Consider the following 144,179-nt stretch of genomic DNA (forward strand, 5'->3'; position numbering starts at 1 on the left):
GATGTTAATAAAATCAAAGGCTAGCGCTTCATTAACACAATCACACCCTCTATATATATGTATATATATATATAATTGGCGCGTACATCCTTTTTGGGTGTTTGGCCGCGCTCCTACTCCTTTTTGCGGTGTGCGTCTTGATGTTGTTCCACAAATGGACGCACCTACAGTTTCAAGCCGACTCCGAATGGCAAATATTTTTATGAGAAGCTTTTTCATGGCAGAAATATATTAAACTCGGAGGTTTGCCATTGCCTGCCTTGGGACGACCGTTTTTAGAAACTTCTTTTTCTATCATTTCGCTGTTTTATAAACGGAAATTCGAACTCCCGAATAGTAGTCACGCACCAACCCATTTAGCTTTTGTGGTCGCCGAAGACCTTACTTTTCAGAAAACCAGTCTGGTCTGCTATTCCTTTTTCTATCCTCGACCGAACCAATTTCTTGAAATTTTTTCACCAACCTTTGAATTGCCGACTCATTCGGACGGTAATTTTCGCCAAAAAAATTACGAGATTTGTGACATCTTGTTCTAATAATCGACCATTTTCATAATAAGAAACAATAACTTTAACGCGTTGTTCTATCGTGTAAAATTGACCATCTGTCTACTTGACTCAAAGAAGATATAAAAAAAGTTCCGTCAAGGAATTATTCACTACTCATATCTATGTGTCACTTTTGAAAACGATTTTTATATATTATAATATTTGTAAATTTAAAATCAGTAGTTTTGTTGATATGCTAAATCAGCTGTTTCGTGTTTTGCTGGGAAAAATTTGTCGAGGCAGAATGTTCAATTGAAATTTCAAAATGAAATGTTTTTTTTTTCTCTGTAAACTTCCTTCCTTTCAAGTTTTTGGGCACCGCGGAGACGATTCGACAGCATTTTATGACAATTTGTTACAATTGGTAAGAATTATTTGCATCGCGAAGACACCAATGATCATCTAGTGGAGCACAGAATGAAAAAAGTAAATCGAAATAATGTAGTCAAATGACTCGGTACAAGACACAAAAACACAGTTTCGTTTCGTGGAGTGACTGAATTGCGATGTCTACATGAACGCTTTATTATTTGAACAATATGGTCCAACTACCATACAGCCAAAGAATCAATAGCCAAAAAACCATATATTTTATGCAAATGAGTTTTCTGCGAAGAATAATTTCACGATGTTTGTTTTTAGGCTTTTTCTTAGAAAGAGGGTTTGTGAATAAACCAGAAACAGATAACGCTCGGCTCGAAATTCCCGAAAGGTATCGAAATTTTCAACGAAAGAGGCTATAAGCATGCACGCGGAGACATTTGGAAATGCAATTTATTCATATGTAAATCGTAGGCCCTCCATAACATACCTACATATTTCAATAAACAGCTAATGAGTTCCTCTTCAACAGATGTATTTCATTTTAATTTAAAAAAGGAACCCGTACTTGAAAGTTACGGATTTGTGGCTCTCTTTTCTTAACGCAAGCAGGCGGAGTAAAATAACATAAAGCGAAATAGTTAACTAAATTCCAAGAGATGCAAATATCCGATTGCTTATGGATTTATGACGTTGTGTTAATAGGCGTAACAATTAACATACAATACTAAAATGATCTGTGAATGAATGATAAAAGCGTAAATTTTCCATATATAAAAAGCCATATCTGCATTCAGCTATAAAAACCTTATTTAAGACTATCCTACTGAAATAAAAAAATACTTCCGTAGTAAAAGTTTACTGATTTTTTGTGAGCTTTAAATTACTGGCATTAGGGTGTGCTTTTAAGACATAAACACCGATATAACAGACTTTAAGATCCGATTTTAATTGCCGAAGGAAAACAATGAAAAAGCGACTCTTACGTACGGTCAAACATTTTTTTTTTCGAAACTCAGGGGTGTACGGTGAATTTTTTTTTTGTCGGTACGGTCTATTATACATACATACATATATCCCCAGTAGAAAAAAGAAGGAGTGAAAAGCGATTACAGAAGCCATTGCCTTACCATCTCCATGATTTCCTTAATTATTTTTTATATGAAATGAGCCAAAACGCAAGGCATTGCATTTTCGCTTGCGACGGAACATCTTATAGAAGGTGTTATTGCAAGTCATTATGCCACCGCTTGTACGAGAATGCTTTTGAGAAGGAGCTGTCTTCAAGCGCTTCACAAACGCCTGGCAGTATGCCCTTCTTGCTCGCTTACTTTGTAAGGGCTGCAGGAAGCCGTCTTTGTCATGTGATGTTATCTTACTTCCAAACAGCAACGATAATTCCAAAAAATTTTTTTAATTTTAATAATTATAAGTATTTTAATAGATGATTTATTTTTTTATTTATTTTTTATAAATATGAATTTTAAACAAAAAAGATAAATAAATGTAATTAAATTATTATATATGAACTTAATTATAATAACCGAGTGGATAACATTTTCTTTCTGTCGGTGGTGATTGAAACATCTAATTTCCCATTAAATAGAATGTGCAACATCTTTTTCATAACGCCTAAGTCCAACAAGTGCATGGGCTCCAACGGAAATTGTGTGATCATTTTTATGCCAATTGTTTGTAGACTGCTTTGATTATTTTTAAACATCTCTTTGTGAAAATCAGTTTGTTTTCTTTCATTAAAGTCATTGTCGGTTCTTAATAGCGATGATTTAGTTTTGAAAGTTGTAACATTTTTAATTCTTTCCCCTCTCTGGTAACATTTACCGCAGCCTGCTAAAGCGTTATGACCCATAGTATCACACATGAAGGAACGTGCTGGTGTATCATATATAAAAGCTCTGATTTCGAATTTAAATTCCCGGCTATTCAGCACAAGGCCATTTAATTAATTTAATTTACACTCACTCTTTTTATTATAAATTTTACTTAAGTTATTTCTAACTTTCCGAAGCACGTCTTTTCATCACAAAAATACACTTTTAATATATTAAATTTACAGAAATGAACGCGTCACTTTTTTTTTGTTTGTACCGCCTACTGTAAATTTCGACAATTGTGTATAGGCACAAACGTTAGCTCGACAGTTTATAACGACAGTATAAAAAAACGCAGTTTGCGTGACAATTCCAAAATCTAAGTTAAAAGAAATTACTTTTGAGCTTTGCGACCAGATAATAAAACTCTCGAGATTGCTTACAGTTAATATTATACTTGAAACAAGCACAAAAGTACGTTGCTAAAAATATACGAAGCCATTAGAATCAATACACGAGCTTAATCTACAATAAAAACCGTATAACTTAAAGTTTCAAGCTTTGTGCAAAATAAAAAAATTGACAAATTTGTAACAAAATTTTAAACTTTTTGATAAGAATCTTTGAAATTTCGAGTATGCAATTTTTTAGCTCACTGAATTCCTCACAATAAATTAAATTGAAGTGGCACAAAACTCACTGTCGGTGTTGGGTGTTCTTACTAAAAATGTATAGCATTCGTTCACCTTTCGACGTCACGATTAAATTCATATGTTCAAATGTAAATTCAAAAGTTATGACATTTTGAAATTAACAGTTTCAGTTACGCCAATAGACGTTATACCCAACGTATACGTAACTGAAACTGTTAATTTCAAAATGTCATAACTTTTTTTTAAAAAAATCGTACAATAATTTAAAAAAATGGGTTTTAAAGCTAAAGAGTTGTACTATGCGACCTTTTCGTCGAAAATTGAAAAAAAAAATTTTCTATCCCAAAAAAAATTATCAAAAATGGCTAAAATGGCCATTTTTTGACCTTTTAGGCTTCATTTACCAAAAATCCTGACGTGATGGAGCATTTTGAAGGTCAGATTCGTTTTCAGCGCATAAAAAACTACAAGAAACAAGTACAGCCATTCTAGAAACTCACCCTCGCAGGACTGTGTAATTTGTTGGGGTATGTAAAGTCTAAATGCTTTGTTGATAAACCAGATTGAGGCATTGGAAGCCAACAGTTCTACTACTATTTACGAGATGCCGACTGAAGTCCTCCAGCTAGTCATTCAAAATTGACTAGTCACACAAAAATAATAAAGATTGCCAAATCAATTTGAATTTTCGTTGTTTTACTATATTTCAATTTAAAATCCGACACCTTTAAATTGATCACCTTTATATCATTCCTTATATTGATTTTGAACGTTTTCGTTCCAAGTTAAATATTGAAATGTCGACCTTTTAAATTGGGCGTGGAGCTGACATTTTAGACAATTGAGTACCTCTTTTGAAGGACATCGCTTATGCAATTTTTTTATTTGTTATTTAGCACAATTTCGAGAAGTAGCACTGAACAGTTCGTAGGTGTAGTTACTTTACATTGTTTTTTATTTTCAAGGTCAGCTTAACTTACGTCAAGAAATAAATATCTAAATTCGTTCTCGAGTTATCGAGAGTTAAATATATATGTGTATATCTCTTATCATTCTGAACAACTTGGCTTACATACATATGTACATAAATAAAAAAGTAGTAAGTATTTGCATAGGCAATAAAATGACTGGTTTTCTGCTTTCATTGTTTCCTTCTTGAACAACATTTGACGCTTTCAGTTTTTATTCAAAGCACTTACTACTCAGTTCCAATTTATGCATGAAAAAGGCTCCAATAGTTGAGGGATAGAAGATATCTGTTAAATAGTTCATAAAAAAGCTGTAAAAAACACAATAAACAAACCGAGATTTACTAACTAATTTGTATGCTTTCGATCAAAAGTAAAATTTATTTCTTTTTGAAGTACAAAGAAAGGGAAGTGAATGAACTCCAATGAAAAATATAGTAGGAAATCAAGATATTCATGTTGAATAATAAATTAAATTAGCAAAGCAGAAAAAATTTAGAAATTAGCGTTGAATAGCTCTGGGTACATTGATCCAAGTATTTAATTGATGCAAGAATGATAGAAGATTGCGCAAGAGAAGGCGAACAAATTTTATATTCTGCGTATATATTCGTACGTCACTGCAGCAATAAAACGAGGAGAAAATATTGAAATTTCGAACATTTTTTGAACAAATGTGTGAAAATTATAAAAAAAATATTGAAAATTAAGAATTTTTTATTTGCAATGTATAAAATAATCCATGTGGCAATGAAAACGGCAAAGCAAATGCATTTTGCTGCCATTTGGTACCAATATCTCGTGATTTATGCGCTCGATTTACTCGAAGCGCCGATATTTACTGCGCATTTGTAGAATAAGCTGCCAACAGTCAATTAGTGTATGTTGTAGTTGGGTGTTTGAAAAAATGTAATGAAGAAGAATTATGTTTTGGCGTTATTTACATAAATCTCAGTTTCACGCTCCACCTCTCTTTTTTTTAATACAGTTGCAGGTATCCTCGTTAAACATTTTCCAAAGACTTAATTACTAACATTGTTAGTTTCAAGAATTTTTTTGTTTATTATAAATATTTTATTTACTTAAGTATTTTATTTTACTACCTTGATCAAAAAGTTCCCGATACAGTGGCCAATTGCGCTCTGTAGTAAGTGAACTTATTTAAGTTCTGTCGTTTTTGTTTTTTTGTTAGGCTGCCACAGCTGTCCATTCCTACCAAAATTGTAAGGCCATTGGTGGATATTTGTAAAAGTTACGCCGTCCCGTCTATCTACATATGCACGTGTTTCCGACTTTTTACAGTTTTAAAAATTGATTTGAATTTGCAACGATGAGCTTGCATTCAATTTTGCGTTAATAATGGAGTCAATTCTGCGAAAACCTTAGAAATCTTGGAAAATTGTTGCGGTAATGATATTCTAAAGAAAACAGTCGTTTCGAGTGTCATGAACACATGAATGCATCAATAAAGTGAAAGAAAAGTTGGTCAATAATTGAAAATTAATCATCATAGAGCTGGCAGAAAACATTGATTATAGATCCGATCAGGAACTTTAGTTAATGATTTGGGTTTACGCAGTGTTGCTGTAAAGTTGGTCGTTGGTCCGAATAGACCTGAATTTCATGCAAAAAAAGGACCATGGTGATGTATTATATCGCAAAAAACATCATTTCAAAGAATAAGTCCAACGCTGTCAGCAAACGCTTCATTTCTGTAGGCGATATGTGGGTTTATGAGTACGATACGCAATCCCGACCTCAGGCGAGTGAGTAGAGAGCTCCGAGCTCCGTTTCCACGACAGTCGGTTCAACGTTACCGAAACGACCCGGACTTATATCCAGCCAAGGACTGTCACTCCATGAGCATTCTCCGTATGTAAGTATTGGGAATGTTTATGCTGTTACAACAACAACAACAGAGCTCCGAATTAGCCACGATCAAAAAAAGTACATCCTTCTTAGTTAAAAAAAGCGGTGCTCACTTTTTATGGATTACAACGGTATTGTACACCACGATTTGTTGCAAAAAGGTTAGAGAGTTAATAAGGACTATTATTTAGGTGTTATGAAAAGTCTACGTCAAACTATTCGTCTAAAAGAAAGGATTTGTGTGGAAACAACTCATGGATTTTGCACCATGATAACGCACTGTCGTGAATTTTTGGCCAAAAACCGGCAATTTTTTCTGCTTGATCGGCCCAAAAAATCGTCATGGGGAAGTAATGGAAAAATCGAAGACGGCTTTCATGGCTATATCCAAAATAGAGTTTCAGAAATGTTTCCAGAGCCGGATTAAACGATGGCATAAGTGCGTTGCAGTTGATGGGGAGAACTTTGAAAGCGATACTATCTTTTTTCGTAAAAAAACCTGTATTTTCAATTTTCTGAATATGTTCCTGCAGTTTTTGATCACGGGGGTACTTTTGAGTTTTTATAATTTTTAAAATGTTTATTTTATTTTTATTTTTTACTAGCTTTATCCCGCAGCCCCGCTCGCGTAGGAGTAGTTTTGAGGGATTTAAGATATGTATATAAAAGAATTACAAGCAATAATTTCAAAGAAAATAATGTTTTATTAATAACCATAATATTACAATACCCGGCATCCGTTGCTATGCCTCGTTGAATAAAATCAAAACAAACAATCAGAAAAATATCAAGCAAAATTATTTTTATTAATTTTCTATCTCAAACCGTTTTTGAACTTTACATTTGGGTCATAGTTGAACAGCTAATGCGGATTATGAAGTCTAGAGTGTACTATAAATAGCGGGAAATGGGAAAAACTAAGATTTTTTAGATTAAATTTAGGCAAATATTCGATTATTAGTGACGAATGAGACTGGTGGCGCGGCCTGGGGGCTGTGGGAAGGGATTTCCATCATAAAAACATGCCTATAACCTTCATTGGGTGAAAATGTGAATGTATAAAAATTTTTACGTCATTTGGTGCTGTCGTTTCGTAGTAATGCGCGGACAACGTACAGACATTCACCTTTATAGTATAGATAATTTGCATATTTTTTTATAATATATTATTTGTTGACCAGAATACTTTGGTCTATTTCACTATTTAGTTTACGAACAACAACACAAAAGACATTTTTTGTAATTTTAATATTCCAGTTTATTTTACTATCATCGCTAATTTTTTTCTTAAAAGAGTAGGTGGTTATTAGTGTACTAAAAATATGTTCTGATTGGCGCATTTGCTCTATCATAGGTGTACTTGAACAGATAATCCACCTTCACTTACATAAGTGGTTTACGCAAGAGTATGGTTGCTCAGATTCACCTTGTAGGAAAATTATTGGAGATTTCGCCCTCAACCTATGAGAAATATACCCAACGAAGTTCTCCAAACCATCGAACTTCACTTCATGGAGACCAGGTACTTCTTTTGGTTTTGAAGTAATTGTTGGAGTTTTTGTTAGATTTTAAGATCAACACTGAATGTAATAAAAGGTTTATATACGTATGTAGGTATGTGAGGTCTGCTCGCCGCGAATCGTGGGCACACAAAAATCACATGCCCCGCATCCTCATCTTCATCACATACTGGACGTAAGGGCGAGTCACATAGCTCTAAGCGGTACGAGGGGTGCCTTTTATATGTCGGGATTAGAGAACAAAAACAAATTTTAATCATCGAAAATCACTTTATTGTTTTTCAAAATATTCTCCATGAAGATCTATACACTTTTGCATGCGTTTGAACCAATTGTCGAAGCAATTTGGCCACTCTGAATGAGGTACCTCTAAAACATGCATTCTGAATGCCGCAACCGCTTCTTCAGGTGTCGGAAAACGTTGACCTCTCAGTTTGTTTTTTACGTACGGTAATAAAAAGATGTCGTTCGGTGCCAAGTCAGGACTATATGGCGGATGACCCATTAATTCGATGTTTTGGGTGCTCAAAAATGCAGTTGTTTGAGCCGATGTGTGAGAGCTCGCATTGTCCTGGTGAAGAGTGATCCATCTTTGGCGATTGGTTTTCCTAATTTCTTGGAAGACAACTGGCAAACAAATGGTAGTGTACCACTCAGAATTTACTGCGTTGTTCTAGTAGTACGGTTGCGACATAACCAGTTTTTCCGAAAAAACAGGCGACCATTTGCTTGGAAGTGCTTCGTGCGCGAACCTTTTGTTGGATTTGGCTCATCTTGAAACACCCATACAGTTGACTGCTGTTTACTTTCGGGCTCATACGCGTAAATCCATGATTCATCACCTGTCACGATGTCATAGACGTGTTTCGAAGCCCCGCGATCGTATTTTTTGAGTATTTCCTTCGACCAATCGACACGAGCCGTTTTTTGAGCGATTGACAAATTGTGTGGGATCCAACACGAACAAATTTTTTTGACAGTCAAATGCTTATGCAATATTGAATGTATGCTGGTCCCACTAATGCCTAAGATTGTCTCAATCTCACGATAGGTCACATGGCGATCTTGCAATATCAGTTCGCGCACAGCATCAACGGTTTTCGGAACAACAACTGATTTTGGATGACCTTCACGAAATTCGACTTGGAGTGAACTACGACCACGATTGAATTCACCATACCATCGATAAACACTGGTCCTTGATGGAGCTTCATCGCCAAGAAATGAATTAAGTTCATCCATGCAATGTTGCTGAGTTAATCCACGTCGAAAGTTGTAAAAAATAATCGCACGAAAATGTTCACGATTTAATTCCATTTTTGGACCGAGATGAATCTTTTAGTTACTGTAAACAACACAAATAGCGCTGGTATTTCAAAACGTTCTGAGTACGTAAAAGCCAAAAAATGTCAAACTTTGCGATACAGCTGTCAGTTGCCAGATTGCAACACCAGGGTTGCCAAATCCCGACACATAAAAGGCACCCCTTGTATAGTGTATTTCCACATATCCAAAATATAATACATATATTATAATAAGTTCTTTAAATTGCACCAATTTTGACAGAAACTTCCCTGAATGTGGCAGAAAAATTTGTATTCTGAAAATATTACCTATCAGGTCGTCCAGTTATCTTGTTATAATATTCTACAATTGATGTCAAAATAATAGCAGCTCAACATATTGCCAAGTTTTAACTATTTGTTTTTCTATTTAATTTTCAAGTTCATGTTTATACACATCCGGAACTTTCAAATTTTTACAAAATTCGAAAAGGTTGAAAAACCTTTAATCGAAACTTCGAATATTGAGAATTGTTTGTATTATTTTGTGGCCGATTTAATTTTGGTATAATAGTGTGCAGGTTTAAAGTGAATGAATGCAACAATTTTTTTTTTAATTGGAAGAATGGGCCACAAGGCAACGTTTTAAAAAATTCTTCGAAAAAAACTTTTAATTTTGATGAACATTTTTTGAATTATTTTAAATTTTTTAATATACTAAGATTGAAACTTTGAGTTATTTGATTTTTGTTATAGTATGCAATAAATTTATATTCTAAAGGAATAGAAAAATTAAATTCTTGGTTAAAATATGCATTTGTCGTGCTGCTATTCATGTTTACGGGAATAATGCAGAAGTGGGTGTTATGCGACCCAGGGCTTAGTCTCTTATTTTCATGATTCATTGACGTATGTTGATTACTTCTAAGAATTATGTTGATGAGAAGCTCGGCCTAGCCCTTTCAGGGCTTTATGTTCTAAACATTTACTCCACTGCAGTCAGTAAAAACAGAGTTAACCAAATCTTATTAAAGCTACATTTTTATTCGTTCAATACATACATTTCTATACATAGGAACACGTTTGACAAGAAAACTAGCATCTATTTCATATATATATGTATATATGTATATGAGCACAAAAATATTTACAATCTCGATAAATTATCAGTGGTCGTATTACCCGGCGCATCCGAAATAACTGTTGAGTTCAAGGTCTCAGTACTAGTCCCTACTCCAGATTCTACATCACTGGATGGATGATCGACAACTTTTGGCGTCGCACCATTTTGCATCTCCTTCAACGCGTAGGTTAGTGCATCAGTATTGTAGCACAATAGCAAATTAATTTGCAAGCCCTCAAAGATTTGCACAACATTTGGTTTCAGATTATAGAAAATAAGTTTTTGATTTCGATTTTTGAAGTCTTCAATCAAGGAAGAGATCACCTTGGCAGCAGTGTAGTCCGCACCATAGATGTAAGTGCAATCGATCACCACAGGAAGTGTTGTTTTATTACCGAACTTTAAAACAAGATTGCGTACAAATTCGACGGAAGGAAAGATGAGACAACGATCTGGTGTAAGTTTTAGAAACTTGGTGCCATCGTGAGTCTAAAATTATATCAGCATTAAGGTAAGTCAAATAAAAGTAATTAATTTCCTTTTTTTGTTTTTTGATAGATTGGTACCTCCAACGTCTCCAAGCGTACTTTCGGTCGTGCTGAATGGTATAAAATGAATAGAAGATTTACGCCGATGGCGACAAGGATGCCTACCTCCAGAGGCATAACCAAACAAGAAATAAAAGCAACAAAACATGGGATCAAATCGCTACCTGGAAAATATAGTTAAATGGAAAGATGTTCGTTATTTTAAAAAAGGTCTCAACCCATAGAATAAAGGTACTGATTTAGTCATAAATTATCTTAGAAAATTCAGTTTCGAATAAGAAATATAATAAGAAAATAAATAGTTTTAATTAAATATAGCGGCCGCCGTAGTCGAATGGATTGGTGTAGGTTTCATATGTGGAACAACATTAAGACGCATGTCACAAATAGGAGGAGGAGCTCGGCCAAACACCAAAAAAGGGTGTCAGCGTCAATTATATTATATATATACATATATATAGCAATGAGACAGATATATGTATGTATGTATACATGCAAGGTGGCGTAAAATTAACCATCCAATTTTGTTTTGTATATAACTTTTTTACTAAATAAAAAAAATTTCAGTGTTGGAAATATTTATTTAAATCTTTACCCGCTCAATTCCTTGTTTTACTGCAGCTGTCTAGTTCACAAGTGTCATATATGATTGTGGTACGACGCCATTTACAAAACTTATAAAACTTCAAATAGGGTAAATAATTCTTCGCCATTTTGTATAACCTACATGTTCTCTGTGAGTTTTGAGCCTTGGCACTACTGAATAGTAGTCGCGCACAATCGCAATTTCTCTAAGGCACACAAATAAATAAATCTTTACTGCTCACCTCTGGGCAAGCTCTTTAATTTGACACCTCGTTTTTGAAAATCGAATAAATAATGCATGGAATATCTGTTGACTTTTACAAAAAATCCTTTCGCGTATTATAAATATAGATATCTTAAAAAAATACGAAAAAGGGCATGTAGGTGCCCTTAAAAATATTTTCACGAGGCGGAGGAAATTGTTTACCACAATTATTTTATATGCCAAGCGTGGATGTGAAATGGTGTGTACAAATTACTTGTGATTTGAGGGGATGTACAATAAAAGGCTCTAGGCTCATTCTATTACAAAATAGGTTAGCAGTAGCTTGCAAATGATACCAAAAAGTCCAAGTCGGAGCATTGTGCGGCGCTCGCCATCACTATAGTAATTATTCTCATTTTTAAACTTACGTTTACTTCGCCACATCGGCAAGATCACATGGTACTGGAGTTGGAAGATTACGGCTGACATGATAATGGCACCTAAAACCGCTTTCGGAATGTAGTAGAAGAACTCCGTTAAATATATCAAAGCAAAGACCACAACCGCACCGATATACATATTAGCAAGTGGAGTACGTACGCCGCTGGCGTTATTTACAGCCGAACGGGCGAGACCGCCGTTGGCACGGTAACCTTGACAAAATGAATTGGCAACATTTGCAACACCCATGGCGATCAGCTCCTGTGCTGCGTCAATAGGCTTTCCTTTAGCTAAAAAAAGCACACGGTTTTTGTTAGACGTTATAAAACTCATACTCAAACTCATACTCAAACTCACCAAAGGCTTTACACACGGCAATATTTTCCAGCAATGCAACGAGTGGCACGATCATCAGGCCATATCCTATATTACTCACCATCTCCATGAAAGATTCAGCTTCGACAGCTGGCTCACCTGTGGTAGAATTGGCTGGTGTTTCTTCAATGGAGAAGGGTGGTGGACCAAATTCCGGCAATCCCGGTGGTATGAAACCTGTCAGCCGGAAATAATTTTTTCCCTGTTGCTGCAGGTACATGCTCAGTGCGGCGCACACAATTACCAGTGTTGCATTTCGTGATACTCCCACAAACCATAACAACTTAGTCGTTACTGTATGGTACCATTTGCGTTCGCTTTTTGGACCAACCTTAATGCGTCCAATGAAACGCATCAATATCAAAATGGCAACACAACTACAGCCGAGAATAGTATCGGCTACGCGTATACTCCCAATATCATTGATCATGCTAATCCAACGCTCTAGAAAGGTGGTGCCAGTCGCATTTTTAATGCCAATGATATCTTTGATCTGCGAAGTAGATATGATCAATGCGACAGCGCTCGTAAAACCGGCACTCACTGGACCCGAAACAAACTCAATGATGAAACTTAAACGGAAGATGGCCATTAGAATTTCTATGATGCCGGTAAGAAATGTAAGTAAAACTGCGCGTTGCCACACTCCATTGGCGAACTGGAAAACCATAAGCGAAGCAATGGCTGTCGAGCCGACTGTGCTGTCCTTGCACGTACCGAGTATAACGTAAACAAAGCATCCCATAAAAGAGCCATAAAGACCATACTGTGAAAAAAGTAAGATATTTTGGTTGTATTGTAGTGAAAAATTTCAAACAAGTAAAAACATTACGTTACGATAAAAAATATTACAAACATATGTGCTTGCATTCAAAATAAAAGCTGTATACACACCCAAGTACAGTTGGTCCATGGGTAACTCGTACACCCACATACATAGATATTTGGTTTTACATAAAATTTGGGGAACTAAGATCGCAATAAAAGCAATTTTTTTTTGCATTAAACGGCAACAACAAAGTTTGAAATGTGCCTTTATTTATTAAAAGAAAAATGAATTATCTAACAAGTGGCAATTTTCAGTTTAAACGCACAACGCACAAAGTTTTATTTTATCAGGCAACATTGTTTGGAATCACACCTAAGGCCGAGATATTTTGAATGTTCGGGGAAGTCCTAAATATTAAACTTGATTACCAAATTTGGAATATTGAGTAATTTGTTGAAAAATAAAATTTGGTCAAATAAAAAAGGACAAACCTGGGTTAAAATGCGAAAATTTGTAACTTAAAGGAACGTGATATTCACTGATAAAAATTAGTTTAACCACTTTGGTTAAGAAAGCATACTATATGTTAGAGAAGATCAAATAAAGCTTTCCTTACCAAAAATATAAAGCCCACAGTAAAGCACGATGGTGGGAAAGACCTTCCTGAGCTGTTGGATTTTAAATTGAAATAAAATAATAATAATGTTGGCTTCCAATGCCTAAACTGAAGCTGGTTTATCCACAAAGCATTTACAAATAAAAGTTCAAAGGTGTGATATCACATGATCTTGGTGGCCAATCCACTGCTTCCAGATGAGGGATAAATTGCTCACCGAAACGACGACACAGTAAATCATCCATTGTTTCATAGGATGCATGGCAAATAGCGTCATCTTCTGGAACCAAATGTTATAGAGATGACGGGTTTTGATAGCGCGAGAGCGTTCGGCGTTCACTGTTACATTACCGCCTGCCTCGTCTTTCCAGAAATAGTGGGCCTCATAACGGAACACCATAAGTTGCCCCGAGCGCGCAACTAATACTTTTCACAGAGCATCGATTTTCGTAATACAATTGTACGATTTGTAAACGTTTTTGAGGCGTTCGTGTTTCCATGAGGAAATGTCAATGAGTACAGAAAAAAATTATGTATTTAGTTTGACAGTAGTCATGCGTTATCTGTCAAAAAACCTTATTGGAAAAAGTACCTCCAATCTGATCACCCTTTATCATACTGTATCAGATTATAATATGTTCGTAAATAGATTATATGACCTCAAAATGCGTTTTTAATCGAATGTTTGAAATCATAATCTCAGGCCAAGATGATAGGGGAACTGGGAGGAGTCCACAGTCTTATTTGTTGTGTGCATCTTGTTGTTGCCCCCAAAATGCAGGTACCTACAGTTTTAAGCTGAAGCCGAACGGCAGACAATTTTTATAAGGAGCATTTCCATGCCAGAAATACACTCGGGGGTTTGCCATTGTCTGCCGGGAGTCAACCGCTATTAGAGCTATACGGACTAATATACCTTCTACTCAAATATGAACGAGACGGTATCAATAAAACGGTCCGCGGATGACATATGGCAAAAATAAATTTTTTGTTTTTTGGTAGGACTGTTATAAGCTTACATGGCAAATTTCAGCGTGATATGTCACATAGTTTGTTTTCTGTGCTACTGTAAACAAGTCAAGCTCGAGTGTGTTCTTCGAATTTAACGATGGAAATTCAAAGAATTTGTTTGAAATTTTGTTATTCCAACAAAATTTCGGCTTCAGACGCCTTAAAAATGTTGCAGACAACCTATGGGGACTCTGCTCTATCGCGTGCACGTGTTTTCCAGTGGTACAAATCGTTCAAAGAGGGCCGTACATCGGTTGAAAACTTGCCTCATGAACGTCGTCCAGCAACATCAGTAAACGACGAAAACATCGGAAAAGTAAAGGAAATTGTGCTTGAAAATCCCACAAATCGCAAAATCGGTTAACGCTGAATATTATTTAGACATTTTAAAGCGTTTGCGCGAGAACATTTGTCTTAAAAGGAAGGAATTGTGGGACAACAAGTCATGGTTCTTGCATCACGATAATGCACCAGCTCACACATCACGTCTTGTTCGCGATTATTTGAACAAAAGTAATGTTAATATCGTTCCGCAAGCACCGTATTCGCCTGATATGGCTCCATGTGACTTTTTCCTGTTTCCCAAGCTCAAGTTGCCGCTCCGTGGAAAACATTTTGAGACAATTGAAGTCATAAAAGAGAATTCGAAGAACACATTCGAGCTTGACTTGTTTACAGTAGCACAGAAAACAAACTATGTGACATATCACGCTGAAATTTGCCATGTAAGCTTATAACAGTCCTACCAAAAAAGAAAAAATTTATTTTTGCCATATGTCATCCGCGGACCGTTTTATTGACACCGTCTCATTCATATTTGAGTAGAAGGTATACTATATGCACCATTGAATATTATTACTTACTAAACGCCTTTGGCATGAGTATCGAGTCATATCTTATACAGTCCATGAAAAATCTATAGCTGCTCAATATTTTAGCAAATTTTTATAATACTACTTTTATTTTGTTTTTTGTTTTTGTTTTATCTCCTTTTGATAAAACGCCAAACTTTAATCAAAATTTGAAACTTTTTAATAAGAATTTAAAAAAGTGCAAATTTGAATTGGCTCAAAATTTTCGTACCTTCTTAATACTTTTATAACAAATGCACAACATTTTGTAAGAACAAAATGGGCAACGAAAACGAAAGCTTCAAGGAAAAAAATTACAAAAAATCAACGAGAATTTTCAGCAACTTAAAACTTCCATACTACATTTTTTAGAATTTTTAGAAAATTTAGAATTTTTTTAGAAATTTTAATTACGAGCTATGGGAAAATTTGTGGATTTTTTCTAATTTTTGTATAGAGTGTGGAATTTGGATTTATACGGAATTTTTTAAAGAATGAGTTGAAAAAATTAGAAAAATTCTAAGCAAAAAAGAAAAATAGTCAAAACATTGATGAGCTATTGGGCGGACTGTAATAACAATATGAAATTAAATTATTTTGCATAATTGTCAATGAGAAAAAGTAAGTAAAGAAGAAGAAGAAGAAAAAGTCAATATACACGATCATATTAATTGACATCACAACATTCTACACTACACGGTTCATATCACATGATGCCAGGGGACATAATTTCATATCAACAATTTCACAACAAACTGCACCACATCACATGATTTAATGCCATTTGATGTCGCATCACATCAATCCATGCATCATGCACGACTCCATAACACATGATGAGTCAATTGATATAAGAAATGAGTAAGTAATGATAAAATCAAGTAGCATACTCGTACCTACATAGCTAAGATGAATTAAGCAGATGTGTAAATACGTTCGTAGGTTATTCTACCTATGGTCATTTCTAAAAGAACTTTTGAAACAAAAACGAGTGGGAAAAATTTTAATGGGGATTTGTCGTTGGTATAATCTCAAATACTAAACACTGTTTTCACACTTTACTGAAATAATATCGCTATGGACTGAAATGGTCCATACGTGACTGCAAGTGAACCAGTTTAACCTACCATAATAAAATTCTTCATATTTTCTTTCTAACAAAATAGTCATAAAAAAACTTCGACAAATAATTTGCATGCCTATATCTTTCCAAATTTGTTCGAAATGTATGATAAATTATGTTGGCTGATAGATTTCAAATCTGAAAGCCAAATTAATATACAGGTTCATACGGTGGATTGTTTTAAAAAATTAAAAGGATTAAAAAAGCAGAAATTTTCATTGAACTCGAAAGAGCAGAAATTCCTATTGTTTTTGGAATACGATTACATTCACATCACTGCTTCTGCTGGCTTTATGTAATCCATACTGCTAACCTAGTTTGCCGAGATCTTGATGACGCTTTGTCACTCTATCTTACGAACGGCTTGCTCGATATTCGCCTTAATAGCGTAAATCATTAATGAATTGGTCGGTCCTTCACGGCACCCTATAGAAAAGCTTTAGCGACATCAAATGTTAGCTCCAAAGAGTGCAAGCGACCTCGCCGAGTCGGCTGATAACACCATTACCGAACTTGGAACGTAAAAGATTATGACATTAGCGGCATGCCGCACCATCCTGCTGAAATCAAAGATCACCCAAGCTCATGTGTTCAATTTGCGACCTCAAACAATTATTTTCAAAGAAAATTTGGTCAATGTTGCCCCCACTCTAAAACGCGTACTAAACTGTCACTTTCTGAGCTCTGAGGATTCATTAGTTTTCGATCGTGAGATGCGGCAGTTTTATTGGTTAACAAAGGCGCATGATCAAATTCAAATTTATCAAATATATATGCCTGTATACAGTATATTTTATTCCATAACAATCCTTGCCAAAAACTGTGAAAAATGTTTTTGAAATTCAATTGATTGATTGATGCATGCATGAAAAGTGTTGTTGCGTGATCCAATCTTCGGCACTATTTGGATGAAATGGCGCAACAAAAGTCAAATCATACAAGTCACAGCTAGTATTATCAGGCGTTATTTGACTTTTCCAATGGCAGGTGTGATAAATTTTAGCAAAAACGCACTCAGAACGTTTTGATATGTGAGCCATATTAATTTTAATAAATTATTAAAATTAAAAATTAAAACGTGAACATTTATATGTTTTCTGACTAACGAGTCAAGAATACATCGATAAACTAAAATCATTACACGGCGTGCAGGTACCATCCTTTAGCATCGTAAAGAACTGGTACAATGAATTTTTTTGTCACTCTCCGCTCCTCGACGAATTCGTGGAAAGTCTTCCAATATCAGTTGTGCTAAAAATGATCAATGCTGTGCGCAAAATGATAAAGCATGGCTTCATGCCACATACAGTGAGGTTGAGGCATCCTTTGTATGATGAGAGTCAATAAGATTTTGCAGTATCACCTTGTGGTAAAAAAGCGTGTTCGCGTTGGATCCTACACAATTTAAAAAACACCCAGGAATAGCGACTGGACGAAATGCTTCGAAAATTAGTTCAAACGAATGCAAAAGTGTATTGATAATCATGGAAAATATTTGAAAAAAACAATGAAACCGTTTTCAACCACAAATTTTCATTTGAATCGATTTTCATCGATCAGTGATACGAATTCACACACCAAGATGATGTCTCTTGCTTTTAATGAATTTTCAATAGAATAACGTCAGTTCGAATTTGTGGTTTACGAATTGGGTTGATTTACGCTTCAACCACGTTATGAAATACAATATATATTAGAAAGATTCTTGCAAAATAGTGAACCACCTTCTGAAATTGCAAGAAAATTCATTGAAAAAGAAGCCATCTGTGTAATTTGTGAAACGTGAGGGTGAAACTGGATACCATGTTACGAGAATTATCTAACAACAAGTTGCGCTCTGAACAGCGAAATCGGTGCGCCATCGACCAAATATAGCTCCATACAGTCGATAATAAGCTGAAAAATTGGGTTCATCGTATTGGGTACTGCGAGGCCAGCAGTGGAAGTCATCTGGCTGAAATAGTGTTTCATAATCAAACGTAAGGATTTGACTTTCAAATAAAAAAAACCCACATTAAAAAGGTAATTCGTTTCTTTATCTGAAAAATATCATGGCTGTGTCGTGGGTTTTGGTTTTTAATTTGCAAGACTGTAATTTTCTTGTTTAATAAAAAAGTAGCTTATACCAAATGCAAACTGAAAATCATTTCCATTACATTTATGAGGTGTTTTAGCACAAAATGACTACAAAAAAAAAAGAAATGGTGCTTTGAATTGATAGCCATATCTCTGCACCTTATGGCTATTTTTTAAACCATTATTCTTAACTTTAAGATGCTTAAAAAATCGATACATTGGATGAGGAAACTAAAAACAGATTTCCTACATTTCATATAAGTATACGAAGGCAGACGAATGAAATTTGGGTTGGTGTGGTTGGTTGGTTGGTTCTTCCAGAATCCAACTAGCGCTTTCGCGCCATTTTGTTGCCCCATCCTCGTTGCCAACTTGTTTAACGGTTTTTTACAGCACAACTATATCCAGTCTGTGCGGTTAAGGAACCTTATTAGGTTGTTAACGTCTAAGCCAAATAGTTGTTCGAGATTCTCGAACAGTGGTTGGCCCAGGGTTAACATTCTGTTCTTGCATAGGGCAGGGCATTCACAGAGGAAATGGAAGATTGTCTCCTTTTTCTCCGGTTGTTTACAACTGTGACAGTATGTATTGTGAGGGATACCCATTTTGGCTGCTTGTTCTCCGATAGACCAAAAGCCAGTTATGACTGCCGTTAGTCTCCAGGCGTCCCGTCGTTTCATTCTTATTAATGCCGACGATTGCTTGAGGTTGTAAAGGGGCCATAACGTTCTGCTAATTTTGCATTTCGTCTGGACTTTCCACCTACAGTCAGCGACTCGGAGGTATTTTTGGTAAATTGTGCCCTTGACTGCACCTAATGGTGTGAGTACCGATTCTGCAAGAGCGTTATTCATGGCAGATCCCCCTCTTGCCAGTTCATCTGCTTTTTCTTTACCTTCAATGTTCCGATGTCCCGGGACCCAGATTAAGGTAACTTTATGGTTTTCACTCAAGATGGTGAGGCTATTCCTACTTTGTTCCACCACTTTGGAGGTTGTTGTGGCCGAACCCAGTGCCTGGATTGCAGCTTGGCTATCCGAGAGAATAGCGTATTACCCTTAAGAGAGAAATCTGCGATTAGGAGCCTGCAAGCTTCCCCAATCGCCAGTACTTCCGCCTGGAAGACATTGCTGGTATTAGGGAGACGCACAGATTTCTCAATTTTAAGTCTGTGAGAATATATACCAGCTCCAACACCGCAGCCCATTTTACTTCCATCCGTATAGACAGTAGTGTTGAAGTTGTTTAGAGAGAACCCCTTATTTGCTGCTGATCTTTGTATTCTGCCGAGTAGTTTGGTATTGTACTCTCTCCCTAGAGCCTTCCACCAAACTACCGAACCATACGATAGAATAGGTCGTATAACCGTCTTATACAGCCATAATGTATGCTTAGGTTGAAGACCCCATCTTCTTCCAAGCATACGTTTACAGGCATATAAAGCAATTTCTGCCTTCCTTACCCGTTCTTCAACATTTAATTTCCAGCTTAGTTTGGAGTCCAGAATTACCCCTAAGTACTTTGCGCTGGGTGATAGTGAGAGAGTTTGTCCGTTAATATTTGGTAGGGTAAAAGGTGGTACCTTATAACTGGTGGTGAAAAGCATAAGCTCTGTTTTACGTGGGTTTAAACCTAGGCCACAGCCTGTGGCCCAAGAGCTAAGCTCGCCTAATGCCCTTTGGATGATCCCACTGATCGTATTAGGACACAGTCCTAACGCCATTAACACCACATCATCAGCGTACGCCACGGCTTTTACCCCACCTCTATTAAGTTTTATTAAGACTTTGCTAATAACGCATAACCAGAGAAGTGGAGACAGTACTCCCCCCTGTGAGGTGCCTCTGTGGACCTTCTTGGTTATACTGATATTACCCATATTAGCTTTGATGATCCTGGTTTCTAGCATAGAGATGACCCAATTACTGATGCAATCCCTCTACGTCTATCAACGCCCGTTGGATCGCATCTGTACTAACATTGTTAAAGACGCCTTCTATATCCAAGAATGCCGCCATGGTATAATGTTTGTTCTCTAGAGAGCCCTCTATTGTTCGGATTACCTCGTGAAGCGCTGTCTCCGTAGATTTGCCTTTAAGGTACGCATGTTGTGCAGTAGATATACCAGAGCTCTCCAAAGAGCTTCTAAGATATCTATCCAAAAGTCTTTCAAAGGTTTTTAACAGGAAAGACGAAAGACTGATTGGCCTATAGTCCTTCGCTGATTCATGTCCCCTCCTGCCTATTTTTGGAATGAAGACGACCTTGACTAGTTTCCAACTATCTGGAATATGACCTAGGTTTAAACACGCTTTAAAAATTTCCTCTAGCCATGGTAGGATACAGTCCAAGGTTTCCTGTAACATCTTTGGGATGATCCCATCTGGCCCCGGAGATTTAAAAGGTGAAAAAGATTTAAGGTTGGTGTGAGTGCATATAAAAATTCACAAAACATATTTTCGTTAAAAGATCAAGTCAAGGATATTTAAGGATACAAAATTTCAAGGACATTTTTGAGGTGTTTTAGCACCGGATAACTTTGGAAAAAAGTTCTTAACATAGTTTACACTGTACTCTTTTACTTATTGCCCACATTTCCATACCTTGCATAATTTTCGATTTGTACGATTTTTTAAAACCATATTCTTGTAGAAACACTAAGGTCCTTTAAAAACAAAAACCCGGTCGTTCGGTGAAAAAACTGAAAACGCACATTTATTATAATATTTGAGCGCATACCACCTACTCTTAAAGATTAGTTGAAACCATACGACGCATTAAGTGTTTAAGCCTAATTTCATTCGTTAAAAACCATATATTTTTACATAGAGTGCGATATTTTACATAAAGCGTAAAATGAGCGAAATACTTCAATTTATACGTATCGCTTATCTGGTCAAATGTGTCTATTGATAATAGTAACATCTGCTCACATAATAATTATTTATTAAAACACACCGCATGATGCACGTCATAATACACGTAAGATGCAAGTGACCTCGTTTCTCAGAATCTACACAAATATTTATATGAAAATTCATGTCACTCCGCACAAACCTGTGTTGGCAGACCAGCAACGCCAGAGTAGGCTAAACCTTGTGGAATGACCGTCAAACCGACCGTTATGCCCGCTATCAGATCACCGATTGCATCGCTCCGTGTGTATCGCGGCAGCCATTCCACGATCGGCAAACGTTTGTAAAGTGTCTTCTTGCGAAAGACATTCTTCAGACTGGACGCACAGAAATCGCCAAAGCTACGCCCTTCTGTTGGTGTTTGATGATCGGTTACAAGTATGAATTCAGCGGAGCCATTGTATTGTGTCTCGAAAGGCTGATCGATTTGGGAGCGCGTTCGAAATTCTTCTGCCGTTTCAACACTTGACATATTCCGTTTCGTATAGGTGAGTGATTTTTGCTACTTTCGGTTTTTAAGTTATTTAAATTAATTTTGTTCCACTTTTGTGTTCTTTTTTTTATTCTTTGTAAGCTGGTATTTGTTGTACTTTTTCACAATTTCATTTATTCTTTGCTCTTTGAGTTCTACTTCTATTTTGTATTTTTATTGCAAATTTTATGCAGAGATTTTCACGTAACCCATTGATAAATAAATATATTGAAACAGTAAATTCAAGTCGGCGATCTTCACACGTCCATGCGCGTCAAGCTGCATGAAGAGAGTAATTCTTCAAGTGGGAAAAGTGTCGCTCTAACCGTTCGCACCTATAGTTAACAAAGCTTGTTGAACATATGTACTTATGCCTACTTATACCTCTTATAGTAAAAGTGCTTATATTTGTACTATTAATGAGCAGGTATCCGTATTAAAATATTTGTCTATGTTCACCGCATGTGTTTGCTTAAGACAAATTATTAAGATAACCAAAGAAATTCGGTTGACTTGGCAAATATTTACAGCATTCACGATTGTGATGTTCGTCCATTAGCAGCTAATTTTGATTCAGATATAGATTGCTATTTTAAATCTTTACTGATAAGCATAATTTTCCATCATTCGGACAAAATATTAATAGACTAAATTGAGCAAACAAGAATCATATGAAATTAAGTGAAAATAGCAGGCAAGTGAGCTTAGCAAGGAAATTAAATTACTTACTAAAAGTACTGAAACATACATACTTGCTAGGTGCTTAGCCCTTATCAACCAATTTGTAGTGTGCGTCTTGATGTTATCTCATCAATGGAAGGGCTTACAATATTATGCCACTTCCGAACGAAGATAGTTTTTATGAGAAGGTTTTTCTCCCCTGTTAACCATTCATGATTTTTACGATGGCATTCAGCACACTAAAAGCTCATTGAAAGAGGATTCTGATAGATTCTCGTCATAGTTTTTCAAAAAATTTTCGGCTTTTGCCTATCCACTTCAGACAATTCATTCATATTCATACTGAGAGTAAATAGAACATTCCGAACTACAGGCCTGTTTCTAAACTTTCAACGGTTAAAAATCTTTTTGTGTAAATTATAAAACAAAAATTATACTTCGCTGTCAAATGTAATATTTTAATTAATCAGCATGGTTTTATGGCTGGTTGGCTTTCAAAGTTTTCAAGTTGATGTTGTTTATACGGATTTTTCCAAGATTTTCAATACATTGTGTCTTGTGTTTTGGGTTTCACTATATTCTCCTTGAATGGATAAAGTCGTACTTTTTCAATCTTGAATGTGTAGCGTATCTTCTTATTCTTTTATTGCCTCTTCCGGTTTCCCTCAGGGCATTATTTTGTGCACTTTGTTCTTTGTAATTTTTATTAATGACGTAATAACGTATCTGAATGCTTCCATTTCTTTGAGTTTCTTCCGTTTCTACTGTTGTTGAGGTAGTGGTATGGTGTGATAAGAAACTGCCGGAACTAAATATTATGAATGGTTCTTAAGAATTGTTGGCATTTTCTAAGTCTAAGCGTTTACGCTGTACTTCATAATTTGTAAAGAACACGCGTCTAAATACCCTTAATGAAATTTGTGATTTGGAAGTAATCTTTGATTTCAATTTTCAGTTTCTTAGTCAGTCATAGAAATTTGTCATCGCCAAATCGTATTCTACACCTGGATTCATTCGGTGTTTCTTTTCTGATTTGCTTCCATTTTTTTCTCGCTCGCACAGTCTAAGCTGGAGTATGCCATTTTTATTTGGAGGTCATATCATCGGTGTCCCATCGGTAGCCTTGAAGGCATTCAAAAGTCATTTCTTCATTTTAGACCCACATCTCTAAACTTTGCTGATCCGATTCCTTCATACAACACAAGGTATGCAATATCAAATTTAATTAAAAAATCGTTACAAAGAGAAGAAGTATACTTTCACTCTGGTTTATTTTCGTGTATATAAATGGGACAGTTGACTCGCGATTGCTATTAAAGCCCATTCATTTCCACATAGCTCAAAAAAATCTTTGAAGCAAGACTTGTTTTCCTAAAGCGGGTTAGAACTAGTTACGCCTCGATGGCAGCGTTGAATTGAATGAGTTCAAAAAGGTTTCAAGTTATTTGGCTTTTCATTTTTCATCTTCAAAACAAACATTCAAATTGTAACTCAATGAAATAGTTGCTACAGTTCATTCTACAATTAATCCTACATATGTAGTCTGTGAGAATCCCTGTATTTCTAGATTTACTGCATACATTTAAATTACTAATAATATTCTTTGTTTATCGTAGAACCACTTGGAACAAATTCCGAGTGCACAACACCATGATAATCAAAGAAAACGAGTAGCACGACTTTCACTTTTGACCGACTTTGACGTGGGTTTCGGTTCATGTGGATAGCGCAATTCAGCCGCCTGTTGACTGGTTTGCATGTCAAACTCATATACCTACGTCTCATCACCTGTTATGATGCACTGGATAAACGTTAGGTCCGAATTCACTTGCTCAATTCACTTGCATGTCTTCAGCCACCTTCTTCCGGCGAATTTTTTTTAAATAAATTGAACTCTCTTGTAACGAGTCGAGCAGCCAGGCGTCTCATTCGCAATTGATAGTGTAAAATGTTGTCATTTGATTCGTGAGACACGCTAAGGTAATGAGCTACCTCCCTCAAACTTAAATGATGGTTTTCCAGCACCATTTCCTCAACTTTGTCAACGTTTTCATCCGTTGAAGACGTTGATGGGCGCCCAGATCGAGGCATACTTCAATATTCGAATACTTCGATATTAGGCTCATTTGAGTTCGTAGTCACAGGCACATTGTGGGTTCTCTCAAAAATTGGTGGTCTGCTCCCGGAAAAGTGCGATTCGCGTTACCTCAGACAGCTCTGGGTTAATGCACGAACGTGCAAATTAGCGAGATGTCTTTGGCTACGGGTAGATCGAAGGCGTTCGATTGAACTTCTACGCTAACAAAGCCACCACTCGCAAATTTCAAGGATGTCCTTTCGGGACAATATATGGAGGATGAGGTAAAATCATCCAAACTCTTCTCCGCTACTGTTTTTCTCGCGCTGAGCTGAGATTCAGACGTCTTGGTTCTCACTTGTTTTAAATAAATAAATAAATATTCTTTATTTCATCAGAATTGGCTTACGAACGAGAGGAATAGCTTAATTTTATTTCATACTCAGCCTCAGCTTATGACTGCTACCTATTCTGAACTCCTGATTTAAGTTTTCTACCACTGAATCGGTCTTAATGATATTCGCGTAAGATCTAGTCGAGTATATAAAGAAAAGTGCCATGTAATATAAAGTTTTGATATTTGCGCCTATTTATCGCGTTTGTTCACAGAAAATAAACATTTGTAGCATTTACACTGTAAAAGTTTTCAAAGCGCAAATTTCCTGCTTGGTTTCTATTTTTATTAGAAGCAGGGAAAACTTTTAATGCACATAGGAACAAACAAATTTAGTCGCAGCTGGGTATGCCAGCGATAAAAACAAACGTTGTTGACTACTCAAATTAACTGTTATAAAGCCAGAGTTTGTTCCGATTCAAACAGTATTTTACAGAACAGAAAGGAAGTAGAGGTATAAAAAGTGTCTCTGCCAAATAGAACATTGCTACGAAATTTAAGGAAACTGAACTGAACTCAATATCGGTAAATAGTCAGAGGCGAGTACAATTCCTATGTATATACATCTTCCGCCGTTAAGAAAAGTCAGTTCCGCAATATTTAATAATAACTATTTAATTAGCGTCTCCAGTCTCTATCTTTATGAATCAGTGAGTCTCGAGCATTTTGTTGATAAAAGCGGTAGATAAAGCATTTATAACGATTGTAGGACTTGTTAATATTCACGAAGTACTAATTAAGTAAGCTTTATTACACAAACTACTGTTCAAGTATATCATTTTTACGTAATAAAGCTTTTGGTTTACTTAAAACGTATCTGATACTAACCAACAATAACACTGAAGTCAACGAATCGTAGATTGATGGAACCAAAAACGCAATTTATAGTCTTATTATTTTACCAGACACAGGGCTGCACTGTAGCGAAGAAGGAAGCAGAAAAATTAAAGAACCAAGAACAAGCGCCTTCAGCAAAAATAAAAAAAGTATTAAAAATCATTGTGATTTTATAACCATCAAAACTTTCACTTTATTGTACCAAAATTAAATGAGCTATAAAACTGCATACTCTGAATTATTCTAAAAATTCAGATTAAAATGTAAAAAAATTTAGATAAAATTTTGTTGAAGATAAAATTTTTTTGGAAATTTTTCTAAATTTTGCACACATTCACAGAGCAACTTATAAACATTTTGGGCAGCAAGAACAAAGTACAGATGAGAATGATGGAACAATGAACTTAGTGAAATAACTAATAGCGGCTTGTGATATAGTAGCTCCCCTAACTATAGCCAATGCTCTGAAGGCAGGCAACTGTGATAGAAAAATATAAATAAAATGATTGGAAAGTTCAATACATTAGAAAAAATAGGCTAACGTGATAATAAGAAGTAAACTGAACAATTTGGGAACTATTTACAAATTTTAAGAATTATTCAATGTTGAAATATTTAGTATGGAGTTTTTAACACCAATATTTGCTTTATAGTTTTTTCTTTTTCTTTTTTAGGATGAAACATTATATTAAGAAAAAGAAATATTTTTCGGGATGGCGCGCATGCGCAAGTAACACACAAGGACACAGTAATTTATTATGAGTGTCACTGAGGTTCTGTTACTTCGAAACATAGGTGGGCATCACATTAAGTAAAGCTAGTTAGCGAATTTTTGTGATAAAACCGTATAATACTGGAATTTTCAAATTATGTGCATACACATTTTTATTACCATCGATAGGATACATTGATTTATAAAGACCAGAAGAAGAAAATTTATTGCTTTTGACTGAGCGAAAAAGATGCCAATATACTAAACGATATCTTATAAGCCATACTGGCTGGGTATTGTAAAATGTTAAATTATATTCAAATTTTGATTTTCAGTAAAAAAAAAAATAAGAAGCTCTACCTTAAACCCTAATCAGGATTTTTTTGTGCACCATACACACGGGTCTGGCTAATATGTCTACACTTGTGTTTACAAAAATAGCCGGTGACATATTGCAAAGATTTATCTTTTTTTTGTGAAATTTTTCTTTAGTCTTTATAAAATTATTGTTCATTCTTCAGCAAATACATGTAACCTAAAGTTTTAAACTATGTATAAAATAAAAAAAAATTGAAAATATTTTCAAACTTTTTTGCGAGACTGTTTTGAAAAATTCTAGGCTTGCAATTTTGCAACCCATTTTTTAAATTAATCTTTATATAAAATGTATCTATCTATATATCTTTGTTTTTTTTTCTTTGACGGTGTTAAATATATGAATACTATAAATTAATATAATGAAATGTTTAGTGAAAATGCACAAGACCGCTAACAAAAACAAAAAAAAAAAAATTCTACTAAAAACGATTTTCGAGCTCTTTCTTTTTGAGCTCTGATATATCAAAATGCATACCCAAAATTTTTGTAAAAATTCCGACTAAAAAGTTTGAAATTTCGATGAAATTTTACTGATTTTTTTTTTTAATTTTGTATAAAGTTTGAAACATTCAATTTTATGACTTTTTGTATTATATCTTATGTTAAGAAAATAAATAAGCAGTCAAAACTTTGCAATACACATACATATATAAATAGATATCTGATGGATCTTTTTCTATCGAACTGTAAATTTAGACAAACACGAGTATAAGTGTATAAATTATTGTATTTCATGCGTTTGCTGATGTTACGAGTAAGTTTACTTTTAAATGTTGAAACAGGTTTTTCAATCGATTCAATGAATATCGAAAAGCTTCTTTGTGGAAAACATGTTGTCCAGACCCACACGCCAAACTCAAAAACATCGGCACAATAATAAGATTGTATTTTTTTTATACAGTACACAGTAGGTTGTATTTTAGCATTACAAAGAAAAAACTATGTAAACAACTATTATTTAAACATAACAACGAATAAGTCAGACGCAATTTTCTATTTAGTTGGTTCATTAATTTCTTGATAATAGGTGGCACAGTTGCATGAAACAATTTTAGAGTAGTTGGATACTGAACACCAAACCGTTACAAAATTAATGGGCAAGGAAAGCAAGCCAAGCATTGGTTCAGATGTACCTTATTTAATTGGATAAAGCGCCAATCGGTCACGGAGCTTGTTTATCAGATAACCAGACCAGTCCGAGATATGGATGAGAAATTACCCCACACGTAAGAAGTCTTTCAACATCAACTCATGAATGACAGGTGAAGAAAATAAAAGCTTTGGTGTTCAAAAATCATTAGATTCTGAAGGATACTGTTAACCCACCGTCCGTCCGGCTACTTTTTATTACCAATATCCATCGTGTGCGGTCCTTTACGACCCCAAATTTTAAATAATTGCATAAATATTATATTTCAAAATTTGCAAAAATATTTAAATTTAAAATTTAATATTAACTTTCTTTAACCAAATTTTTTTTAGATATATTTTAAATAAAAAACACATTCTGTTACTTAACAAAAATGAATTATTCATATTTAAAGCGTCCATAAATTATGCGAAATCTTATATTACTAAACAATCAACTGTATAAACAAAAAGTTCAGAGGAAAAGAATTCATTTATATTTTATTTCTATAACTTTAACTTTTTCAAAACTAAAAGAGTTATTAAAAACAAAAGCAGTGGGAAAAGCAAAAACAAATATAAAAATACTATGGCCAAAATTTAATACTTTTACTCTAAGCATTCCACGAAAGTTGTTTGGCAGTGATTTGGACAAACAGTTTTTTTGTTTGAATGGGCACATGTTTTTAGAGAATATACAAGCTTGCCAATGCTTTTTTTGTTCTGGTTCTGGGATATTTTCTTGTTCGTAAGAGCATTGTGTAAAACGCTGAATGGGAAACCGCAACTCCCGAGATAATGTTTTAATTGTGCTTTGACAAACAAGATGAGTTTCAATCATGATTCAATTACTAATGGTTTGCTCAGTAGGCAACTTTCTCGTTCCCTCTTGACAAATCGGCTCCCTTAGCAAGAAATCTAGAAATTTTGAGTAAAAGTGGAGGAAAATCATTGCTATTTGATTTTTCCTATTCGCTGACATTTAAAATTCTGCATTCGAGAAGTAATTGTCGCAAGTATTTTATTGAATTCGAATTATTTCATAAAGAAATTATAATTTTACATTGATTAGGCTAGTTCCGTGCTGATTTGGGGTTTTTCCTGCCCAGTGTAGCGACACTTCCTTGGCAAGTGCGTCATACAGACATAAACACGTAAGTTTAAACCAGGGGCCAATACACTGTGTTACTAAATATTTAACAAGTAAACCTTTTTGCTTACAGGTTTCTAACTACCCAACTACAGCGCCACTCATACCTAGTTTACAACCCATATCTTAATTGGCATGTATAAATGTATAAATTATGCGTTATTTTTTTGTCGCAAAAATAGTAATTGTTTGTTTTCTATTTTATTTTTTTTTTTAATTTTTTATTTTATATATTTAATATTTCTATGATGCTATATATAAATTAGCTTTAGTAAATGAATGATAATATAAATATTATGTATGGGAATAAGTTTCCGCCCTCGTGAAAGAGGTGTCGCTGCTGATACTATTTTTGTTCTACGTTCGCCCCAAAAACAGTATTTGCGTAAAGTTATATTACCTTTTAAAGAAAAGTGTAGCTGAAACATGTCGTACATTGATCAATATTTACGATAATCACGCTCCATCAAATACAACTTGTGAAGAGTGGTTTCAACGCTTCCAAAGTGAAAATTTCGACATGAGTGATAAAGATCGCGAAGGAGTACCGAAAATATTCGAGGACACTCAACTACAAGAATTATTGGATAAAGACGCATGTCGAATCCTTGATGGTATGTCTAAAGAGTTTGATGTTGACAGATAAATCAGCGGTAAACGTTTGCACGCAATAGGAATAGACCAGAAAGCAGGTAACTGGGTGCCACATCAATTGAGGGAGAGGGATATCGAGAACGTTTGGTGACGTGTGAGATGCTTCTTGAACGGCAGAAAAGAAAAGGTTTTCTGCATTGCATCGCCACTGGCGATGAAAAATTTATCTATTATGATAACCCTAAGTGGCGAAAATGTTGGAGCCTGCTAGGTGAACCAGGTCCATCGACAGCGAAAAAAAAATATTCATGCTTCAAAGGTTATGTTGGGCATCTGGTGGGATCAGAAGGGTGTCATCTATTAGGAACTCAATAAACCATCTGACACCATCACAGGCGCTCGTTACCGACTGCAGCTAATACGTTTGAATCGAGCTCTCAAAGAAAAGCGATCGGAATGGGACGGTAGACATGATGAACTGATTTTTCTGGACGTTTTTCATGTGACGATGATGTTTACAACATCATTGTTGCGCAAAGTTGAGAGTAGCAGTCTGGCAACTATCACTGTCACTTTCTACTGAAAAAATTGGGTTATTTAATTTCGTTATTGCTTGTTATTGTCAATTATTTCGTCATTTTTTTCTCTTCAAACGACCGCAAAATGTGAGCTTCTTGTTGTCCAAACAGTAGTAAGTAACGAAGGAGCGATGTTACATAAACCGTCACTTGCAGCGAAAAACTATCCTAAGAAGTTTATAGTAAAACGAAAGATAGCTTTTATAATAGCGACGCAATAACTGAGGGAAATCACACAGGATATGTTAAGCCTAGCATCACGTAAAGCTAAAGGTTGGACCGTAAGTTAATGCGTAGAATAAGATGCATTATTCATTTTTTTTGTTTTCACTTCACGCGACGGATGCCGGGTGAGCATTTCAATTGGATCAAGCCAAACTTCTTTGGAAGATATTTTGTGTCTGAAATCTCATTTGGTGCCATGCACCAACTTACACTGCGTTCCTTCTTCGAGAGTATATAAAAATATAACATATAGAGTTTATGTATTTGATATGATACCCTGTAATTTTTTTCTGTTTGCTCGAGTCAAGAACCACTACGGGGAACGCGTTTTAACAGCCGAAATAGAGTTGCAGAAAAGTTTCGGAGGCTGGATCAAACGCTAGCATAAGTGCGTTGCAGTTGTTGGGAAGTATTTTGAAGGAAATAATATCACTGTTAAGGAATAAACTTGCACTTTGAGTTTTCTGAATATATTCCGCGAACTTTTTTATCAAGGTGGTGTGTACTCGTTCAAAGCTATCGAAGAAGTGCTGAAACAGAACAAACTTCCCCTTCTATTACCCTGAGCAATTCACTAATCACAGGTTCAAAGTCACAAAAACCTTGGTATTCGGGAGCTGGCAGTACGTACCCGTATTTTTAATTTCCTTTTCAAACAATTTGTTTTTGTTGTAATCAATAATTGTATCAATAATAGTCAATTGATATTTATCTTTCCAATTTTCCACTTAACAAGCGAATAGTGACGAAGCAGATTTTGAAAAGTAAATTTTTCTTTAAAATTTTATAAATCAAAACAACAATAGCAACACTGAATGTTTATGTTAAAAATTTTCACAAATGTGTATATATTTAGTATTTATCATTGATGCATACACACATACAGGAATAATTAACATATAGTACATACAATTAAATTGATAAGTCTATAAAAATGTGTTTATTTAGCTGACTAGAAATCATATCTGGTGAAGTATCATTTATCAACTCGAATGCGAAGCCCCGTTGGCAAGTTTATGCAAATAAACCATGTGTGAGTAAGTGCATTTAGCCTTTTTGTGATATACCTACATATAAATAAACACATAAATATGCATATATACATGTCTATTGTCGAGTCGATTATCGAACTTATTTTCTTAATGTTTATTTCGTTTAGTCATTTATTCTAAAATTATTTGTTATTCCAATAAAGTAATCCATTGACCGAAAATTTTAATTATTGCACAATTAATTCTTCATATATCCGAGTGCGCTGATGCACAAGGGTATTTGCTTTTGACACATATGGGCATATATTCACCAAAATGATCAGATTTACGGAAACAAATTTTGAAAAAACTTGAAAAAGTACTATTGAAATTGAACCCAAAGGTTAAAAATATACCCTACACTGCACCAAAAGCATCAAACTTTGAATTTGATGAAACTGTACAGCCGAAAATGGCAGAATTGAATGTGATAATATCAGATGTTTTTTTAAGGGCTTGAGAACTTACAATGATAATACGAAACAAAAATATTGATGGAATGCATGTTTTTATTATAATCTGGGAGATAATTTCATGGCACATACATACATATGTATTTTTGGAATTTGATATTCGGCATATGTATGTCCGCTGCGGCTAAGAGTTACATGGTTCATTCGATTAGTCGAATATTTGACTACTTTTCCCAATAAATCTGAATGTCGTTATTATTCAAACGATGATCACTTGGTTTCAATTATTCCATGAGCTGTATTTTATAGGCACGTAATAGGCACGTTCTTTACGTAAAATTTTCCACTTAGTCAAAGGTCAAAGGACAATAAGTTGAGAACGATGACGAATTCACATTTCGACGTCTCTTAAATACTTCTCGAACAGATTTCTTTTTTTTTCAAGCAAATTACCGCAATTTAGAAGGGTTGTTCTAACGTTAAACAATTTATGAGGACTTACCAAACCTTACTGAACAGAAATGTCAACCCAGTTTGCTATTCTCAGCTGTCAAAACATAGTTATCGTTATCGATAGTTCTCATGTAGATAAAAAAATACCCAAATTGAAAGCTTCAATCTTAGCACTTCGTATAATTTCTGATAGGACAGCACAAAGTGTTACCAAAATCTTCGCGATCTTGGTGCTTTATTTGGTTACAGACTTTCCTTCGATAGCAATATAAATTTCGTCAATGCGAAATCGTATGCTGTACTGAACTTTGCGTTTCGTAATTGGACGAAATTTTCCATATAGAATGACAAATATAGATAATTGAACGAAAATATCCATATATTTATATACCTTAAAACGGTACCGTACACTTTTCCCAATCCATTTTTCCCAAAAGTCATTTTTCCCAAAACTTTTGTTCCCAATAAAATAACACCCAAACCAATTTTCCCAAAACCATTTTTCCAATTCAATTAAAATACTATTTTTCCCAAACTTGTTTTGGGGGAAAAATATGTCATTCAAAATTTGAATGAGGTTGCTAGGCAACGTAGATAACTAAAATGACAGTTGTTTGTTTACGTTCAGTTTGACAATTACAATTTAAAAAAAATTTCTAGTATCTAGAGGCTGATTTGATTGCATAAAACGTAAGTAATTAAGTGTTTATAATAAAAAATAAAAAAGTAAATTATAAGAATCAATAAATTATCTTTTTTCAGTGTTTTAATGTCTGTACCAGAAATCGTTGTTTCTTCCAGAGGTCGTAGGAAATTGTTGTTGAAGGGACACGTTTATTACAGACGAGATTCTTACAAAAATAAAACTTATTGGTATTGCAATAAAACTGATACTTGCAAAGCCACTGCAATAACAACAATTGACAGGGGAAATGTAATAACTATATAAAAAAAAGTGCGCACTTTTTTTCTTCAGTTACGATAGAATCCACCGTATTTTTGCGTAGAACTCCTTTTCGCGTGGGCGGCCTTCGGCCGCGCTTCAAAAAAATAACCCTCATCAGTCCAACTCCGGCTACGCAATCCACCGTATTTTTGCGTAGAACTCCTTTTCGCGTGGGCGGCCTTCGGCCGCGCTTCAAAAAAATAACCCTCATCAGTCTAGCTCCGGCTAGGCAATCCACCGTATTTTTGCGTAGAACTCCTTTTCGCCTTGGCGGCCTTCGGCCGCGCTTCAAAAAAATAACCCTCATCAGTCCGACTCCGGCTACGCAATCCACCGTATTTTTGCGTAGAACTCCTCTAAAGAATTTTTACACATTTTATAATTTTTATATCATTAATAAATAATTTTTTGCTCTTTGGAAAAAAATGTATTTGGGAAAAAAGTCTTGGGAAAAACAGTTTGGATGAAAAAATTTGGGAACATTTGCCTTTGGGAAAAGTAAGCATTGGGAAAAAAGTTTTGGGAAGAATGGATTGGGAAAACTGGTCGGCAACGCCTTAAAAATAATATTCACAAATTTTGTCCACCTGCATCCTGAATACGCTGCATTTATTTGGATACCGAATACTAAACTCTTTATAGATAGAATTGCGCGAGCAAAAGGTATTTTTTAAATTTGTTCTTCGGTTCCTGAAGAGCTAATTATTATATGTGAAAAATTATATCATTTTAGACATTTAAATGATGATCATACGAGCACGTACACTTAAAATCCGACAGTCGATACATGAATGCCTAATTTTTGAGAACGTCGAAATATTGATGTTGAAGGTTGTTCATTGTAAGAAGTAATTGCTGCGCTATAGCAGCAATATTCTCTACATAACGTCCAATTTTTGGTCTGTGAGTCCATTTTCTATTCTCGACAGAGCCAGAGCTAGTTTCTTGAAATTTTTTCACCAACATTTGAATTATCGACTCATTCGGACGATTATTTTCACAAGTCACAAATTTTGCGTTATGTTGTTCTTAAACACACACCATTTTCATAATAAATTTCAATCATTTTACCGCATTATTCACTACTGACATCTGGTTGCCATTTGTGCCTTTTGAAATACCGTTTATTACTCTTTTTACAATTGTTATTCCAAATTAATTAGGGATTGTAGATAAATGAGCCGTTTATTTTATATGGAGATATTTCAGGTTTTGCACTTCAATAATTTGAAAAATATGGATATACTTGTATGTTATTACACTAGTATTTTTCAAAACATTAAATTGCTTTAAATTTATAATGTCATCATTTTTTTAATGTGCTTAACCAAAATTTATACTTTTAATGACTTCAGAAGGATGTACACTACTTTCAATGTCAGCAAAAAGTAAAAATCTTAAATTTTCAGAATATTAACCACGGGATCTCAATTGAAACAAACCAATTTCGTGAAATTTGTATAAAATAGTTCTCAAAACACGTTTTCTGAAATTGGCACGCAGCATAACTCAAACAATTTTAAATATTTTTAATCAGGTTTTTCACAACGTCTGTATAATAACCTTCTTAAGAGAAGAGCGTGGGGGATTTTCGATAGATTAATTTAAACGATTGTTATAATTATTTAAGTGCCGTTTTTTTAGTCCAAAATAGAGTTTTTTCCTTCAAATGCTTGCTAATTCCACAAAAATAAATATTTTTTAAATCCCCTACGTGTTTCTCTAGCTATTCTTATCTAGATTAAGAAAAAAAATGTTTCTTTGTGCCAGATTAAAATTTGCACCCTCTGTGCTGCGTGCCGCGGAGCTCCTTCAAGAGAAACCACATTACAAAAATGTCTCCAATGCCGCCATTTTGTATTTTAGTATATAAGTAATAACTTCCCAAATCAGAATGATTGTTTCCCCTTTCCTTCTATACAAAAAAATTCTTTAAAAATCATGTTTATTTTACGCGTGTACAGTGGTGTTACCCCTTAAATTCTTGACTATACTTATGATTTAGCTTTCATGAATAACGAAAGTGAACGTCAGCCGGCACACCCGCGGTGGGTGTGATAGTGGGAGGGTACGAAAAGTGTCGAAAAAAATGTCTACCAACTCATTTTATACCGGCTGAAATTTTTTTCATGTATTGTTGACATTTAGTAGAATAAAAAAAAAATAGTCAGCTGCGCGGTAGAGGGGGGAAAACACGTCAGCTGAACGGCGAACTTGTAAAAAAAATTGAAAAGAAAAACTACTTTATGCCGATTGAAATTTTTTTACATAATTTTGGACACATAAAAAAAATAAATAATTGGCGCGTACACTTCTGTTAGGTGTTTGGCCGAGCTCCTCCTCCTATTTGTGGTGTGCGTCTTGATGTTGTTCCACAAATGGAGGGACCTACAGTTTCAAGCCGACTCCGAACGGCAGATATTTTTATGAGGAGCTTTTTCATGGCAGAAATACACTCGGAGGTTTGCCAAAATGTTTTTATTAATTTTGCTTTCACCGAGATTCGAACCAACGACCTCTCAGTGAATTCCGAATGGTGATCACGCACCAACCCATTCGGCTACGGCGGCCGATGGACACATATGTAAATATAATAATGATGGTCAGCTGCGTTTATAGCGGTGGGAAGACCGTCAGCCGAAGCAAGAGTGTATCATTGCGTTCATACATCTCGGCGGCGCACGGAATTTTCAAATGAACTTACACCGCTAAACGGCTCAAATAGTTATTCACAGTGGAGAATTGAACAATTCGACACTTCCAATATATCCAATATCGTTTCTACGACAGTCGGTTCTACGTTACCGCAACGACCCGGATTTATATCCGGCCAAGGACTGTCACTCCAGCAGCATTCACCGTATGTAAGTATGGGCAATGTTTATGCTGCTACAACAACAACAACACTTCCAATATGATCGATTGTGATAGTCTCTTGGCAATCGTTTAACGATTACTAGTCGGGGGTGTAAGATAGCCGTAGCCAAAATGCCGAAAAAAACAAAAACACATAAACTAATTATACTTTTTAAGCATTTTTTATTTTTTATTTAATTTTTATTTTACATTATTCATTAATTTATAAGCATTCATCATTAAATATATATAAAGTTTATATTATTACACTTTACAAATTTGCATTAAATAGTAAAATCATATATTCAAACATAATTCAGTAATAATGTTTCATTTAAGACGTCATCTATGTGGATGTATGTAAGTAGGTCGATTGTAAAAAATGTTTACTTGTATTTTATTATCATTATAAAATAGCATAATAATCATTTTTATTACGTTTCATTTTCTTTACTTTTACATTACAAGAGTAAATCGATTGGATAAGCGAAATTTATGTACCTATGTATGTAAGATGGTAAGTGTTAAGAATGAGCAGAATAAATGTAGTTATTTGCATACAAAGTACAAAATGTTCTGCGCTGCTTTTACGTTTATATGCATATGTGGGTGCAGAGTGCAGTTATTTTGTTTTTGCATGGGTCTACCACACACCCATTGATTAAAATTTGCTATGTTAAGTCTTTGCAGTGCAATTAAACAGGTGTTGCGTGACACAGGGCTGAATGAATTTAACTTGAAGCGGAATTCTAAATCTATACACAAAGCTGATAAGGAATTCGCGCTTCCGACATTTTGGAGTTGTGTGAATGACTTCGCTTGAACCGTAGCGTGTTTTGTTTTATATTTTATTTATTTTTTAATTATTTATTTAATTTTAAGGAAAATTTATGTTACTCATTCCGCATGCGATTTACATAATTGTCTTTTTTGTTCGTTTATTTTTTTTTTTTGAGTGTTGGCCTTTACTCAATTCAACTTCTTACCTAGAAAAAGCCTGCAACTGCAGTTTGTTAAATATTTAAAAAATTTCTCATCTTTTCACTTCACAAGCGTACCAATTGAAATTTCAACAACACCAATTTTTTTTTTTACATAACTTTAATTTTTTACAAACTTTTCAACAATTATACATGCATACATATATTTATTGTTGACATAGTTTTCTGCGGAGTATAGTTGAAGAACAGGCGCACACATATTTGCTAAGTAATTGAAATATATAATATATTTACGACATTTCACTTGGATTCCGCAATTCCGGTGCATGACACTGCAGAAAAACCCAGATAAATATATTAGTATGGCTGTTGATAAGTAAGCATTTATTTCCTTATATTTTTGTAGTTTTGCGCTCGTATAATTTTCTACTTCACTCTTTCCTTTCTCGTTGGTATACAATTAACTCTACACACATTCATAAGACGCTCTTTGCCTTCCGTTTTTGTATTTGATAAACTAACTTACACATGCATGTAGTACATTTACTGGCAGCATTGGTTACAAGCCCCACAAGAACAAGAAGCAGATTGTTATATAACAAATCATTTGATCAACAAGCAGTTTGCTATTGCTTTCCTCCTGGCTTTCTTTAAGGATAACATGAAAATATGGAGTATACTGTTGTGTACAAACGATGATCTATGCTCTCTCTCTCTGCGTATGCACTTTTTTACTTAAATCAGTGATAATGTAAATATTGAAAAGAGTAATCTCTACCTTGCATGCAGAGCGTTTTTTCTAAATGTTAAAGTCATTTTGGTCAGTAGAAGAAAATATTTTCTTGTGGGGCAATTATGACTTGCTTATTGCGTGCATTCGCCCGCTTGTGTGTGTGGGTGAGTGTGTTCGCTATTTTTTTTTTTTCTTTTTTATAAAATTAGTTTTTGTATAATTTACGAATATTACTTTTTTGTAAACATAAGACGCGATAAAGTAAATACAATTTATAATCAAATTACAATTAGACAAAAAATTAGCTGAGACAAAAATATTTACCTCAACAATAAGCAATTTAAATAAATAAAACTGGTTATAAGCATATGCATGTATGTATGTAGTTATGTACTTGTGAAACACATAGTTCGATAAAATTGAAATATAAAAGAGTAACATTTAAAATGTATTAAAACAAACATTTGCAAATAAGTATGCAGTAATTGCGCTTGTATGTAAGTAAGTATGTATGCAATAAAATAAACATTTACACAATAAAATTAAGATGTACAATGCAATAAAAAGCACTTTTGTTGAACACGTTTATTAACATTATAATTTTTTTTTTTAATATGCAATATTCAGGCATTTGCGCTTTTTGTTTTTTCTATTAACCACACATTGTCCTTTTACAAACTTTATCTAATTATATTTGAATTATAAATGCTACATTGTATGTCACTGTATGTTAGTAATAGTGTCCAATTATAATTCGTAATGTTGCAGTTTGTATGTATGTATATGCGTGCATATGTGCAGTTGAATCCGTAAGTGCCTCGGCCACACATCCCACTTCCACTTCCATTTCCACTTCGTGGGGTTGCTGCTTGATTGCTTGCGTGCTTTTCTGTTAGATCTACAACTGTCTGCAATTTACTGCCAGGCACCAATAGTGTAGTTGCGACTGAAGTGACCCAAACGTCGTAGGCGGCCACCTGGGAAAAGTGCAAAAGTTAGTATATTTCTTCATAGACAATTATATGCAGAAAGTAAATTTTATTTTAGTAAAAAAAGGTAGGAGAAAAATCACTGTGACGTACATCGACAAAAACTGGGCAGATAAAGAAAATACGCATACCTAAATTTGCTATAATAAGTTCTAAAGCGCGCATACTTGTTGTTGTCTGCTCTCGAAGAGATTTTGTTCCTTAATGCTACCGTTATACTAGAGTTTATAAATTTATATCTCTCTTGAAAGTTTCATTAAAAACTACATAGTTGAGTGCTCTCAAGATACACGCCACTATATTAAATTATACGACTGCTAATTCTATGCAAATAGTTACAGACGCATTAGAACAACAAGTGACGTCATTGAAGTAGATAACAGATAACAGCCAACTCTAAGAGCTTAAGTACATAAATATTTTTTGTTTTAAGTGAATCGTACTATTAGCGCACGTTTATTAAGAACGAAGCCAACTTTCCGACTATAGCCTCTTCAATAACGATTGAGAAGAAAACTATAAACTAGAAACTTACACTTGTATAATACATGCAGTTGGGATTATATTAAAAGTAGTGACTTTGAGGTTCATTCCTGAATGATCCCCTATCAAGTACTCGGTTACCATATTGCTGATTTTACAAGGGTTGTCTTTATTTTGTGCCTTTGCAACAATAGCTGTGTTGAACTGTATTCCGATATTTGTAGCGAAAAATTTGGCACTTTTTAGCATAAACTTACATAAAACATTTGCACTCGCGAGTTTTATTTGTTCTAGTTTTTAATGAGTTTTCAGTTTAATGAGAAATTCACTCGCTGAGATTCTAAGCACATCTACGACAGCGTAACAGGTGACGAGTCCTGGATCAATGCATATGAGCTGAAAAACAAAACAGCAATTGTCAGCTTGGGTATTTTAAGACGAGCTTAATCCAACAAAAGTTGTTCGCAGAAGAAGCGCTTTAAAGCAAATGGTCTCTGTTTTTTCTGAAAATCTGATCATGTCGCAATTGTACCACTAGAGAAACATAAAACAACTTGTTTTACCAATCATCCTTTATCAGGAAATTGCGAGCTCTCACGTAGCGGCTCACTCGGGAGAGTTTTTGAGCACTCAAAAAATCGAATTAATGGATCATCCGCCTTACAGCCCTGGTTTGGCACCAAATGACGTCTTTTTCTTCGCGAACATCAAAAATAAAATGCGAAGAATGCCTGAAGAAGCTGTTAAAGCCTTTAAACGGCTCCTTTTGAAGGTATTTACAACTGAGTACTTTGAAAATCGATTCAAGCGATTGCAGAAGTGCTGAAAAACGATAAATCCTTTTTCATTATCATTTTACGGTTTTTTCATTATTGGACACAGATTATAAAAGGCAACCCTTGTATCCTTTTCACTACGCTACAATTTCTGAAACACATTAGATCGAGAATTCCAACAATATACGAAGAATCCGAGGCTTGATACACTGATGAATGTTTTGACTACCGAGTCATAAATATATGGGGATCTAAGTTATAAAAGTCTGCCAATGAGTACATACCATTTATGCAAAGGCAAATGGGGTGAGAATAAATTTTATATCGGATAAATAGACTCTGTTCAAACAGTTCAATTACCTGAGGCAAGGATATTAAGCTTTAAATTGCGTCATTGAGTTTGGTGTTCACACACATACAATCAGTGTTTGAGAAAAACTTATGAAAGTTAAAACAAGTTTCATTAATTTCTAATAGATATATTGAACTAAGCCAGTCAATACAAAGGAGTTTTGATTGCAAACTGGCATTGTTCAGAAGAAAAGGATAACTTGATAATTCTTCAAAGTTTAAGGTGGCAGCAGATAGCATTAGAACAAAATGCAACTCAATTCTGTTGTGGGAGATGGTAAATGAAATTAAAATGAGTTTAGTTTATTGTGGAACTTCCTTTATTATAGAATTTGTTTCAATTTTGTGCGCCATCGTTGTTTTCTTTTTTTTCTACTTAATTTTAATGTCTTGCGTTTTATGATGTTGCGTTATCCTTTGAACAGGCGATTTGCTCTTGTAATTGAACAGACTTCACAGAGTTGCTTAAAGAATCCGACACAAATTTATTAATACTTAATTGGCAACTTAGTTGGCAGTACATATGTATCTGTCCGTTGGAGGTCTCAAAATGGTATGTAAACGGCGCTTTAGTGCTACTTGGGGAGTGCAGACTGGTACTTCACCTACCTACATAATTGGCAAATAATAATTAGATTTTTTTAAACAAATTGGGTTACAATTCAGGCTTAAATTGCTGAAATGGTCTTAATGGCCAATTAGAAGGCCGTTTGAACATAGTCTTAAGCTATACAAAAGTCTCATACTCGCAAAAAGTTAATTGCAAAAATTCTTCTGAACCCATCACAAGGTAAAGTTGTGATTGGACTCAAAACATGAGTGCATTGAGAGTTTCAGTTTTAAAATTTTTAAATGAAATTATTTAAATTATGCATCCATTACTAGCGCTCTTAATGAAATTAATGTAATATTTAATCATCTTAATCTTGATGTCGTCCTTTCTTGGTCTATTTTCTTATCTCTCTTAGCTAAGCTGTAATCGAATTTCGTTTAAATCTTATCTTTGAATTTTATATTCAACTCATTTTTCACTTCTATCGTATGCAAGGTTTTGTACCGCATACTTAGAAATAAAATGAAATGAATTGAAAAAAAATACGGCAATCCTGTATCGAAAAACGTTGTGTTTTAAATTTTAAATAAATCTAAATAATATAAATATTAGATTCTTTCTTTCCAATTACTACTTAAATTTATTTAGAAACAAAATATAAGATTCGACGTGCAGTTGTTTTCACTTGTAAAAGTTGTTTACCAAAAGCTCCTTTTGAAAATACTTGGAGTAAAAACAAGTGCTTGACGTTATTGTTTTTGTGTGCGTTGTTATCACAAAATTTAGAAAACCTCATAGATAAATACTTGATATAATTTATGTAAATATAAGCGACTTTTGGTTGAGGTATAGAGAAAGTGACACTCTTAGCTACAGAGATACAGGCGCGTCAAAAGACTTTCTCAAATAGGAATTTCCTTTTCTTACTTATAGATGCATGATTAATGCTTTTGAAAAATGCGACAAATACGAACAGATGATGACAAATACAAATGTATTTGACAAAGCAATTTTGATTTCTGACTACAAAAGTGGTTAAAAAATGATACCAATAAATTGGGTCTGTGAAAACTTAATTTTAACAAAACATTTTAAAAACAATAGCACAATTAAGACTAATTTTTTTATTGCATATTCTAAATATTATTACGGATTTCAAAATTCACATAATATAGACTTCGTTTGTGTCACTAACGCCACATTTATGTATTTCACTAATATGTATGTAATGAAATTATATCAAAGTGAGAGTACTACGGAATCCAATTACAGATTAAGGTAATGCCGATCACCTTTTAATACGTAGATAATAAAGCTTATAGTCGCAAAAGCCCTATCTGATAATTAACTAAAAACTTACAAATTTGGCAATATTCGATTTGTATTAACTCTTGCTGAACTGTGGATACACTCATTACATGCTTAAATGTATTCTTAAAAAAAATAGTTGATTTTTAAAATACCGAAAAAGTCTGAATCTGATTTTATTTTTTGGCTAAGAAAAACTGTATATACATACTTACATACATATGCATCTATGTACATACATACATATACTTATGGACAAAATTTTACAAACGCAATATTTTGACTATGCTTCTTTTTCCCATAATTTTTTATAAAAATTTAGTTCATTCTACAACAATCATCATTTAAATTAAAGTTTTAAACCTTGTACTTTTAATCAGAAAAAGAAAAAAATGTATACGCAGTTCTATGGCTTATTAAATTCTAGTATAGTGGCAGGTTTTCCTTAGTGGGCCACCCATAATTGACCTTTTGATGTTTTTGTGTTATTGGCAGATTTTGAGAGATAGCATGGTGTGAAATATTGTCACGAAAGCATTTATGTATATATATATATGTATATATATATATAATTGGCGCGTACACCCTTTTTTGGGTGTTTGGCCGAGCTCCTCCTTCTATTTGTGGTGTGCGTCTTGATGTTGTTCCACAAATGGAGATACCTACAATTTCAAGCCGACTCCGAACGGCAGATATTTTTACGAGGAGCTTTTCCATGGCAGAAATACACTCGGAGGTTTGCCATTGCCTGCCGAGGGGCGACCGCTATTAGAAAAATGTTTTTCTTAATTTTGGTGTTTCACCGAGACTCGAACCAACGTTCTCTCTGTGAATTCCGAATGGTAGTCACGCACCAACCCATTCGGCTACGGTGGCCGCATTTACGTTAATTTAAATTTTTCGACGAGTTATTTGAAAATTTGCTTTTATACTTTTTGCAATATTTCAGCACATATTCACTCGAATCTTACGGCTTTTTGCCAGCAGTCAGAAAACTTTTTGAGTAACGTAATAAAGTAATTAGTTTTTAAAATGTCGAAAAATACTCAATTTATCAGAAAAAAAATTGAATTTTTTACCAACTTCTTATGTACCTTAACAAGCAAAAAATTCAAAAAACGTTATACAAAGTATTGAATTTTACTTCAAACTTCAAGCTTGTTATTTTACTAAAATTTTAATCACTTATAAAACTGCGCCCAAAAAATCTTTGTAGAAATTCTAATTAAAAGTCGAGAATTGGGATGACCCTTTCCATGAAATTTTTTTTATTTTTGAAAGTATTGAATGCTAACTTTTTTATAGCTCAATAATTCCATATCAATAGTAAAGTAGCTAATGTTCCACAGTGCACTTAAGGGTTAATTCCACACATGCAAAAATAGCCTTAGCATATTTTTAGGCGTGTTTTTTTATTGCTAGGTGCATTTAATACGGACTTCAGCTATACACAGATCTGAATATATGAATTGAAAATTGTATGTCATAAATTTTACTTTTCTACTGCTCCTTTTTGTATAAATTTAAAAAAATAATAATAATAAGTAAGCTACTTAATAATATTTTACCTCCATATACATACGTACGTACTTTTTGCACAAATTCATTCAGTGGGACTTTTCAGGCTTGATTATTACACGCACATATTTGAATTCGTGCAGGCACAGGTGGCTGCAGAGGTGATGGCATTTGTATTGGAGTTGGTGGTAGTAACAGTAGTGGATCGAGTGAGTAGAAGAGCAGATTTTGGTAGCTGTCGGTTGTGTTGCTGGTTTTGTTTTTGTTTTAACATGATTTACAAACATTCATTCAACAATACAGTAAGAATTTTAAAGTTTACACAATTATATCTTTTTTTTAATTTATCTTGCTTTGTTTGGATTATAAAAACTTAAGTAGTGTATAATTATGTATATTTAGAGGTTTTTCTTGTTTGTTTGCGGTTGGTTTTGCAAATTAAAGTGAACAACAAATTGGTTGGTTGGTTGGTTGATTGGTTCACATAATTTATTTACGCTGGTTCAGGCGATTTACACGTACTGGAAGTAGAGAAAAACACGAGGAAGAAAGAGAAAAAAACAACAATATTGATTAGTCAGACATATACATACCAACACATACTAAGGTGGGGTAGGCAATTTTAGTTAAACAATAACAACAACAAATGGCATTCATTTACAATTATTTTTAGTAAGAGAAAATTTTCACATTCATTATTATAGTTATTGGATTTGAGCCTTTGGTTAACGACAAAGGCTTGTAGAGTGTTACTTAAAGGCGTTTCAATATTATTTTGCGCATTCATTTGCATTTTATTTTCAGTACAACAACAATCATTGAAGACCAACGTTGAGTAAAACTGCAACAATTCGTAGAACATATCGGGGTAGTGGCAAACTCAAAAGTATGAGTCGAAAACTGAAATGCAGTGGTAGGATTGTATGCGAAGTTGTTAGTTGGCAAAAATACGAGAAAGTTCAAACGCTTAGAAACTATTAACTCAATATAATTAATTAAATAAATATATTATATAAACAAATATAAAAAAATGCAGAATATAAAAAATACATAAGGAATTAAGAGGCACTTGCAATCGAACTGGTTTTATTTTCGTTTGATTAATGTGTTCGAATAAATTTTATTTATTGGTTAGTTCACTTCACAACATAAAATAAGTCAACAACTAAAATAAACTCAAAACAAACAACTACAAATATTACGAACTTTTTGCGCTCAACATCCACGCCGATCGAGAGTCATAGTGAGAGTATAGTGTATATACATAAATACACGGACATGTTTTCGGTAGATTTCGGTATCATTTCACAGCTTCTTTACTATTTAGTTCCTTTTTCAATTCATTAATTACATTTTTTATTATAATTTTTCTCGTCATCGGCATTAGTTTGATTTTATGAATAAATATATGATTTAACTATTTCTTCAGTAAATTTATAAGGATGTATGTAGGTATTTTTTAATTTAAATATTGTGTTGTTGTTTCACGGGTTGACTGCATAGAGGGATAGATACTTTTGTTGTATTTGGTTTTTGTGGTAGTTGTGTTATACAAGTATGTTTCAGGTCTGCTATTCATTTCATCGGAAGTTTTTTTCAAGTTTTTTGTTTGTTTTGTTGGGTAGAGTTAATATTTCACTTAAAAATTTAAATCGCAGTTTAATTCCTAGACAAGAAAATAAATTTGGAAATATATTTTAGAATATGTTTTCTTTTCTTTTTCTTACTGGTTTGTATGATTGCTGAGCTAAAGTGTGAAGCAGTGTTTTTGCTGGTGTTTAGTGTGTATTTATAATTGGGATGTTAAGAAGATGCCTCAGAGGTGTGCTAACTAATTTGTGAGCTTAGGATATGAGAAGTTCTTTTTTTTTTTTAATTTGTAGATATAATTTGAAAAGTGAAAAAGTTAAAGAAATAAAAGAAGATGGGAGGAATCCATCATTTCATATTTAATACTCATTTATACTTTTTAATAAAATTTTTTTCTTTTAAATTCCAAAATTATAGCTTTCCTAAAACTAATATTATATTAAATATGGGTATGGTTATACACTGATTTTATATTTTTATACATACATAGGCCTTTAAGAGTCGTGTACAACATTTGGCGAGATCAACATATAAGATATCATACTCTGATGATCTCCATTGCAGGCGAAATGGATAGAATAAATCATGCACCAATTTTACTCACTTCAAGACCTGCTGGAGTCACCAAAGAATGTTGCTAAGCTTGATTAGCTATCTATTCTTGAGATATAGGTTACCCAATTTTTTTCATCAGATTATGGATTTAATGTTTAAAAATTTACATTCATACTTGGCTAAGTGGTACATGAGAAGGACACTTGTTTTTTAGAAGGCTGCTAACGTACACATTTTTCTTACAGGGTCCGGCAATCGAAAGGTAACTACCTTCAGAATGCGCGGGCAACAGCAGTCTGTTATTTGGCTAAATGATAGTCCAGAGTATTATTTACAAGCGCGCAAAGCATTTTGCCGAGAGTAAACGCGAAAAAAAGAAAATCAGTAATGGATTTCAAACGTAAATGTGTGATTGCATTATATTTGACTTGGAAATCACAACCAGCGATTGTTCGTGAGCTCGAGTTACAATGATACTGGTAGCATCGTCACAATGTACTGGTAGTGAAGAAGCGACTTGAGCGAAATTCCCGACGAAGTGCCAATTAAATGGCGAAAGAACTAAAAATATCTGACCGTAGCAACCGCCGTATACTGAAAAGTGATCTCTAAGTCAAGTCTTACAAGATCCAAAGGGCGCATGATCTCACACCAAAGCAGCAACAAGTCAGACTTGAGAGAGCGAAGGAGTTGCTTCGCTTGGCCGAAAGCAGTCAATTTTCGAACATTGTTTTTTCTGACGAGAAAAATTTTTAAATTGAGCAATTCGTAAACTCCCAAAATGATAGGGTTTATTTGACCGTCCGTTCATACGAGAATTTGAGTCATAGATTGGCCACCAGGAGGCAGTACCCGTGACAGGTAAAAGAGGTTGCTTTGAAGCCGTGGACAGACGAACATTTCGGTGGCAGACCATGGGCGTTTCAACAGGACTTGGAACCATCTAGCAAAGTTCGAGTGAACCAAGAATGGCTAAAAAAAAAGTTCCGAACTTCAAAAGGTCCACACAATGGCTCTCAAATTCACCAGACGCGAATCTGATGGATTATTCTCCTTGGGCCATTTTGGAGAGCAAGATTTCCCAGTCTCAAAAAGTAATTTTCCAAACTAAATGTATCGCCTTTTTAATTGGTTACACTTCGAAAGCCGGACCCTGTACTTATAAAGGTGCCGACATGGCTAAGTGAAGTTTACAAATTATTCATTTCTCATCTAAAGAGTTTTTGAGTGCTAAAGTTTTATCAGTTTGAATATTTCTATACACAATAAACTAATACTTTTAATTTAGTTAAAAGGGTGGAGAGAAGCCTAAAACAAATTCGTTACTGTCAGGATAATAAATTTAAGATATTAAATTTTTGATCAGAAGAAATTAGCAATGTTTGTTAACTAAAAATAAAAAACAAAAAACAAGTTCTTGTTTTTACAAATTGGACATATTGATTATATAAAATGTGTTGTTTACTTATATACTCGTTAAAACTAATATGTTGCTACTTGTAATATTGACTAGCGAGTTTTGAGCGAAATTTTATATGATAGATTATTTTTCAGGCAATAAATTTAACAAAATCGAAAAATAAATTGGAATTATTAGAGTAGTTTTATTGGTTGAAAAGAAAAAAATGTTAAATATATATTTAACTATTTATTAGACTTTAATATTCTACAACAGCCACTTTTAAAACTTGTATAAAAAATAATGAAATTTCTAACTAAAATTCTATACAAATTTGTTTTAGCGATAGGCAGCACTAATTTTTATAAAAATTAATAATAATAATAATTTCAAGCTTACATAGCTTTCATGGGCATTTACCAAATACATATACGAAAAGTAAATAAATATATCTAGGAATTTTATTAAAAAATAATTAATTTTTTTATAAGCTCAGAAGCACACCTCTGAAAAGGGATGTAGTGTAAGGTCCACCGCACTCAGCTCGATTCGGCATCGTAGCATATGTGACAAAACGTACGCGAGAAAAACGCTTCATTTTCGTACACTTGTGTGGAAACCCACACGAGTCGTAAACTACACAATTTTTCACTGTATTTCCACATCTTGTAGTGAGAAAATGGTCGGTGAAATATATATGTAAATTTATACAAGTGATAGAAAAATACGCGCGTTGAAATAGCCACAATTTGAAACAATACTGGCGTAAGTAAGTATTTTAATTTTGAATGAGAACAACGTTTACCGTCGCTCTTTAAAATTATTTTTATACATTCTGTAAAATATTTGAAATTTGGAGTAATCTTGCTTTAACTCCTTGATCGCTTTTTTCTTTTAATTTTTCCTTCTACGGAGAAGTTAATTGAGCAAATTCAATTCGTCTTCATCACTCGACCTCTCTATGTTTCATATTTTGACGAATGAAATGCGTCTCGTTTGCGGATCAGCAAGTGTACCATCAACTCCGGTCGCTGCACGTCAATGACGATAAGAGCCATGTGCGGAGGAGCTAAGTGTTAAAGTTTTGGTAAGTCTTTGTTTGAGGAAATCATAGATGGCGCTACTTGGATGAAACTCGAACTTATACTCGTGTGAACGCATGCTTTTAGTACAAATGAATAAATTACTATGAACAAAATGATGATATAGTCAGTCAATAGTTTAATACATGCAATAGAATATAAGCACAATAATGAAATAAACACAAAATATGGCAGTGTTTCGCCGATGTACACGCGAACTAATATAAAACCTATAATTTATAAATATGTGGAGATTTCAATAGCAGCATAGAGCGTAACACTGCTCACTAAAAGTCTGAACACAGCACGCTCGCACATGACGAATCCGGGGATACAAGCAGGGTTTGTAATTAACCATGCCAAAATTACGGCAGTTTAGGTGCGAAAAAAGTATACATGAAAAGGCGTGTCATTTTTAGAGAAACTTAATTACTTATGTATATAATATTAAAATTATATTCATTTTTTTAAGCACATACGATTAGGAAGCTTCGTTCGCTCGCTCGCCTATCTATTTACGCATACATAGCGGCTATAAATATTGCTATAAGCAAATTAAAAATAATTTTTTTTCTTTTTTTTCCTTTTTAGATTTTGGTTTAGTTGTTATACGAATTTGCATTGCACAAGTTTGCTTGCTTCAACACTCTACGCTTGCAGTAAGTGGTACATATCAATAGTTTTGCTTTATTTTCATAGATACCTTGTTTAATTTTATAAATATTTACTCCTAGAAACCATTGAGAATTTCTCGAAATATCGTGTTTAAATAAATCAGTATCAGTATCAGTTTTTCGTCTTCTTCATCTTCATCGGCTTGTTTCCTCATGCGCTTCACACACTCTTATCGTGTGGGTGGTGCATATGAAAATTAAGTATATGATTTAACGTAAACCTAAGTTTTTTTGCGCAACATTTCGTTTATGTTTGAAATGTTTTTTCTTCTTTAGTTTCTTTTTAATTTTTGTTTGTATATGATATAGTAATTTTTGTGCGATTGTGTATTTTCGCGTTGCTTCTGCACAACGTGTACTTTTGTTCTATTTTCACAATCATTGTTTTGCTTTTTCGTTTTTAACGAGATTAGTTTTAGTTTAAAGTATTTTTCGACCTTTTTAAATATTCGTCGATCCATTTCTGCTTTATATTCGCTCTATTTTTGTTAAAAATTGCCATAACATCAAAATCGAGCGCAGAAGGCAAGCTTAAAAATTGTTTACGAATTTCTAACAGCGTTCCTGACCCGTCGAAATAGTTTTTTGTTTATAACTTTTTAAGTTATTTTGGGATGGATCGTCTGCGCGGCCTTTTGACGTATTACTTTTCCTTGCTTCTTTCATATTTGCTTACTTGCTTGCAATTGACGCTGTGCTTATGTTTTTGTCTTAACTTACGAGTGCGTTAAATATTTAGTAAATAGTTTTTTTTTGTTTATTTTGTTTAATTTCATTCATTATACATATATGTATGTATATATACATATGTTTTTCAGATCATTTATAAATTTACTGAATTCTTGCTGACTTTCTATGCAGATTATTGAAAAATCTGAACTGCAGGCGTAACTCAAGATCTTTTCTTACTGGAAACATAAAGACAAAAAACATAGAAAGAAAGGAAAAAACAAGTAAAAGTTAGATAACTGCAAATGAAAAGGAAACTATGTACGAGTGTGTAAATCAAAGAACATGAAACCAAAACAACGACACAATTGAATTTTAATCAAAGTATTGCAGTAACAAAACTTGTTGCTTAGTTGGTAGAGGGGAATTATTTGGACCAAAGAGTTGAATGAAGAAGAATAGAGGGAAAAGAGCAGTGACAAGGAAAAAATAAACCAGAGACCGAACAGATGTGGTGGTGATAACAGGAATGAGGATGGTCAAGTCAAACAACTGGACGAAAGCAGAGTATTTGAATATACTCGAAATCGATTTTCGTATGTGTAAACAAATGGATAAACGCTTATGACCAGAAATGGTGCTTAAGCTTAATAAAAGAGTGGCTACAAGAGCACTTTCAATTTGGGTGCTTATGAGTGAAATAATTGAGGTAATCAAAGCTGGGTCGCTAAATTAAAAAAATACCATATGCACAATCCCCGTTTATTGAATTGTGACTCATTGGAACAGACAAAAAAATATTTTAGACTATTTGTGTCAAATTTAAGTTTATAGTACTTTTACTTCCAAGCTGAAAAACAAAATTATTTTAATACCACAAAAAAAAAAAACATAAATAAATATTAAAAAAATACGCTTGAGCCTACAACGAAGCAAATAAGAATGCCGACAATGATGAGCAAACAAATGATTAGATTTATACTCGGCCAAGCACTGTAACTCCTTCAGCAGCATTCCCCATTTATGGGGGGATGTTTAAAAAAACAACAACAGCAAACATATGACTTTGTGCTGGCTGAACTTTCATACAATTTAACTTTTAATTTCATTTAGTAGCGCTGCGAAAAACAAAGTTTTAACTACATATTTTTTTGTACTAATTTTTTGTTTATGTTTATATAAAAGTATAGTGCATTCTATTTCTGCTATGAAAAAACTCCTCATAAAAACCCCATTCACCGTTCAGAGTCGGCTAAAAGCTGTAGGTCCCTCCATTTGTGGAATAACATCAAGATGCATACTACAAATAGGAGGAGGAGCTCGGCCAATCACCTAACAGAAGTGTACGCGCCAATTATTTATTCTTTATATTGCATTCTAACTCAGAGCTACAAACTGTGTATACAAATCGAAAAATTTAACAATTAAAAAAAACAATGAAAATTTAACAATTAAAAAAAACAATGAACTTTCGAAATATTCTGGCTATTCAGTTTTATATTATAAGAACGTGCGAATTTCAAGTGGCTCAAAATTATTTTTGATTTTAGACAATTTTTTCGTGGAGATATTGAGTATTTTCTTCCGAAAATGTGAATTATATGGCAGAAAATTCACAACATCGTATGCATAAAAAAAATTGTCATAATCAAGAAAAATTTTGAACAATTTCAAACTTACACTTTATTGTACTAAAATGGAATGGGCTATAAGAGTTAAACATTTTAAAATTTGTTAAATTTTTGTGAATTTTGTACAAAGGTTGGAGTTTTGAGTTACATGAACTTCGTGGTAGAATGCGCATAGTTTTATAAAAACATTAAATACAGAAAACAAAAATAGTTAGAATTTGGCAATTCCTCACGCTACTATTATCTTAAACACCAGGGTAAAAGTATTCCTTTAAAAATACAAAAAAATAACATAATTTCATGGAATGTCAAAAATTAAAAAATAATTTTTAATTTAATAGAATAAAAAATGCCTTTAGTAAAAAATGTCATTTACGAAAAAAATTTCAATTTCGTGGGTAAAATAAAGTGTTTCTTTGATGCCATGAGTACCAAAAAAGGCCTTCATGCATCGATTCCGAAAATCCAAATCCAAAATTTCGTGTAAACTTGTCCTTATATGCTTTGCTCAGATTCTTCATAGGTACCTTCACAAAATAGGGATAATAATAAAAAAAATATACAAAAAAAGTACAATAAGCAATTCAACGAACAGGGTATGTACAATATATCTCGTATTTATTTTCAACATTTAAATTTATATACATATGCAGATGGATATAACCAATGAGCGATTGAGAGCAGACTGATGCCAGAAGCAAAAAGATGGACAGTCAAGAGAACAAGGCGAGTTATGCAATGAATAGAGCAATACAAAAAGTAAATGAGGATGGTAGTTGGCCACTTGATGAGTTAAGAATGATTTCTTCAAAAAAGCACATCCATGCACTCAATGCAATTCTATCGATGAACCGAGGATAATTATGCAGATGGTTTTATAAAGGCAGATGATATGAATTTCAAAAAGAAACCTTAACATTCGAAACATAAATTATAGACTATAATCATTTGTTAGATTATAATGGGGCTTTCAATAAAGGTGTCCGATCTTTCAGCTGTTGTTGCCAAAACATCGTTAAGCTTTCACCAAAGCTTAATAAATAATTATTAATCAGACCAATAAAACTTGGAATGCAGAATTTGGACGGCGGCCATATTGTGCTCATAAAGGAACCACAAATTAACTATCTTAAATTTTTATTGTTTTTTTTTATTGTATTTTTAATTTCAGCTTAAAAACTGGACACGCTTATTGCAATCTCCGAACAAATGTGCACCCATTTTTACAAACTTTTATGGTTCGTCATTTTTTACGTATTTAAACGGTAAAAATGTCTATAAATATTGACTACTTCCCGCACAAAGGAATCGAATAGTCTGAATGGTGAGACGGATAAAAAAAGAATAGAAACAAATGCACCTCAATTAATGCCTTTCCTGTGAAGTTGATAAATTCATTACCAAAAACTTTAATAACAGTGTTAGTTTACAACGAAAATTCCATATTTGATGAGTTCATTTGATGAGAAAATTTTCATATACATATATGCAAGTAACTATAAACACCAATTAGAAGTGATATTGAGTGAATTGGTTGGCTGGTGGAGTGTGGACATCTTGTGTATTTTTGTATTAATGGTGAATATTGTACATAGGTGTTTGTACTAAGTGTTTTTGTTGTTTTAATTCTCGCCTGTTGTTTGTTTCTTTGTTTGGTGACTTGCATTGTTTGTTTGCGCTTCATTTTTTTTTTTTATTGTTTTGTTTTTTTCTTTTGCTCCCTACAAACTCACATGAGTGCGTTATAACTGTTGGCGTTTTGATTGAATGCCGGCGATGGTGATTGCAATTCCGAACTGGGTGTTACTGCACGACTACCCGGTACCACCATATTATCCGGATCAATTTCAGGATCAAAGTCATCGCCACGCACCACATTGTCAGCGTCCTCTTCGAGATCGAATGCGATGCGTGGGTTCGGTGATGGTGACGGCGATGACGATGGCGATGGCAATGCCCTATTGGCCGGCATAATTAGTTTCGGCAAATTTGGTTTCAATTTTTGTACGCGCACAACTGTTGATTGGGCGATTGATTGGTGTGTGCATTTAGATGATGAGACAACGTTGATATTCATTTTTGATTTGTTTAATTTACACGTGTACAGATTTACATTTCATACGAATTTGGCGATTGGTAAAAGTGGAATTTTCAAATAAATAAACAAAAATATTAATAGGAGGTACTATACTAAAAATATTTGTAATTATAACAAAACAGGAATTTAACCGGGTTCAACAACAGCAACAAATCGTTAAAGATTTAATTTACAATGGAGGAAAACGAACGACATAAGAAACATATTTTGGCTAAAGTGAAGGATGAATGAGGCAAGATGAGATGAATGAAGCTTGGAATAGCTGTCTGGACAACACATATGTATACCCCCTATATGGCGGCAGATATTGCTAAATTAATTTAATTAATGAAATGTGTTTGTATGCGTTTTCGGAGCACAATGGAAAAGAAATAGGATTTGACAGCATGATGACAAATTCACAATATTAGTGATGTAATCGCTATGTATGAAAAGTCCCGCCGTTGAGTTATGATGAATGTATATTCTCTTTCTTACTAAGTTGCTATTATAGATTATTCTAAATTAAATTATTTATTCCACTGTAAATATTTGTTTGTTTACTACTTATGTATTTATTACAGACCTGGGCAACAATATTATCAACGAAACGTAAAAACAACAAGAACTGCAACAATTTAACAAAATAACTAATTAACGAATTAACATGAGACTGCAACAAAAACAATTGAACGATCGATGAACAACGCAGAGACAATGCGATTTTGCACATTGTGGCACATTTTCGAACGAAACTTGAGCAACGAAATATTTATGTGGATATTTGGTCGAATGTTAAACGCAGTAAGATGCATTTTTGGGAGAGAGTAAGAGAACAGGGCAATCAATATTACCTTACGCCGGTCAATACAACTACATTTGGAGTTGGTATTATAAACGAGCGAAAAAATTGTAGCCGAAGGAAGCTTAAAAAACATTTAATTTAAATTTTAAAGAACTGTGAGAATAATTTTTTAAGTAACCTTTTTAATATTTTGCGTTTAATTTTTAAATAATAAAATTATAAATTTACGCGAAAAAAAATTTAAATGAATATTGAGTTTTTTAAATTTCCTTCTCTTCGCGCTCGTTTGCATTTTGCATTATATTCAATGCAGCGACAACGACGTTAGCTGGCCCTGGCAGCCGGGCCACTGCTGCCTCTGGCATTTGGGGTTGTAAATCAGCGCCACTTTTCACATCTAACATTTCGTTGGCTGCTTTTGTATCGCTATCATTTTTCAATGAATGCAAAACATTCATATTATCTAAGCAATTGGATGCATTGATTGTTAAGTCATCTTCTTTCTTCTCAGGAGCAGCTACAGCAGTCGTAGCTGTATCTGCTAATTGAATTTTTTGCTCAAATTCAGCTGCAATTGACTGCTTTGTGGTTACATTGGCGGCAGATGCAGATGATGATGAAACGCCGTTTGCCAATGTTTCCAAATGAGCGGACAAAACTAACGATGGCGATGATAATGGTGAAAATGGTGTTGGTGCTTGTGACGATGACGGTAAGCACATGAGCGGCGTGCTTTCAGCAGCTGCGGGTGATTGTATTTCAGCTGTGTGTGAAAAATGTGAAGAATGGGATGCTTACATCAGTTTATTTTTCAGCGACCTAATCAATTGTACTTAAGTTTAGATGTATACAGTAAATAAACTTATACAAGTATGGGCAGTCAGATCAAGGGTGAATTGAGTCTGCAGGGTATCGAGTGAATTGCACTAGAGCCAACGTTGTTTGTTGAGGATGTAGCATGTATGTAATTGCTCCTGCTACTAATATTCTGCAGATGAAAAAATAACTAAATGAAAACGTGTACTCACTTCTATCGATATTACGCTGCAAATGGGCGGCGACTCTGTGGCGTGCATCATTGAACTCCAAATGCAGTCCTAATCTGAGTAATGATGGATTCTTTTCCACTAATTCGGTAATTTCCATTTCAATCTTATTACCAAGCACTGAGGATCGCTGTAATGCATGAATTGAATTATTTGTTAAATAATACCATTTTATGAGGAAATTATACAGCTCTTACCTGATTGGATGCCCTGAACTCTTCAATTGTGCGACACTTGAGCAGGGCTTTCACTAAGGTCACCACAACAGGCGGACTAAGGAAATTTGTCTCAACATTTAATACTCTCAGGGTTTTGCTTTTCTCGATTGCTTCAGCCAACAAGAGAGCTGTTTTGTCGGTTAGACCGACATTTGTTAAGGAAAGAACTTCCAAATGTTCATTATCGGGCAGTACTTGGAAAAGTTGTTCGTATTTCTCATCGGAAATGTTCTGTAAATAGTAAATCCAATGCAAAGGGTGAAATGTGCATTATTATTTGTGTGTGCGTAAATGTTGTCGGCTTACCTTAATGTTATTTAAGTTCAGTTCAATCAATTTTGAATCGTTATCTTTTACACGTTTAATTGACTCCTCGACATCTGTGTTATTTGGTGGGTCCATGGGGAACAATTTTGGTTGAGTTGATTTCGTAATGCCGTCCCAACCCATACCAACTGGTTGACCCTTGTTCAACAATGAAGCATGATATTGATCCTGATTCATCATAGAATGGAAACCAAGAATAGCTGAGGAAGAAAGATAAAATCAGTTTTAACAAACAGTTTTTTACTAAAAGTTTTTAAAGCAAGAGCTATCGTATTTTTTTCTCAGATCTATACGATACAGGGTATCATATGTTTGTTAACCTAACGGTGTTTTGCAAAAGCTTAATAAAATTGAGATAGATGTAGGAAAATATATATGCGGAATGAATGAGGGAATACATTGCATGCCCACTGGCCCGTTTGAGCAACAAATAACTCAAGTAGAGGATGAGTTATCTCAATTAAAAATAGATAGAGATCTCCTTTTTGGTACAGGGGTGGCTGGAAAGAACAAAAACCGTGACCATCTGTCATATAACAGTAGTTTTTAAAAATGCAAGTAAATTTGTGTATTTCCACACCCACCCTAATGAGGTTAGTACATACTTTGTATTTGATCTACAATAACTTGTATCAACGGGTTTTTCGAATCGAATGTACGTTGCACGCGAAATTTGAAAAAAAACGCCTTACTTTTTGAACACACCTCGTATGCATGAGGGGGATTATTTTGAAGAAGGCAAAATATATATTGGTGAATAAGTTAATATTCTTCGTGGAAAACCTTACTTTTTGAACACACCTCGTACATGTCATTCCTACACTTCTTACACTGGTTTGTGCTATGTAATAGAGAGTTGCGAATATTTCATTAATTAGGGACGATTAATTGCCTAAAATTGGTGAATGTGATAATATTAAAATAATTCAATCGGCCCCGGTAGCTGAATGGTTGGGTAGGTGCGAAAATACTATTTGGTAATGCCGGGATTCGCCACCTCGGGCATAAAACAACAATTGCTCGAATAAGTTTTTTCTGCGGTCGCTCTTCGGCAGGAAATATCAAACCTCCCAGTGTATTTATGCTATGAAAAAGGTTTTCATAAAAAACCATCTGTCATTCTACAGGCGGCATACAACTGTAGGTTTTATCTAGGTCTATTTGTGGAAAAAAAATCTAGACTAAAAAAAATATGCCGGGTATATAAAGTCCGTCTCCATCCAAACTTTTTTAATTGTTCTTTTTTCCAATTTCAGTTTTTCCCAAAAACTAGAAGTTTCTTTACATACCAGCCAAATCGATAATCTCTTCTTGTGTAGCATCAGTCAGCGCATGCTCATATTCTTCACCCAAATCGATGGCGATCTGTTCCTCAGCGGCAACTTCACTTTCATCCCGTGGCGGTGGCACCCATTTTTTGCCGCGTACAGTACCCTTAACGTAGGGTTCGAACTCCGGCTCGTCGGGTGCTTCCAAGGCCTGCTTATTAATGTGCTCAATCAGCTTTTTGCGATCCAATGGGCCAGTGGGATTTTTTTCGCATTCATAGCTGCAACGTTGATCGGGCGGCAGGAAATTGTCCTAAAGAGATAGAAAATTTAGGAGACTTGTAATAAATTTATTTTACTTTTTTTTAACAATTTACAATACTGAACTTTTATGATGCAGCAAATATTATGAGGTTTTAGCAATTTAGCCTCTCGGCATTGAACTTAAGTAGAAGGTGAAGTAAGAAGTTCTCAGGTTTTCATCGCTTTATCTCAACGATGTCTTAGAAATATGAACTTATGCATGTTCGAGATACATAATTAGTTCCTATGCACAATAGAAAGTTTTTACTAATAGCGGTCGTCCCTCGGCAGGCAATGGCAAACCTCTGAATGTATCTCAGAACAATTATAAATTAAATTATCTAAATAGAATTTAAATTACTCTCCTTCCTATTCTAAAAAAAGATATAAATAAATAAAAACAATACAAGAAGAGCACACTTTGTATGAGGCAGTATCAAGTTGGCTTCTAGCTACATCATGGTTGTAAGGTTTGAAGCCGTCTATTTTTTTATTCATACATATGTGTGTATGTATACATTCCAATTCATTAAGAAAAAATGTAAACTTAACAATTGCAGCCCTGCGGAAAAGTTCAAGTACGTGTTTAATTGAACACAGTATCGTAACTTTATTCTATAAAATACAGCCATTTCGCTTCAGAGCATGATTGATGGAATTAAATTCGAGCAGCAACGCGGGCTCCAATGCAAGTTTTTAGAGCAGTTTTCAATAGCATTAAGATTAACTTAACAACGCTAATCCTAGGACTTGAATGTTCAATTTTATAAACATTCCCGTTCTATATTTCCGACGGTTGCCCTGACTAATGCCTTTGACTCACTGACCCCGACCCCGTTTCGTCGATTCACGATTTCCCTTTGAAAAATATGTGGTCTATGCAGTGCCACCAGGTGGTTAGAGCTCCACACATTACGAGGGTTGCTATTTTTCATTCATTCATTTTTAGCCTTCACACTTCTCTTTTTGTAAAGCAACATCTGACGTTTCCATTTGAAAGTTTAACATATGTTACCATAAACGCACCCAGAACATTTTCATGTATGAGCCATTTTAGTATGGTTTTAAAAACTCATCTCGGCAAAAACATGTAATTAAGCCGTGAACATTTTCGTGCGATTAGTTTTCACAATTTTTGGCGGAGATTAACAAGACAAGAATGTATAAATAACTAAAATCACTATACGGCGATGAAGCACCATCATTCAGCATCGTCAAAAATTCGTAATTTTTTTTCTCGTGGCCGCTCAACGGCGAATTTTGGGAAAGTGGTCCAAAATCAGTTTTTTGTGTTGCTCTGCGCGAAATTATTGAGTAAAGACGTCATGTATGGTAATTCAAACGAATGAAAACGATTTTCTCTCAATATTTACAAACACCAATCTTCATTCTTCCATTGTTAGACCAGAAATGGTATCACTACAACAAAATTTAGCCAAATATCCTTACTTTCTTTCTATATCACACCAATTTTAGATAAACTCTTCCCTAGTTGCACTCAAAAACATAACTACTTTTCTAAACGCCCAAAAGCACAATTGAACGAACATAAATTTGACATAAAATTCATTAGTTCTTTTTCTTCTTTTGGTCTTCACTCCCTCGTAGGACATAGGGCATCGAAATTAGTTACCTAAGGTATTTTCTTGAAACGCATGGTTCTTAAACTTCTGCACAGAACTTTTAAGAAAGTAACAAATTCTGGAGAGCACATTCTGGTTCCTTAAATATGTATTCCTCAGATTTGAATAGTTATTTAAAAAACTGACAGAAACTAAAAATTCGCTTAATATGTAATATGTAATAATGTAATATTTTTGGCTTAATATTTAAAATATCAATATGTGCACATACGCAATACTTACATCGGGATCAACTTCTTTGGCCAAAATATTGATTTCTTCTGGTGACAATTGCGCCAGCAGAGCATCAACATCAATCTCATCATATTCACTCAAGTCCTTGCCATACAATTTGGCAGGAGTGGTGAGAGTGGTAGTCTTGGTTGTGGATGAAGTCTGCAAAGATAAGAAATAGGCACATTTTAAAATTGTACATAAATCAGTTAACTTAGTCGAAATAATATTTAATAAAAAAAAGATTAACAATTTAAAAAAATTGCCAACTTTTTTCAGCGCTAGACTTATAGGCGGCTGTGGTGCGCGCCTTTTCACTTTCGGCACTGGGCGCAGTTTTAATTTTTGAAATTCAGGCAGTGGTGACGCTGGACGCTGCATCCTTTTTGATGAGTCCATTGACGATTATTTTTATGTTAAATATTATTAAATAGCACTACTTAAATGAAGCGCGTGATATCCGGTTTGTAAGCTGTTCAAGCGAATAATTAGACGGGAAAGAAATGTTTGACACGACGAAAAGCTGGTTGCCAATAAAAGAATACAAAAGAAAAAAACAGAAAGACCCAGAAAAAAATGTAAATTTTTAAATCAATATTGCAATTTCTACTAATGCAACCTGTTAAAATTAATCCAATTAAGCTTGTAAACAAAAAGCAAAAAATGACGTAGCCAGAAAAACCTTCGTGCCTACCATTTGGTTGCGGAAGACTATAAATAAAGCAACTAAACACTTGAAAACTGTTGAAAATATGAAGCTCCGTGGTATGAAATTCGCGCCTTCGTTTGCCGTCAAAGTTCAAATACGACTGACTGACTAGACTATAACAAAAAATCTATTGCAAGTCGGTTGTTGGTTTGCTAGTTGGTTATGCTTTTTTAGTTTTTGGACACCAAGCCTTCAAGCCTCTACAACGAAACCTTCAACAAAGCAGCAACACCAACTTAAGAATGGCTAATCGAAAAGGGGTGCGGATACTTTTGTTTATGCTCCAATGAGATGGAGTAACGACGGCGGCAGTACTGCTCAACTGGCAGTAAACGCTTACACACGACAGCGTTGGTTTGTGAGACTGTCTGTCTGCCTGGCAGTTGGTCTCAACGTCATTTACACGTATGTAAGTTATAGCAGTCAGCGGAAATTAATGTGTTGTTATGGCGCGGATCAGCGAGCAGGCGAGCAAGACTCGTCAAACAACTAGCGTTCCAACTAACTAACTAAACAACAACAAACCCTTCATGTGCCATCAACACAACGCGCTGCTGCACCCGAAATGCTAAACTGTGTGGATGACCTAAGATCGCAATAAGAAGCGGGAGTACCTTCAAAAGACAGTGAGACCCTAAGAAGAAGCGAATGCAGATAAAAAGTTATTGTTGTTTTGGTCGATTTTTGTTTTTCGTTATGGTTGCGATGATGCAATGCAAGAAAGGTAAGCAGCAATTCTGAAACTTTAGTTTTATTGTTTTGCTCCTGGGTAATGCAGCTGAATTGAGAGTTCAAGCGCCTCATTTGAACTTGTGATTATTACAGTGAAGTAAGCAGCCAGCGATCTTTTTGTTCAGAAAGAGGGAAGAAGGAGCAGGGAATAAAGTGGAAATCGAGAGTCAAATATAGTCAGTTGCGATACAGTAATCGCGTCGGATGCTATGGACATTTCAACTTGGTTAACTTGCTGCATTTCAACCACTTCAAGCCGCTACATATGCACATATCCATGGCACGAAAAATCCCACGATTTGGGTGCTTCATATTACCAACTTGGACGCGAGTGGCGTGACAAAAGCAGTTGAATTTCAAAATCGTGACTGCGATGCGATTGAATTAGGTATGCAAAGCTAATGAAGGGGTGCTTGAAATGACCGAACAGAACTAACTTGACGGTGAAAGAAACGGACTATAGCGTGGCCCAAAGACACGTTTAGTTTGGAATAATAGGTTTTTTTAACTCTGACCGCTCAATTCCGCAAGAGGTCTTGACTGTCACTCAATAGCACACTTCGTGGACTGAAATAAATCACTTTACGCTTCAAGAACATTGAGAGATATTGAAAAACTCGTTTTCAAAATGTATACAGAGTTGTTAGAACATTGAGTTTATTTTAAAGTTTCGGCTTAAAATAAACTTCCACAGCGGCCGCTTAACGCTACAGCAACAGGAATTTTTCCATCGATCTCAAATCAACACATCGGGTTCATGCTCGTCAGATTATTCACAAAGATCTCAGATTATGGCCTGCGATATTGACCTTTTTCAGAAATTATCCTGGGCACGCTATTTCAGTCAATGGTAAATGTGCCAAGACCTTTAAAGCAATGGGTCGATGGCCTTGAGCTAAGCTGTTATTTTGTTATTTTTCCTATATTTATATGCTTAAAATAACATAAATAATAATATAGTTCTAATTATAAAATTCTTAAAGCGAAATTTGCATACGAGTATAAGCCACCCTATAAGCTTTTGCACGCAAAAACCAAAGTGCCAACAAATTAAAAAGCACTGTGGGCCCTTACTTCCGTTCTTACGCTAAATTATAGTCTGTTCACTATCATTGTTGTGAACGCTTTAAACTCACTAAGCGTAACGCAATCAAAAGCAATTTTTAATGGTGGTTTTTTCTAACCAACGTTCCTATTATCGTATTGAATTGTTTACCAACTACTCCAAAATGTTAGAACGGTCGAAAACACCTTAAACTTGGATATCATTTTTTTACGTTTCGGCCGTCTTTTGCTGTTCTACAGTTTTCATTTATTTTTTTTTTTTTTGCTTCCTTTGTATTCATGTAATGTTCGTAGATATGTTCTTTACTACATACAAATAAAAGTGTTACAAGTTTTGAGCACCGTGGATAACCGGTTCGTGAGAAACATACCAAAAAATAATAATAAATATTAAATAGCAATCAAAAGAAGCGAGTCGACATACGAGCACTTGAAACTTGAAAAGTAGCAATGACAACGACATCAACAACACCAGAGACGGCCGAAACTGGGTAAGTGAACTGGACTTAATTGTGTGGTTCGGTTACTAGAAATTGACCCATATCGAATACTCGTATTATTTTTATGGAAAATGCAATTATAAATAAACGGTAACCATTTGTGTATTAATAATATTATGAGGACCAGTTCTTGACTTCAGTTTCTCTTGAATTATAATTTCAATGTCGATAACATAAAGTATAGAAAAAATAAAAATTGATTTTTAGGGCGCACGCTGCACTTGACTGCTAAAAATTATCGCGTCTTCTTTAGTATAAATAATTGAATAGGTAACTGATAAATACTGGGGATTAATGTTTGTCTATTTTCAATACCGTGTCCAGGTTTATGTAACTACTGTAACTACAAAGTTGGCACTGAAATATTGTATATTGAAAGTAATTCATCACCTCAAGGTAAGGTACACAAGGTTCTCATGATGATATGCTAAGTAGTCTGGAAAAGTTCGAAAACCTAAATTCATTGATGTATGCCAGTGTTGCCAGTCGAAAGTTGAATTAGGTTGTAAAATATGCATTATTTTGAATATTGGAAAGCACAAGCAGTCAATGTACTCTAGCTAGGTGACGTACTAGAGGATGTGAATATTTCATAATTGCATAAATATTACGTAAGAGGTTTGTGGCATGTCTAGCAAACATTTTTGAAATGAAGATTAGTTTTTCCCGACATCTTTTAAAATTTTAAACCTGTACTGTTTCGTACTGATGATGTGTTTATACTGACACTTGCTATAAAATTAGTAAAAAAAATAAAATCTTAAAACTCGCACAACTCTATGAATTTTAATTCAATTACAGTCAAATATAGCTCATTCGACGCAGAATTAAATTCACTATAACAGTAGTCTACTAAAAAACATCCTCAATATCGGATAATATCGCAAAAATGATGTCAAAAATTGAAAAATTGAGAAAAAATAAAAAAATTCCGAATACTTCCGTCTACAGTCTCGTCAGTTGTCATTTCAGAAAAATTGTCAACACACTGTCAAAAAGGTTTGTTTTTGTTCTTTCGAACTAAAAAAACAAATTCGAAATCGGATGGAAATTGGCGAAGTTAGGAGGGATTGTTCACATCAACCTACTGAAAAACGGTTTTATGGCCATAAAATGAGATTTTGGGGGTGTATTGGAAATTTCTCCTATACCATGTTTCTTAGTTTTACTATACCTACAAGTTGTACTAGGTCTCTATAAAAGTATAATTTCACTGTCGCACAGTGTAATTTAAATATCTTCTCTGCAAACCGTACTTTTAAAGTAATCTGAATAGTAAAGATATTTTAAAGAATGCTTAAAGAAACTATTATTTTGTAAAATGAAATGTGCTGTGCAGGCGTTGAAAATTTAATACAGCTTTTACGAATTATTGTATATGTATTTGTAATATTTATGAATACAAAGTTTAGAAAAATCTTGATTAACTATTTCGCTACAGACTGCTATTACTGGAAATTTTTCTTTAAAAATATGTCAAGGCAAGCGTTTAGAAAATCTTTTAAAAGGAAAGCCAAAAAAACTTTAATTCTCTTGGAATTTTGCTTCGGAAAGTGGTCAAAACATTCCTATATAAATCTTCTAGTTTTTTCAGAATTCGTAGAGATATCATTACAGAATTCGGAACGCATTTTCGATACTATTAAAAATTTCTGGAAACTTCGTACGCAGGGACATTGGAACTGTAGACTCTTTTAAGTTGAGCGTGTAGCCAATTCTTCCAGTGGATCAAGTACAAAACGTCATTATAAAACGTGGCACTAAAACAAATACACAAATTTTACTAAAGTCTGTATAATAGAAGCATGACCGGTAAAATTTAAACTTAGAGAACCGTTATAAAAATATTAAATGCTGCTACATAGGTGTAGCCTTTTCCCAATACACTTATATAACATGTTGTTGTTAGTTTTGTGAACATTTAGAAAGCTCGCGTTGTTTTTACAAAATGAGTTCCGCGCATGAAAAGCGATTGGAAATGATGTTTCTATGTATACACCCCAAAGGTCCAAAAATGCAGAAAATATTGAACGGATGCATTCGCACACCGAAGTTAAAAATAAAAGAAAAATAAATAAAAAAAAAGAAATATCACTCCAAAGCAAGATCAGAGTTGTTTGTGACATAGCCGAACTTATCATTCCGTGAACCTGAAGCAGGAAAAGTGGTATTATGCATCCAAAGACATCAGTTATTTGTCAAATAGTTTCCAAGTTTCCAAATAGTTTCACGCTTCTATTAGCAGACTGTAAGTTAACTTCCGACATGATTTAATAATACAATAATAAATTGAAATCTTTATAATCTGCTTTGTGCAAAACCTTGAATGAGCTTTAAGGCAAGAACATTTTCTATTTTTTAAGTTAAAAATGCAGAAACATGACAAATGAAGAATGAAGTTATACTATAAGTAAAATGTGATTATAAAAAAACAAGCATTTGAATACCGATATATATTATGTACCTACATATGTATATTTACAGCTAACACAGCACGACGGTAATTATTATGGAGCCAGAAATTTAATGATCAGCATTAAAGAGGGAGATAAATAAAAATTTAAACCATGAACAACAGCAGCGTTCGTGCATAAAATGCTTTGAATTACAGAATTTTCATAGCAAAAACCAAATATCTGCTGCATTCAAATGCTGGATATGATGTGTTTAGTGCTGCATAAGCAACTTACTGTATGTGCACAATTTACGTATGGCAAGTAAATAGCAATTGAGTTCATGGTCTAATCAAACGTGAAAGAACACACTCGTATATACATACACATGCACACCTAACTGAAGACCTGTGTATGTTGATATGCATGCATGTATGAAAACACATTAATCACCCAGGCTGAGAGGTAAGATGAAAAATTGCTGAGGACAACCAGTTGCATTGGTATGGAAAAACTGAGATAAGCAAACACCATGAAAAATATAGTTGATACAAAAAAAATTAGTACGTGGAAACATGATTATTTGATAGATATGTGCCATAGGCAATTATATTAGTACCAATTTAAAACCCATTAATGCGAATGTTGGACCTTTGCACAAAATCAGTGAATGTATCGTCTGTTCCCAGAAAGAACGTCATAACTAAAAAACCAAATTTTTTAGATGTATAAGAATGCTGAAATGTCCACCGAATCTGCTTTCATGCTGTGTAAAAAAAAAAATCATAACGGTATCTTTTAACCGCATCTCATTACATGCAAATGTGTTTTTACTTTTATTTAGTAAGAAGTAATTTTTGTATATACACTTCTCACAAAAATTAAGGGAACAGTAAAATTTCCTTAATTTCTTAGTGATTTTTGAAAAGCTGTATCTCGATGAAAAATGGTCGTACAGAGTTCCGCATTTTACGAAAAAAGCCCATTCGATTTTTTTTAAATTTTTTTTTTTTTTAATTTAATAAGGTACTATTGCAAAAATGCGAAAAAAAGTTGAAAAAAAAATGTTTTTTCAATTTTATGTAATAATGTTTCAAAACAGTGCACTTGTTTCTTTAACGCTTTTGTGAAATTTTGATGAATCGGTCCGAAAAAACGGCTTGATGGATTGATTTAAAAATTTACAAGATTATTAGTGGAATATTAAACTGTAAAAATCCCTGGAAACATGAGTCCCCACATTAATATTTGTAAGTGAGCGAAAATGCGTTTTTTTGTGTTCACTTCAAACCAACGTTAAGGGTAAAAAAAGATATTTTTCTCACAAAAATTAAATTAGGGTCTTATAGGACATTTATTCTCCTTTCCAAAACCATTGTCCCATTTACTGTTAGGTCATTAGTTGCTAAGATATCAATGATCAAAGATAAAATGGTCTTTTTCGTAAAATGCGGATATCTCAGAGAGAAATGATCGTAGAAAGAAATAAAAAAGCCAATTGAAGATAAATAATCAAGCTAGTTGATTGTATGGCTAGTTTTAGTCGGAAAATTTTGCCGAGCCCGTGCAATCAAAAAAAAAAAAAAAAAAAAAAAACGGAAAAATTTTTGAAAATTTTTGTGTCGCCCTTTAACTGACGATTACAAAATAACCGCTAAATAAAAAAAAAATTGCTCAAAGATCTTATAACTAGAAGTTTAAACCTTCAAATTGCTTTTTGTCGGAACTCCGTGCGACCATTTTTCACCGAGATACAGCTTTTGAAAAATCACTAAGAAATTTAGGAAATTTTTCTGTTTCCTTAATTTTTGTGAGAAGTGTAGAAGAAAGTGCATAACACCGTAAGCTATAAAATATTAAAAAAATGAACTGGATTTTTTCGTGACTTCAAACTTGCACTTTATTACAATAAAATTTAATGACCTAAAAAGTTGCATACCAAAAATTTTACTGAAAATTCCAACTACTAAAAGTGGAAAAGTTTGTGGAATTTTTCTAATTTTTTTATAAAATTTGAAATGTGGATTTATATGGTTAGGCGATTAGATTATTGCATCTCCAATTGTTGTAACAAAAAAACTGTTTCCTCACGATTCATGAATGAAGATACCTATGGTTTTTTTCACGGGATTACTAGAAACGAAAACCATATTCGGTAATCAAATATCTACCCCCAGTTTAGGGTTGGCATCGAATGAGGCGACTAAAATCCACACCGCACCATTTTAGTTAGCATTAACCCAAAGCTAATAAGCTGAAAGAAGCAAGTATAGAAACGGCTTGGTGACGATGAGAACACTGTCGTCTTTGTACTAAAATTTATTTCGAAAGTTGGTGCAGAATAGACCTTCCAGGTCGCATTCCTAAGTCCCCTCGTAAAAATAAAGTAATAATTAAATATCCAGTAAAATGAAAAAAATATACCTTTTAAGTTCGAAATGTAAGCTTCATTTTCATAAATCGCATCCATAAGGTATATTGGTTAGAAAGACATCTATCTGTACCTTTCTAGTTGATTGAAGAGATCTTCTTTGTAAGCATGTAAAAATTTAGATGCTTTCAGGTTACTCTATTTTCATTCAAACGGCTCCTAACAAGTATATGCGAAAATGACATAATTAACACGTCCAGAATCGATGTTGAAGGTTGTCCAGCAAGAATTTGCGCTACAACAGCAATATTCAACAGAACGTCCAGTTTTTGGTCGGCCAGTTGTTTTTTTATCCTCGGCAGAATCAGTTTCTTGAAATTTTTCACCAACTTTTGTCAACTCATTCGGACGGATATTTCTACCAAAAAAATCAGGAATTTTGCGATATGTTGTTCATAAGGATCGACCATTTTCATAATAAGTTTCATTAATTTTAACGTGTCTACTTGAAAAATGCCAAAGATGACACAAAAAAGATACCGTGCAGGAATTATTCACCTAAGCGTCATTGAGATTTATCAGTGTCTAGCATTCAGATATAACACTGACAGAAGTCTGCATTTTTAGTTGTGTTAGTTAGATTTCGTCAGGATTTCCTTCAATACGACCGAAAAGTCTCAGGTAAAGCCCAGTATTCGTAAAAATATTAGTGGTTTTCACAGTGGGCCTGTTACTTTGATAATTCGTAAGTTTGTATTTCTGTAAAGCTTTTAACCGTGAGAGCTTTTTTTATTAAATTTCGGTAGCCCGCTAAATTTTTTCACGGCTGACTCAATTCTATTGAAAAGTGAATTTACTACTGAAAGCTTAATTTCAAATACTGTGAAGGAAATATCATTTATTACTTAAACACTCGAAGTATAATAGACGCAGGACGCAGAAGGTTCTGTGGACTCTACGCCATTCAATTTCCAAACTCATAGCTGTGTTTACCGGTCATTGGACGATTGGCACACAGAAAATATAGGTTAGCATTTAATCCCCGTTGCATAAACTGTGAGGACCTTTTAGAGAAGGAGATCGTTGTGCACTTTCTCTATAAATGTCCGGGTTTGGCCGCTAAACAATTAAGGTCACCGGGTGCTCCTTTCTTCGACAACCTGGGGCACTGCGACAAATCTTTTAAAGCTCTTTTAAGTTTTTTGAAAATATAACTTTCGCACATAAAAAATGGGATACATTTTCTTTGAAATAAATGAATACACGAAATAAGCACAAATAAGCCAATAGAGGCTCTTCCACTCTTGTGTATGTCTAAAATATGTAGGTATATATATATGTATATATATATAATTGGCGCGTACACCCTTTTTGGGTGTTTGGCCGAGCTCCTTCTCCTATTTGTGGCGTGCGTCTTGATGTTGTTCCACAAACGGAGGGACCTACAGTTTCAAGCCGACTCCGAACGGTAGATATTTTTATGAGGAGCTTTTTCATTGCAGAAATACACTCGGAGGTTTGCCATTGCCTGCCGAGAGGCGACCGCTATTAGAAAAACATTTTTTTTTCATTTTTGGTCTTTCAACGAGATTCGAACCTACGTTCTCTCTGAATTCCGAATGGTAGTGACGCACCAACCCATTCAGCTAGGGCGGCCGAAGGTAACTTTAGGAATATAAAAATCATGCGCGACTTTATGATTACATCAAATTTTGCAAAGTATTTTTTATTCATCTTAAGAGCATTGAATATGGCATATTTTACTTTCGTGATCTGCTAATGAATGACTTTAGACGCGGATTGAGTGCAAATAGTTATCAAGTTGATAAGTTTGTGGTGAAATCACTATACCACTATGTAATACTAGTAACTGTATGCTAACTATGTGCAGTGTGCAGAAATCACAAAAGCTCTGCAGTTAGTTGTCCGGTTGGTTAATATAATATATTTGCACAGCCGGTCGTGAAAACTTGCAAAAGTATATTTGTGTGCGTACTCTACTATGCATATCTGTATACCTTTACATTTCATGCCACATAACTTGATCCAATTAAAGCGCATATCTGTTGGAACCGAGTTCTATGACATAAAAATAATAATAAATTAACGCTATTCATCTACACAAATATAAATGCAGACACAATACTTATATATGTATATATTATATATATAATTGGGGCGTACACTCTTTGTGGGTGTTTGGTCGAGCTCCTCCTCGTATTTGTGGTGTGCGTCTTGTAGTTGGTCCACAAATGGAGGGATCTACAGTTTCAAGCCGACTCCGAACGGCAGATATTTTTATGAGGAGCTTTTTCATGGCAGAAATACACTCGGAGGTTTGCCATTGCCTGACGACCGCTATTAGAAAAATGTTTTTCTTAATTTTGGTGTTTTCACCGAGATTCGAACCGACGTTCTCTCTGTGAATTCCGAATGTTTGTCGCGCACCAACCCATTCGGCTACGGCGGCCGCGGATTTTTTTTTTAATTTGTTAAATTTTTGAACAAAATTTAGAGCTTTATATGGTTTTTGTTGTAGAATGTGCTATACTTTTATAAATACATAAAAAAAATGAATACAAATAAATTCAAAACTTGGTAATTCATCGCGCTACTATTATTTTGAACACAGGTGTATATATATGCCTATATGTATACATAGGTACAGTCAGCTAGTCATTGTGTGTAGCTGTGCTATGCATACATATGTGTGTAACCTATTAGCGTGTTCAGTTAGGTTCACAAGGTAATGAAGACACAACTCATACATAAGAAACGTGACTATTTCTTTAACTTTGCTGGTAAAGCAGTTTTATTTGCGGCTCACCGGCTTTTCATTTGGCTTTTCGTTGACCGAATTATGTGGCAAAACAGCAAAACGAGATTGAAGAAATTGTGAATAAAGCACTAAAAGAAAAAAGTACGCACTGAACGGAAAACTAGCCGACCGCACTAGTGGCATTAGTTGTCTCCTCAATTTGTAATAACTGTATTGAAAAAGTCTTTGCGACAAAATGCTTACAAACATACATAAACAAGTATTCTGTACAATTTAGCCTCAAAGTTTTTGCGTCAGAAATATTTTAATTTTTTTCATATCTTCCAATCTTGTTAAATTTTTTTACGCAGCAAACGTCTATGGCAATAGCTTCGAACTTGTTGCCCGCTGTGGTTAATCCCATATTGCCCGGAAATTGAAGTGAGGCAACGAAATGATTTGCTAAAATTAATATAACCAATGCGATGAAGATTTTAGCGCTGATAGAGCAACAATTAAGGAAATCGATAAGAGAATTATTTCCTTAGTTTTCTTGATTGCTATTTCAATGCGAGCATTAAGACAAACTTAAATGGGTAAGTAGGTGGTAAGTGGATATTAAGCGAATTATGATGCGTGAAATTTGTGTTAAGCGGTTATTAATTTAGATAATGGTCTGAAATGCCTTCCACAGTTGCCAAATTACGGCGAAAAGAAAGCAGAAATAAAAAAATGTTATGTGTATAATAATGAAAAAAATTTTCTTAAAAAACGCATTGATTCATTTTTATTTTTTTAGTCAGGAAGAGAACTAATTGCTCAAGTTTTATTTGCCGTTTGGAGTTGATTATTTTGGAATTAGTCATTTAGCGATCATTATTTTTTTTAATTAAAATTGTTAAATTAGCAAATTGACATCAACATTTCAAAAAACAAAAAAAAAATCTTGCGAAAAATGTCGAATATTCAGTTTTATTGCCCACTGAATTTAGGTATCATAAAGTACAAGTTTGAGGGGGCTCAAACATCGTGTAAATTTTTTTGTTTTTTGCTGACGGTGTTTTCTTTCATATGAACAAAATTGTCAAGTATTCGGTCCCTATTCGATTTTTTGTTTCAAACAAGAATTTCGGGACATATCTAGAAATTTTCAAGTCAACCAATGAAATTTTTTGTATAATAATAAATACATATATACAAATATTTTTTATAATAATAAATAGATACAAATACTTTTTCGCTAAAATAAAAAAATTAATGTCAGCGTAAACCATTTATTTTGATAAAAGGACAAAAATTTCCATATAGTGTAACTTTTATGCGATTTTGAAGTAGGAGCAATAAACTATATCACAGTTAGACGCAAATCTTCTCATAATAGGGAACTAATAAAAATGTTATTAAAAAGCGATATCCATTTTTGTTTTTCATTCGAAACAGCTTTCAGACGCACTTTATTAAAAATTAATATTTCGTAGCAAAGTATGGCAGTAAAACTTTTAGAGAAAAACACATTTACTCTAATTAGCAATGCCACGATTTTCGGCTGATTTTTCTTTTTGCTATTCAAAATGAGTTCAAGGCCTGAAAAAGGGAAATGCTTGTTTACAACGCGAGCCTTCAAACATTTCAAGCCACACAGTACACACTTATATGTAAGTACATATGTGCTCACGTTTACCAACCTACTCATAAATGGTTAAACCAAAACTATTTGAAACCTGTAATGAGCATTATGCATACAAACCTACAAGTTAATAATGCCAGACAACTTTCTGTTTTGCAAACATTCAGATTTAGCTGGAACTTAGAAGTACACACATACATACATATGTATGGGCGAACAAGAAAAACAAAAAAAATCAACATTAAACAAAACAAAAAGGTTAAAGTTTCATGGTATTCCATAAAAAATGTGCTCAATGCGATTGCAAGACTTTTAAAGATGTAAAAAGGCAAGAAACTTTACGAAAACTTTAATTAAAATACCAATAAAAACAGCTGCTAGCTGTCAACTGTGACAAGCGTAAACTACAGTGTACCTGCCACAAAACTAATACCAAAGCGGCAGCTTTTATGCATTCCTTTTGGCCTCTGGTTAATAACACTAATTTGTGTTTAAATAGCTGCTTGAATTTACTTTCATACTTAAATTTGATTGTATACTATTTTGTTGATTTTTAAAATATGCCTTCGTAAATTTGCGGACAGGTAGGGGATAACCGATTACCTAAGTAGAAAAATAATTTTTTGTATCGTTATTGATTCGTTTTTTAAGTTTTAAATCATTAAAATAGTATAAAGCTTCGTTTCGATCTTGCGGAAAAAATTTAGCATCCGCGAAATTATTATAAGAGTTAACTTACTGAATCAGTCTATCATTGGAGATTTTTTGAGAAACACCTAAAAGCCGGTCTTTAAAAAAAAGGAGCTCAGTAGATGTCAAAAGCATTAGTTAAAGGGGAATCTGATTAATGGAGAACAACAATGACATTACCAGGGGTTTTTCTGATTCTGGTACTGGTTTAAACACTTGAAGACCCTCTAAGCATCCTCACTTGAGCATAGAAATGTCGCAAAATCGACTGTGATGAGCAAAAGACCTTAAATATTCTATCAAATTGATTTGGAAATGTTTATTTTTAAAACTTAACATTTTCTTTTGCGAGCAATAATAAATAAATAAATAAATATAATGTAATTTAATCACTTCTGTTAGCTGTTTGGCCGAGCTCGTCCTCCTGTTTGTGGAGTGCGTCTTGATGTTGTTCCAAAAAGAGGGACATACAGTTTTAAGCTGGTTTTTTATGAGGAGCTTTTTCATGGCAGAAGTGCATTCGGAGGTTTTCCATTGCCTGCCGAGGGCAACCGCTGTTAGAAAAAACTGTTCTATCATTTTGGTGTTTTATGCACGGAGATTTAAACCTACGAATTCGAATGGTAGTCACGCACCAACCCATTCGGCTACGGCGGCAGCCGGAATGGAACTGGGCGATCTAAATTTCATCGAGAACCTTTGGCATATTATAAATACTAGGATAAGAAAAATCATGCCTAAGGTTTTAGCAATACTTCCAAATTTTTACAATTTGTTGATCAAAAATCAAAAACCCTTTAAAATTACTAACTCTGAATAAGTTGGAACATTCGGGAAAGAATGAACGTCGGAGTTAATAAAGTTCTCTATTGCTTAGAAAATGTGGTACCGGACCAAGGCATGAGAGCAGACTGTTTTTGAGAGGAGATACACCGATTAAGATTAGAAATCGACCTTGTCGGCTTATATTATAGCTGAACTTTCGCAAAATATACATTTGGGCAAGTTGATTCAGTTCCTATGACCTTAGATGACCATGTAAGGGAATATAGTAGAATATTCGCATATTTTTCCAGTCGATTAGCTACTCAAGATTTTCGCACCTACGCTTTTTCCGAAAAAGGCTTTAATTTTCTTATATAATATTATTTCGCTCGGAGGTACGAAGTATGCTGATACGAGCTCGCAGTGTATTATTATGGTACAAAAAACCTCCACCTGCTATTATAATCGGCAAGTACTAATATATTAATTTCACTTTTTTTATACGTTCGTAAGCACTTTACATAGATTCATATAAGCAGTTTTTGGTTATTCCAACTTTCCTTGGTTGCAAATGCGGAGGAATAAGAGAATTGAATGATCTCGTTCGGACTGTAGCCCGGAACCCTGGAGCTCGTGAAGCTATCTATTAATCTAGATACTGCCTAGCATTGTATATTTTTAAGCATGCTTTGACTTTGCTTTAAAAAGACTATTTTTTCAAATTTAAACGAAAGTAACGCATCGTACGCATTCCAGATGCTTATGAGCTGTGTATCAGAAAGTTCGAGGTGTAAGTGCAAGGGGAAATTCAAAACAGAATAAAAGTAGTTCTCAATATTGATGGAAAATGTGAACGCGTGGAAATTCTCAAAGCTTTACTCTTGTCCTCGCAAGCTTAATGTGAACTGCTATAACTAAAATGAAGATACAGTAGACCTGGCAAAATCGACACAGCGAATTCGTGCGACACAGCGTCAGGTTCGTCATGATGTCAGCCATAGTTTTGCAAGTACATCTACCAGCAGATTCTCCTTTCTCAATAAGGTCATTCTAAGTGCCTGCGCTGAAATGTGTTCATATTGGTTGCTATTGTCAATAAAAGGAAGCCCCTTCCATCCGAGGCGTTTGGATTCTTTAATGAAAACTATTTTTTGAAGCTGTTCCTAAATTCTAAAAATATAAAACTGAGTAAGTTTAAGTAACTGGGGAACACTGTAAATATTTTACTGCCGGCTGAAAAGCAGACGCAATTAGTCTGTCGACTACGAAGTTTTTTCCATACTTTCAAATCTGGCTAACTCACACGAAAGAGCTTCTCCCGCTGTTTATTTATACATTTTAATGAGATAAAGATGCCATTTAACTTCATTTATGTAGCAGTTGCCATAAAAAACTGTTATTATAAGATAAACAAGAAAGCAAGTTAAAGTGACCGTATTTAAGAGATTGAAATAGTAACGTAAAGATTTGAAAAAAATCCAGCTTGCAACGCTTGTTGCATGACGTCTTGTATCAATAGCATAGTGAAGCAACAAAGTAAAAACTATATGAAAATATTGGACGCGAAAAATTAATGACTATAGATGTCTACGCCTTTCTTTTATGGAAAGTGAAAGTAAAACAGCGTCTGTCTAGCGTCCTATGTGGAAGACTTAAGCCGTTTGCCAACACACTGATCGGGCCTTATCAGTGCGGCTTCAGAAGTGGTAAGTCCACCATCGACCAGATTTTCACATTACGCCAAATCCTGGAAAAGACCCATGAAAAGCAAGTCGACACCCATCATCTCTTTGTCGACTATAAAGCTGCGTTCGATAGCCCGATAAGGGATTGCCTGTACGCCACCATGTCTGAGTTCGGTATACCAGCGAAGCTCATACGGCTTTGCAGAATGACGTTGAGCAACACAACCAGCTCCGTCAAGGTAGGAAATAACCTCTCCGAGCCATTCAGTACCGTTCGAGGTTTCAGACAAGGCGATCCACTGTCATGCAACCTCTTCAACTTCGTGATGGAAGGGGTGCTCCGAAAAGCAGGTGTGCATCGTAATGGCACTATTTTTTACAAATGTGTCCAGCTCCTTGCGTACGCCGATGACATTGACATTATCGGCCGCTGTAAGCGAGATGTCACGGCTGCGTTTTCTGCTATCGAGAAGGAATCATCACGAGTGGGTCTGGCAGTGAACGAGGGTAAAACGAAGTATATGTTGTCTACAACGCGGAACACACGGCGTGTAGGAACGCACGTCATTGCGGACAACTATACTTTCGAAGTTGTGCCAGAGTTTGTTTATCTTGGCACCGCCGTTAACAGCAACAACGATATCAGCCTGGAGATCAAACGGAGAATCACTCTTGCTAATAGGTGTTACTATGGGCTAAGTAAGCAATTGAGTAGTCGAGCCCTCTCTCGCATGACCAAACTAACACTTTACAAGACGCTCATCATACCCGTGTTGCTTTATGGCGCAGAGGCATGGGTAGTGTCACAAAGCGATGCAGCCGCTCTTGGGGTGTTCGAGAGAAAAGTTCTTCGTAAGATCTTCGGTCCTGTGCGCGTTGGCGAAGACTACCGTTCAAGAATGAACCACGAGCTGTATGAGCTCTACGCCGACATTGACGTAGTTCAACGCATCGCCATCCAACGCCTGCGTTGGCTAGGGCATGTCGTGCGTATGGATGAAGAAGCTCCAGCAAGGAAGGTGTTTGAGGGCGAAGTCCAAGGGAGCCGACGAAGAGGAAGACCATTGCTCCGGTGGAAAGACCAAGTGGAGGAAACCCTATGCTCGCTTGGTATACAGAATTGGAGAAGGCGCGCGCGGAGCAGAGGCGCCTGGAGAGAGCTAGTGAGGTCGGCCGTAACTCGGTAACGGGTTGTTATGGCCACCTAAGTAAGTAAGTAAGGAAGTAAAACAGATAAACACTCATGTCTAATTGATGCTAAAATTAGCAAAAACAAAATTTAAAAAAATGTTCCACTATAAACAACGATTTATCGAGGGAAATGTGACATAAAAGCACTCTCAACTTTATGCATACATACATACATGTGTACATATTTAGATTAAACGGAAATTTACATTGGCAGATGGGAAGCAAACAGAAAAGGTAAAACCGGTCGCTCGGAGTGAACATGAATATAAAAATCTAGAAACTGTTATAACAACTTTCCGTATAGCCAAAATAAATGCACATACATATTTATAGATGAAGTAAATTCGTTCTTTTATTTCTTTTAGCGGCTACTGAATTATATTTTCAGTTTTCTCGTGCAGTGCATAAACATAAAGAGTATTATATAGTAATTACTTTCTACTTCTGAACAGCCGACATACATACATATAGCTGGCTGTGGGTAAAGCAGGAATCTTTCAGTTAAGGTCAGCTACTTTTGAGCCATTCGATGTGAAGTGAGTCAGTGAAAATTGGTTCATTTGTAGGCTTGAGAATAATAAGAAGTTAACTGAAAAATAATAATTTAGGGAATTTTAAAAAAGTTGATTTATCGTTTTTTTAAGTGAATCTGAAACATTTAAATGTTAAACAATTAAAAAAAAATAATTAAAATTTTGTAGTTTAAAATTACTTCTGATGTTGGGAAATATAATTTGGTTCTGTCAGCACTTAGTATCGACACTTTGAAGGAAGTTGCGGGAGGTAAAAAGATTGCTGCGTGCAATGCGGCCATTAATCGGAGATCGTGCATCCGAAGACGTTCTACGCCCTGCTACCTGTCAACACACAAAAGGCCAAACAATTCAGCTAGCAGCAAATTTGTGCGATATATCAATAATCCTATTCGAACTAGCGGCAGCTGTCTCGGAGCTTATGGCCTTAAATAAACCAATTATAACCAAACATTCTCGGCGGTTACACAACGAGCCCGTCCAAAATCCAATGCTCGAGCAAACTCGTCTCAGCGGTCAGGCATTTGCCGGTACCATCACAAATTTGGGCTCAGGCGTATAGGTGTATTAAGCCAAGCAACTCACCGCATGGCCTGCCACGCCACAACTTGCGGAAAACTAAGTAAGTTGTAAAATTTCAACATTGAATAAATCTCAAATTATAAAATGGGAATCCTCTACTCCTTACATTGGTCGTCATATCCCTTACTATCAGTTTTGTTCCATTGTAAAGTTTAGGTGGGTCAAGGTTGCCAAGAAGGATAAAAAGGTAACTAATTTTTAAAGTAATGACCACGGTTAAGGCTTCTAGAGGACTGAGGGAATATTAATCTAAATAACTACATATGTACACTTTCCTCTTGGCTTAGGAGAGGAAATTTGAACCATACATAATTTTTGCAATGATTAATTTACAGGCAAAAAAAGTGAATGCCACTTGCATTGCATGGCTGCTGGTTAAATATTTTCTGATAGATTTTTGAATAATTTTAATTATTAAAACAAGTATCTATTTCTTTTGTATTTTTTATCTCTCCTTTCTTTATATTTGAACAATTACTATTTAAATGCTGCAAGACAATTAAAGTGAGCGGCGGTCACGGTGTAAATATGAGCGTCTAGGTGAGCTGTATGTCACGTTGTACCAGCATTCACGAAACGAAGTCTTTTTTTACTTATGCTTTACTGTAGCATTCACTGGACCCCATTCGGATATGGAAACATACGTGCTATACTTATACATTTTTAATATTGCAATGGAGTGTGACCTCAACAACAATCAGTTAATATACAAGCAAATAAACAAACTGTCAAACGAAAATATAAATAAATGCGTGTGGCATGACTCAGACCATGCAAATAGCATATTTAAGCATGGTCGTATTTACACATTGAAAAACAAAAACATCAAAAATTTGGGCAAAGAAATAAATTTTCATTCTTGTATCGGGAGAAATGTAACCTGCAAGGATTTTTGGCTGCTAGCAGGGGCTTACTTAGGTTTGATCTCCCTCGCTAATTCTCGATGTGGTGAAATCAAGTTGTGTCTCGGATAAACTATAAAATATTGTGGATTGTGCAGATTCTAAGTCTACCAGACATCCAAAGAAGTAAAACTTTACACAGCGTCGTCGCTTTCTGTCAAGTTCTGTGCTCACTCTTTCTAGGTCAGACCTGTGTAGTGATATATTTGGTATATGACTGACTTATCAAAAGTACTACTAAAAACAAGCTTAAGAATGGCAAACATATTTTAATTAAATATTTGAGTAAAAGTTAAAAAAAAATCTAATGAGGCCCATACACGACACCTGCATGCTGGTCGCTTTGATTATTCTAGTTTAAATAGGAAATGTTGACCTGAAAGACGTGAGCCAAAAAACACTCACGATCTCATCTCTAACGAAAGGGTGAATTAAAAAAATATAATAAAATTTTCAATATACCATAGCTTTCGAGGTTATTTCAGCAAAATAATATACGAATATGCGCATATGTAAAAAAAAGTACTCAGATAATTATTTATGTCAGCTCACTGTCGGGTAATACACCGCTCATTTTGTGAAGTTTTATAATAGTGTTTGCTCATGTTTCGAGAAAAGCTTTAAAAATCAAAAAGTTTATCAAAGGAAAAACAAGTGTTTATGTGCAACAAATTGTGATTGCGTTCATCATTGAATTAAGAAGACAGCATCCCACATTCTGCGTAAGAAGTGGCTAAAATTCGAAAGTGATTACACAATAAATTTTTTTAAGTTCAGAGCACTGTTACATGATTTATGAAATCTATCATAACTTGTGGGGGTCATGAGTTTCAAATACGGCAGGCAAAAATGTTAACAGTGATATTTGAGAACTTCTCCTGATATTCCAATATAAAGGAGTTTTCTTTAATTGTGATATGACACGCACTACTCTTTGAAGATATTCAAATCCCCTTTTTCAATCTGGAATACAATTGATACAAATAAGTTTTGAATATAACATCAATCAAATGACCTCGGCGCAGAAAAGGCAAGTTTTAAGTGGTTCAAAAGTTGCGTTGATTTTTGATTTCTGCTGACGGTGTTGGGTGCTTCTTTCGTATAAAAATATGTGGAGTATGCGTTAAATGGAGAAAATGCATAAGACCGCAACTTGCACTTTTTTGCTTTAAATGGTTTTTGTTGTAGTATGATATACGTTATATTATAAAAAAATAAATAATCAAAATTATCAATATTCGGGGCACACTTTCTCTTGACGTTTACTGTACATGTTGCAAACGTTATGTGAGAACGACGAGAAATTGAAAAATTGGGATTTCGAATTCTCGAAATGTAATATTTGATGTTAAGTGAATATTCCAGAAAAGCCCCACTTCCAAGCTTTGAGAGCCAAACACCGTGAACAAGTTTTTGGAAAATTACATGTCTTCTAGTACAAAGTCAACAGTCATAGCCAGCTAATTCAGACGGACAATTTCGTTCATTTCCCTTCAATTTAAAGCTTTTTGTATTTGCGCCAGCCTGTCGATAACCATTCAGCTTGAAGCGAAAAGTTTGATGAATAAAAAGTGAAGATAATTGAGCATTTAGTGTTAAAAGGCACTTGAAATAGATCTTATGTATGCGTTTTATTGCTATGGGAAATTTGCCGCAAGCGCAATGATACAGGAAAATGCAATAAAATTTTAAAATAAATGGAACCAAAGAACTTTTAAAAAACTCCTTTTTAGTACCATTTTCGAGTGCAGCATGGCGGTGTATGCTCGACTGGCGAATAATATATTACTTTACGCTCCAGCACACTAACAACTGTACAAACAACAGTATGACACGTTTCAAATTGACGATGCAATATGTATGTATTTATATATGCAAGCATGTGCGAGTGCAAATAAAGATAGAAAATTTATTGCATCATAACACAATGAAATGCAAAGAGTTAAGGGGAAAAGTGCTGTCAGTTAAAAAGCGACAGGAGCGATTAACTTCGCATATTACAGCATCAGCAGAGAATAGTGCGCTGCATAGTATGCAACTACAACAACAACAACAATAGTGCGCTGCTTTTTCGACTAGCTCAGCCACAACCGAAACTCAAAGCACTTGTCAACACGCTTGGTAATCAGATATTTCCACTTGCGTGAAGCGCAGTGGGCTGGGGAGAAGTGGAAAGCGATAGTTCTATATCAAGAGCATCGCACACATTTTCCTATTTAACAATTTTTATTTTTATACAAAGCTCAACGCATGGTTGCATTACAGTTAGTTGACAGTCAATACAACAGTAACAATTACAAGCTTATTGATAGCTATTACTGTTGTAAATAAAAAAAGTACAGTAAAAATTTGAAACCGCAAATTTTTTTATGTCTAACCGAAACTAACTGACTATGACTCGACGCATGTACAGTTTTGCTCACATAATTAAACCACTTCAGCTTTTTTCATTATTCTTAGTATTTTTCATGCTAAATTCTTGTCGTTAAATTTTTATAAAAAATACTTAATTGTATAACAAACCAACAAATCAAAGAAAACGTTTTTTTCTTAATAGCGGTTGGCCTCGACAAGCAATGGCAAACCTCCGAGCGTATTTCTGTTATAAAAAAACCAAAAACCAAACTCATAAAAAACCCATCTTATGCAAAACTTAGAAAAATTTAACAAATTTTAAGAAATTATCAACATTCCAAATTTTTAATCAGAATTTTTAGAAAACTTTTAAACCTATTCAATTTAAGTGAAGAAAGTGTAAATTTAAGTCGGTTAAAAATGCGTTGATTTTGGTATTTTCTTTTTTTTTCATGTGATGCTGAGCATTTTTTCCATATAAAAGACTTCCGAGTATGTGCTTTGGGAAGAAATTTCGTAAAAGGATGAAGATAATTAGTTGCATATCTAAACACACGTGTATATGTAATAGACCTTAACTTAATATAACAGTACTTCTTATATAATGCCATAATTTTTGAACATCTTTACTTCTGCATTCTTACTATTCTTATAATTATATTATTATTACAAAACTATATTAATATAACAAAACTTAAAAATGAATTTAATCTTACAAATCCAAATCAATAACCAGTTGTAACCCGGTGAGTAGCCCCGCGCTGAAAGCTACACCTTGATGGCCACATTAGCATTTTAGTGAATATTTGAGTTCAGAAATTCAATGGAATAACACAATATTAATGCTTTCGAAAATTTTTTGTAGAACTGTTTTCCATGGCACTAATAGAAAACGTGCTTTGCATTTGCCGCGCGCTGAATGGGATATCTAATAAGAAGAGCACTTTTCAGGCAGTTCGAATACACGCTCTTATAGTAGTGTATAAAGCGCAATAAGTTGGCAGATGACAAACTTGGTATGTAGGAATTTGTGAATAGAAAGAAATGTAAAGAAAAGTGAAACCACGTTATTCGTGTTGGAGTGACAGTCATGGATCACTGTTGTCTTTTCATTGGCAAGCTGTCGCCGCAAGTACCCATCACTGCATGCTCTAGATAGTGGGTGTTACAAATTCATTCAAATTGAATCGTATAATTTGCGTGGTTTACAAATTGATATATGTATATACAATACATATATGTATTTAATATACAGTAGCTCACAGAAAATTCTTTTCACAATTCTCGGGAGAAGCTGGCCACTACATTGTAATTTTTTCCTCATGCGGAAAGAGCCATGGTCTTTCAGGTGTATTATTCTTCAAGTTAGGCAAATGCATACCAGTTACGCCTCACGCCACCAAGTGTCCTGGTATATCCCAAACGGGAAAATACGAACCACAAACTACTGGAACGAGTCCTAGAACAGCTCATAAGCAAGTGTTTGAATCGATTTAAGAAAATACATAAATTACGATGACGTAACAAATGGGGGGTCTCTGGGCAAAATGCCTGAAACAAGTGTAGAAGTAATAAAAAATGTTTCGAAGTCTTTTAGAAAATATATTAATTATTTGATTAATAATAACAGACGATGATTTTTCGTGTTTTGCATTTGGATGCCTGAAAAAAGAGTAGAAGCGGTAAAAAATTCTTCAAAATGTTTTCGAAAAATTATGAGATTATTTTATTTATTTTTATTTATTTATTTATTTTTATTTATTTATTTATTATTATTTATTTATCTATTTTTATTAATTTATTTATTTACAGTCTTACAAGATTTAAAATACATTCAGGAAATACATTTATTGACAATAAGAGAGGATGATTTTTCATGCTTTCCATTTAGATGGAGGGTAACAGCAACGAATTCCCGAAATTTTTTATATGGAAGAAAACACCCAATACCGTAAGTAAAAAAGCAAACCGCAAATTTTCAAAAATCAAAACAATTCTTGAGCCACTTGAAAGTTACACTTTATTATTCTAAAATTGAATGGGCCCTAAAATTGCATACTCGAAATTTTTCTAAACACTCTGATTAAAAAGTGTAAAAATTTAATATGTTGCATTTATTCTTAATTAAATAAGAATTAAGTTAAATAAAAAATAAATAAATTGAGAAAACTTGTCAATAAGTCCCTGCATTATAGTTATTTAACGTAGTGTATTTACAGAGGTAAGCAGGGAGTTCAAAAAGTTCACAGCATGGAAAAGAACGGATGTGAAATTATTTTTCAAACATAATATTATATACTTCTCAGATCTTTCATAAAAAGCATTTATATCGTCCAAATAAAAAAAAAATTGTGTACCTAAGCCTTAACTAGAGGCAGAAATAGCCAAACTGTCTTCATTTGCATCAGTGAACTGTTTTTTCGGAGCTCTTCGGAAATAATTTATAATTTGAAGAAATTAAATCTGACCTAAAGAGAAGTGACTAAGTATTCCGAAGCCAGATTTGTTGTTGGACATGCATCGCAGAAAACATTTGTGAACAAGGACATGGGCGTGCAAACGAAGCACATCCCGTTTCCGTTTTTCTCTTAATTATCTTTATCTTAATGACATCGTTTAGTTTGTCTAGAAGTGTAATTGGTTTGGTCGAGACTTTAAAATATTTGTTCCACCGTGAAATAAAAAAAAAAATATTCCTTAAAATATTTTCTCTATCTTCTCCAATTTCTTCACCTCTCTTTGTATATAACACTAAGCTAAAGGTCAGAAGAAGTTCGAAGCTCATGAAGTAAAGCCGAGGCTTAACTAAAGTTTTGTTGGTGCTTGATAGAAAAGACTTTAAAAAGATTGAATGTGAACAACCTTAAGGACACATTTCCCTATAAGTCTAATGTTTTTTATTTATATTTGTTTGTATGTGAATATATTAGCACGAAGTTTTTTTGTGGTTAAAATTATTCAAATAATATTCGAGTTGGGAACACCCTTTATTTAAATAAGACACAATGTACTATTATTTTCTGGGAATGTGCAATTCGAACTACGGCAAACACATTTTTAAATAAATTAACTGAACAAAAACATGAGTACAAGAAGCACACACGTAAGTGTGTCTGTATATGTTAATGCCAATGTGTTAAACTAATGGCAGTGGATAGACATTTTCTCGTTTATTTGTAAAAACAAAAAAAAAATTTGATCAGCAAATTTTACCACATACTTGGGAACATTTTCACATTTTGTGGTCACAATCTAAGGGTTCATTTATGTATTGTTATGCTTCGTGCAAATTCATGAAGCTTCTTTTATATTTGGGCACATCGATGTAAATTTTGAGTACTGTAGCCAAATATATACGTATATGGATACATATGTGTGTATGTGCATAATGAATACAAATTTTTCGTGTTTTTGCGTCTTCACGAAATTCAAGTTAACACATGTAAATGAAGTACTAAAGTAAAAGCAAAGAGAAAAGGTCAACATTAGCTTCCAGCGAATTTTGATATCAACGCCATTGGACATTTTGAATTAACAAAAGAAGAAATATACAAAGAGTTGTCGTTCACTGGATGCTCAATTGAGAGTTTCACATCGTATTCCGTGAACGAACTTTGTCTGATTTGTTGGGAATAAAAATTTGTTCACTTGATATTGTAAGGCATACAAGTTAACTAAAGTATGGAGATTTCTAAGACACTCTTTGCCGAAAGAAATTGTAAAGTACAGATTGCAGCGTATGTTCGTTTAGTTAAAATAATCAAAGTATTTTTCATTTAATTGAAACCAATTGTAGCAACGGAAATTTCGTTAAAATTTTTATTCAAGTGCAAATTAAAAAAAAAAATTTAAATATTGCGAACAAAAAGCACCATTGTATTGTTTTTACACGAAAGGTATATGGCTTTAAAACGAGAAAAAAAAACTAATAATACTCTGCGAATTAAAGATGTATGGTATTTAAATTTAATCAAAAAAAAGGCCAGTATGATTATTTTTTTACGGCAGTTAATTTGACAAGCTTTAACGCGTTTTCATTCAGTTGTTATTTCATAATTCAAAGACTTTCACCCGAACAGCGCACAGTGATTTAAACAATGGACAAAAATCAAAAAATTAAAAGCAATATTTTAGAAAAACTAAAATGGAAATAAAATCTTCATTATATTGCTCAAATAAAATCACCTTAAGTTTATTTTTATTTTTTGTTTCCTTATCAGTAAAATTATGATAAAGTCTACCTAAATAAAATCCTATTTTGTTTCTTTTAGATTTGATCAACATTTATTATCGTATGGTAGTTCGTTCTGAACGTTTCGTTATTTTATAGTTTGACTCGTTTATTATGGCAAATATTCAGCAAGGTATGTAAATATTTTAATATATGTTTGGTATTTTTCTTAATTTTTTTTGTAAAGTAGTCATTATTTTTAGAAAACTCTATTTTTGGTAAAAGGTGCCAAAAGGTGCCTTTCCAAATTTGTTGTTATTTGATATTTTAAACTGTTGTGTTTTTAAAGGTATAGGTCTTTTTTTGCGCAAAGTTGTACTTTATTCCGAATTTTTATTTTTTAGGTACTTTGTCAAATATAAAAAATAAAGATTTGGTGGATACATGGATTTCATTGCCCAAAAAACAAAGGAAAAATAAGTTAGTTGAAAAGGTTCTAAACCTAATGAGACTTCAGACTGTCACGAAAGCAACTAAGCGGGAATTTGAAAAACCTGTTGGCATTTTTTGTGCAAAAATAAATATTAAATGGCAAACAAGTTTTCGCAGAAAAGAACAGTTTTTATATTAGCCAAAGAAAGCAAATGGCTGAACTCTGAAATATATATGACCTCATCACTAAAAGCTATTTTAAGAAAACCAGCTGTTCCAGGTAACACTTTTGCTGAACAAAGCACTTCTCGTGGAAGACCATATGTAGCTTTTGGGGAGTCAAGTGAGAAGACTAAAAAGAGGCGAATTGAAGAACTGGTCTCAAAATACACCTTGGAGGAGCTTTCTTTTGCGGTAAAAGAATTATCTAAAAAAAGTAATAGTCAGGTTGAGTTTAAGGAATTCAAAAAACATTCATTGACTTTACAGAAGACTTGATGGAAGTTGCATTAATACCTTATCAGAGACTAATTCTACTCAAACTTGCTTCATTTGTGGAGCTACACCAAAACAAATGAATACAAAAGAAGTTCTTAAACAACCAGTTAAAATCGAAAATTTTAATTTTGGGATGTCATCTCTTCATTCGTGGATCCGTAGCTTCGAATGTTTATTACATATTGCTTATAGGCTTCCTTTTAGAAGCTGGCAAGTAAAAGGCACAGAAAAAAAGCGTTATTTAATATTCAAAAGAAAAAAAAATTCAAGACGACTTTAAAAGAAAATTAGGCTTAGTTGTGGATAAACCTAAGCCAGGTTACGGGTCCACTAATGATGGGAATACGGCAAGAAGGTTTTTTCAAAATCCCAAAATAAGCTCTGAAATAACGGGCATTGACGAGAATTTGATTTTTAAATTTTCTCAAATATTACGTGTTGTGTCTTCTGGAAAGCAAATTAACATCGACAATTTTCGAGAACTTTTAAATAATACCAGAGAGCTTTACATTGAATTATATGACTGGTTTTATATGCCTTCCAGTGTCCATAAATTATTAGTTCATGGCGAAGAGATCATTAAACCTTTTGATTTACCAATAGGGCAACTGGCAGAAGACGCACTTGAAGCTAGGCATAAGGAGGTACGAAATAGTCGTCTAGTCTAGAATAAACACTAATAAAGATATTATGACATATTTACTAGTAACATCAGACCCCTTTATATCTTCTCTGAGAAAGACTACCACTTCGCATTCTTTTAATTTTTCGGATATTAAAACCTATATTTTAGAGGAAAATGTAAATCAATTTGATTTAGAAAATATTTCAGATAGTGACTAACTAAATAATTTTCTTTTTCTGCCTTTCCTATGTTAAGTATTATATATTTTTTTGTACTACTGAAAAATATTTTTTTTTATTATTTAAAGTTTATTATATAAAGTTGGTGAATGTGTTAAAAATATTCCTAGCTAATTAAAGAGGAACATAATTTTGATTTTTTGAAATGTATAGCAAAAATTATTGTTTTAAATAAATTAATATTATTAAAAGTTCAATGTTTAATATTCTAAAATTTTTCGTTTATACTTCCTGCCCCCTAACTTAGCCCAGAACTTTTTTTTCATGCTACAGTTGTAACTCTATACATGAGCTACACAACTGCTTTTATTAAATTAAAATCGGTAAAGTAATACAGGAGTAGTGATTTTTGTCCGATTAGCCCATATACTTGAATCACTGTGCAGCGTTACCAAATTATGAAATCAGCGTTCAGTAGAAATTGGTCACAGAACTGATTTACCGTCAAAGCGATCAGGCTGTCCCAGCTGCGAAACAAAGAAAAATTGTCGCACTTTCAAAAATGCATTGTTTAGAAAGGCTTGTTATTAAGGGTCTGTCCGATTGTGAGCCGTGCATCTTGATATTATCCAAAAAATACAGGGACCTACAGTTTCACACCACCTCCGTACGGCAGATGGTTTTTCTGATGTACAAGTAACTTTTTCTTTAGTTTGATATTTCATGTCCACAATGGACTCGGACCAATCGAATGATAGCCAGGCACAAACCCATTTTCACCAGATAGGGTGACACCCTAACGTGAGACTTCTTTAACCTGATGCTGAAAAATATGTGTGTATGTATTTATCGGCAAGCAGAACTCAACCATGTTTTATAAGCGCGCATAATTGCTGGCGTGCGTTGACGTTATTAATATCATCGGCCTCAACAACCTCAAACAACATTAGTTCTGCGTCTTCGAAGCTGGATAAGGAGACGAAGTGAATGGGTCTAGTGGTAGGTAAACGGGCACAAAACTTGCCATCAAACAAGAGTCAGCGCATTTGAGTCTGGACACCAAGCCATAGTGCGGCGAATAAATGTTCAGTGCCTCTGCTCGCTATGTCGTACGAATGGATACAAAGGCTCACCAGTTCTGAAGATATTCGACGCGGTATCTATCTATTGGTGGTAGCAGAGGAAGAGAAGAACCTTTGTGTTATAACGGTCAAGTGCATAAGGATTTAGCATGACTTGGTTTGCTTAAGAGGAATTAATGACTGGCGGACTTGGTTGAGGGCAAATCGTTTGGCGGTGATTGTGACAATCAAGACAGTCGGCTCTACGTTAAAGAAATTACTCGGATGGATATCCGAAAAGGACTGTCACTCCAACCGCATTCTCAAAATACTTATGGGAAATGTTTATTTTATTACAACAACAACACCAACGAAAACCACAACAAAAACACTAATAACTGAAAAGTTTAGCGAAAATTCCCTGAAAGATTAAATGTAATGGAGTAGAGGTTCATAATATTTTTCTTACTGCTTCTTTTCTGCAAGCAAACAAATGAAATCCAATTTTTTACGCTTCAGCACAGGTGAAGAAAAGTATTTTAAATTTCTGTAACTTTTGCTGGCTGTTAATTTTACTTAGTCATAAACTAAGTAACAACTTGTCAATAGTTCAAATGCCTGACTAAAAATGGAAAGTTAAAATACTTGTCAGCGCATTTATTAGCAGTGAAATACAAATTAAAAATATTACAAAAAACAAAAAAAAATGACTGCAACTGTTGGCCGTCATTAATTTCAACACCTTCCACTGATTGTCCATACAAATAGTAATTCATCAAATATGAGCACATTTCCAATGATTGACTGACTATGGTGCACGTATGTATGTATGCACATCGCATAGCTCACTTTGCTTTGCTTGCAGTTAGCAATTTTTGCTGCCACATGGCGTTGAACGGCAGAGTCGACTACGCCTTCTTGGGACGCTATTCGTTTTGTTTTTTTGTTTTTGCTTACTTCGAAGGAATGTTGTTGTGTAGAAATCATCGAGTCAGACCTGTGTGCAACTAGACCTGTACTTTATATGGATGGAGTTTTTGCATGTGTGTGTAAGGTACTTATGTGGTGCACATTATCAACAATTACAAAAGTCTTTAAAATGTAAGCATAATGACTTCGCGTGATTATTGTCGAACGAATGCAAGTATTAGCTATTCAAAATCGTGCAGCACGAAAGGGTTATTTATTCTTTTTTACTTTTGATATTACAACTATAAAAAATGTTGCAAGCGTGCAAAATTCGAAACATTTAGCCCAGTTACATGAATATTGTGGAGACTTCCTATAAATATACCGTAGATAATAATTTTAGTTATTATACTCTGAGTTGTAGTTGTAGTTTTTTGCTACTATGTATCATAGTTACATATGTATACATTTGAAATGTAATGATATATTTGCAGATCGTTACGACAAGGTATTATTGCATTCTACTGTCTTAAGTTAGGATGTCAGCAATCATAAACAGTCAGGGATTTGCGACACCGCTGGAAGGCAAAAACCATCAAAGTTTTTGTTGTTATAGTATTGTCAAAACAATTTCTTGCGAAATGCTGTTGAAGTTACGGTTTTTAATGGAATATGAATCGGAATCACTTTGAGAATTGTTTCATGTAAATCTTGTTCTTAAGAATTTTTTTATCAGAGACTACTTGAAGGTAATCATTTTACCTATTCAACTCAAATTTCTATCAAATATTTTGTACATATCGCTCGTTTGTTGGAAAAGCATCATAACAAAAAAAATTATAACTAAGCAGAAATAACCACAAACTTTTTTTTTATGCTGTGTAAATAGTTGAAAATCGTTGAGGACAAGAAATTTCTGTGGACAGCGTCTCCTAAGGGCACATGCTGAACGATTATTTTTTGACAATGAGTGAGCATTCTTCCTTCAGTACACACACATGGTTTCAGCAAGATCGTCCCCTACAGGCAGAGAGACCATAGTGATACTGCATGATTTCTTCCCTAACAAACTGGCCATCCGGTCGCTCAATCATACCTCTATGGACTTTTCCTGTGGAGGTACCTCAAAAGTAAAGTCTTTGAAACAATTCCAGTTACTTACTATACACAATATGTTTATTCTGATAACAAATGTGCATGTAACTTTTTCTCTAGTTTGATATTTCATGTCCACAATCGACTCGGACCAATCGAATGATAGTCACGCATAAACCCACCCTAACGTGAGACTTAGTTCACCTGATACTTAAAAATAGGTATTTATCGACCAGCAGAACTCAACTATATTTTATAAGAGCACTTAATTGCTGGCGTGCGTTGACGTTGTTAATATCATCGGCCTCAACAACCTCAAACAACATTAAACAACAACATTTGCGTTGTCGAAGCTGGATAAAGAGACGAAGTGAATGGGTCTCGTGGTAGGTAAATATATATGTATATATGTTTTCGGTAAATATGTATGAAATTTCAAATGCCATGAGTAAATGATTATAATATTATATATGTACATATATATAATATCTAATTTCAATAAACCAAGTTTTTTACAAAAGAAAACGGAAAACGATTTTAGCTCCTTGTAAAAAAACTTTTTTGACAAACTAGACTTAATAATGAAATAGCTAGCAATTATTGGCCTTGAAATCAACATTTATTTAAAGTTTACTCACTATTAAAACATTACGTATTTTTTTAAAATATTTTTAAAAAACGTAAGTTACACGATTCTTGTCGTTGTTTTACTTTTTGTGTAGTATATTTAATATATTGTACTTTGGTATATACATGCATCCATACATATATGTATGTATATACTCATATATAAGTAAGTATACTTGTAAATAATTATAACTCATGTGGCTTCTGTTTTGTTCTAATAATCTGAGCGGAAAACAAAAATCCTGTATTCACGCCCAAACAAATCGTGTTGGCCTTGTTTATTTTGATTTATATACATATGTATGTTTACACGCTTATAAAGGGCCGATGTTGAATGTGAACCACACCTAAACGTTCCATACGTAATTGAGCCATACCAACATTATCATAATAAAGAGAAATGACAATAATTTCCAAAAAACATTGTATTTTATTCAAAATCAACAGCGGCCCTTGAAACTTAACCACCCTTTATATTGTGAGTAAAATGTAGCGAGCAAACGTATCTAATACTATAGTTTGGCATTACTTGCCAAGGGCGACTGCTATTATCACAGAAAAACTTTTCTCTCCTTTGGTGTTTCAAGTCCACAGTGGGCTTCGAACCCAAACCCTACCGAACGGTAGTCACGCACGGCACTGAGCCACTAAAGACAAATGTAAAAAGAGTACCATTGCCAACATGTTATTTTACCACTGAGAACTATATAAATATTTCTTGTACAACAAGCGAATTAGGTAAAATTTGGTCTGGACCGAAGTAATGTAAAATTTTATTTTGGCTTGCTAATAATTTTTGGTACCAAACAAACTGATAGACAATAAGGGTTATGTCTTGAAGTATTAGACGGGTGGGTGTAGGTTTTGCCCGATGTTGCCCTATAAGAAGCGGGGACCAATAAGTTTGGGCTAGTTTTATGAAATCGTAATGTAATCGTATTGTAATTCATACCCGCAAAAAAAAGGCGAGGCGACGCCCAAGTGAGTACATTTGCTTCGCTTTTTTTTTAATTACCGTTATATGGAATACCGTTCATGAAGTTTAGTACAATTATGTATAATAATGCTATTACTGACAACCATTCTGTGAACAAAATTATAATACCATTGGGCGGGAAAAAAAATGTTGCAGGAACTCAGTATCCTATCACTTCACACTTGAATTTTTCAAATGAGTCACGTATTGCCCTGACTGTGTGTTCTCAGATGAGGCGGTTTTTCATCTCATTGGCTATGCTAACAAATAAAATGTCACCTTTAATATGAGGAAAGGACACAAAAGATGTTTTAGGTCGAAGTGTTGGTCATTGGGCACACTACAGATACAAAACAAGTATTAATATCTGCGGAAAACTAGCAACTGATTGCTTGAGGATGCATTCGCACAGGCTGAGAATTTATTGAGGATTTTGAAGTTATGACATCATTGGTCTTGTTTTTAAATAATGGTGTTATCAGCCGTTTTGGCCAAGCCAATGGTGCCAATCGCAGATGCGATTTTTCGTAGAATAGATGCGAATTTCGTAGGTTGTATATAATCCAGACACTTAAGACATATATGTGGTATATAAGCTGAGTCATTTTATTGTATAAAACAGAATTTATGAAGCAACTGGTATAAATAAACATATGTATCCTGCCAGTGATGGAATAAAGCTGCCGAAAATTACATTGGTTTGTAAAATATTGAGTCATACCAGTTTTATGATGTATAACCATACACGGTAGCGGTGAATCTTGCTCGATAACTCTGCTGTTGCTTTCATCTGCAAATTTTTCGTCAAGTGACCCGAACAGAGAAATAGCGAGCATACAAGTGGCGAATAGAAGAGACCTTAATTTTTCAATAAATGTGAAAATTTGCTCTTTCTAAGAAAGCAAACATCATTGCAAAATATTGAAAGGTGCATTTTAAAGCATTAAAAAAAAACCAGCCGCTAGCCACCACTCTATACATTTTATTTACTTCTTCTGCTTTGTTCATATAAGGTGTGAAATTCGACGTACTATGTAGTTACTGGAAGATAATTATCCATCCATTTGTAGCGCAGATCTTACCTAAAAAGATAAAGAAATGAAGTATAAATTAATAAAATACATTGCAAAATAAATATTTATATTTAAAAATACACATAGAGATATTTATTTAGAAATGCAATTAAATGAAAATTATTCCAAACAAAAGATTTAATTGGAGAAAACACTTTTTCCGTTAAAGTGCGAAAGAAATTACGCACAGTGACCGTCAAAACCTCAAAATCCTTCGTGTTGCCAAAAAATGTGCTGCCCCAGAAAGAGGCAAAAGAAAATCAGTGATGACCAACAAGTGTTACTTCAAGTATAGTTGGCTAAACAAGTAGAATTGCCAAAACCGCTGACTGACGAGCCAAAAAAGCTACAGGCAATAGCCAACTTAACACACGCGACACTTGAACGAAGTTGAAAGCCACACAGCATTGAAACATCCCATACATTTTTCTGCATGTATAAAACAAGAAATGTTGGCAGTGAAACGATGCACATAAATTTTGTGTTCACAGACGCCGATGAAACAAGCAGGCCTGCGGAGTATGACGGATATGGAGAAGCAAAAAGAGGTGTTTGTGCAAAAAAGCGCTTAAGGTCGGTGTAAAGTTGATGTTGCGGCAGGCACTCTGAAAACGATTGCTTTATTATTTGGCTTATTATAAGCTAAAGAAATCTCACAACATTGAAGCTTGAAAAGTGATTTCAAAATCATAAATCTTTTCGTTTTTTGTTTTGTAACTTTTTTGACTCACTCAAATTGTAAGCATGTGTAAGTTGTAGGCTCAAGTAAGTCTGCTTATGCTGCCAAAAATATATGCATTGCCAGAAATGAAAAACAATGAGAAAATTTGTATGCAGTACAAGTACAGATGCGGATCACTTGATGAGCCTTTTTGGGGGAAATAAACAGAGCATAAATTATATGTACAAGCTTGTATTTAATAAGCGAATTATCTGGCTGTGTGCAGCCGTCGAAAGAATAGACGGTCAGCAAGTGAGATTAGTAGCCGGGCAAACAGCTGGCATGAAAGATAGCCGTATTGTATGGGGATTGTTTATGTTGCTAAAACAATAACAACATAGCCGTATTGTAGTGTGGTGTTACAGTTCTTATGCTGCGAAATTATTAATGGTCGGGATTTCTCACGGATTTTGACAAAGTAAAATCAACATTTCCATCCAAGCCAAAGCCATTGGCGAGAGCTCGAGCTTCCTGCTGTTTTATCTATGATACGTAATCTTGAGTGAATAATTATGCTGGTACATACACATAGATACATACATATAGGAATATGTTTACGCATTCTGTAAGCTTGTCATTGTTGGCGCAATGACGACCAGTTCCACAAAAATTCACACATATATTACATATGTAAATATGTACTTAGAAACCTACTTAGTATGGATTTCGAGCGTTTATATGGCCACAAAACCACCGTATTTTAACCTGCTAAGTTTTTTAAATTAGCTTTTTATTATTTTTTTTATAGTATTTTATTTAGTGAAAATGTATGCTAGTTTTGCTTTAGACTGACAAATTATCAGATTTATAGCAGAAAAGATGTAAAATAAAAGTGAAAAAAAAAAAGAAATGCCGAAAAAAAATGGTGTGTGTTATTTAAACTCTTTTTATCAATAGAGAGAGAAACTCCGACAATATGACAGTTAATTTAAGAAGACATTTTTGTAATTCATTTGTGCATTTCATAATGCAAATGCTTACAAAGTTGTATTGGTATTGTGTTTACTGATGAGGCGCACTTCTTGATCAGTGGATTTGTGGATAAGAAAAATTGTCGCAATTAAAGAAAAACAAATTGTGTGCAAAGACTGTTTTTTCCGGATGCATAATCGGCTCATAGCGTCTCTGAAAAAGCATAAAATTTTTTTTAGCGAACCGCATTTGAGAGATTGTACAAATCAATGGAGTTCATTTATCGCTTGCTTGCATGCAATCTATCAGATAGTATGTTCGTCAAAGCTTTGTTAACAAGTCATTGTTTGTTGCAATCTGCTAATTTCGTTTTCAAATTTAGTCTGTCTGATATTTTTTCATTTCCAATAAAATATCATGTGTGTAGCGTTGAAAATATTAACCGTAACGTAGACTCTTTGAACATTTGAACATCAAACGAATCAACAATAATCGGAACGCTAAAACAAAAAAAAAAACAAAAAACGAAAATAAGTGATATCCGAAATTAAAATTTTCTTGACCGATTCCTTTAATTACTACCAAGTTATCAGAATAAATGCCCTTTCTAAAAGTCAATCGACTATTTCTTTGATAGCGGCTAATTCTGCTTCAATACGCAGAACTTAAGTAAAAGCAACTTCAAGAATGTTTTGTATTCACACTTTTGTTAATTCATAAATAATATTGCACTGAGTATAGCTATCTACATACACCCCGCGGCAAAATGATAGAAAAAATATCGTCAAGGAAAAAAATTATAAAAAATCAATGGCATTTTTGGCAACTTCAAACTTGCAGTTTTTGTATGAAATTTAATAAGCTATAAAACTGCATACCAAATTCTCATTTCAATTCATCAAATTCAAATTTAAATTTTCTCGAAATTCTAATTAAAAACTGTGGAATTTTCGATGAACTTTTTAATTTTTAGTAAATTTAAAACCTGGATTTATAGGGTTTTTGTTAGACATTGAGCACGTCAACATTATCACCAGGTTTGACTAAATCTCTTTTTTTTCGAGTGTTTATTAGTAGTTCATTGTCTAACGAAAACCTTATAAATCCTAAAAAATCCACCAATCCTTGATTTTTAATCAAAATTTCTTAAAAAATATTTGTTATGCAGTTTCACAGTTTATTAAATTTTAGTAAAGTACAAGTTTAAAGTTCCTAAAAAATCCCGTCAATTTTTTCTTGACTGTGTTGCCCATTTCCATATAAAAAAAGTGTATTTGTTCGAAATGTTGATGTGCGCTCGCTGTATGTAATATGGGCATACATAAATATGTATACATACACACATGTCTTTAAAATCGCAAACGAAATATTTTTATCTTATCAAAACTTACCGGCGCACTGCTGTGAATGAGGGCCGAAACAATGATTTTATTTGTTTATACCCGAACACACAATGCGTCAGATGAACCGTAAACGACTTCGTTGTTTTTTCTATTGTGTATTTATTTCCTTTTTTAATCGAATTGAGTAATCCAATTTGGTGACAACTGTTTCCACCAAAATGCAAGAAGTCGCAATTTCCCTAGCATTACCCAGACAACTACTAGTGGCATTTGCTTGGCCTTTGGCCTGTCTTTCCGTAGAATCTAACACTTCCGTACTTTCATTGCAGACAAACGCTGAGTTGATTGACACTGGCGCGTCGGAGCATAAAAACTGACTATTTGTTCACCTGCGCTGAGTGGGTGGTGTTGGTTATAGTGTTTAATTGCACCTCATCGCGGTAGGCAGTATTAAGCAACGCAAGTGAGGATTAATCGTAAGTAAACTTAATCGCATTAGCAAAAACTTGCATGCGCAATGCTATTGACACGGCTGGGCAATTATATATGTACATTTGAATTTATTTTGCTAATTCACACGCAGTCGAGGCAGGAGAACAATTAGACATGAACACATAGATGGAATTCAAATATAAGTAGAATGGATGGGCGGACAAGTATGGATGCTGACTCATTAAAAATTAATCTGAAGATATACGAGTATATTGATTACGTGAATGGATCAATGAGAAATTTGTAAGGGATCTTTTAAAAATAACAACTTATCCGAGCCCTTATTTATTTATATGTATGTACATTTGTATATATACATACTATATAAAAACTGTACGGCATTGAAAATTAAAAAATATGTATAATGTATATTATTGATGATGTTGGGAGTCCGAGGAAATTTTGTCTGCCTGTTTGAACACGCTGATCTCGGGAGTGGATGAGCCGCCTCCGATATAGCTTTCTATCGGAAAGTCAGAAGTTTCACCGAAAATACTACTTCAAGTTGGGGCAGTTTTCAAAAGTATTTTATATGGAAGAAAATGCTCAACTTTGTATGCAAAAATAAATTTCAAAAATCAAAGATTCAAATTTACAATTTTAGTGTAATAAAATTTAATGGGCTATAAATAAAACTGCATGCCTAGAACTTTACTAAAGATTATAATTAACAACACTCTTGAAATTTGCTAAATTTTTGAGAATTTTAAACAAAGTTTGAACGTTGATTTGTTAAGTTTATTTTATGTATTTTTTTTTAATAAATTTTATTTATTGCAATCTGTTTTTCACAATAAGTAGTATGCATTTAAAATTAAAAATTAATTAATTTGAAATTAAATAATTAACAAATAACGTGCATGGAGTGCACCAAGCGATGAATCCATATTTTATGTACAGGTATTCAATATTTATTAATTACAATTACACAATTAACTATATTTTTATAAAAAAAATAGCGAAAAACTTTAGCATGAAATATATTGCGAATGTTATATTAATGTAAAGATATATAGAGACTTAATTATGTGAGCACAAGTGTATATTTAAAGTATTTACATATATCTGCAAATTTTGTTCAATCTTGGTGATAGGTTAAATTTAAAGAGTTCTCTTAAGTGTATGGATTCTGAAGTGGCAATTTTGGTCTTTGTGATTCTGTGTCCTAGACTCGAAATAGCGAATATTAACAAAGTGCGTAAACAGACTAGTTTTATTTCTCATTGCTCTAGCTTTAATTTAGTGAAATTAAAAAAACAAAATCATAGAAAATTTAGTCCAAATTTTTAATACATACTTTCGCAATAAATTTTGGGAATCAAAATTAAATTATTTTATGGATCTTAAATTTTGAATTGCACGTTACGTTATACGGATATCGGGGTTCGAATAACAAGACGTAATTAACACCATGAACCCACGGTTGCTAATAATTAAAGGTCTACAATGACCAACAAAGGCCAACGCTTTTAAAACAATTGAAAAAGAAATGTATGGATACTTGTAACTTCAAAATTTCATAATAAATATGACTGGCTTGTTATTGTGGCTTTTGGTTCCTGACGGAATTTCGATGTATCACCACATAATGAAAGATAGATACATATGCATATACTGCCGGATAAAACATATTGGATTGGTGGCTCTTATTGGCATCTCTTGCCCTGACAAAGATTGTTCAGAATAAAAAAAAATTATTAAAAAATAAGGAACAAATAGTTAATTTAAGGGAACATTAGGTTAGGTTAGGTTGAAGCGGTTGTCTTGTGGACACACTCAGGCTCATAGCCCATTGTGATGACGCAAGGGAACATTAACAATCGTAGAATTTTTCTCATTCCGTGACATTATAAACTAAAAAACTTGCACATATTTACTATGCAGTGCGACAAAACAAATTGGACTAATTATTACTATTTAATATTTCAAAGCACAATTTTTTTTAATGAGATATGCATCTTCACAGCATAGAGGCAAAGGACCTATATGTTAGGGGTTTGATTAGCCAGGTTGTTAGTCTAAGGCACTCGGTGGCCCTAAGGCCCATTGTGATACCTGCAATTGATTTCTATCTTGTAATACGTTTCTAAACTCACTTAGAGAAGGTGTTGCACCGACTAAATTTGTTCTACTTCTCCACAGCTCCTGCAGAAGTCATTGTTGGATACACTCATTATACTCGCTAGGGTCCCAATAGCGCAGTGATCTGTTATAACACTTTTGAGGACGCTGACAGTTGATTTGTTGAATACAAGCAGCTATATTGTCCTTTTAACATTCAGTTTTGGTCTGAGCGCTTTGGATACCCCTCAGTTAGCAGTCAGAAACCACCTCCTATGGGTTCCACTATTACGCTCAAGTTATTGGCAGCGTATATCTCGTTTAGAGGAATGCTTATGCCATCTACCACTCGCTGAAGGCCAAGCTCAGAACCTTTCTTTGCACATTCATTCGCTATTCCATTTCCCTCCGCTCCAGAGCGGGCGGCAAACCACCAAAGTGTGGTTTTTGGTGTTGGATAAGCGAGAGCGATCTCTTGCATTCTTCAACACATCTTGAATTGATGTGCGTTGCGTCCAGTGCCTTGACCAATGCTTGACTATCCATCAGCTTTATCGTTTTTCCTGTTTTGTGCATAGCGTAGATCTTAGCTTGGAAGACGCTCCACCAGTCTGGGAGTCTAAATGGACTATATTACAATATAATAAAGGACCTATAAGGTTAATAATTTCTGGAGTAATACTCAACCAGGCTTGATCTGCAGTTTCAACTAATATTTTTGTATATATTGACAACCTCTTCGCCTTTTCTCCCGTTTAATATTTTTCAGAGATTTCTTATTGGATTAAGGTCCGGTGACCGAGCTCCTGTTATCATGCTGGAACGACCGTGGAATGGATAAGTAGTTACTACTTCGATGTACCTTCACATGCAGGACATGTATTGAGTATGTCGAGGTCGATACTAGATAAGTATGAGTTTAACCTAGTTCGATATCCAGACTGTTATTGAGTCAAAGTTACTTTGTAGCTTTAGGACGACTTTCTCGATAATGAGATATCACGGCCCCTTCTGTTGTTAATGAAATTTTTTTTATAATTCCTTTCTTGTAATTATTTATAACTACTTTTTTCTATTGAACGGAAAATTTGTTTATAGCCATAATCACTTATTTACTAGATTTTTAGTGAAATATTAAAAAAAAAAAAAATTAAATGCGTCATAACTTTTACATTTAATCGAATCAAATAAAATTTTACTAAGAATATTTAAATTACGCATTGTACGTACAATCGTGCACCAATAACGGCATTTTCGTGGCTTACATGATAAATTGCGACTAGTGCAATATGTTTTGCCGTGAACGTTTTGAAATTCCTGTTTAATTCAAATTTGTAAAAAAATGTTTGATAACAATTCTAATCGTATTCGATTGTGAATAAACATTAGTCCCAAGGGGCTTTGTTTAATTTTTTAGATATATTGTAATAACTTTATATTAATACTTAGTCCAATGTTTTGTTCGACACTGTACATATACATACATATGTATGTATGCATGCCCACATTTAAATAAAACATCAATATGGCTTTGCAATTACTACCTTGTGGTTTTATGTAAATATAATAATTTTTACTTTGACTGTTTTCAAAAAAGTGCAAAATTATGCACACAACAACAGGGCCAATCAATTTGCATTTCCAATGAACGAAAGAGCTTCAAAAATTACATAATATCAATAAAAGATTTGCCGCAAAGGAAACAAACAAAACAAATCCACCAAATCAAGTTAATATATGTAGGTAACTTGCATAATAAAATAGTTGAAAAGCTAAAAACTTAGTGCTAACTTTAATTGGTATAATGCTGACACAAGAGTACCGCATTGAGTAGGTGAGTTATTGCTGGGACGCACAGAGCGTACAGGTGTGCGAAAGGAGTCAACTGCCATTCCATGGAAGCCCATAGGTAACCGAATGCCGGCATTTTTGCGTTATTACAGACACTCCTTAGCTACGCTGCTAGTAACTAAATCAATAACTAATATAATATATGTATGCATATATAACGTCGGTAGTACTATGAAGCCAAATAGTTGGAGATATCTTTAGCGATTAATTGATGACGAACACTACTAAAAAACGAAAATATTGATGACGACTGCTTTTGCTTCTTCTACATCGTAACAAAATCGATTATAACATTCATAATATTATACATCCATAAGCGTATACAATCCACCACCTTTGACATCTTAACAAAATTGCATGGAGCCAACACAAAATTCCAAGCACTGAAGCACCACACCGGCAATGAGCGAAAACACAGAAACAGAGCAACTCCAAAAGAAGAGCAACAAACAACTGACCAGATCCCCTAAGTTTTTATGCGAGCAAATGCGATAGCAACAGCAGTCACCAATCATTGTGAACTGACGTAATCGCAACAACAGTAAATACAGCGACACTGACTTTTTTCTGAATCGTCTGTCGCCAGGTTTTTTATTATAGCAGTCCCATCCTCCTAACATCTTTGATGGGTTTCTATATTAATAAGTAACAACTAAAATTCTTTAAATTCGAACTAAAAATTTCGTTAAAAGTTTGATAATCTAAACAATCTGCTGCCTTATTGTTGATCCACCAAACAAACACAAAGTTTGACTCGATAACTCACCTCCATTTTCCAGCTGTCCTTTTTCAGTGACCAAATTTAAACTGAAAACTTTTTGATTAATTCAACCTTCTACTTGAATCAAGTTTAATATATGTTTAGTGCTTCAAGGCACAATCACTTTAATTAATTGTAATAATTGCTACTTTTTGGTTTGGGCGTGAACGTAAACGCTGTGACACACACACTCGACACAGTTTCCACTTGTCCCTATGAAGGGATGCACTTCTCCGTACCGATGGTTAAAGGAAATTGTTGTATATGCACAAGCCGGCACTACACTGTATACCTCTAAAACACTTCAATGATTAATTATTCGATAAACGTTAATAATTGAACTTCAATAGAAACAATTCCAATAACAAACTGCGAAAACGATCCGGACGCATTTGATGTCTAATAAGAAATAAAAACAACAAAATAACCAACCGTAAGAAGAAAGTTAACTGTGTTGCAACTTTACGCTGGAACTTGAAACGCCGAAACCGACACAGTTTCACAGGGTGACACAGTCGCACGAAAATAAATTTTAATACGTTTTAGAAGCGTTCGGAAAGTATTTCACATGTGGAATATTAAAACATATGCAAAAATTTAATAAAAAAATATATAATTATAAAGTAACGAAATGAAATAAAACAATAATGTAATAAAAAAAATAACAAAATATATTTAAATAAAATCAAATAAAATTTCATTAAGTTAAATCAAATGAAATAAAATATAATTAAATAATTTCAACAAAAAATTTAAATTATGAAAATTAATTTATTAAGTTGTATTAAAACTATTAAAGAAATTAAATAACCCAAACGCAATTGATTATTAGTAGCATACCCCTCTTGAAGAACTTCAAAACACAAATATATTGTTGTAATTTTTTATATTGAAACGTTTGAAAAGTTTTATCTTTTGATCAGTTATCAACAAGAATTAAGCAGGATAAGCACTTGTTCCATTCGGATTTGGATTTAATTTGTTTTCATTAAAAATATTTTTGTTTCTTTTATAATTAATTTGAATATTGAGAGAATTTCACATAAAACTTAAGCTCAAAATAGAAGTGAGTGCCATATAACAACACCATAACCTTAGTATTAACCAAAACGATATTTATGTCACCTATTATTGGTGCCATTGCCATAAACAGATGTTATTTACATATATTATTATTAATTTGTGCATTTCGAAGTGCAGAACGTAAAGAAAAAATAACAAGTAAGCATTGACGAGGAAATTAATTTATTAATTAGTATTTTACGTATTAATATAATGACATTATATACCACAATGCAGCAAATCACCATGCAACACAATGCAACTGGTTATGGTCACGGCGAAAAACCAAAATTATTTGGTCTTTGAGGTTATGGTTATGTGTACGGAATTATGGTATGTCTAATCGATTTCACTTTGCACTTACAAATGTTGGTGCGATTAGCAAATTTATGGCGTTATGGTTATGGCACCTGTACTTTGTACTTAATTCTGGTTACACGACTCTAAATGCAGTTTTATATAATCCACCTACAAATCGCACGGCCACTGCATTGTGGAACTAGTTCGTATTAATGACGGCAATAACTTCTGCATTCTCAAGGACTTAAATTTACGGAATGTGGAATGGTCATACATAGACAATAGTTTTACCTTATTCCTAAAATATGTTAATAGTTCCTCTGAATCGTATGTGGTAGATGCTTTAGGTATTAATTTATCCCAGATAAATTGTTTCACTCATAAGTTATCCAGGCATTCATGATATTGATGTCGTCGGCTTTGGTCTGGTGGTGAACGAGAACAAAACGAAGTACCTCCTGTCATCAAACAAACAGTCGGCGCCCTCGCGTATCGGCACCCAAGTCACTGTTGACAGCTATGATTTCGAGGTTGTAAAAGACTTCGTTTATTTAGGAACCAGCATTAACACCGATAGCAATGTCAGTCTGGAAATCCAACGTAGAATCTCTCTTGCCAACAAATGCTACTTTGGACTAAGTAGGCAATTGAGTAGTAAAGTCCTCTCTCGACGAACAAAACTAACACTCTACACGACTCTCATCATGCCCGTCCTAACGTATGGCGCAGAAGCTTAAGCGATGACAACATCCGAAGAAGCGATGCTTGGAGTATTTGAGAGAAAGATTCTGTGCAAGAATTTTGAACCTTTGCGCTTTGGCAACGGCGAATATCGCAGGCGATGGAACGATCAGCTGTATGAGCTTTACGACGAGCGTCTACGTTGGCTGGGTCATGTCGTCCGAATGGATACAAGCGCTCCGGTTCTGCAAATATTCGATGCGGTACTAGCTGGTGGTAGCCGAGGAAGAGGAAACGCTCCTCTATGTTGGAAAGATCAGGTCGAGAAGGTCTTGACTTCCCTTGGTGTTTCCAACTGGCGCCGATTAGCACGACAAATGAACGACTAGTGCGCTTTGTTAAACTCGGCCTAAATTGCGTAGCTGTTATCGCACCAATCAAGAAGAAGAATTCCTCCATATAGAGCTAGAAGTGTGCTAATTAGCTTAAAACATCACCTTTATTTTTGACAGTTTTAAGGTGTAATTAATTCACAATACCTCCTCGAATGCATTTGTTTCCATATTATAAACAGGACCCACCGTAATAGAGAAATTCTTTACTCAGAGATAAGAGTACTCCCCATCAACTCAACCGAAACAATTTCCATTGAACCCATTTTTAACGCAAAATTTAATACAAACTCTTTGTTGCAAATTCAAATCCATTTTCAAAACTACAAAAAATCATAAAACTTTGTAGAGGTAAATTTACTCCATACTTTTACAAATGCGGAAAGAAAATAGAACTCAAATCAATTGACTTAGAGCGTCACCTGGTGGCTGTTTCGGGAACTTTTTGATCAAGGTGGTATGACTGTTTGCTCGGGTAATTCTTCTTGCGCCCGTTAATCTCTAGATCCATTTGCTTTGCTTCTTTATGCAGTCTAGAGAGTAACAAAAGACGCGGTTGTTAAGGCAAAAATATCGAAATCGAATAAAATCATCCATAACGGAAAAGTGCAATAAAATTTACCTCGGTCTACCCATAAAATACAATTCAATGAGAGCTGGACTTTGTTGTTTTTTTTTTGCAAACACCTTCGGGGGCATTTATGTTTCAAAGTAATTTTGAGTATTCTGAGAGGCACTCCAGACGTTTCCCGTATCAATTAATATGAACTATTCTATTGCCTTTGCTTTTTCTTCTACATCCTGTGCCGATTTTCCTCCAGTGAAACCTTACATACCACATTGTGATACACACTACTGTATTTTCCATGGAAGTTGAGTGGCGTGTTCATGTTTACTCTTTAACATTCCAATTTTAATTTGAACTCCTGCATAGTGCCGGTTATGTTTAAATATTGGCTGCATACATAAATCAATTGTAGACACAGGAAAGCAAAATATTTTCCAAATTTTATTGCTTTTGTAAATGGACACATACATATTTACATGCATCCATTTGCATGCACATAAATATGCGCCGTTACATACGATTCCTTATTAAACGTTGATTTTGCATCGTTGAGGCCAATTTGTGTAATATTATATGTTGAGCGCCCTGACTCTCCCTCGCCCTCAAACCTATAAATCAATTCGGAATATTTCAAAAGGGGAATTTTTCTATGAATATGTGATTTACAATAGAGCTAAAGTGAAGAATGGAGCGAAAGATACATGGACGAGCGATATACCATGCATTTGTACACACATGCGTATGTACATATATAATATAAGAGGTACAGAGGTAACTGTGCAACATGGATGCTCAGTTCCTTTATTTGAGAAAACAGTACTGGTGTTTGTCATTGCTAATGGTGCTTGCCATTAAAAAGTTTAAAATAGCTACCCTCGAATTTTTCGCCATTTATTAAAAATAATTAAAAGCCATTGCGAGAATGCTGATAAAAAGGAATCGTTATTACCTTCACCTTGAGAACTTGCGAAACTTTAACTTGCAAACATCCTTTCGAATGTGTGTGTTTGCGTGTGTATGTGCATGGACATGTACATAAGTTGACGCTTAAATGCTTAATTTCGCCTACTTACGCACCTGATAAACAAAATAATGTTGCAGCCATGAGTGCATAGCCCACTAGGGAAATCTATTGCTTCCCCACTGGTTCCCACCATTAACTAAGCTGCAATACAACTAATTACTGGAGTAGTGGGAGCAGTGAGTGGTATACTATGACAGATAGCCTATTTTGTATGGAAGATATAGAGATGTTAAAGGCGAACATATCAATAAGGTATTACTTGAGACGCGACTTTTTAATTTTTTTTTCACCTTGGTGGGTGTAATGTTAACAGCCAGAGAGCCGAGGGCAAATTCAGATTTTTGTTATTAATACCATCAAAATGCATAGGGTTTTTCGTAGATGTACAAGTAGTAGCACCTCGATAGATTTGCCCTGAGTCTTGGCCAAACTCTTGAAAGTCTTGGCCGGATAACAATTGAAATATTTTGAATCTTGCAAAATGTGGTCTTTCATTGCTGGGCTATTCTCAGCGTAGTTTCCATGGAGGTCACTGTGGTTCGGTATACAGTATTACTACTAAATATATTACACCGTGCGACTGTCTGTAAAAGTTATCCTGGAAAAAATGTCATGTGCTTCATATAGTAAAACTGCGTACTGCGTTTTTCATTTTGTCATCAATTTAATTTTTTAAAAGGCTTAAAAGTTACCAAAGACCAAAGTTTCAAAAAATTAATTTAAATACTTGTGCTTCCTCTATGATCAAATGGATATCAAAATTAAGAAGATATATCGAGATTTAAAACAAAACTAAATTGTTTAATTTGCGCCAGTAAAAATATAATACTGTAGCACTGCAAAAAAATTTAATGCAATTTGTTGTGATCAAAAAACAAACTTTAATAAAATATATTTGAGATTAATCAAATGGACTATGAACGATTAAATTCAGTGAGAAAATTAAAAATGCTCCCACTTACCTATACTTGAAAGCAGAAAGCAAGATTGCTTGACCATCGCTAAACTGTTCTTGCTTTCACATACAAGATTTTCGTTTGGTGAGCAGCGGATTTCATTAGCGAGCAGAGAATTGGTGACACGAAAGCAGCTAATAGATGCATTTATGTTTATTTATTTATTTATTAATGTGTATGTAACAAAATTCAGAACAGACATTTAAGATATAAATTCAAAACATAAAATTCGAATTTTACGATATTTAATATCAAAAACAGTAGTAAAATTAAATTATCAAACAAGAAACAATTGATTTTAATTTTATATGGTAATACCACTCTATGACCAAATACTGTATCACTTTTTCATATTTATACTAAAAACTTATCTCATTTACGAGTACTTACGAAGTAAATTTTTTCCTACAAGTCTTGTTCACCGTTCTGGGTGAGTGAGAGAAGCGCAGTGGGGCAAAGAATTTGGACAAAGTGTCATAAAAATACTGTTGCTTCTTTGACGAGCAGCAATTACCATTGCACATAAAACAGCAAGAACAACAACAAAGTAAACAGCAAAAACACACCAAAAATTGTACTCTTTTTATATTTTATAAAGCATCAACCGACAATGAGAACAAAGTACTTTTACTTATAAATTGATGTGTATATACATATATGCAGTTATATGTGTATGGCTGAGTAGAGAATAAGGGGAGCTCTTCACTCGAAAAAGAAGTTTCTCAACACACGCCATGCTTACACAGTTGTTGATGGCCGCCATGCCAGAAGTGATAACAATTGTCAGCATAAAGCAGCGTACGTTCCAAACGACAACAACTACGCGAACTGTGTTAGCGCCTGTGAAACTCATTTACCAAGTTGCCGGGAAGATAAATGCGCGTATGCTTAAAAAAATAATTACCACATAAATTGCCACAATCCAACACTGCTCGTGGAATTGTAGCCATAGTGGGGAAAATATATTGCGAAAAGAGTAAAGTAGCGATGAAGTGGAAGAAAAATTAAATTGTTGTCTCTTAAAAAAACAAAAAGAAATTAAGGGCCCTATTCTGGCTCGGTAAAAAACTTAACTATCGTAAACTGATTGTTTATAATATATATATTCTTAAATTCTAAATCCCTATGACATTTTTCAAGCTTTAGTAAAAAGTGCCGAAAAACGAGCTACGGAAAAGAGGGCGTTACTATGATTATGGACTGATTTTCCGAGTCCAATTTTGGATGATCTCACACTCAGAAAGAAGCGGGGAGTGATGCTGCTTTGATAAGCTCCGAGGAACCGTGGAGGTTCCATTTGCGGTGTTTTACGGCGCTACATGCGCATTATGAGAAGTAGAAGCCGGGGAGGTTAGGTGCGTCTGATGGCGAGAACAACATGTGGCCACAAACCGTGCGGACCACTTCCTGTGTGTCTTAAGACTTGAGCAAGTCTGAAGAAGGCACCAGCCGATGCACCGATTACATATAACCACAGTTAAGTTCGGGAGAAGCTATCTTTGACATATGCAGCAGAAATAAACTTCCAGTTCAGTGTTGGGCTCAATACAAGCCCTAAGAAGAAGTATTAGGAGCAGCCTTGCTGACCGGAGCTGCTTCGGGGACGATGGGCGGGAGTGAGGTTTAGCGCACTAGACAGGACTAGTTTACTGAGACGGCAGTTATTGTTCGGAAAAACCCCGAGTGATGCTAGTACGTATTGCTAAGTTGCTACCGCTGGAACCACCTCTACAGGAATTAGTCATGCGACTTAATGCCACTTTTTGCTGGGAAGGTAATGGGACAGAAACCATACTCTCAGATTGTCTCAATATGGCTATTGTTCATCATTACCATCTCATCATCTTTTGGCACTATAGCTCTTTGTGAGCTTTGGTCTGCTGCACGTGGGATCTCCATATATTTTGGTCGCTTGCGATTTGTTTCCAATGCCTTATCCCAAGTTCATTGATATCCTTCTCTCGGCTATATGCCCAACATGTGAAGACACACCGTACGTCATGATTCACCCATTCACATGCCCTAGCCAACCTACTCACCCAACACTTCTCTCCCTCTGGACCCAACCTATCGAAACACGCACATTTTCTGTGTCTAAGCGATTAGTAAGCTACAACGACAACAACAACAACAGCAACATCAACTCAGTTCCACGCTAGACCGAGCTTTATATTTCAACCAAGAATTGTCTGCTAAAAATGTAAGTTAACTTTTCGTCATGAAATTTATTTTATAAGTACAGAAAATACCAGAAATTGTTCATGATTTCATTTCAAAAATGCTGTTTTTTAACCGAGTGATGTTATTCGTGGCCTTTTAAGTCGTCAATAAATTTGGTGTACAACAATTTTGAGAAAACAAATACACTGTGCCAAAATGCTCGAGGCATTAACAAACTCAATAAAGCTGCACTCTTAAGAGCATCACAGCACGCAATCGCTTGCAAACTAAATGACTGGCTGACACAAAGAAATTAACTGAAAATCATTCTCCCTGCAGGCATACTTATGTACATATGAATATGTGTGTGTACGTTCCAACACTTCAAATACCAGTAGATATAATCAAATGCACACAAACAATGATAATAAAAGTGTAAACTATGTATAGAATGCGTAATATGAAAAACGAAAAAAAAAAAAAATATCCAGCACACACAAACAATTTTTATAAGAGCGTAAGGATACAAGTATTTTTAGCAGATAATTGACATTAAGAAAAAAAAAAAGAAAACAAAACAAAAAAGTGATTTATGTAGAGTTAACAGCAAAAAAAGAGGTAAAGGGTTAGGCAAGGTATTAAAAAAACACTTATATGTATACAAAAAAAATTTTGAAAAAGGGCTGCAAAGATCATGAAGGCAGACTCTTACCACTTTGGGACAGCCACTTACACATTGCACCCAACACTGCGGCAAGCGAAAGCAGATTGCTGCTGAAAACGGTTAAGTGTCTCCATTTTCTGTAAGTGTTGCTGGATGTGGCGCTAATTGAAAAATCGATAAGCGCCTTGAAAAAAAAAACGAAAATTTAGTGATGCTTCCAGACTACAGAAGCAGCTGTTGCGCAAAAAAAGGTACAACAAAATAAGTGGTCATCAGTTTCCGGCCGCTCTTTGCCCATTCGTATAACACGTCTGGTTCCTCAATGCGGTCGTTATAATTTTCGCCGTGAAATTGCCATAAATAAATCAGTGCCGCTAACTTCAAAAATGGAAATTCCAATTTGCATGGCCACATTGGGCGCCACAAAGCCGTTACCGCTCCATCCAATTTCAAGTGCTTCCGTCACGAGCACTTTTCATGGCCGAACGTACACACAAATTTCCACGCCGTCAACAAATTTAATTACGATTATTAAATGGGAAACTGCAGCGAAATAAGAAAACAAGAATATAATAAACTCAGCGCCAAAATTGAATTGTAGATGCAGGATTTATTTACAGCAATCGATTTCCCAATAGGCGGTGCTAAGCGACCGCTAACGCTCATTGGTTGTAAATATTCAAGTGCGTAACCCAACTTGCATTCAAACATTTTCATCTATTTAAATGCGAATATATACATAAATGTGTGTGTATGTGTGCGTACAGCTGTATAACTCAAACTGAGTTCGGATTGAATATCAGCAAAAGCGGCTTTGCCAACCTGTCCTCCTCAGCATACAAAAGTCGATGCTAGTTACTCACACCCGGCCTCCTGACATGTATCAAGCCTCGAAATGCACGAGCACAAATGCATGCAAGAGTAGTTGCACGCCAGTCATTGGTGTAAATACACACAAATAAAATAGAGTAAATGTACGAATGGGATCGAAAGTGAGTTGCAGATGTTTGAATTCCATATTTATCTGTTACTACTATTTCCAAAATATAAAAAAAACATGAAATGTAATTCTGAGAGACAAGCACCACAAACTGCCTATATTGCCAGGGTTGCCAAAAGTAAATTTGAAGTGTAATCTACTGATTTCCGTTATAACAGGACACTGTCTGAGAGGCAGACGCACCCAGAGACATGGCGTGCAACCACGTGACTTCTGCAGAAGCTATCTAGTTGAGGAAGAGGAACGTACGATGTCGCACCTCCTGTGTCATTGTCCTGCTCTATCCAGACGTATATTTATTATTTTAGGTAGACAATTTTTTTAATGCATTGGAAGATCCCTGCACTGTGGAAATCAACGATCTCCTAAAATTTTTGAAAAGTACATCACATCACAATGGGCTATGAGCCTGAGTATGCCCTATAGTGGACAACCGCTTCATGTATGTTAAAAAAAAAATATTACAATTTTACAGCGAACACAGAAAACTTTAGTAATGCTATAAATGAATGAATGACAATGAGGTTTACACTTCTTCCTCATGGTCTTTTATGAGCTCTACTCATCACCGTACCTCATCCAAACCCAGCCCAACTCAGATCAAATGTACCTTTTTTCAGATATCTTCGCGCTATGGCATCACATTCGCGAAGAAGATGCCCTAAAGTCTCCAGAGACTGATCGCGGAAATGCCAGGAGCCAGTGGACCATATCACAATCCTGTGTAGATGGCTGCACAATGTGCAGTGGCTTGTGAGAATGACGTGAGCATTCTTAGTTTATCCTTAGGGAGCGTTATGAGTTACTTGAATCTCCTTTGATTATATCCCACCAGTAAGGACTTTGCCTGGCGTAGCTCCATAACTTGGTGCCAGTTCATGTCTCTTGGCTTTAACTCTTCGTTTCTAAGTACTTGTTTGATGGTGTGTTGTCCCATTGCAAGGAAGGGCTCAGAAAACACTCGCAGCAACTGATTACGCAAGGTGTCGCAAAACTTTGCTGCCTTAACAATATAAAGGGGGATTTTTTAAAAGCTATAAGAAAGTTTTTCAAAAAAACACACGTAAACTTCAGAAAAATGCATGAAATTTTTATTTAAATCGATAGTACAGTCCATGTAAATTAATGTTTGAAGATTATTTCATGCAAATATTGACCGCGACTGCGCTTCAAATGGTCCATCCGCTTAGTCCAATTTTGGCATCCCTTTCCAATGTTTCGGCCGGTATCTCACATATAAATGCTTTAATGTCTTCCAATGCGTCAATTGAATAGACATGAGCTTTAACATAGCCCCACAAAATATAATCTAAAGGGGTTATATCGCACGATCTGGGTGGCCAATTGACAGGTCCCGAACGTGAAATATTGGGTAGTCAAAAAAGTCTTTTCGTATTTTGTCAATAGATGTCGTTCGAGTCATCTATCTCCAGTGCTACCAATCACATTATGTCATATTATATGGTGTTAGAAAGGTGACATTTTAGGCTTCATTGAACCAAAAAATAATAAAATTCGGAGAAGTTGAAAAAAAGTTATAGCTGTTCAAAAATGAGTGAAAATAATGAAGAAATTCGCTATATTTTGAAATTTTTGTATAAAAAAGGGAAGAATGGCACGCAAGCCACCAATGGAATTTGTGAAGTTTACGGAGACGATGCTGTATCAGTTCGTGTAGCACAACAATGGTTCGCTCGCTTCCGTTCTGGAAATTTCGATGTGAAAGATGCACCTCGCTCCGGTCGACCTATCGTTGAAAAAGTCGATGAAATTATGGAAAATATTGACCAGGACCGTCACATAAGCTGCCATGACATCCGCCAAGGCACTAAACATTCATCATCAAACGGTTTTGAACCATTTAAAAAAGGCTGGTTACAAAAAGAAGCTCGATGTTTGGGTACCACATGAATTGTCTGTGAAAAATTTAATGGACCGAATTAACATCTGCGATTCTTTGCTGAAACGAAATGAAATCGAACCATTTCTGAAGCGAATGGTAACAAGAGACGAAAAGTGGACCAAATTCGACAATAATGTGCGAAAAAGATCATGGTGCAAAGGTGGTGAAGCTCAACAAATGGTCGCAAAGCCAGGATTGACGTCTCGAAAGGTTATGCTGTGTGTTTGGAGCACTATGAGCTGCTGCAGCCTGCTCGAATGATTGATTCTACACTTTACTGTCAACAACTGATGAGATTGAAGCAAGCAATCGAAAAAAAATGGCGAGAACTGATCAGCAGAAACGGCGTCGTATTCCATCAGGACAACGCTAGGCCACACACATCTTTGATGACTCGGCAAAAACTGGGATAGCTTGGCTGCCAAGTTTTGATGCATCCACCATATAGCCCTGACCTTGCACCATCGGACTAGCATTTGCTTCGGTCAATGTAGAACTCCCTTAGTGGAGTAAAGTTGGCTTCAAGAGAAGCCTGTGAAAATTACTTGTCGCAGTTTTTTGCCGAGAAACCACAAAAGTTTTACACTGATGGAATAATGTATCTAGAAGAAAAATGGCAAAAGGTGCTCGACCAAAATGATACTTATTTGGTTTAATAAAGTTCATTATAAATATAAAAAAAAATGAGTTGAAGTTTGATTAGAAATACGAAAACGACTACCCAATAAAATGTTCACCGAACTCGCCTCTCAACAAGTCCATTGTTACGCGTGCTGTGTGGCATGTGGCACCATCTTGCTGAAACCACATGTCATGCAAGTCAAGCTCTTGCATTTTGGGCCAAAAAAAGTTGGATATCATTTCACGGTAGCGCTCACCATTCACAGTTACGTTACGATTCGCAGCATCTTTGAAGAAGTACGCTCCAATGATACCTCCAGCCCATAAACCGCACCAAGCTGTGACCTTTTCTGGATACATTGATAGCTCTTGCAATTTTTCTGGCTGATCTTCACTTCAAAATCGACAATTCTGCTTATTTACGTACCCATTGATCCGAAAATGAGCTTCGTCGCTGAACTCGATTTTTCGATAAAAAAGTGGATCTTAAACTTTCTTAACAGAACACGCATTTTTATAATAAAATTCAATGATTTGCAAGCGTTGTTCGTTTTTAAGACGATTCATGGTTAAATTATAGACTAAACTAAAGATGTTTGACAATGAAACGTGCGTCAGCTGTTTAAACCAACTGTTTAAAAAGATAATAGCTAAAAACTCACCCTTTAGTAGTACTCGTGGTACCTTTGACTACTAATTAAACGACACATATGCGCTTAAAATTTTATTTTCCTATCATCATCACTAGTCGCTGCCTAATGAAGACGCTTGCTGGTAGAAAAGGCCTTTCGGCAAACGAGGTTTGTCACAGCTGCCACCACGAGGAGCAGCACTGCTATGCTGTAGCCAAATTACGACGGCTCCGGCTACGACAACATTTTTTTGACTGACTGGTGGATTTCAGTTTGAAAAACATATATAAATCTCCTTGCTTATTAAATGATTAAATGGTATTACAACGTATTCTAAGGGCCTAAGTGTGCCGCTTTCCTAGCTCGGGATGAAGACAGTTACTATGTACTTATAACCAATTAGTATTACTACTTATAACCAATAGGTATTACTTTTTTTATAGCATTTAAGATAATAATTTTGTATTTACCATGGCAACCCTATACACTTTTTCTAGGGGCAATCAACATGGTTACTCAAAATTCACTTAAATGCTGAACCGGAAGTTGAACGTTATTTCCGCACTTCAATTGGTGAAGAGTAATTACCATAGGCGGAAAAACAAGAAAAAATAGCAACAACAACAAGCAGGTCTATAAATTTTACTGCCAGTAAAAAATAACCTATTTGTAAATATTTCGCCTGAAAAAAGAAAAAAAGGAAAAAAGAGAGTAAACGTAATCAACCTACGCCTGTGGGCTGTGAGCTTAAGGGATACACTGAATGCCTATGTTGAGGGCAACTAAGTAAATCGCACGCTACGCCAGTCCAAAGCTGGATTTTTCATGAAAACAAGCTGTTGCACACGTTGTATGACACACAAGTAAAATGTTGCGCTCAGGAAATTCCATCAACTTCCGGATTAAAATAACAATTTTATGACACAACATGCTTAGGACTGTGACTATAGTACATACAGAATACAGTAACACTAATGGTTAAAAGTAGGGGTGGAGAAAAAATAAGCTAACACTACGATAAGAAAAAGAGAAACAGTGATGATGTAGACTAAGTCCAATTTGCTTGGTGTTGTTCGGCTTTGGCAGCTGTTGATGGCTTTCACACGTCGCTAATTTTTGACAAAATACCCAGTAAACACAAGTGCAGGAGAACTTGTAAAAATATGTAGTTTGGTGACTAGTTATGGAAAAAATAGTTTTAACTTACTAGAGAATACATTTAGAGAGATGCAGTTCTTTTACAGATATATATAAAGTAGTAGTTTTCAGAATTTCGGCAGTTAATGTTACAAATCTAAAGCTGCAAAAAAGGGGAGGAGGAGAAAAAAACATTTTAATTAATGGATTTTGATCTTTGGGGGCAGATAAGCGCGCTGAGAAAGAGTTACAAGTAGAAATATACAAGACCCACTAAGATTGCTGCTCTTACAGGTTAATCAGAGGGCTGCTCCCAAAAGCAGGTGAACTAATCTGTACACCTGCAGGGCTGGGCATCCTCTTTGGTCAATACACAATGAACAAAGGATATTGAATTATCAATGACTTTCAATAACATATAACAACAATGACAACAAAGCATCTGGGTCCGATGGCATACTGAATGCGGCGTTTAAAGCGGCGGTGTACTCAAATCCGGCCGTGTTTGTAAACCTGTATAATTTGTGCCTGACCGAAGGTACATTCCCAAAGAAGTGGAAAAAGCAGCGCCTAGTATTATTGCTAAAACCGGGAAAGCAGCCGGATCACAGATCGTCATACAGACCGCTGTGTATGCTCGATCCCGTTGGGAAGGTATTCGAAAGAATATTAAGTGAAAGATTACGGGAGTATCTGGAGGGGATAGGAGGTCTCTCAGACAATTAGTTCGGTTTTTGTAGAGCCAGATCCACTGTTGATGCAATAGGGAAAAAGGCTGTTAATAAATTCACCAGAGCGACGAAAAAATGTGCAGTTATAACATTAGACATAAAAAACGCATTTAATACGGGCAATTGGGTAAATAATTTGAATGCACGCAGTAGCTTCTCGGTACCAAAGTATCTTATAATCCGCAGCTACTTAAACCAGAGAGTACTGCAGTATGATACAGAGAAGGGCCCAAAGAGCTATAGCGTGTCAGGTGGAGTACCGCAAGGAACTGTTCTTGGACCAACCTTATGGAACGCTATGTATGATGACATTCTGAAAATCGAAATGCCCGCTAATACAACCATAGTGGGGTTCGCCGACGATATCGCACTGGTAGTGATTAAAAAGCACATAGATAGGTTGAAACATGTATGCAATGATGCCATAACAAGAATACAAAGGTGGTTGAATAACGCCAGTCTGGAACTAGCTGCCCAAAAAACAGAACTGGTGCTGATAAGCAGAGGCAAGCAGGAAGAAAAGCTACCAATATCAGTTGGTGGCCACGATATAGAATACCAGAATTCTATAAAATATCTTGGGATGTACATTGATGCCAGACTAACATTTATGCTACCGAACTTAGGAGGACCACAGGGTGCCAGGAGAAAAATTCTTTCCACTGTGACAGACTCCATAATGTTGTACGCCTCTCCAATCTGGGCTGGAGTAGAAAAATGCCATTTTAAAGAACTATGCAATCTGCGTCATAGCTGACAAAATGCCTATAAACATCCGGGCAAACTTACAGAAGAGGTTGTACTGATCGCAAGGTATGAAGCCGACAGACGAATTCAAACAAGCATAATGTTTTATCTCGATAGCTGACTGGCAATCAAAGTGGGACCAGCCATCGAAACGCCGGTGGACGCATAGGTTGATCCCACGGATTAACGAGTGGATCTGTCGGAAAGACGGAGACGTTGATTTCTTCCTAACGCAGCTATTAAGTGGACACGGATGTTTCCAAAAATATCAGCATCGCCTAGACTTAGCTGGTAGCCCTTATTGTCCAGAATGCTTGGACGAAGAAGAGACGGTCGAATATGTGGCTTTCTATTGTAGCAGGTTCATTAAGGAAAGCGATGACCCAGCAGGAAAAACTGGTGTGCTTCTGACGCCCATTAACCTAGTTCCACAAATGCTTGAGTCGAATGAAAAATTGAGGGCAGTGCTAGCTTTTGCAACTCGAATTATCGTGGAACTTCGCAACATTGATTGGAGGCGAAGGAACGATGCAAGATGAACGCGGCAGCAACCACAACAGTCGCATTGATAAAAAGCAGCAAGGCGAACAGTCAAAGAATATAACTGACGATTGAGCTTATTGCTCACGACGGCCTCCAGACGTAATTACAAAACGGTATCCCTGTAGGATGAACCTTCGGACTTGATGTGCTTTTAGTGGCGTTAAAGTCTTTAAAGGCTTTCGATTGCTTTTACACCTTGTAAAACCAAATAAGTATATACGCTTTGTAGTGGACTTATTAATAAATGACTTACTGTCCAAATTGCCACTAGGTTCAGAGCTCCGTGTAACGATTTCGGTAAACGCTTAAGCGGTGCAGTGGAGGTAAAATCCGTGCAATACTTCTAATGCGAATCAGCTGTATTTCAAAGAACGCGCTTTCGATTCCTGCAAAATCACTTCTTTGAGAATCTAGATAGCTTAGTCGATACCTTGCTAGAGTTGCTGATATAATTCTCGAAAAGATCGGGATGCCTTAAAGACATATAGGAATGTTACTGATCTTTCCAGAAGTTCCAATTTCTTCGACTTTACTGCTGGAGAGACAGTTTATGGTTTGATTGTTAATACCGGGTGTTTATAAAGTACCGGCGGTATCATCGGTCTTTATTTCTTTCGAAATGAGGAAGGAGCTGCCGTAGCGGTGAATGGCTACCGTTGACTGTATTTTTGTTTCCAAAAATTAATCAGATAAACATCGACAACATTTGGTTCCAACAAAATGGCAAAACTTACCACACAGCGCATCGATTTATTGCAGATTTATTGGAAAAAGTAGTCAAAAATCTGGCTGATCGAATGAAATGGTCCATTCGTAGCCACGGCAGGTATATGAAGGATATCATATTCAAAGAATAAATCATCACCATAAAATTATATAAAAATAAGTTCGATGATGACGATCGGCCACTCTACCGTACTGGCAGAGTCTAGTGCACTGCTACAATAAGAAATATTTATATTTTAAGTGCGTTATTTACGATTTCTAATTCAAATGTTTGAAAATGAAACGATTTGCTAAACTAAATTCTTGATGAATTTTGAAAATATTGTAAAAGGATGTAGCATAGCAATATTGTTTAGTTTTCTTCTTTAAGCGACTCTAACGCACATTTGACATTTTTTCCACGTTCCATTTTACCACTACGCACTATCGAGCTCTTTTACACCCTTTAAGCCCCCACGTACACTTTGAGAGTCAATTTGTTAGCCAACTAACGACTTGACGTGTTGAGTCATTGCATGATTTGTATGTTTATGGGTCATACAACATGTCAAGCACCTACAAAGGTAGACACAATGAACCAAACTAACATACCGGCACTGCAAAGCTCATATTCGCAAATAAACCGATACTCATACGCCGTGTGGTCCTGCTATGTGGGTTACCACATAGTATTCCTGACTGTTGTATCAGAACTACTGGCAGCAATCGTCACGGTAACAGAAAGCAAACAAAAATAAAAAAATAGGAAGTGAAAAATTGAAAATAGGAAAGCAGCATTTTAATATAGACATTTTTGTGAGGATGTGACGCAACAGGAAAACAGAAATGCCTGTTGGTGGTGTAAATAGAATTGGTTGGTGGGTTGGTTCGTTTGGGTTTTATACAGCCTCGCGTATGCAAATCGTATAAAAGCTGACCAATATCGAATGTTTTCAATCCAAACTACCTTTTTTACTTCGTTCTGTAATAGAACATTCGTGCCTTTGGCTTTGTATACATTTTACGGCTGTAAGGGTAAAAACGTTTGGTAGTTCTTTTTTTTTTTTTTTTGTTCTGATGAGCATAACTCCGAGTACATAAATATATAAATATATAAATATAACACGTTTTTAGGTGTTGTTGTTGCTTACTGGATGATGAGAGTGATGTTGGTTACTGCTCTTTTGTGTGAAGCCATGACGTGCATGTGTGTAAAAAGCGATCGATTTTGCAGAGAGTGAGTGAAAAGTAATTGGAATAAAATAGTGGAGCAGCGCGTGACAAACTTGTGAAAGAGTATTCGAATTTTATGTGAACGTAATTACACCAAATGGTTTAGATATGAGGCTGCTTAGCACTGACGAAGTTTTGATATGAATATGTTGCTATGTAACTTTGGAAGGAACAGACGTTGAACTATTTTAGGAATACATAAGTAAATATTTGTAATAGTTTTCAATATCAATATCTCCTTCAAGCGACTATTGATTGGTGTCAGTGAAATATGACTCGTACATGTATTCGAGTTTAGTTTAGATTAAAAATTGTGGAATCTTTTTCCGATGTTGACTGAACATTGATTTTGATGGCCGAATCGAACGTTGTCAGAGGTCCAAGTAATAAAACTCGAATGACACTTTTTAAAAATCTAGTAGTTTTTTTAGTTAAAAAGGTGCATAAGTTTAATCACATAATTTCAGCTCATAACATAAATATAATTATGTTAAAAAAAAGAATTGTACAATAGCTTATCGATACTTCAACTTTCAAGATTGCTACTATCATCAATCGGTAGAGGAAAAGGAGATATTTCACATTAATTTCAGAAACAAAAGTGGTTTGAGGACATAATTATAATAAAGTTTTATTATAGTAAAAGCGTGTGTTCATAGTTGCTTTGACCCTTTTATTGCTAATTATAAAATGTAATATTGAATCGCATGCCTATGCTGCCATAATTTTTTGTAGCGTTAATAGTCGTCGTTTACGGATTTCCTCTAATTGTCTATTACTAGCAGCAAATTGCATAATTAAGTTAACTATGTGTTACTTCTCTTTGCCTTTTCTTCATATCGTTAATAATAATTAAACAATCCAAAAATGTTAAAATATTCCACCAAACCAATTTGTATGGCGAAAAACGTTTCAAAACAGTCCTGACAACTGACTGTCAATTTTGCAGCTAATCTGTCATATGTGGACGGGTAGATATATTTGGCGGCCATAAGATAATTAATTAACAGGATTGAACGTGTGCAAAAGATATCTCTGGATTGCATATTAACATAATAAAAGTTTTCTGATCTTCTCGCATTCTACATATTCCGTTTGCCACTACTCACAGTCTTCAGAAAGCAGAAAGTCGATTCTTGCTCCTTCTTCGTTTTCCAATGTTATTAAGGGTGATATTGATTGCCTATCTGATACTAATTATTAATTGATCTCGCTTTTTTACGCCGAAACTATAGCCAATGCTCGGACGTCTGTGCTACTAATCGTATTTGGATTCGTAATGCGATTCCGATTTGTACTTCTATTCGATTGCTTTAATGAAAATACCATAGACAATCATATCTTGTAAACATCAAAACATACCCAGCTGAATAATTAATGAATGTTTGCTGAGCTCAAATCTGACCTCTTACAGATATTTAAAGCATAATCTTCGAAACTATTTAATTCCGGTTCAAATTTAGTTTTTATCTGAGCAAAGTTAATAAACGGGTTTTATTGAAAATTACTCAGAGAGCTTCGAAAAACATGAGAAATGTCTTATTTGAATTATCTTTATTGTTTAAATACATTTAGCCATCCTTTTGAGCCTTTCTGGCCATGATCACCATTTATGAAGATACAAATTTATTATTTTAAATACCAACTCTACGAAGGCTTATTAGCGGTAAATAAAAAATCATATAAAAGTGATTTGCAGTAAAAAATAAAGCCTCCTCAAATTTGTACAATAAATTGCACATTTGCCGGAAAAGGAGCAAAAATGTACAATTAAAGGCGTATTTGTTAAAGTTTATCGTTTTAATATGCTAATAAATAAAATAACTACAATTTACTCCCTGTATTGATTTTAAATAAAAAAGAGGTTGTCTATAAAGTCGGTTTACTGACGATAGTTTAACGTGACAACGTCATAAGAAAATATTGATGGAATGGTTGCAATTTCAAAACAAAATTTTAATTTTATTTGTTTGATAGATATTTTGTATGGATATAGAGGAGGAGGTAAATGGAATTAGAATGGAATAGGTCAAGTTATATTTACACAAACGTGAAAAATGACGAAACATTTATCAAATTCATGAAAGATATCTTCAATTTCGATTGTGCATCAGACGTTAATAAGTCAACAACACTAAGAGGCACCATCATCGATTTGCCTTTTTCAAGACACTTTACACTCGAAACACTCCCTTTCATTTCCTACTTTTTCTATCATCGTCCTATTCTCAACAGTGAAATGGTTCATTACCATGCACACAGGAAGAAGGCATATGCAAATACAAGTATGTGAATTTATATACAGATGCGCATATACATACATATACATACATATATATTATATGCTCACTCAAGTAAGACAGAGCCAGATGTCGAACGTTGCCGAACGCGGGGGCCGATTGTGCTCTTTGTCGTTTGTTCCGCGCTCTCGCTTGCAGTTCAAGCACATTAGCTTACATTTGCTTGCGTACGGAATAGATTCGTATATTTGATATGTCCATATGACTTGTATGCATCTTTACATATAGATTTGTTCTTTTTGAAAATTGTGCGAAATTGTATATGTATATGCATGTTTATATACATATATTAGTATACAACATATCTTATAAGGTATGTGGTAAATATTATTATACTATACATTTTTTCCTTCATATATAATAAAAAAATTAATAATAATAACATTAAAACAACAGGTATTATTAACCAACTTGATTTTATTTTAAATTCTTCAAGTAAATCAAATTAATAATAATCAATAAGAAGGCATATGCAAATACAAATACGTGAATTTATATATGTACATATGCGCATACACATACATATATACGCTCACTTAGACGCTAGAAGAGAGAAAGATGTCGAACGTTGCCTTTCGTTTGCTTTCGCTTGCAGTTCATTCAAGGTAACGGCAATGAGCAAGGTAACGACAAATGAGCAAGGTAACGACAAATGAGCAAGGTAACGCTAAATGAGCAAGGTAACGACACATTTTTTCGTGCGTGCAGCCTGTTAAATCGAATTATAAGACGTTATCACGTCAAAAAAAATAATTCATTGTGTTTAACATAAAAACTAATTATGAATATTCTTCTAAAGAAAAATCCACATTTATATGATACTATGTGGAAAAATGAAACAATTTGTTTCATGAGCGATGCGTATGTGAATATTGCACCGGATGCATATAAAATAAGTGCGTCCATTAAATCCCAGATTTTACAGCGAAATGCCACAGGGATGTACAGAGAAATCTCACCCCTTGCGTACATTTGTAAAATATACACTTTTTGCGACCATTCGTTAAAAATACTTACAACCGTTTTTTTATTAAATGAACAAATGAAGATAAAATTTTGATATTTTCTACTTTTTTTCAGGAAGTAGTTTTTACCTACGTGGTTTTTTTGCACATAATCTTTATCACTTGCTCTGCAGTGGAATGTAAAAAAATTACTGTTTATAAAAAGAGTCGCGTAAAAGTATTCGGAACTGTTTGCATAGCCAAATTTATACTGGAGCTGCAGAATTCCTCATTTTATTGTGATATTGGCTCTTTTTTAAAAACAACAGTTTAGTTATAAAGTAGAAGCTGCCAAATTACGCCTTTTTGAATTGTACAAACTTCCGGAAAATGTTAAATACTTGAATGTAAAATAGTGGTAGATGAATACAGAACAGACGATCGATTCTAAAGACGCTTGTCCTGAAAAATTACGTTTAATTATCTAACCAAATGATTTATTCCCTCTTTGTAGATAACAGTAACCGATAGCGATAAGTGCAAGGCAACTGCGATCGGGAAGGTAACAAGAGATCAACCCTAGTGGATATATGACACAAAAGTGGGCTATTCAAGTCATTTATCAACAGGCCCAAACAATTTTAAAAGCCGTGCGAACTAAGCAATTTTACATTTGGAAATGTTCATTCTTATATTTCATATTAATTTATTGACAGATTGCCTTTTTTCTTAGCTGTTTTGAAGTGCTTTCGGAACAAGTTTCCCAAATATTTTTCATTAAACAATTTTTATTATTAAAGCAAAACTACTAAAAAAGCCACTTCATGCCTGCCTTCGTGGACAGGGTTAAGTACTGCTGGTCTACTGGTTGATGAGCGTGCACGAACATGTTTACGGGCAAATAAAATAAATTCTTGCACAGTGCGTTAGTAATTGCGCAATGGACAGTGTCGCATAACCAAATAAGTATTAATACAATTTAGTTCTAAGAATGCAATGCAAGGCAATCTGATAGTGAAATAAGACAACTAATATACCTGAATCTGCTGCTGACAGTTTTTAAATGTCTTACAAAGGAATAAACAAATTTGCAATCTGCATAAATATTCATAAAAAATCTAAAATATTATAAGTCTATCATTCTACTTTAGAAATTCAGCTCATTTAACGCTAATCGCATAATAATAAAATGTCAATAATAGTGCTTGCCTTTTAATTCATCATAATTAATTTGTACTCACCTAGAAAGAGAAAGAGAAAAAAAATTAAATTAAGTATAAATTTTGAAATCTTCTAATGCAAAAGAAGAATATGTATAATATATAAATATTTACTAGAAGTATCTGACGCATATTCAAAGAATCGAGGAAAAAAAGAAATAATATTTTGTAAAAAGTGCTTCATTTTTGTCATGGGGTGTAGAAGGCTTTTATTTTCAGCCAAAATGAAAAAAATTGTCACAGGTACTCTTAAAAAAATTTTCTCTGCCAGTATCAGTGGCAAAGTATTTTATCGCGAGTGTGGTAAGCGCTTACACAAATTTCAAAAATGCTTACCTTATTTAGCTGGAAAGTTTTTGAAAAGACTTAACTTATACGTAATAAAAAGTCAGCTCAAATATTTACATTTTAATTTCGGGAAAAAATTATATCACCTGTAGACTATCGAAAATTCAAAGTTTGGAATATGAACCAATCGTTTCATAAATGCAAAAACTTTCGATACAATAATATTTTGCAAAATTACACTTAATGAGCCTTTAGTACAAAATATAAAAGATGAATCCACTAGCAACAAATAAAATTCATGCGAGTATAGAACAAAGTACACTGCTCGATACCCGGATATTTAGAGCTCTACTACAAAACACAGTTAGTTGTCATATACAAGGTGGTCCAAAATTAGTTACCTTTTGTGCATATGCAAATGATATACTTATCATGACGAAAAGCAGGAGTGAATTACAGAGTTCGTTTAAAAAACTAGAAAAAATAGTACGGACTACTGGGCTAGGAATTAATACCTGAATGATGACCTGCTGATCGGAGACTATGCATTCGAGAGTGTGCAAGGATTTGCCTATGTGGGTATCAAAATATCAGCCAATAAGGGTATTTCATGTGACATTTAGTGACAGAGTTTTAGCAGCAAATAAGTCTTATTACTCTAATTTGAAACTGCCTAAGTCAAAATTGTTATCTTGCAACCAAAAGTTAAGCGTGTACAAAATCTTGATGAAGCAATGGCCTACCAAGGACTGTGATGCTAAGAAGAAGCTCGGGAGATATATAACTTTTGTAATGCTGCAGCATTCAGTAAGGTGGGAAATGAAGCCCATAAAGGTCAAGGTAAAATTTTCCATCACTCAAAATTACTTTGTTTATTTAGTAAAGAAGATATTAAAAAATAAAATTGGATGAATGATTTTGCGCTACAAATTCTATTTAAATGGATACTGGAACAAAAAATGTTTTTTTAACTGCCTTAAAATTGTTGGCTTGTCTGAATAACTATACCGAGTTTTGTGATGTTCAAATGACTTATTGAAACGACTGATTACATAATTATTGAACTCAGCGGCATGACTTTTGTAGCATGCAGCCTTATTTCGTTAAATTCACATTTTAGGTTTTTGTAAAAAAATTAGCCAAAATGTAATTGCGAAATTACCTATAGGAGTAAACGCCAATGTTCATCTTTGAGAAAAAAAAACTAGTTGATAACTTCGCTGCTCCAAAAGCTATACCAAAGAGGCAGAGTATTGACATTTGTAGCATCCTGGCGTCTGTTTTCTAGATCAAAATATGGAAAATTAACTGATTAACTTATATGTCGAGAATAAATCGGCTTTCGGAAAATGGTATCTCGTCTGAAAAGATGATTTCCTTTAGCAAAATCACCGCCATTTCCTAACTGCACTAAACCGTATATCTGAGTTGCGTATAGGACAACTTTTTGGCTGCGCGTGCGGAGTATTGGGTACCACCAAATTTTTGTTGAGATCTGCAAAGTATTGCATTTAATTATATACCTGAGTTAATTGATGCTTTCAAGCGAAGTCTTTAAGTAGAGTTATCTTCAGAATAGTGCAGTTAATGTTGAGCCGATGAGATCTACGACAAGCTGAGAATCCCATTTTCATGCGCACACTATTTGCAACAGCAGCAATATTCTCGATTGTGTTGGCTGGACGAACAAATGGATATCTTTTGTTGTTAAAGGCTATGCTAATTTCCGAATATTTTTCACAAATTTACGCATACGAGGCATGATGAATTCTTTTTTTAAATTCCATTTTAAAACACCCACTCTTTCAGTATTTTCCAAACCCACTCAAAGTATTTTCTTTGTTCTTTAAAAAAAAAACAGTGGCGATGTCTTATCTTTTATTTACGAAGGAAAATGGAAGCCATCCTTGCAATATCTTTTAGTAATCTATTTTTGTTCACACTTGCAACACAGTGCACCACTGAAACGAACAACAAAATAAAATGAAAGAGCAGCAATAGTTTTAGCTTGAACGGCAGCTAAAGTTTGCAATAACTAGCAGAGCGCAGCGTGAAATGAAAATACCAAAAACCCTTTTTCGAAGAACCTCAAAGTGCATAAATTTGAAGACAGAACTGAAGAGTGAAATAACTTCTAATAGAAGACATGGGCATGGAACTTAGGTGGTTCTGATTAAATATTTTGGAATTCTACCTTCATTAGACGTCGGTTCGAGCACAAACTTTTGAGTTTGGGTACAACCAAAGCCTTAAAAATAAAGTTAAACGGTGTGAAATTGGCTTAAGCGAGTCAAAGATTTATAGGGAGTTTAATAACCAAATTAACACTCTAGTTGCTTCAATGAAAATAAATAACATGCGGTCAGATCAAAGTCAGGGAGACCTTTGGGAGAAATTGGCGTTGATTTATATAAAATGTGCGGAAACAAACAGACAAATTAAGCTACTTCATCGAACCCGGCACAGTAATACGACTTTTTGCTGGGAAGTACTCGAGAAATAAAATGAAAACTAATAAAATCAAATTACAAACAACAATACATATGCGCAGCAGAATAACAAAATGAAAAATAGAACAAAACAACAAAAATGTCTGTGCAAAGATATTTGCGGAAAGACCGGAAAAGTTGGGAAGGAAGTAAAGCAAAATCTGGAAAAAGTGCACCAAGTGGCAGTAAGTAGCAGAGAAATAACATCGGCTAGCTTGAAAGTGGCAAGAAATGGAAAAGTAATAGGCAAGTGGCAAAAACAATAGCAAAAAAAATTATAGCGGCAACAATACCAGTAACAAGTAAATCGGCTTTCGTGCCAAACTACAAACAGAAACAAACCCAGCCGGCTGTTCTGTACGTTTTGTTGTCGTTGTCGTTGTTGATGCTTTTGCAGCCATAACCACCCACGATAGCCACCCACCCCATTCAACAAACCGACACAATATTGCAGTGTGAAAACGAAAATGTTGACGAACGCAACAGCAACAGCTACAACAATAGCAACAATTGCAGAGTTGTTGGCCCAAAAAGTAGCAGGCGGAAAACAAACCGAAACGATCAGAAACGAAAGGACTCCAACAAACAAATGGACAGGCATACGACGATATAAGACACAGTGAAAGCAAACATAACGGCAGAGTCGCGTAAGAAAGCTCGAAGCGACAGGACGAATTGCGATAAGCGCACTGAGCGAGCAATTTGCAGATATTTTCGTAAAGTCGGCACAAATTTGCGATACAACAGTAAGAAGATGAAGAATAAATGCTAAAAGCCACGTACGGGAAATTTTGTGAATGAATTTGACAGCATAACAACTACAGTTATAACAAATATTGAACGGATGACGCACACAAAGTGCAAGCGAAAGTGGTACTTTGTTAATAGAAGTTAAGTATACGACACGTTGTACGGTCGCTGTAAAAGCAATGGAATGCGAACATGGATTGCGTGAATATGCTAGTCGCTAAGGCTGCTTAATAAGTCCCAGCGGTGCATAAAAGTATCAAGTGAAGAGACGAAGAGCTAAGAAATAAATAATTTAATCTCTAAAAACAGCTGCTTCATTTAAAAGTGTGCGCGTGTTCTTTTTTTTGTTTTTTGTTGTTTGGGTTTTGTGCTTTTTGCACGTGTGCTTGCGCGCCGCAGGTGTACTTTTGGTGATTGGTTTGTGGCATACACATTACAGACGGGTTCTCCGCTTGATCTGCCAGCAATACTAAAGCAATGAGATTGTTCAAATTAATGAGTGCATAAAACAGCTAAGAAGCTGGCAAATAATCCCAATGTGGCAGTGGTCGTGCGCGCACCTTTTCATGTGAAACACTGTAAAAAAAAATAAAATGAAAAACATTGCAATATTTGGCCAAATTAAGCACACATGAATGGTTCATCGGGTAGCTTTACGCCTGCAATATCATCAGTTACAGAGCCGCTTTGTACAAAGAAAAGAAAGGATCATTTTCGTTGAGTGTTTACCATAACCGCAGGACATTTAACACCCCAACGACTTTTAGGTATGTAATAAATATGCCTGCAGCAAAATATTAAGTTATCCTTTACTCGCATATACAAACATACTTATCCTTGAGTATTTGTGTAGGAGTTAAGCCTTACCAAAGGATTGCACCTTTTTCAGTATATTTACACTTACACTCCGTTGCAGTATTCATCTGCGTGAAAATAACTGTGCTTCTCTTCCGCTGCTCTACTTAACACATTCGTATTTTAGTGGCTGTTGCGTGCGTATTTTTATACCGTTGGCCTTTTTAAGTATTTGTATACATATCATTGATTCGAATTGTATTAGTTTTGTGTGAGTATTGTTGTGTTCACTTGGCTTTGTATGTATTGGAATCAAGTTTGATGTATTTGAGTTTTACTCACTCCCTTATGTTAGTGTATTAATGAGATCCCTTGGGGGAATTATTGTATTCTAAAATGCGAAGCTTTTTTTATTCGAATTGTTTGGTAAAATTTAAAAATATCTAAATAATGTCATTCATTGGTAAATTTTTAATGCTTAAAGTGGTACTGATTGTGATACTGATTATGCAGATAAGTATGCATGTAAGAGAAAGAGGCAGCGCAATATTCGTGTGCCTGTCGGAAATTTAATACCAACTCTAGATTGAGAAATAATTAGAGCGAAATACCTGATTATTTATTGCAATGCGCATATTCAGATCAAATCTATAAGTGGAGATTATATGAACACAATTTTATTCGTATGACTCAAACGACGATTTTGTTTAAAAAATATAACAATTTCTTTCGAAATGATTTAATTGATCAATCAGAGCTTTTATTTTAGCAAGTATTCTATTATATTTATTTCTTAATATGCGCTTCGAATTAGTTGATCATTAATCAACATATGAAGATTTGGAATAGTTGTCAAAAAGTTGTCTACGAAATTAAAAGATTTACTTTTATAACACACTAAAATTGGCACAAAATAAGTGTGAAACTAATGAATGGTTTAATAATTTTTGTTATGTTAAAATATCTGCGCAGATTTGATAAATGTGATTTATATAGATAATATGGTTAGCCTTATTCTAGACGTATGCAATGCCGAGAATTATATGTAAGCTGCGTCAAGTTTTAATAAGAGGTCTTTAAATAGACACGCCTACAATAAAATTATACAAATTTAGATTCTTTCAGGTTTCAAAATTTTTATTCAAAATACAACTCTTAAGAATTATATGTGAAAAATTACATCATTTAAATGTCTCCCACGGGCACATCTACAGCTTTCATGCGAGAATTAAAATTGTGAAGGACTCGCTCAGACATAATCGCATTGAGTGCGGCAGTCGCTATCCGAATGTTGTGTTTCAGCTCTGGAATCGTTTTTGACTTATTCACGTGGACTTTACCTTTAAAAAAGCCCACACAAAGTAGCCTAGTATAGCTAGATTCCAAAATCTAGATGGCCAATTTATGTCAACATTACGTGAAATTAATCCACCGAGATCGCAATAATGCAATGCTTTTCCGTTTTGTAAGACTTGTGTCGCCATCCTGCTGAAAAGAAAGATTCCTATTCTTTCCCTTCGACTGGCAATGGCAAACCTCCGAGTGTATTTCTGCCATGAAAAAGCTTCTCATAAAACTATCTGCTGTTCGAAGTCGGCTTGAAACTGTAGGTCCCACCATTTGTGGAATAACAACAAGACGCACGCCAAACACCTAGAAAGGGTGTACGCGACAATTATATATATTCCTTCAAGCTCCTGCTGCCGTAGCAGAGTGGGTTGGTGCTTGACTACCATTCGGAATTCAGAGAGAACATATGTTCGAATCTCGGTGAAATACCAAAAATGAAGGAAACGTTTTTTCTAATAGCGTTCGCCCCTCGGTAAGCAATGGTAAGTCTCCGAGTGTATTTCAGCCATGAAAAAGCTCCTCATAAAAAATATCTGCCGTTCGGAGTCGGCGTAAAACTATAGGCTTCTCCATTTGTGGAGAACGTCAAGGCCCACACCACAAACAGGAGGAGGTACTCGGCCAAACACCCAAAAAGCAGGTCACAAAAATCTCGAATGAGCTGCTTATAGCAATGCCCATTGACAGTACCAATAATTTTTATTTTTGCATAAAAATGGGTCAAAAAAGGAAATACCAAATTGTACATTTTAGCGAATTGAATGATTTTTCCGAAATTACTGGAGGGCTTTCTTCTCCGCGGATGCGGCACTTTCGTCTCTTGACAAATCCATCCAGCGTGATCACTAAAGATGGTTTTGCGTGAAAGCCCTGTATAAAGCTCAAAGACTCAACTGTCGAAATTTTTACTTTGATACTTATCTATTGGTTACAATTCTTGTGTTAATTGAATTTTGTAAGGATGCAAATGCAAGTCCTTTTGTGAAATCCGCCACACACTCGATGCATGAATACTTAATCTTTAAGAACGTTGATATATCGATGTTGAAGGTTGTTCAGCAACACTTTGCATAACAGCTGCAATATTATCAACAGAGCGACCAGTTTTTCTTCTGTCAATCCTTTTTCTATTCTCGACATAACCTGGCGTAGTTTCTTTAAATTTTTTCGCCAGCCTTCGGCTCATGGGGACGACTATTTTTTCCAAAAATATCATGCATTTTGCAATATGTTGTTCTAAAGGTCGGACCATTTTCGTAATAAGTTCCAATAATTTTAGTGCGTAAAAGTCCATGACTAAAATTGTACACATGTTTACTTGACAAAGGTGATATTAGAAATTATTCACTGCTGACACCTAGACGTCACTCTTGAAAGACTTTTTATGAGCGCTTGCATGCTAAGTAATTTGTGTAAGGGTGTGTAAATCACTCCATAATCGGTTGTTATAAAAAGGATATAAGATGTTTAAGCCAGCCGCCGTAGCCAAATGGGTTGGTGCGTGACCCGGACACGAAATTTTTTTCTAATAGCGCTCGGCCCTCGGTAGACTATGGCGGAGCTCCGGGTGTATTTCTGCCATGAAAAACCTCCTCATAAAAAACCATCTATCGTTCGAAGTTGGGGTAAAACTTTAAGCCTCTCCATTTGTGGAGAACATCAAGGCGCGCTCCAGAATTAGGAGGATGAGCTCGGCTAAACACCCGGTTTGGAGAAATAGCAAGTTATTTTTCCTTGAAACATTTATTTCCAATCACCTATTTATTTATTGCGCACAAATAAACAAAACATAAAGCAAAAAACAAAGTATTTTTAAAAGATACATTCAAAGTACCCCCTTCCATTTCCAAGCAGGCATAAATTCGTTGTTTGAAGGCTATTCGAACTCTTTCCAAAACCACCTGAGTAGCTCAGATTTGTAGGTATTTTTGATTAGTTCATCACTGCAGCCTTTAACTATTCAGAAGATTAACGTAGATTAATATTTTCAAATATTTCCTAAATAAGAAATTTGTAGGGTTGAAATCAGTCGAACCTGCATACCATAATGCAGGTTTGCCTGAACTACCCACCTACGTGGAAAAGTTTGGTGTAAATAATTTCTAATGGCAATCGAAATATGAACTGGAGCACAGTCACCCAGGAACCATATAGTCCACAATATCAACTTCTCACCTTGAAGTTCACTTAAAATTCTTATTAATGGTTTGTGAGCTATTTTCTGTAAAAAATTGACATTGGATGGTTTTCTTCGTATTCAAAACAAATAATTTCACATTATATCAGAATACTGTGATAGGTATGTTATATTCAAGCCAAAAAGTAGTCCGAAACACATGCAGGCAACAAAAGAGCCCGAAATAAGCATTACTTGCCCTATTTTCAAAACCGTTAGTTTGTGATTTTATTAGATTGCTTTATTACGTGTACCCTCTTTATCGCTGGGTTTTTGGCCGGGCTTCTTCTTCTATTAGCGCTGTTCGTCATGATGTATTTCCACAAATGAAGGGACCTACAATTTTATGCTGCTCCATCCATACTGTCAGCTCCTTATATATTTGACATACTTTTTTAAACAACCTATACGAGATGTGCTTCAAAAATTAAGTTGACTTATAGTTAATATATATTTTGCCGATTAAAAGTAGACCCCCCCAGATGTAATAAACTTGTGTCAAATCTTTTGAAAATTTGGAACATTGTAGCCAATGGATCACAAATTTATGACTGAAGAAGAAAAGCCACTGGTGAGAAGCAAATTTTAGACATAGTCTCAAACACCCAACCTGATTGGCTAATGTACCTCTTAACACCTTTTCGCAACGCCGAATCAAGGAGTAGACAAACGTTATACAATAAGAAACATTCAGAAGCAAACATGAGTACAAGAAGCTGTTTTCGAATACATTAAATGTATGGATAAAAAGGTAAAAAACATTATGCAATATGTAAAGAAACATATAAATAAAAAAAGAGAAAAAATAAGATAAAATTATTAAAAATAAATCGGGATCGAAAGATTATGGAGAATTTGAAGGCAAGTAAGCATAACTTGAAATATTAAGAGAAATCTAATTAAAAATCGGCCACCGTAGTCGAATGGATTGGTGCGTGACTACTGTTGGCAGTTGTTGATATGAAATATCAAATAATGGAACAAATTTTTGAAAAACATTCTCATAAAGAACTACCGCTCGAGGGCGGCATAAAAGTGCGGAGCAACATAAAGTCCAAAACCCAAAATTTTAATAAAAGTTCAACTGAAGTAGAGTTTATTTGGTAAATCTCTTAATATTGTATTTTCATATTAGTTGGCTAGAAATACTCAAAGTAAATTACAAAATTTCATGCCACATAATCATTATCCCTTTTTGTTATTATTGCATTCAAATGCGCATTTTACTGTGTACTTTAATTTATTTCAGTTGTTAATATCTGCTAATAGTAGAAATATTTGCTTGCCGTCAAGACTCCTCATCCCCGTCAACTCAAATACTGCAGCTCTAATTTATGAATCTTGTCATTTGTAGCAGTAGAAGATGTAGGAGGCAATGCCATTATTTCTTCAGCGACTTGTTGAACTCAACATTGGACAATTAGACAAGGCGACCAGATTACTAACCACCGAACGACTAAGCAACCGAGCAGCTAAACGACAAAGATAATGAATAACAGCCAGCTGCGGACAGTGATGACTGGAAACGGTTCGCTGGCTGTCGACTTTGCTGAATATATGCGAATGCTTCCATGTATGGATGACTATGGATATGGCTGAGTGAATAATTACTTCCGTAGTTGTAGGTCTAAATGTCGACGCAGATATATGACAGCGTGTGATTGACTGACTGACTGACTGACTGACTTGGGGGAATAAACAGCTGCATTGGTGTTGTTCCTGTTGTCTGCTCATCCTACGTAGTAATACACCTTCCATAAGCTCTTCTGTTTGTTTGCATAAAATCTATATGAATTTGTCTACGGAATAGTTTTGTTACCCCTGCCCCAAAATGTTTAAAATGTTTGGCTGAAAATGAATTTGATTCCACATACTCCCATATGTATGTATGTATGTGTGTATGGATTTATATACGTACGCTCCGGGTTAAAGGCGTTTATACTCATGTGGGTGTTTTTATACGTGAGTTATTTGGTGTCATTGTAATACATTTTATTGTATTTATGGTATTACTCGTACAGGGAGTACTTTTTTGAAAATTTCATTTAATATATCTTGCTTCAGTTGTTGTAAAATTAAAGTATTTACTTTTAACCTTTTTAAAAAGCCTATAAAAACAGTTTTAAATGATTCTAGCCTGATCCCTTTATATTTAAGTAATGAAGGTTGAAATATTTATTATTTTATATTAAATATTACCAGTATGTGCCATAATAAATTTTATTCATTATGTTTGTCAGTTGAATGCTGGTTCAAGCTTAATGTGTCAATATGTCACGGTAGGAGTAAATAAAGCCACCCTACATCTCGCTGTGCCTGCTTCCCTACTGTAGTGTCTGGTACTTATAGTGTGTCTGGTACGTTTAGGTTTATATTGATGTTGCCTGGCATTCCTTAAAAAATTTTGTAACAAATGCTAAAGACAGCGGGCACTAAACATCAGTCGTGCATTATCTCTGTTGAAGTAATGTTTTGGCGATCGTAGTTAGGTGTATCCCAATATTTAGATCGGGTTAACTCATTTGATAATTTTTACAAGCCGCAATGATTTGTTCTGGTTCTGATTATGTGGTCAAGTGGAAGGTATATCGACGAGATTTTTGGCATTATTAAGATTGAGCTCCAAATTTTGCAGGAGTATGGAGTTTCACGCGCTTATATACCGGCGTTAAGATGTCCAAGTTTACTTCTTTGTTTCTATGCCACTTCATATCTCGCTTGTCAGTCCAATTCACGGCTTACAAAATTGTAATATGCGAGCAAGTTTTACGACTTGCTCCTTTCAGTGAACGAGAATAATCATTATTATCAAATTTTCAATGAATAAATTAAAAGCTTCAAATATCGTAGAATAGTTTCGAAAATATTTATATGTAATATTTTTTGGTGGGCCTATGATCGAGGCAGCCGCCGTTTGTGCGTGACTACTAGTCGGAATTCACAGAGAGAACGTCGGTTCGAATCTCGGTGAAAGCACCAAAATTAAGAAAACATTTTTCTAATAGCGGTCGCCCCTCGGCAGGCAATGGCAAACCTCCGATTGTATTTCTCCCATGAAAAAGCTCCTCATAAAAATATCTGCCGTTCGGAGTCAGCTTGAAACTGTAGGTCCTACCATTTGTGGAACAACATCAAGACGCACATCACAAATACGAGGAGCAGCTTGGCTAAACACCCAAAAAGGGTGTACGCGTCAATTATATATATATAGAGGGTTTGATTGAAAAGTAATGTTTTTTAAGCAGTTTTATTAAAGTTCTTGGCTTATACAACTAATATTCTTCGAAATAGGACCCTTGAGCGTCAATACACCGCTGGTAGCGGTCCTTCCACTGCAGGAAACATTTTTTAAACTCATCCGCCGGAATCGCGTTCAATTCGACTGTCACAGTTTTTTGGATCGCCTCGATGGAGTCGAAACGCCTCCCCTTCAGTTTTTTTTCAGGCGCGGGAACAAGAAGAAGTCCGGAGGGGACAGGTCTGGGCTGTAGGGAGGGTGGGAAAGCAGCGGAACCCCCACACCGGAACTCGGTTCACATCGCTGTTCGTCTTCGACGTCCTCCCGGCCTTCCTTGAACGACTTGTGCCACCGTTTTACCTGAGCACTAGACAGAGATTGGTCCCCGTAAGCCTTCTTGAGTAGCCCAATGGTTTCGGTACTCGTTTTGTTTAGCTTTACGCACAATTTGATCGAGTAACGTTGCTCCAACGATCGCTGCATTTTCGCCACTGCAAAATCCTAACGCACTTTTAAACAGCTTTCACGCGCGGAGCGATGTTGACTGCACCGCTGTTGTCAGCGAACTGGGACCGGTTTCTAGTGGAAGGGGAAAGTCCAACGATCATTTTCCCCCACCAGCCGATTCAGTTGATCGCTTGGCAGACGCTCCGCGTGGGAAGGCTCATTACTTTTCAATCAAACTCTGTATATATGATCTAAAAATTGTTGACTGAAATCTTTAACAAAATTTTATAATATTAAGACTAAAATTACAATTTTCAATTAACACTATCATGTGCCCAATTATATTTTTTCGATCTTTCGAGTGTTATATTTGTCACCCTAAAATAACGATTATTTTGTGAGTTGATATTTCTTTAATCAGAAATAATCTCTATCTTTTGTGTAATGATAAGCGTTGAGTATTTGTTTTTTGAGTTTTCTTTCTTGAGCATTATCTTTTATCTCAAAATTAACAATTAGTTTTCGAGATTTATTTCTCCAGACAGATCGAGAAAATTAAATTGTCACACCTCTCATAAACTCGACTAAACTTACTTGAATTTACCTTACAGGAAGTCACCTTAATTCGCTTCACCCCCACTAATTTACCCTAACTCCCCTAAAACTGGTATACTAATATACATAAAGTACGTCTCATAACTATAGTATTATTGACAAATTTTCACAATTTAATTGCTTCCCATTTAATTCTAAGAACTTTTGTATGAAAGTAGAGTTTATTCTTCTATGAAACTGATATAAATAAATCCCAGTTCACTCTTTGTGGAAATTTAAAATTTTAATTGGAGCCTTTAGAAAAATTCCGTGCATTCAGTATTATAGCTCATTAAACTTTGGTGTAGGAAAAATCAAGTTTGAAGTGGATCAAAAATTGCGTTCCTAACAGTGTTGATATGGGAATCAATGGAAAATTTCACGTAGTGAACTGAAGCTGAGCCTGAATCTGGCCAAAACAGTGTGGCTTCTCCTTAAATTTTTATAAACAGTGTTTTTTTTAACACTTTCAACAATTTTTAGAACTAAAGAAAAATGCTATTTTTTAATATAAATGAGCACCACGACCACGCTTACAGGACAACATCCTTTCCATGAAATTTTACATAACCGAATTGCAAAGTGGCTGCCCTATATCCTCGATAGCCTCACGAATTCCATCTTTGAGGTCTTGAATCGACACTGGGCTGTTGGCGTAGACCTTCTCTTTCACGTGGCCCCAAAGAAAAAAGTCACAAGGTGTTAAGTCACAAGATCTTGGTGGCTTAATGTGCTCACCTCTTCGAGAGATAACACGGTCCGGAACCTTTTCCCGTAAAAGATCAATGGTCATCCAACTGCGAGCATAAAAAAACGTTAATAATCTCTCGATAGCGCAATCCATTCATTCATAACACCTGTTATTGGAAAACCCTTTATGAATTGTGCCAGCCTTTATGTAACGAGGATATCATTTTACCTCATTGCCAAATTGCTAGATATTTAGGTTCAAACTTTTCAATATTATTGAAAAATAAGCTCCCGAAAGTGATTCGCTTCCAACTTCGAGTAGTATTGCGGTTCAATATTATTGAAAAATAAGCTCCCGAAAGTGATTCGCCTCCAACTTCGAGTAGTATTGCGGTTGTGGGATTGGCTAAAGTTCGCTTCCATGTAGACTTCGTTGTCCAAAATTATGCAAGTTTTAAGGGCCTGGTTTTTAGGGGTTTTCTACTTTTTGCTAACCTAATGCATTTTGCTTCTTCCGCGTTTCTATGTTATTTCTTTTTTTGTATCCCTGTACCACAGAGCGGCCAGTACTACCTTGCTTTGCAATCCTTCTGGAGGGCAGGCTTTATTTTTCTGTTATGAATGATGTTATAAGTATTTCAACGCCCACAGGCCATCACAAAGCTTTTTATGTCCGGTAAGCGCTCCTCAACATTCTGCCGTTCGGAGGCTGCATAAATTTGTAGATCCGTCCATTTGAGAAATAAACATCAAGAGTTCGGACAAACCACCAACGAAGAATGTAAGCGCTAAATAATATATATATATTGATTTTTATTTATAACAGTAACTATGGTTGTTGTTTAATTTAATTTTTAAGAACTAAAGGGTATTGGAAAAGTGGCGCCTAGAAGTCAGTAGTGAATAATTCCTAGACGGTATTTCTTTATGCGTCAACGCCGTCAACTTATGGGACGATTATTCCCACAAGAAAAATCATGAATTTTGCGATATATTTTTTCAAAGATCGACTATTTTCATAACAAGGTTCAATAATTTTAACGCATTATTCTATCTTGTAAAATTGTACATCTGTCTACTTGACAAATATCAAAGATGACATAAAGAAATATACCATCTGGGAATTATTCACTACTGACTGTCACTTTTGAAAATCCCTTAATGTAAAGAATACTGGAATTTATTAAGTTATGATACTTTTCTACATGTTATAAGTATATTATTTATTAAATTTTTATTAATTCTAGTTTTTTCTTTAATATCTACCACAGTAACTTTGACATTCTTCTGACTTTTTCTCGTAAAGAAATCGAGCTTTACATCTGCGCACAGAATTTTCACCACCATTGTTATTAGTTTTTATAACTGCTACAGTTAACGCCTATGTCTGCTGTTAATTTCCTCACTTTTCTATTTCGTCTCTATCTCTTCGCATTCCTTTTGGTTTGTAAAATTCTTTCGTGCATTCTTATTTGGCAAACTTTTTTAATGAGTTTCACTGGGGAGCACATTTGGTACTTGACGATTCACTGTACTTCCCCAACTGTTTTTTTTGCACCCCCTCCACCACCATTTTTATTGTGTGATTGTTGATTTCCCAACCTTCCCCCTATTAATAGCTCAAACATACGCTAAGGCTGTAAGCTACAGTTTTGATATTTCTTTCATTTTTCCGCTCGTATTTGCGTGGGTTGCTAGGAATTGGAGGGTAGGTAGATGACTTTTTATTTACTTTGTTTTGATTTAAGGTGGAGATTTCTGTATTGACGTGCCATAGTAAATTTCATGTAAGACAGTATCTAACCCAGTGCATATTACATGCGGCTGCATCATATTTTTTCCTTCCACTGCAGACTGTTGTCTACTTGTACACTATGCCCTCTTGCGAAACTGTTTTAGCTTCCATAATTTGTTGAGGCAGCCTTTGGGGACTCCTCAACGCACTCGCTAGCTGCCTAATTGGAGTATTTGCAAATCTTTAATAGTCTTCGGCAGTCTTAGGGAGTTCGTATGCCACTGATTCCACACAGCTGGCTATCTAGCTTGGGGCTCCTCTCGCAATTAATTGTATAACAACTTTGATGCAGGTTACTTGAACTTTCCGTGAACTCGAAGTCATTAATTAAATATATCTTACATACATAAGTTACGGAAGAAGATGTCGCCAGACTGCGTAGACGCCTGAGCAGTACTTTCTACATTACATACAAGTGCTTCTACCACTGACAAAGTCAGCCAGCCATACGTATGTTTGAAAATTTATAAAATATAAATGGAGGAAAAGTAAAACACAAAAATCATCTACACCACTCGAGGTCTGAGTATATGCGATAAGCGCTCAGAAATAAATAAAAGGAATATCCACACAAAAAAGAAACATAAAAGTGAAGTGAATGCCAGTTGCTCTCTTTACACAAAAAATTCCACCGTATGTATATAAAGTATATATGAATGTATGTATGAGTAACTGACACTACTTGTGCACTCTGCGTCAGCTTTTTAACCGCTTGAATGCTCAGCATCCTGGCTGGCTATATGCATAAAGCTGATAGCAAAACTCTTTTGTTACTAGTTGACTCGCAGGCTCGTTGCTTGATTGGTTTGGATGGATTGTCACCACTGCAAGTGGTGGATTATAAGAATGACTGAGCGCATAAATGAATGAATGAATAAGTGAATAAAACAAATCGGACGCTATGATACGCTTCATGGCACACGCACTGGCGCCCCCTGCCGATGCTTCCGATTTAAAGTTCACTTCCCTTTTTGCAACAGAAGCCAACGCAACTACACACATTTGAACGCATAAAAACTTCTGTTCGAAAAGTAGTCAGAATTTCTCAGTTAAACGGGCCGTGCTTGAGACGTTGGCAAAATAGTTTTTCCTAAGCTTATAGTTGTATGTAATTTGCTACTTTTGAGTGCAATCTGTCCGATAGATAGCTTCGCACTAGACAATACCCAAAACACAACCATTTAAGGGCTATAAAGTGTTCTCACTGAGCGATGCGTGGTATTAATATTTTGTTAACATCGGTGCTTCATAGACATGGGTCTATAAAACAAGCAAACATTGGTTGGAATGAAGCTTATTAGATGCGGTTTAACTCAAAAACCACGACAAAGTCAAATTAAAATTCAGCTTTTAGCGGCCATTTCGTATGACTGCTTTATTGTGGTCCACTGTGACATTTTTTCGATAGGGTAAACCACACTGTACATACACAGTGAGCCAAGTAGCCAGAACAGTTCGTTTGAATGTATTGTTTGAAAAGTTTCATTAAGTGTTGTAAAAACAATTTTCATTACTGAAAGCAAACAACTAACACATATAAATCACTTCACATACAAATTGTCAAATAAGCTTGTTGTCAATGGCTGGGTCACTGCGTACACTGGAGTCCAGAAACGCACCATATAACAACGCTATTACCTCCCACAAGCTACGTATTCATCAGTTGGGATCCCGTTCAAGTTTTTATTATGCCCTATCCCAAGTTAACACGTGGCGACGCGAAAAGTCTAACAGCCTCAGATGATAAATGAGCTGAAGGCGATTCTCGAATTTGGCCTATGAAAATAGCTTTGAAGATTGGTATTGATTACCATAGAGACTACTTTGAAGGGAAGAAAATAAATGTTATTGAACCGTTTTCATTTTATTGAGAAACTCCGAGTTCCTCTTGAATACATTTTCAGCTATATTGAACTTTATTTCACTTTGTAAAGAAACCAGGATTTTTTCGATTTCGCTTGCTAATTTTCCTTCGTTGATTTTTTGTTTGAAAGTTTTGGTCTCCGTTTCTCGTATTTCATAGCCATCTTTTTATCGCGCTTTTTGTTTGTGTGTTACATAGAGTTATTGGCACAATGCTAGTAGTACCACACCTTCACGAGTACGGTTTTACCATTCCCAGCAGTAAAGAAGACTTTCTACAAGATAGCACTGATTTAGTTTATTTTGGTAAGTGCGCAAGTTTGAATATCCGGGCATGAAACACCAAATGATGAAAAATGTTTTTTCTAATAGCTATTGTCCCTCTCCAGGCAATAGGGAGCCTCTGAGTGTATTTCTGCCAGACAAAAAGCTCCTCATAAAAACCTTTTGCCGTTCGGGGTCAACTTAAAAAACTGTAGGTCCCATCATTTGTGATACAACATCAACACAATCAATAGAAGGAGGAGCACAGCCATTTATGGAAAAGTTTTGCAATTCATTTGTTTCTCATTTAATTCTTATATTTTTTTTATGAAAATACGATTCTTTCTCCTACAAAAATCATATAAATTCAAGCTTCAAACTTTTGTGCAAATCCAAAAATTTCGAAATTGCACACTTTTAAATCAGAATTTTTAGAAAAATTTCAAGTATATGGTGCAGTTTTATAACCTACTGAATTTTTCTATAATAAAAATATAGTTGTTCGAAAATTGAGTTGGTTTTTGCGAATTTTTTTTGCTGGAAGTCTTGTGCATTTGCTCTATAAAAATAATGCTCCATATTTTTGAAATTTTGATGAATATTTTTTTTTTAATTTCCATAAAATTTGAAGCCCGGTTTTATAAGACTTTTGTAGGAGAATAAAGTATATTTGCATAAAAAAATTATTGAAGTTTAACGAGAAACGGATATATTATGGAAACCTTGTCAATAAGTTCCTGTGCTGTAATTATTTAATGGAATGTAGTACAGATTAACAATTTTTCCAATTTGTACTTCTCATTATATATTTTGCTAATGGTTAGTCAGTAAATAATGCCAAGTGACAATCTTATTTAATTCTTCATATCAGATGAAAAATTCTCCACAATAAAAATTGTTATTTAATGTCTTTATTTAAAATGTTTCCTTATTTGATTTACTTTATGTCACCTGCATTTTTGTTGAAAAATTCATCCATTTTTATCCATTTTTATCAGAAAATTACTAGGAAATCGTCGTTTTTATTTATTTATTTAAACACAAGTTACATCAATGAATTTCACCAAAAATAAATCAGATGTTTGTAAATCGGTGATGTTTGTAGGACTCTTAATTTAATTTTTTATTTATTTAAATTCTAAAATCCAATGGTGATTTTCGTAAATGTTTTTTTATTTTCAATTGAGAATATCATTGGGTATAATTTAGCAAGGAACAAAAAAAAAATGTCAAAAGCAATACAAAAACATATGAATACCTGTTGATTTCCCATATTCAGTTTCCCAATGTGCAAACGAGCAATAGTCAGTCAACTACTACTATATATGGCTCTTTTTCTTTACACAATTGTGGTTTCTCTATTCGGCTAACTGGAAAAATTCATAACAGTCTCATGTAATTTCACGGCTAGAACCTTTTTGGATCAGTTCGAGAGCAGTCACAGATGGGTTGAACAGAGCCACTCCATTTAAGATACCTTCACATTGGCACACAAACAAAAGTGCAAGTATTTTATAAGTAAAAGTATGTTTGCGTATACCCACTATGAACTCAAGTGTGCCGTATTTTACTGCAACGAACATTTAAAAGGATATTCAGGTGGATTTAAAGCGCTCATCGGCACGCACTTTTTGTGGAAATATTTATGTATGTGGCTTATAAATTTAAGAGCACGTAATACATGTATACGTGTGCATGCTTATTTATTTTCTTTTAATGCCCTTTATAAAATTGGTATTATGAATGATTTAAAGATTTATAAAACTACTTCGACTATATCAGAAATCACTTGTGCCAAATTTTATTATCATGCAATTTTCTTAAAATGCTTTTTATTTGAGTCTATTGGCTAGGCACCATATTCCATCAGATGAATGACTCTCCCACAATAATTTTGAATTTGAGGCGTTCTCTAAGTTGTCGCGTGTTTGCTGATTGAAACGTGAAATGGCTTGGCTAGCACTTTACGCTCCACTTACGTTATTTAAAATCAGGTTAAAGACTTGAAGATGAAGTAGGTTACTTGGTTTAAAATTTAGAAAAATTAAGAGCAGTCGCCATGACGAATTCTTCTTTAACGAACTGCGACTTACCTGTAACACCAGATGCCAGGCGACTAGGTTGAAAAATGGGAATAAATAGAAAGTCAGCGGGCCAGCTACCTAATATCCGATAACCTAATAGAGACTAAATTAAATATCTGGTCGCAGTGAAGTGCACATAACCTATCACACGATGGCGTTGCACGCAAAGTGATAGTTAGTACAGTAAAATGACATTGACAGCTTGGAACTGAGGAGTTTAGTTCTTGGCTATCTTTAAATATAAAAAAAGTGCTTCAAATTAACGTATCTAAAAACTTTCTTACAGACGTTTTGCAATATTTCTCATTCATTGTTGCAAAGTTGGGATGAAATTAAAGATCTTGGAGAGATTTTCTCGAGTACTTTCTCATTAGTCGAATAGGGTAACAAGTTTTTAAATTTCTGTAGTTTACCTCTTTTAAGAAATTTAAGAAGCACTCACTTCCAATATGAGTGACATTTTTCCACAACCTAAAGTTAGAAATACTTTCAATTCTGCAAAAACAACCTTGTGGTACTACTTTTACTTCTTATTTAAAAAGTAAAAAAATAACTTGATTTAACTGAATAAAAATTAATTGACGGTATCCATATAAGTGCGCAATGAAAAATGACTTCTTAGTTTTTCACACCTTTTCTATTTGCGACACTATAAAGGCACTTTCCTTCTATGAAATGAACCAAGTAAATTTTATAGATACTTCATATGATATACAGGAATCCGAAATAAAAATAAAATAAAGTTTTATTTATACTTACGAGCATAAACTTTGGAGAGCAATTTAGTGGGTGTCATCACGATATGTTGCGCGCATGGGTGTAAGAGATGTAGATAGATAGTGGTATGGGTGTAAGGGTGCTTAACATGCACAAGTTTATTGTAAAGAAATACTTTTAATTTTAGATAAAAACTGACTTCACAATAACACAAAAAATTTTCTTTTTTTTTCAAAGTATTGTACAAAAGCATACCGAGTGTACTGTTGAAAATTTTTAAAACCAACTAACCACAATTTTTTCCTGAAAATAAAAACCATTTATTACAATACCATATCATTTCAGTATAAAATTTAACTAAACGAATTTTCTGCATCATAAACTGACCGCAGAATTCAATAGTGCAGTCTGTGGTATGGCTGACTGCTACCTATGCGCACATACCTATAACTGAAATATAGGGTGTTACAGACAATTGGAAAATAACTCGTTGTTAGTTGAAAAATTGTTAAGTTTTCATTGTAATAAGAAGTGAGTACATGGAGGCTATGCATAAAAAAACAGGGTACCCGATAAAGGGCCGTCTCGGTGCTAATTGGTTATTTGGCGATATTTTCGATTACATTCGATATAGGACCAGCTCAATTTCTCCAATGATATGTTGCACTTTTTTTTTAGTTTTAATTTTTTCATTTCATTTTATTAATTCTATGGCTACAAAACATTACTGAATAGAGATACAAAATAATTTTAAAGATATCATTTGAAGATAAGACTTAAAAGTAGTTTTTATTTGCATTTCGCATTATTTAGTCAATGACATGACTGGTATATGACGAGCCGGAATACGCCGCCTTTATTTGGGCACCACATTATGATTGACATATTAGTAGGCTTGATCATGTTTAGAAAGCCGTTTGGTCGTTATGCTTTGCATTCTTTGATTTTCACTGATCCAATTCCATCCTATAAAAGTGCTTGCTCTTTAATCCAAAAACTCCACATATTAGAAGGACTATTCTCTCCCTCACATTCGTTTATGTATAATAAGTAAATTATGTATGTATAATAAGTAAATAAATAATAAGTAAATAATATGTTATAGACAAGAGGTATATATATTTATTTACATATATTTACTTATATAAAATGAAATAAATTTAAATAACTCCTGCCTAAGGAGATAATAAAAACTATCAGAACAGAGCGTAAATGAAAGATTTAAAAGCAGATCTCGGGACTGAAAAATCAATATTTTTTTTTTACATTACAACTCTTACACAAACGTAAAAGAGTAGATTATTCTTCTGCTTTTAAGTGCTGTTACATACATTTATTAACATACAGGGTGCACTGTTAGGGGGTTGCAGGTCTTAAAATTGTCCTGATGGGAGTGCAAAGCGAATGAACCTTTATAATTCTACGAGTGGCATGGCAATTATATGGATTCCATATAATTAATCGAGTTTTGAACAAATTAAAGTATTGTGTAGAAGTTTTATGGCCTACGGATCTTTGAAATCCCTTTGGTGGTGAATTTTAGGAAGAGGCTAAGATATGTTATATTATTTCTGCACGTGCAAACGATTATTGAACTCAATTCCAAAATTTAAAAAATCTTTTAGTGAAATAAGTTGGTTATTTAAGTTAGTGCATCACGATTTTTGAAACTTGTGCGCTTTGCAATTCTGAGATTATTCTTATATTATTACCATATCTCTTTCTCTTCGGAGCGCGGAATATGGAATTATTGAACCTCCACACAAAAATCACATCACTAAACTCAACATTCACATCCGACAGCTGCTGCACGGGTGTAACTACAACAAGAAAATGAATGCAAAATAGACAGTCTTTTTGGGTCAATCATGCACAAAACAAAAACTATAAAAATAATGGGGATGTAACAAAAATGGAAAAGTTTCTCCGAAAATAAAGTTATGTAGGTGAAATTTAGTAAAATAATTGAAAACTAAGTGAATGCCTATACTTGAAACTTTATTGAAGTAAAAGCTTTTGCTTGAATTTTACTTTGGCTTCGTGTGCCAATAGTTTTTGTTTCCACAACAACTACAAACAATTTGTTGCATTGTTAAAAGGACCAAACTAAAAGTATTGAATTTATTTCGATATATTTTCCTACTGAAAGATATACATTTGAAACAGTTTTACTATTTAATTATTTTAACTATAACGACAAAAGTTCACTTGAATTCAAGCGAAAGTAATTAAACAAAAAATGAAAGGTAGTCTCACTTCCCTACTTGTATTTTACTATTTTGAAGTGTGTAAGTAACTTTGTGGTTGAAATGAGAATCGCTCAAAAAAGTAATCGATGCAATAAAACTTCAAGAAGCTGAAACAACTCTGCGATTTCAGGTAAGAAGAGCAGACGATACTAAAACGTATGCGAAGAGAATTAACAAAAACCAAAAAAAAACAATAATAAGTATCAGTTCTAAGAAGTTCCAATGCAAACAACACTGCAATGGATACATCTGTGCATACCGATATATATATGTATATATGTATATCTACTTATATTCTGTACAGTTGCTAAGTGTTCCCTGAGATACTCCATTTCATGTGGTTTCCAGCAGCTGCTACCTGATGCAGGTAAGCAGAACCGGCTTATTGCCCCGTGGCAATACAAACTTCGCAATCCACATCCATCACCCACTCGCTTGAAATGAGTTTGCTCTACATTTTAAAATGTTCCAGTTACGCACATACCATCTACCCTTTTGGGTCTTTCATATAGTT

General features: G+C 34.7%; 2 protein-coding genes across 8 annotated transcripts; both read right to left on the bottom strand.

Annotated features, from left to right (window-relative positions):
- Positions 1–10,019: 10,019 nt before the first annotated feature.
- Positions 10,020–22,362, bottom strand: LOC129235957 (sodium-independent sulfate anion transporter). Its single transcript, XM_054870052.1, has 5 exons — positions 21,775–22,362; positions 12,254–13,037; positions 11,884–12,186; positions 10,684–10,829; positions 10,020–10,606 (listed from the first exon to the last, which is right to left on the bottom strand). The coding sequence occupies exons 1-5, from the start codon at positions 22,102–22,104 to the stop codon at positions 10,142–10,144; spliced, it is 2,028 nt and encodes a 675-aa protein (XP_054726027.1). The 5' UTR covers positions 22,105–22,362; the 3' UTR covers positions 10,020–10,141.
- A 15,088-nt stretch (positions 22,363–37,450) lies between these two features.
- On the bottom strand, positions 37,451–100,770 carry LOC129247695 (tropomodulin-like). Of its 7 annotated transcripts, none has more exons than XM_054886959.1 (10): positions 100,360–100,770; positions 59,719–59,871; positions 57,572–57,863; positions 56,262–56,482; positions 55,935–56,186; positions 55,720–55,867; positions 53,543–53,825; positions 45,416–45,875; positions 44,282–44,730; positions 37,451–39,208 (listed from the first exon to the last, which is right to left on the bottom strand). In XM_054886959.1, the coding sequence occupies exons 1-8, from the start codon at positions 100,363–100,365 to the stop codon at positions 45,869–45,871; spliced, it is 1,362 nt and encodes a 453-aa protein (XP_054742934.1). In that variant the 5' UTR covers positions 100,366–100,770; the 3' UTR covers positions 37,451–39,208; positions 44,282–44,730; positions 45,416–45,868. The 7 variants fall into 7 exon arrangements, with proteins under 7 accessions (XP_054742934.1, XP_054742942.1, XP_054742917.1 ...); XM_054886967.1 differs by lacking the exon at positions 100,360–100,770 and adding an exon at positions 60,404–60,495; XM_054886942.1 differs by lacking the exon at positions 100,360–100,770 and adding an exon at positions 59,980–60,140.
- Between the last annotated feature and the right edge of the window lie 43,409 nt (positions 100,771–144,179).

Source organism: Anastrepha obliqua, chromosome 1 (assembly GCF_027943255.1).
Source record: "Anastrepha obliqua isolate idAnaObli1 chromosome 1, idAnaObli1_1.0, whole genome shotgun sequence".
In the NCBI taxonomy this organism is placed as follows: domain Eukaryota; kingdom Metazoa; phylum Arthropoda; class Insecta; order Diptera; family Tephritidae; genus Anastrepha; species Anastrepha obliqua.

Excerpts from the sequence above, each read along its gene's own strand:
- LOC129235957 (XM_054870052.1), bottom strand. The coding sequence starts at position 22,104 with ATGTCAAGTGTTGAAACGGCAGAAGAATTTCGAACGCGCTCCCAAATC. Across the intron at positions 13,038-21,774 it reads TTGCTGGTCTGCCAACACAG|TATGGTCTTTATGGCTCTTT; the intron begins GTTTGTGCGGAG and ends CTTTTTTCACAG. Across the intron at positions 10,830-11,883 it reads GCCGATGTGGCGAAGTAAAC|GTAGCGATTTGATCCCATGT; the intron begins GTAAGTTTAAAA and ends TATATTTTCCAG.
- LOC129247695 (XM_054886942.1), bottom strand. The coding sequence starts at position 60,108 with ATGGACTCATCAAAAAGGATGCAGCGTCCAGCGTCACCACTGCCTGAA. Across the intron at positions 56,483-57,571 it reads AGAGATTATCGATTTGGCTG|CTATTCTTGGTTTCCATTCT; the intron begins GTATGTAAAGAA and ends TTTCTTCCTCAG. Across the intron at positions 53,826-55,719 it reads GCAGCGTAATATCGATAGAA|TTGTGCGCGTACAAAAATTG; the intron begins GTGAGTACACGT and ends CCCAATCAACAG.